Here is a 144,179-nt window from a genome sequence, read left to right on the forward strand (position 1 = left end):
GGAGACACCATCACGTGTTTCTCAACGCAGTGATCCAGAACACTGCCCCCATCCCTTATGGGAAATATGCAAATGCATGTAGAGTAGCTGCGGAGACACCATCACGTGTTTCTCAACGCAAGCAGTAAATAGCCAGGCCTTTCCCCGGGAAGCAACATCCACGGGAAGGGCAGCATCCAATAAAGGAAAACATCCAATACAGGAAAACCACCTATGCCAAGCATGGTATCCATCCACAGACAGCTGTTTCGGGGTTTTTGCCCCTCATCAGTGTGGAGTAGGAATATGGCTATTAGGAGCAATGCCTAGTAAAAAGGCTGTAAAGGCACAGATGATTGGCCTCGGGGAGATCAAAACATCCAACACCGTGGAGACACCATCACGTCTTTCTCAACGCAGTGATCCAGAACACTGCCCCCATCCCTTATGGGAAATATGCAAATGCATGTAGAGTAGCTGCGGAGACACCATCACGTGTTTCTCAATGCAAGCAGTGAATAGCCAGGCCTTTCCCTGGGAAGGAACAACCACGGGAAGGGCAGCATCCAATAAAAGAAAACATCCAATACAGGAAAACCACCTATGCCAAGCATAGAGACACCATCACGCCATGCTTGGCATAGGTGGTTTTCCTGTATTGGATGTTTTCCTTTATTGGATGCTGCCCTTCCCGTGGTTGTTCCTTCCCGGGGAAAGGCCTGGCTATTCACTGCTTGCATTGAGAAACATGTGATGGTGTCTCCGCAGCTACTCTACATGCATTTGCATATTTCCCATAAGGGATGGGGGCAGTGTTCTGGATCACTGCGTTGAGAAACACGTGATGGTGTCTCCGTGGTGTTGGATGTTTTGGTCTCCCCGAGGCCAATCATCTGTGCCTTTACAGCCTTTTTACTAGGCATTGCTCCTAATAGCCAGATTCCTACTCCACACTGATGAGGGGCAAAAACACCGAAACAGCTGTCTGTGGATGGATACCATGCTTGGCATAGGTGGTTTTCCTGTATTGGATGTTTTCCTTTATTGGATGCTGCCCTTCCCGTGGTTGTTCCTTACCGGGGAAAGGCCTGGCTATTCACTGCTTGCGTTGAGAAACTTGTGATGGTGTCTCCGCAGCTACTCTACATTCCACCATTTACTGACATGATGTCACCTGATGCGTATCCCAAGATGACTGTTAGTGATGTGGTAAATAGAACCTGTGGAGCTGATACCCTGTTAGAAAGCAACTGGAGGGTTCACCATACTGAGGGGTGTAACACAGGTTCTGGGGGTGACTGTGATGTGTCATTGCCAGAAGCAACTGTTAGGGCTGAGTGCAGTAGTGTGCTGACAGAAGCACTGACACAGTTGAACGACAGTGCTCCACAAGTTGAAGTCAGGATCACAGTGAAAGCCATACCAGAACGTATGACTGGAAGGAAGTGTGGGTCTGAAAAACTCTGGGACTTGGCAGAGGTGACCAAAGGTGTGACCATTGAAGATGGGGAAGCTTCAGGATTAGGGTACAACACTGTTAGAAATAGGGACCTCTGGTTCCCGGATGACCGATCGGGTGGTGGTGACTCCCATTCCGACAGTGACGAAAACATAAAAGAGTGCAGTAAAGCTGACTCGGTTACAAGTGGCAAGTCTTCCTCCCATCGCCGGAGACATAAAAGAGTCAAAAGGGGCTGAACAAATGGCACCTTCTGAGAAGATTGATGAAGAGGAGAATTCGACTGCTGTCACCCGACAACTAGAGGGGTCTGTCAACAGCTGGCAAATGAGAGGTTGAAAGTATCGAGTATGGAAGCTGCCAACTCCGCACAGTTGGATCAGGTGTGTCACCTGGAGTCTGATCTCTCGGTAGTCAAGGCTCAGCTCGGAGAGAAGGAAGCACAGGAGGTCCTGGATCTCACCAATGAGTTGTCTCATGAAAAGCAAAAGGTGACAGATTTACAGGCCGAGTTAAGGCATCTGAGTCAAGCAGCTGAGCACAGGGTGGATGAGCTGGAGAAGGAAATCTCTGAGCACAGAGGTCACCTATCAACGAGGCAAAGTGAAAATAAGGCCTTAAGGAAAGGTGTGGAAGTGCTCAGAGAAGCATTAAGTGGTCTTCTGCCAGAGGATAAGATGGTAGTCGCTGACTTACAGCGGCGGTGCCAGAGTGGTAACAAGGTGGAGCTGCCAATGCCCATCCTGGCCAGGGGTCTGGAAGAGTGTAAAGTGGAGGAAGAGTTGGCGCTAAAAGCAGAACAAGACGGTCACCTGGACGTGGCAGAGGTCTTGAGGGAAAGTCAGTGGCCAAACGGGAGCCTTCTGTCCATGAAGAGAGTAAAACTCCACTCTTCAACTGCGTGATAGATGTACTTGAAGACGTACGAGAAGCATATACCAGTGTGGATGTGCATGAGGCCTTTAAAAAGGCAATAGAAGCATGTAGCGTGATCTGGGCACCAGAGACAAATCAGTTGGTGATACTGTCGACTAGGGAAGTCACAGTGAAGCAGGTGGCTATCCTGAAGGATATGCACCTAAAATGTCTCCGCACAACAGATGATCCTATTGAGGAATAAGCAAGCCGCTCGATGTTTGGAGCATGCCAGGAAAGCTCAAAGTCGGCTGGGCTTTGTGGAATATATTGTTCAAGTACCCAGAAATCTGGTGGGGAAAGTCATTGGAAGATTTGGAAAAGTGATGCAGGACCTGGTGAATAGATCCAGTGTAGCAAGAGTGAGGATTCCTTATGATGGTAAAGTCCAGGTAGCTGGTGAAGATGGAATGGTTCCATTTATCGTAATTGGCTCAGTAGAAAGCCTTAAGAACATTTGAATGCTTCTTGAATACTGGGTGACATATCTGAATGAGATAGAGCAGCTCAGACTGGACCTGCTGCAGATTAATAAACAGCTGCAGAATATAAGATGGTAACCACTTTCAACCCAGGATATGGAGATAAGAAAAGATACCATAAAGAATAGAAGAGTTCAAAGTAGTGACTCCTCTGTTAGCTAAGGGCTGAGTGATCTAGGTGGGAGACCCTTAGCATACCTAGTAGCGATGAGTCAGATTCAGATCTGTCACTAGGCTCAACTGGACGGTGGACTCATGACCGCAACAACCGTGGATGGCGGCCATGGAAAGAAAGGTCACGAAAAGAGGTACACTTGGAAAGTGGATTGACTAAAAAGGGTCTGGTGACACAGACAGGCGGTGACTTGAGGGTTGAAGACCAAGGCCGACAAACTGACCGCTGGGGCGGGGAAGGCCTAACAAAAGGTGTGATGCTGAATGACGCCCAAAACCTACTGAGACGGTCCTCTCGACTTGTAGGGCAAGGTGACATGGGTACCCGGTATTGGGACCCCTGGTTTATGTCAAGTGACAGAGGGAGAGGGTATGTGGTGCAGTGACCCATGTTACAGCCAGGGGGTGCTGTGTGTGCACTTCAGGATGCTCTTGGAGGCACAATTATGATGGTGAATTAGGGACTGACATTATTGTAAATGGCCGGTATGTGTCGCAGAGGTGCTCTGCGCTTAGCCCAAAATGATATGGTTATGCTGGGAATTATAGTTCCACAAGTACTTATTGTGTTTACTTATAAGGGGGGGGCTTATAGGGCTAGTTTGAAGAGCTGGGTGGGTCTAACTAGCCACAAACACACCTCCCACCTATGGGGGTGGTTACAGCTACATAATGTGACCAGGGTTTGGGTCATATGTTCAGAGTGTGAGATCCTGTATAGTCTGTGTGTTGGAATGTCCTGGAATGGACTGGATTCCTGGAAGCACCTGCTGAGGCTATGAACAGAATGGTCAGTATGTTGGAATGTCCTGGAATGGACTTGGATTCCTGGAAGCAGCTGGTGAGACCACGGACTGAAGGCCTGTGTGTTGGAAGAGCCTGTGACTGGACTTCCTGAATAGCGCATGAAGAGGCTGCATCTGCAGAGACTGTGATGGCTACTGTGTTGGGTAACCTACAGTTCTTACTGCAGGTCTGGACTATCTGAGGTGCTCGGTCACAAGGATGGTGATCCCCAGTGAGGCAGCTTTCCCCTGGGAACCAAGACTGACAGGAGTCAGTGTGTGGAGCCGGAGTTCCTGTAAGGTAACTCCAGATAAAAGTGGGTTATAGGCAGAGAAGTATCTGCCAATGGAACAGACTGTCAGGTATTAATGTGTTCCATTGATCTATATAATGAACTGTTTGTGACACGGTTTATAAACCGGATAGACTGTTTATGTGGAGAAACCGTGCCTGAGTGCTTTCATCCCAATGCCAAGTGAGTTTCCCCAACACAGTCAGGTAGCGCTATCTCACAATAGATAAACAAAAAAATAAGAGCAGCACTAAAAAATTGCATGTTGGGTGCAAAGCCCCTCAGGCAAAGACTAAACCTTATGTAGAGATTCAAAAATTGGAGTCAGCACCCCGTTCAGAGTGAAAAAAGCTTCTTTTTAATAGCCCATCATGGCGATGTTTCGGTTCAAGAGTGAGAGCCTTTTTCAAACAATTCACTGGTGCACATGCAGGGTATTTAACCCCTTAACGACTGATAAGCCTTTTAACAGCAGTAGTTAAGGATACTTAAACCACAGCGCCGTTAACGGCACTATGGAAAAAGTGTATAGCACCCCCAGAGTCATATTTTCTCTGGGGTCTCAGCTGCTGGGGGTAGCCGAGACTTTAGAGAACATGATTCAGGTCGGTGTTTACAGACCCCCGGGTTGTAATTGCCAGTATTAACCATATACCGACCACCGCAAAAAAATGATCAATTTGCCATTTGATTTCTTTGTCCTCCGATGTGATCGCACATCCGAGAACAGAGAAATAGGGTCTCCGATCACCCCCAATACTTACCAGTGTCTCCTGGTGTCCCTGGATCCTCCTGCTTCTCCCCACGGCCGCTGATGTCTTCTTCCAGTAAGAAAATGGCGGGCGCATGCGCAGTGCACCCGCTGAGATCTGGCGGCCAGCACCCGGCAACAATAGGAAGATTTTTCCTACTGGTTTATGTTGGTCACTGTGAAAGACTCTACATACCCTACGTCCAATCTGCAGCATCCAGATGTTACAGCATAGTGGAAGGGATTTTATGAAATTCCGTTTCCACTATGCGTTCAGGGCCACATCCGGCAGTCATGCATAACCGGACATGCGGCGCATCTTTCCAGATGGCAGCATGTCTACTTATCTTGTGGAAACGCTCCATCTTCGCTAGATAAGTAACCCAGTCTATGAATATGATGCGGTGATTCCGCATATGTTCAATTAGCACACCCGGAATCACTGTGTGTACAACAAGGAGCAGAGTTTAGGGCAGAGCGGGGTATCCGCAGCGTCCAAAGCACAGAGATTATGCCCTGTGGAAACATACCCTTAGGATTGGGGCTAAAGTTATGGTTAGAGTTAGAATTAGGGTTAGGGTTGGGATTAGGGTTTGGATTAGGGTTAGGGTTGAGATTAGGGTTAGAGTTGGGATTAGTTTGATTAGAGTTAGGGTTGGGATTCAAATTAGGTTTGTGGTTAGGGTTATGATTGGGATTGAGATTAGGGTTAGGGTTAGGGGTGTGTTGGGATTAGGGTTGTGATTTAGGTTATTTTTAGGGTTGGGATTAGGGTTAGGGGTGTGTTGGGGTTAGGGTTGTGATTAGGGTAATGGTTAGGGTTGGGATTAGGGTTAAGGGTGTGTTGGGGTTAGGGTTGGAGTTAGAATTGGGACGCTTCCACTGTTTAGGTACATTAGGGGGTCTCCAAACATGACATGGCGCCACCATAGAATCCAGCCAATTTTGCATTCAAAAAGTCAAACTGCGCTCCTTCCCTTCTGAGCTCTGCCGTGCGCCCAAACAGTTGTTTACCCAAACATATGGGGCATCGGCGTGTTCAGGACAAATTGCTCAACTTTGGGGGTCTAATATCTTCTGTTACCCTTATGAAAACAAAAAGTTGGGTGCTAAAAAATCATTTTTGAGGAAAAAAAACATTTTTTATTTTCACTGCTCTGCGTTATAAACTTCTGTGAAGTACTTGGCAGTTCACAGTGCTCACCGCACATCTGGATAAGTTCCTTGGGGGTCTAGTTTCCAAAATGGTGTCACTTGTACAACATGACCCCCACTGACCATTCTATCAAAGTTTGCATTCCAAAATGGCGCTCCTTCCCTTCTGAGCTCTGCCATGGCCATGCGCCCAAACAGTGGTCCCCTACATATGGGGCATCGGTGTACTCAAGACAAACTGGACAACAACCTTTGGGGTCCAATTTCTCCTGTTACCCTTGTGAAAATAAAAAATTGCGGCCTAAAAAATCATTTTTGAGGAAAAAAAGATTTTTTTATTTTCACGGCTCTGCATTATAAACTTCTGTGAAGCACGAGGGGGTTCAAAGTTTCCACTGTTTATGCACATCAGGTGCTCTCCAAACGCGACATGGCGTCTGATCTAAATTCCAGCCAATTTAGCATTGAAAAAGTCAAACGGCGCACCTTCCTTTCCGAGCTCTACCGTGTGCCCAAACAGTGGTTTACCCCCACATATAGGGTATCTGCGTACTCAGGACAAATCGCACAATAACTTTTGATGGTCTAATTTTTCCTGTTACCCTTGTGAAAATAAAAATTTGGGGAGAAAAATTCATCTTTGTGGGAAAAATAAGATTTTTTATTTTCACAGCTCTATGTTATAAACTTCTGTGAAGCAATTGGGGGTTCAAAGTGCTCACCACTAGGGTTGAGCGACCTTAGCTTTTTTAGGATCGAGGTGGGTTTTGTGAAACCCGACCTTCTCGGATGTCGGATCGTATGGAATCGGCCAATTCTACTGTAAAGTCGGGTTCCGGACCCGGAACACGAAACCCAATGTATGTCAATGAAATAATTTTTTTCTCTCTCTCTCTCTCTCTCTCTCTCTCTCTCTCTCCCCTCCGTGCAAGGCATATGTTATTTTTTGACTCCGGAAATTACTACGTCCGAAAACGTAACATAGCACTATGATGCCGCAGGAGCCGGAACCTATGTCATCACGCTGCCCACAATTAATTGGCTAAAAAAAATGGCGGGGAAGGCGTCATTCGAAACGCGACTTTGGCGCCAAGTTCGCGTTCCACGTGGCCGACCCACACTGGGATCGGATCGGGTTTCATGAGACGCCGACTTTGCCAAAAGTCGGCGACTTATGAAAATGAACGACCCGTTTCGCTCAACCCTACTCACCACACATCTATATAAGTTCCTTAAGGGGTATTGTTTCCAAAATGGTGTCACTTGTGGGGGGGTTTACACTGTTTAGGCACATCAGGGACTATCCAAAAGCGACATGGCGTGGTTTATTTTCTCCTTTTACACTTGTGAAAATAAAAAAATGTTTCTGAAGTAAAATGTTTGTAAAAAAAAAGTTGTGTTAATTTTTTTTATTCCACATTGCTTCAGTTCCTGTGAAGCCCATAAAGGGTTAATAAACTTCTTGAATGTGATTTTGAGCACTTTGAGGTGTGCCGTTTTTAGAATGGTGTCATTTTTGGGTTTTCTGTCATGTACACCCCTCAAAGTGACTTTAAATGTGAGATGGTCCCTAAAAAAATGGTTTACTGAATTTTGTTGTAAAAATGAGAAATCGCTGGTCAACTTTTCACCCTTATAACTTCCTAACAAAAAAAAGTTGGTTCCAAAATTGTGCTGATGTAAAGTAGACATGTGGGAAATGTTATTTAATAACTATTTTGGGTGACATATCTCTCTGATTTATGGGCATAAAAATTGAACATTTGAAAATTGAAAAATTTAAATTTTTTTTGCCATATTTCCATTTTTTTCATAAATAAACGCAAGAAATATCAAAGAAATTTTACTACTACTATGAAGTACAATATGTTATAAAAAAAAATCTCAGAATCAGTGGGATCTGTTAAAGTGTTCCAGAGTTATAACCTCATAAAATGACAGTGGTGAGAATTGTTAAAATTGGCCTGGTCATTAAGCTGCAAATTGGCTCCGTTACTAAGGGGTTAAAGGCTGCAGATGATTAACCCCTTAACGACCGCCGATACGCCTTTTAACGGCGGCCGCTAAGGGTACTTAAACCACAGCGCCGTTAATTAACGGCGCTGTGGAAAAAGTGAATAGCGCCCCCCAGAGTCGGATTTTCTCTGGGGTCTCGGTTGCCGAGGGTAGCCGAGACCCCAGAGAACATGATTCGGGGGTTTTTTACCGACCCCCGAGTTGCGATCGCCGGTAATTAACCGTTTACCGGCGGTCGCAACAAAAAAAAAAAAACGCGATTTGCCGTTTAATTTCTCTGTCCTCCGATGTGATCGCACATCGGAGGACAGAGAAATGTGGTCCCCGATGGCCCCCAATAGCCCCCCAATACTTACCTACCTCCCCCGGTGCTCCTCGTGTCTCCCCATGGGCGCCGCCATCTTTTTTCCGGGAAAAAATGGCGGGCGCACGCGCAGTGCGCCCGCCGCCCGGCACCCGGATGTTCTTTGGGGTCTCGGCTGCCGGGGGTAGCCGAGACCCCAAAGAACATGATCGGGGTCGATTTGCACCGACCCCTGCTTTGCGATCGCCGGTAATTAACAGTTTACCGGCGACCGCAAAAAAAAAAAAAAAAAAAAAGCGATCAGTTATTTCTCTGTCCTCTGATGTGATCGCACATCAGAGGACAGAGAAATAGGGGGATTCGGGGACCCTAACTTACTCACCCGGTGTCCCTGGGTCCTCTTCTGTCTTCTCCTGCCAGCCGGCTTTTTCATCATGGCGGGCGCATGCGCAGTGCGCCCGCCATCTGCTGCCATCTGCCGGCCGGCAGGAGAAGACAAGTTGGGGCTAAAATTAGGGTTAGGGTTAGGGTTAGGGTTAGAGTTAGGGTTAGGGTTAGGGTTAGAGTTAGGGTTAGGGTTGGGGCTAAATTTAGGGTTAGGGCTAGGGTTAGGGTTAGGCTACTTTCACACTAGCGTTTTTTGGCTTCCGTCGCAATGCGTCGTTGGAGAAAAAACGCATCCTGCAAAAGTGCTTGCAGGATGCGTTTTTTCTCCATTGGCTTGCATTAGCGACGCATTGCGACGGATTGCCACATGTCGCATCCGTCGTGCGACGGATGCGTCGTGCTTCGGCGGACCGTCGACACAAAAAAAACTACATGTAACTTTTTTGTGCGACGTGTCCCACATATTTCAGTGCCACGTGCCACGTATTTAAGTGACACGTGCCACGTATCAAAGTGCCACGTGCCACATATTTCAGTGCCACGTATCAAAGTGCCACGTGCCACGTATCAAAGTGCCACGTGCCACGTATCAAAGTGCCACGTGCCACGTATCAAAGTGCCACGTGCCACGTATCAAAGTGCCACGTGCCACATATTTCAGTGCCACGTGCCACGTATCAAAGTGCCACGTGCCACATATTTCAGTGCCACGTGCCACGTATTTAAGTGACACGTGCCACGTATCAAAGTGCCACGTATCAAAGTGCCACGTGCCACGTATCAAAGTGCCACGTATCAAAGTGCCACGTGCCACGTATCAAAGTGCCACGTGCCACATATTTCAGTGCCACGTATCAAAGTGCCACGTGCCACGTATCAAAGTGCCACGTGCCACATCTTTCAGTGCCACGTGCCACGTATTTAAGAGACGCGTGCCACGTATCAAAGTGCCACGTGCCACATATTTCAGTGCCACGTATTTAAGTGACACGTGCCACGTATCAAAGTGCCACGTGTCACGTATTTAATTGCCACATATTTAAGTGCCACGTATCAAGATTTTCCATGGAGAACAGACACATCCAGAGATATGTCTGCTCTCCACGGCTGCAGCAACACACTGACAGGAGCCATAGTTCCTGTCGGTGTGTCACTGCGCATGCGCGAGCGAGTTTACCGGCGGTCATTGACCCCGGCACTCTCGCTTAACGGCAGTGCTGCATGGGAAAGTTCAACGCAGCTGTACTGCTGTTAACCGAGACGCCGGAGTCATTGAACTCCGGAACAGTACGCGATACACTGCTAGGAGCTTCGCTCCTGGCAGTGTATCGCCGGAGAGCAGCCGATCGGCGTGGGACACTCGTTTTATGGATTCTGCGGACAGGGAGTATGAATTTGGTTTATTATTTTTGGATTTTTTCCTGGAGGATCGAGGGCTTCGCCTACAAGTGTGCTGTTGGTGAGTATATACTCTGTGTTATATGTTGTATGTACTGTGTGTCATGTATGTGTATTGTGTGTAGGTGTTTTGTGTAACTTTACAATTGTGCTAAGTCGCCGGACACAGGGACAACTCTCCCATCCTAATACCAGATGGGAGTAGTAGTCCCATACGGCGACTTAGCACAATGGTGGCACTAGCGTCGCATGGGGACACACACACGCACACACACGCACACAGAAGGACTCCATGCTGCTTCACTGGGGGGCGGGGGCTTCCCTCTTCCTGTCCGACGTCACGTCCGGTCCTGGGTGTCAACCCCTCCGTACAAAGACGCCGACACCCAGGACAAAGGCGCTGTGTGTGGAAGGTAACATGGGGCCCTAGGGGGATACGCAGACACGCCGCTGCGTAAAGAATTGACATGTCAATTCTTTTTACGCCGGCGTGTTTGCAGACAAAAGCGCCGCGTTTTTTTGCGGTGTGTCTGAACGGCAAAGTGAATTTCTCATTCACTTTGCCGGCAGACGAAAATGACATTGCGCATTTTTGAAAAGCGCCCGCAAAATAGCGCTCAAAAATGCGCTATGTCTGAAAGTAGCCTAAGGCTTCTTTCACACTTGCGTCGGTACGGGGCGGTCGCAATGCGTCGGCCCGATGTACCGACGCACGTTGTGAAAATTGTGCACAACGTGGGCAGCGGATGCAGTTTTTCAACGCATCCGCTGCCCAGTCTATGTCCTGGGGAGGAGGGGGCAGAGTTACGGCCACGCATCCGCGGAAATGGCGGACGCGACGTACAAAAAAAAGGTTACATTGAACTTTTTTTGTGACGACGGGGGCTAAAGTTATGGTTAGGGTTGGGGCTAAAGTTAGGGTTGGGGCTAAAGTTAGGGTTAGAGTTGGGATTAGGGTTAGGGTTTGGATTAGGGTTGGGATTAGTGTTACGTTTGGGATTAGGGTTGGGATTAGGGTTAGGGTTGGGATTAGGGTTAGGGGTGTGTTGGATTTAGGGTTTTGATTAGGGTTATGGTTAGGGTTGAGATTAGGGCTGTTTTGGGGTTAGGGTTGTGATTATCGTTAGGGTTGTGATTAGGATTATGGATCGGGTTGAGATTAGGGTTAGGGCTGTGTTGGGGTTAGGGTTGGAGTTAGAATTGGGGGGTTTCCACTGTTTAGGTACATCAGGGGGTCTCCAAACACGACAGCCAATTTTGCGCTAAAAAAGTCAAATGGTACTCCCTCCCTTCTGAGCTCTGCCGTGCGCCCAAACAGTGGTTTACCCCCACATATGGGGCATCAGCGTACTCGGGATAAATTGGACAACAACTTTTGGGGTCCAATTTCTCCTGTTACCCTTGTGAAAATAAAAACTTGGGGGCTAAAAATCTTTTTTGTTGGAAAAAAATATATTTTTTTATTTTCACTACTCTGCATTATAAATTTCTGTGAAGCACTTGAGCTTTCAAAGTTCTCACCACATATCTAGATAAGTTCCTTAGGGGGTCTAGTTTCCAAAATTTGGTCACTTGTGGGGGTTTCTACTGTTTAGGTACATTAGAGGTCTGCAAACGCAACATAACGCCCGCAGACAATTCTATCAAAGTCTGCATTGCAAAATGGCGCTCCTTCCCTTCCGAGCTCTGCTGTGCGCCCAAACAGTGGTTTACCCCCACATATGGGGTACCAGCATACTCAGGACAAATTGGACAACAACTTTTGGGGTCCAATTTCTCTTGTTACCCTTGTGAAAATAAAAATTTGGGGGCTAAAAAAAATCTTTTTTGTGGGAAAAAAAATCTTTTTTATTTTCACTACTCTGCATTATAAACTTCTGTGAAGCACTTGGGCATTCAAAGTTCTCACCACATATCTAGATAAGTTCCTTGGGGGGTCTATTTTCCAAAATGGGGTCACTTGTTGGGGGTTTCTACTGTTTAGGTACATTAGGGGTCTGCAAAGGCAACATAACGCCCGCAGACAATTCTATCAAAGTCTGCATTCCAAAATGGCACTCCTTCCCTTCCGAGCTCTGCCATGCGCCCAAACAGTGGTTTACCCCCACATATGGGGTACCAGCATACTCAGGACAAATTGGACAACAACTTTTGGGGTCCAATTTCTCTTGTTACCCTTGTGAAAATAAAAACTTGGGGGCTAAAAAATCTTTATTGTTAAAAAATATATATTTTTTATTTTCACGACTCTGCATTATAAACTTCTGTGATGCACTTGGGCATTCAAAGTTCTCACTACACATCTAGATAAGTTCCATGGGGGGTCTAGTTTCCAAAATGGGGTCACTTTTGGGGGGTTTCTGCTGTTTAGGCACATCAGGGGCTCTCCAAACGCGACATGGCGTCCGATCTCAATTCCAGTCAATTTTGCATTGAAAAGTCAAATGGCGCTCCTTTGCTTCCGAGCTCAGCCATGCGCCCAAACAGTGGTTTACCCCCACATATGGGGTGTCGGCGTACTCAAGACAAATTGTACAACAGCTTCTGGGGTCCATTTTCTCCTGTTACCCTTGGTAAAATAAAAATTTGGAGGCAAAAAGATCATTTTTGTAGAAAAAATGCGATTTTTTTATTTTCACGGCTCTACGTTATAAACTTCTGTGAAGCACCTGGGGGTTTAAAGTGCTCACCACACATCTAGATAAGTTCCTTAAGGGGTCTAGTTTCCAAAATGGTGTCATATGTGGGGGGTCTCTACTGTTTAGGCACATCAGCGGCTCTCCAAACGTGACATGGCGTCCGATCTCAATTCCAGCCAATTCTACATTGAAAAAGTAAAACGACACTCCTTCTCTTCCAAGCTCTGCGGTGCGCCCAAACAGTGGTTTACCCCCATATATGGGGTATCGACGTACTCAGGAGAAATTGCACAACAACTTTTGTGGTCTAATTTCTCCTGTTACCCTTGTGAAAATAAAAATTTGGGGGCAAAAAGATCATTTTTGTAGAAAAAATGAGATTTTTTATTTTCACGGCTCTACGTTATAAACTTCTGTGAAGCACTTGGGGGTTCAAAGTGCTCACCACACATCTAGATAAGTTCCTTGGGGGGTCTAGTTTCCAAAATGGTATCACTTGTGGGGGGTTTCCACTGTTTAGGCACATCAGGGACTCTCCAAACGCGACATGGCATCCGATCTCAATTCCAGCCAATTCTGCATTGAAAAAGTCAAACGGTGCTCCTTCACTTCCAAGCTCTGCGGTGCGCCCAAACAGTGGTTTACCTCCACATATGGGGTATCGACGTACTCAGGAGAAATTGCACAACAACTTTTGTGGTCTAATTTCTCCTGTTACCCTTGTGAAAATAAAAATTTTGGGGCAAAAAGATCATTTTTGTAGAAAAAATGAGATTTTTTATTTTCACGGCTCTACGTTATAAACTTCTGTGAAGCACTTGGGGGTTCAAAGTGCTCACCACACATCTAGATAAGTTCCTTGGGGGGTCTAGTTTCCAAAATGGTATCACTTGTGGGGGGTTTCCACTGTTTAGGCACATCAGGGACTCTCCAAACGCGACATGGCATCCGATCTCAATTCCAGCCAATTCTGCATTGAAAAAGTCAAACGGTGCTCCTTCACTTCCAAGCTCTGCGGTGCGCCCAAACAGTGGTTTACCTCCACATATGGGGTATCGACGTACTCAGGAGAAATTGCACAACAACTTTTGTGGTCTAATTTCTCCTGTTACCCTTGTGAAAATAAGAATTTGTGGGCGAAAAAATCATTTTTGTGAAAACAAATGCGATTTTTTATTTTCACGGCTCTACGTTATAAACTTCTGTGAAGCACTTGGGGGTTCAAAGTGCTCACCACACATCTAGATAAGTTCCTTGGGGGTCTAGTTTCCAAAATGGTGTCACTTGTGGGGGGTTTCCACTGTTTAGGCACATTAGGGGCTCTCCAAACGCGACATGGCGTCCGATCTCAATTCCAGCCAATTCTGCATTGAAACAGTCAAACGGTGCTCCTTCACTTCCAAGCTCTGCGGTGCGCCCAAACAGTGGTTTACCTCCACATATGGGGTATCGGCGTACTCAGGAAAAATTGCACAACAAAATTTGTGGTTAAATTTCTGTTTTTACACTTGTGAAAATTAAAAAAATGGTTCTGAAGTAAAATGTTTGCAAAAAAAAGTAAAATGTTAATTTTTTTCTTCCACATTGTTTTAGTTCCTGTGAAGTACGTAAAGGGTTAATAAACTTCTTGAATGTGGTTTTGAGCAGCTTGAGGGGTGCAGTTTTTAGAATGGTGTCACACTTGGTTATTTTCTATCATATAGACCCCTCGAAATCACTTCAAAGGTGATGTGGTCCCTAAAAAAAACATGGTGTTGTAAAAATGAGAAATTGCTGGTCAACTTTTAACCCTTATAACTCCCTAACAAAAAAAAAAATTGTTTCCAAAATTGTGCTGATGTAAAGTAGACATGTGAGAAATGTTATTTATTAACTATTTTTTGTGACATATCTCTCTGATTTAAGGGCATAAAAATACAAAGTTTGAAAATTGCAAAATTTTAAAAATTTTCGCCATATTTCCATTTTTTTCATAAATAATCGCAAGTAATATCGAAGAAATGTTACCACTAACTTGAAGTACAACATGTCACGAAAAAACAATCTCAGAATCAGCGGGATCCGATAAAGCGTTCCAGAGTTATAACCTCATAAAGTGACACTGGTCAGAATTGTAAAAATTGGCTCGGTCATTAAGTACCAAATTGGCTCTGTCACTAAGGGGTTAAAGTGTTTATCAACAATTATATAAAAAAGAGTATGCTATTTTCAAAGGAAAAAACACACAGAAGTGCATGCATAATTCATATATCTTGGAGAATACTATAAAGTGCATTGCAGTGACATACATACAGACAAAACATTACAATAGTTCATCAAATATTAATTAGTAATTTTAAGATACAGCTGTGTGCTATTAATCATTTTCATGGCTCACTCCACTCAGTACATGCAGGTGCATTATGCCAATATTGGCGTCCTGTTATTCTCAGAGCGCATGTCAACCTGTAGCCTTTACATATCCTGTATATGCACCCATGTATGTTTTCACTCTTGAACCGAAACGTCGCCATGATGGGTTATTAAAAAGAAACTCCTTTTTTCACTCTGAATGGTGTGCTTCCTCCAATTTTTGAATCTATGGATCAATAGATAGATAGAGATGGGATAGATAGATAGATAGATAGATAGATTTTCAAAAGTATACTCTTCCCTGTTCTGTTGCAAATAGTTCAATTCCACAATTATAACACTTAATAGGACGTCTTGCATTATACATTTCAGATGGGAAGAACCAAAGTAGGATCTGATCATCATTTGATTTTACAGGCTAATGACTCCTGCTCGCTGAAGCTGGGCAGCTCTCCAAAGGTGTAACAGGAACACTAGTTCAAAGGCAGCAGAGGTTGCTCAACTTCCTTCTTTTCTTCTTAGTTAACTAAGCAGCAAAGGCAGCTACCAGCTAATCTTCACTAAGCAAGTCATTACACTCAAGTTCTACTTCTGCAGCCATCATTATGGATCATGTCAAGAAAAAACTGTTGAAGACAAGGCATAAGTCCAGGTAACCTTAAATTTTAATGACTGCAAAGCACTAATAGATTTTCTATGTTTTTGTAATAGTACGGAACTGAGCAGTATTTCATTTTCTACTTCAGAGAATGACGACCTCTATTGTGCGGAACTGTAGAAAAAAACGACTTCTGTCACGTTATGGTATTTTACAAGATATGTTGGAATTGCTACTGCAAAGTGTGCATGTACAAAATGTACCCTGAACTTCAGTAATGATAGCAACACAGACTTTTAAGATTATGACTTTACATTTATTATTTTTACATTTGCTCCAAAAAAGAGTAATTTTGTTTCTACATTCATCTGACATATGTATTTTGTTCAGCTAAAGATGAAAAGGCTGGCCGAATCAGAACTGCTTTTTTTGGCGTATTAGTAAAATGCTTGTCAGGAATCTTTTATTTGTTTTTATGAACAAAAAGTAGATCTTTTGTAGACTAGAATAGTTTATCTTCTACTTCTGCAAAAAACTCAAAGATCTCAATGTCAAGGGTTTAAAAAAGAATAACCTACTTTTCCTTAGCTTAAACCAGTGTTTCCCAAATCCCAGTCCTCACTGCCCCCCCAAACGTCATTTTTTCAGGATTTCCTTAGTATTGCACAGATGATGGAAATATTATTATTATTATTATTATTAAGGCATCAGAAGCTGACACAGGGTCTCTCACCTGTGCAGTACTAGGGAAATCCTGAAAACATGAGGTGTTGAGGGCCGTGAGGACTGGAGTTTGTGAAGCGCTGACTTAATTATGTGCTAAGTTTGGAAATGATCCAACAGCTTAGACCCCCACTTATCCCTTGAATAGGGTTGTACAGAGTCCCATCTTAAAGGAGAAGAGGTTGAGCATCTCAAACCATTATTCTTTCTCTATGGTACTGATAAAGACAGTTAATCACAATTCTTGATGATCTCCAGCAGATCCATAGATTTGCATAGATTTGATCACACATTAGATGAAGCTGTGTGAACAGCTGATTGATGGGAGTGCAGGGTGTCAATACCTCACCAATCTGATATTGATGACCTATGATAGGGATAGGTTATCAATACTACATGCCTATCCTATTGAATTCCTTTAAGTGGCAAACTGTTCACAGGTTTTATCAGATACTAGGCACTTATGTGACCCTAGTACACCTTATAGCTTTCTGACTGTGCCAACTTATAGTCCTCAAGATAAACTCTAATGAGTTTTCCCGTGAAATATAATAGTACCAAAGTGATGTAGGCCACATTCTCCACTAGAAGAAGTCCTAAAGGTGCATTTTTGTATAATAAAGTGTATGGTTCTCTTCCATATGATCCTCTTATGTCAGGGCTTTGTTTTGAGGCACTGACATAACTTGGCTTTCTCCCAATCCCTTAGGTCTAAATTGTTCGGCACATAATCCCCTAGTAGCAGTTGTATTGTGCAGATAAGATATAGAGTGCTCTCAGTGGGAGAAACAAAATGGGGGTGTGTGATACCTTTTAATGGCTAACAAAATATAGTGAAAGCAGTATTGGTAGCTGGATTCTCAAGAAAAAAGGCACCTGGGGAGCAAAAAACGTGAATTACTTACAAACAGTGAAGTCTTGAAAGTAAAATTAAATTTCAAGGATTTTGAATGTGACATCTTTAATCACTTTATCACGTATTACCTTAATGAGAAAACCTCTTTAAAACTAAATATTTTTACTGTAAATTTAGCACAATTTAGAATGTGCCTGTCTGAAGAGTAGGCATGCTGATTAAGTCCTGTAGACATAGAGTTTGGCCAAACATTGACATTTCCTAGACTTTTGTGGGGCACAGAAAATACAAGAATGTGATTTTTAGGGCAGAAGTTCCATAAGTGTGTTCTTTAAGGCACGAATGGATACAGGCAGGTGAGGGCCCCTGTACCAGAATAATATATGGGCCCTTTGCAGTCTAAGAGGTCATCTAAATGCACAATGGTTACACATGGTTCGGAGCTGGTAGTGGGCCGCCAGTATCTTCTTGGGTCACTGTGCGACTGCACAGGTTGCACCAATGGTATGTCTGCTCCTGTTTCTGACAAGCAGTAAATACGTGTCAGAAAGTCATTAAATCTATGTGCACCAAATTCTACAGCAAAAATCTGAAGCAGAACTTTAAGTATGAGTTAAGTTTGGATGTGTATGCAGATTATCTCCATTTAATAGGGCTAATATATTTGCTGCTATCTACAATGGGTTTTGGGTAGAATTTGACCAGAAATCACTTTAATAAGTGAGATATCACTCACTTATTAAAGTCCTGCTTTCTGCACTGCAGTCTATACGGTATCTCCAAAAGCAGCCCTACAGTACCAGTGTTGGAGCAGATCCAGAAAGTAAAACTCTGATTTTTATTATGAACAAAAGCACGCTGATTGTAAAAAAGATTAAAAAAATAAAAAGAAAATAAATTTAAATCTGTTTTGCTGGAAAAAAGTGGCCATAAAAACAGCAACATGGTTTTCCCATTAAAAAATATAGAACACACTTTATGAGCAATTTTAAAAAAAATTCTTTAAGGGTATGCTTGGAATCCACCTGAAAAAGTGCATCATAAAACGAACACTCAATGCACAGCAATGTGAAAATGGCATTACTATGTACGTCCTCCATCTTAAGTCACGTCTTCTAACTGCTTCAGGGTTTGGAAACCCTGAAGCCATTAAAAGAAGTAACATGTTTGACTTCTTTGTAAGCTGCCCATGCACTATACTTGAAATATTATTTGAAAAGACGCAGGCGAAGCAACTTCACATTAAAAAACTCAATCACTCAAAAAGACGCCAAGTGCACATACTCGGCTAGGGTCACATGCATTATTCCTCTCCATCCGAGAACAATGGTCCGATTATGCTAATAAGACAGTGATCAGAGTTTGATAAGAGTGGAATCCGATTGTCTCTAAGGTGGAGAGAAACAAAGAAATAAAGTTTCTTCCCCTTGTCATCATATCAGTTCTTGTAAATCGGACCATGCTCAGATGACATCTGAGTGAGGTCCAATTTCTATCATGGACCCAAAGACTTAAATTGGGAATAACATCTAATTATTGGAAAAAAATCCTATATGCTATTATTTGTTTTGGGCTTTGGCATGAAAACTGGACAGCCCCATAGGATTTGGGTACGAGAGCTATCTGCCAAAATCATGGATAGCACTCATCCAAATTAAACAGTCGTGTGCTCGAGACCTTAGTGTGAGTTCACAAACACCATTTTGCAGACTAACCAATAAGTTTTCCTAGCATTAATTATCATGCCTACTTCATGTGCTTTCTTTTCCAGATGAAACATTGTGGTGTTTGGTGGCTTTTTTATGTATTTTTTAGTTCACTGTTTTTTTCAAGTGCTCTAGGTCTTTGTGGGATTTGAAAAAGTGCCAAAAATAATACTGTTACAAATGAAGTATTACTAAAAGTAGTTAAAAAAAGAAAAGAAAAATGACTAAATTCCTAAAATTTATCTCAAGCAAAGAAATAAAAAAAGGCTGAGTAAAAAATAAAATGTAGAAATAAAATGCTGAGTAAATCTGTGTGAATGCCTTTCAGTTATCTTTATTCGGCTATATGCTGAACTGTTCATTTACTGTGGATGAAAGTTGGCCACGTACAGTTTGACGGGATCATTGGCAATGCAATCTGTAGTAGGGTCTACTATTCCATCACAGCAGTTTCCAGGGAATGATTGGATTGAGCCTTACCCTCTCCCGTACTGAAATAAACATTCATGCTTATTTGTATTCTAGTTTGTAACCATGACAACACATAGTTCTGCATCAGATCTGTAGACACATTCTTTAACTTGTGATACTACATTCTACTAGTTGAAATGTTTTTGCTTATTTTTGATATTTACACACTGACATAAGTATTTAATAGTCCCTGTCGGGATTTAAAGTTTTTTCTTAAGATATTAAAAAGGTTGTCATCAGAAAAAAAATTACTAATCTTAAGAAACTAACCTTTGGGTGTAAACCTCTAGCTGAGATAAGCCATTCAGTTACTGACATAGATTTGAGACAAATAGCTAAAAGTGTAAAACTAACCTCCAACAATTGCTGGAGTGTAGCCTGGAAATTCAGTTGAGTAATTTGCCCTGTAACTAATACAACTTATTGTGACTAAAACTGACCCAACCGGTTATTTCACAGCTCGTAATACAAATAAATAAATATCTCGCTAACAAAACACCAACAACACATAGCTTCTGCAATATACATATATTCATGAGCTGCCTGTAACCATTATTCATTATATAATGAAAATACACGCAGCATTCACACATGATTTCTGCATGAATTTCTCACAATTTTCTCTGCATGTGCATGGCTAATTATACTCACAGAACTCCCTTCTGTAATGAGGGGCATACCTGTGTGATTAATATATCACCAGAAGAGACTGTCATTATCTGAATGTAAGCCATGAGGATATTCTAATGAGTCAGGTAGATTTAGGATTTTCAGTGCCGAATACGAAACAATTACGGTACAATGTATGAGACAGAATCTAAAAATAAAAAACAGAAAATCACATTTCATGATTTTTACATAATTAATTAGCATTTTATTTCATGAAATAAGTATTTGATACAATAGAAAAACAGAACTTAATATTTGGTAGAGAAATCTTTGTTTGCAATTACAGAGGTCACGTTTCCTGTAGTTCTTGACCACATTTGCACACACTGCAGCAGGGATTTTGGCCCACTCCTCTATACAGATCTTCTCCAGATCTTGCAGGTTTCAGGGCTGTCACTGAACAACATTGAGTTTCAGCTCCCTCCAAAGATTTTCTATAAGGTCCAGATCTGGAGACTGGATAGGCCACTCCAGGACCTTAAAATGCTTCTTGCGGAGCAACTCCTTAAATGCCCTGGGTGTATGTTAGGGGTCATTGTAATGCTTGAAGACCCAGTCACGACCCATCTTTAATGTTCTTATGGAGGGACGGAGATGGTTGGCTAAAATCTCACGATACATGACCTTATCCATCCTCCCTTCAATAAGGTGCAGTCATTCTGTCCTCTTTGCAGAAAAGCACTCCCAAAGTATGATGTTTCCCCCACCATGATTCATGGTTGGGATGGTGTTCTTGGGTAATACTCATCCTTCTTTTTCCTCCAAACATGGCGAGTGGAGCTGATATTAAAAAGTTTTATTTTGGTCTCAACTGACCACATGACCTTCTCCCATGCCTCATGGACATGTGCTGGTGTGAGCAAGGGGACCTTGAGTACCTTGCAGCATTTTAATCCATAACAGCGTAGCGTCTTACTAATGGTAATGTTTGAGACTGTGGTCTCAGCTCTCTTCAGGTCATTGACCAAGTCCTCCTGTGTAGTTCTAGGCTGATTCCTGACCTTTCTCGGAATCATCCTTACCCCATGAGGTGAGAACTTTCATGGAGCCACAAACAGATGTAGATTGACAATCATTTTGTGTTTCTTCCATTTTCTAAAAGTTGGGCCAACAGGCTGCTTGCCTATTGTCCTGTAGTCCATCCCAGCCATGTGCAGGTCTACAATTTTGTCCTTGGTGCCCTAATGTAATTCTTTGGTCTTGGCCATGGTGGCAAGGTTGGGGTGTGATTAATTGATTGTGTGGACAGGTGTCTTTTATACAGGTAACGAGTTCAAACAGGATCAAATAACACAGTAGTAGGAGGGCTTCTTAAAGAAAAACTAACAGGTTTGTGAGAGCCAGAATTCTTGCTGGTTGATTGGTAATCAAATACTTATTTTATGCAATAAAAAGCAATTTCTTTAAAAATCATGATTGTGACTAAAAAATAGGGTCCCAAAGAGTTTTGCAAACAGGCATATAAGAAGGAATAGGGGACAATTTTATAATGCTTATGTAGGAAAATAATTTTATATATTTTGTTTATTATTGAAGCATATTTTTTCTAAAAGTTCTCGGTTTTTAATTTTTATGCTCGTATATTTATTGAAAATATATGGTGCAAATATACTAACCTTCTCACCCTCTCTACTTTGTGTTGTGTGTATAATAAAGCTTATAATCGATTATTTTGCTAATGTTACAGTTAGCCTCTGAACTTCATTTTTAAGGCAAGGAAATCCGCTACAGAAATAACTTTTCAGAAAGCTCAGATTTTGTGATTTTCCAGATCTTAGTGTCACAGGGAAAAGAACATCAACAGATTGTGATGCATATTAAAAAATATAGCACTGCTTATATGATAAGTGGTGTGAAAACGATAGGCCTTTCATGCAGCGCTCGGCAGACATAGTGATGGTAGCAACAAAGGGCTAGGCATTTCGAAAGTATGAGGAAGTGTAGTCAGAAATGAAGAAAGCAAATAAATCCAAATTCCTTTGCAGATTTCCCTCCAAAAGTAAAATACATAAAGAAAGAAATGATTTATTCATAGTTTCCATTGTAGGAAAAATAGCAAGGCAGTCTGAAGAATTTACTTAAGCCTTAAGCAAATGTATTCAGTCTTCTTCTTCAACAGACCAATCAGGTATATATTTTCCTGGCAAGTAAATTGATTTAATGAAATGTCTGTGTTGAGTGGTATACAAATGCGCTCACTGAGTGAATATTTTATAATTCTGCCATTGTCTGATCAAATGGTCAGAAAATGTGTAAGTGAAATAAGGGCAATTTGTAAAGGAATGATGAAACATTTCGGGGTCAGCCGGGTAAATAATGAAAGAAAATGCTTGATTTATGAATATTTAACAAACCACACATACAACTCATGGAAAGTGTAACCTACAGAGTAAGAATTGCCACATACCGGCAAATCAGAAGCTTAATCAGCTTCCAAATATTATGTTTCTTTTACTTAAAGACTTATTGTTTTTTTTTTTTTTTTTAAGTGTGGCAACTATTTTTTCAAAAGTGACAAGTTAAACCAATATTTGTTGACCTGCTTGCTTTTCATTAAATACCTTGCTTGTTATTGATAGACCCCACGTACAATACCATCAGTTTCTGATATAGCTATGTGGCAGGTATAGTTATAGGTGAAATATGCCGTGTAAAAAAAATCAATAAAATAATCAAGTTTCCCAATGATCTTTTGACCTTTTTCGGTGACTTGTCATATTAATAATAAGTAACAGTATATAATAAAACAAAATAATATTACACATAATATTATATTATTATAAAACAGTCATTACTTCAGACCCAATGACCCTAACTTGTACATGTTCCCACAATAGATGAATATCTGGAGGCATTTTTTGATGCTGAAAAAGGAGAATGTTAGTGTATTAGGTTATATTTCAATTTGAGGTAGTACGCATTAGAAAAACAGATACAAAAATGTATATAAGTCAGTTCACATTGGTGACTCTTTTCTAAATGACATTGAGATTAATCCCTGAAAAAGGTGCTTATTTCATGATCACTATTCATGTTATTCTTTATCCAGTACCACCAGCAGGGTAGCTCTCTTCTTTTGCTCATAGAAGGGTGTTGAAAGCATGGTGCCGCCCATATGTGATGTATAGGGCCTATAAACACAAGCTTCTTTTATATGTTATGTTTATACATAGTCTTACCAGACATATTAAAAATGAATGGCTTGCTTGACCTTTTAATACAACTATTGTTAAAATATTCTGTACTGCTTAAAACCAAATAAAGCATCATAATTTGTAGTTTATTATGCTTGGCACTATTAAATTTAAGTCAGCACTATCACACCCACAACATGTCTGTAATTGTCTGCTGAACCTATGCACTTTACATTCTCTTTTTCTTCTCAAAGTTTTTCTGGGTCATGCATAATAGCTTTCCAAGAGGCCAAGCTTCTGTTAAAGAATGAGACAGCTGGGCTAACCATATATGTTTGATACTGTTCACTGTATATTTATCATATTTAGGCCACTTTCACACGTTCAGTATTTGGTCAGTATTTTACCTCAGTATTTGTAAGCCAAAACCAGGAGTGGGTGATAAATGCAGAAGTGGTGCATATGTTTCTATTATACTTTTCCTCTGACTGTTCCTCTCCTGGTTTTGGCTTACAAATACTGATGTATAATACTCACCAAATACTGAATGTGTGAACGTGGCCTAATACTAACAGGTTATCGTGAACAAGCATTTTTATGCATTATCTGGTCCTGAAAGTCATACAGACCAAATAGGTTGACAATCACACGATGAACAAGCAAAATGCTAATTTGTCAAGTAAATAGATATTTTGCGCTGCACAGAATATCATTGTTCTCAGCAACATTTTGTTCTTCGCAAACAGAACTTGTGTTGTCGAAAACAATGTCATCTTAGCACACAGAAAGATTTATTACAGATCGCTTAGTATGCATCTTTAAAGGGACTGTCAGCAAAGAATGACTGTTCTAACCGAGCAGAATATGGTGCCTTAATGAGTCGTCGAAAGTACCCAAACTCCATTGACTTCAATGGGAGGCAAAGCAAAACGCATAACCACCTTAAAGGTAGCCAAAAAGCTTCCAAAACAGCTCAAACTAGGGAAAGATACCAGGAAAAGTGGCATCAACTGACTCAGAGTACAAATAGTATAATTGCGCAGCATAGATGCATGGGACAGGGCTTGGACAAGCAATTCTAGCTGAAATATTGATCAGCAACATGTGGTTGAGTGACAGGTGTAGGTCTGGTGCTCTGAGAGGTCTGCCAACTTCAGGCAACAAACAAGTAGGAGACCTATCTTGTCCAAACATTTCCAAAAATTAGGGGCAGACACGAGGAAAAGTGGCATCAATTGATCCACAGTAGAAATTTTAGAATGGCACAGCAGCAGTTAGCTATGGTCCATGCCTGAGGTACCAGGGTTTGGGCCAGCATTTAGAACTTTGAATTACCTTTCTGGAAAAGTATAATGTTACAGGGTATATACACTAGATTCCTTGATAAGGCGTTGATCCAGGGAACTAGTCTGATTGCCGTATGTGGAGTCGGGAAGGAATTTTTTTCCCCATGGTGGAGTTACTCTTTGCCACATGGGGTTTTTTTGCCTTCCCCTGGATCAACATGTTAGGGCATGTTAGGTTAGGCTATGGGTTGAACTAGATGGACTTACAGTCTTCTTTCAACCTTAATAACTATGTAACTATGTAACTATGTAATTGAAGTTTCAATTAAGATAAGGTGGGTGAAGAGGTGGTGCAAGCTTGATTTGCTGGGAGCTCAAATTACTAGTAGCATAATAGTAACACAGGTATTTGACTGGTAGTAAGTGCAGGCCTTCCGGTCTGTGAGCTATACTGCTATAGGCAACACACATGAAGGACACTTAGAGTGCAAATATTTGAAAAAATTATTGCAACACACCACTAAAGTGGCATCAATTTCCCCAGAGCAGAAATAATGGTCAGATGATATCCCTTCCACTACAAGCAAACTACAAGATGGCGACCCAACTTGTGCCTCCACATTTCAAAAAATTATTGTCACACAGTAGAAAGAGTTTACAGTAATGACACCCCTCAGCCTCTGACACCCCTTCCACTACAGGCAAGCTACCAGATAGATACCCAACTTGGAGTCTACACCTTTCAAAAAATTATTGTCACACACCACTAAAGTGGCATAAATTTCCACATAAGAGAAATAGTATAATGGGCCTCTGACAGTCATTCCACTACAGGCAACACACTAGATGGAGACCAATCTTGGAGTCTCCACATTTCCAAAAATTATTGTCACACCAATAAAGTGGCATCAATTTTCCCAGAGAAGAAATAGTATAAAAGGCCTCCGACACCCCTTCCACTACAGGCAACCCACCAGATGAAGACCCAACTTGAAGTCTCTACATTTCCAAAAATTGTTTGCAAAATCAGCAGCAGTAGCAACAGCACACACAGAAGCCATGACAAAGGAGTTACAGACTGCAGTATAGTTAGATCAATGCAGTACACTAAAAACTACACCATCGCCTAGTGCGCCCAGTGTGACTGGGGTGCAAAACGCATTGGAGAAAGTTAAGTGGTCTACACTTTCAGGGGACAGGTGGATGTGCTTATCCATCAGGACAGCAGCAGTGATAAAGATGCGTCCTGAGAGAACGCTGTCTGCTGAGCATGATAAAATCTAAAAGGCATGACAGGTGAGCTCAGGCCACTCCTCCATTTTTGAAGAACAAAATGTAAAAGGGAACAAACCTTCCCCTGATGGCATTAATACTGAGCTCGAGATACTCCTGCACCATCCTCTCCAGTTGTGAAATGACTCACAGAAATTGCTTATGCCACTTATAATGCTGATGTTAATGTTTTTGTGTTGACAATTTGATGTTCCCAAGGTTGGAAATCTATAACTGCGATACACACTGTGTGCCTCACTGCTGTCTTGAGAAAAAATGCTCTTAAGATTGTCTACAAGCGTGTTTCAATGCTCCAAAATGTGGGCCTCCCTTTCCAGGGTAGAAAGCATTTGGCAAAATGTACTCTTTTACCTTGGATCTAACAGAGTGGCAGCCAATAGTCAGCATTATTTATAATCCTAACAATATGGGCATCATATTGCAGGTAATGCAGCAAGAAGGCACTAATGTGGCAGGCGCTTACATGAGGTCCAAATCCATGGTGTGTTGGTAGCTGTGTAACATTGAAGCTTGCTTCCTCTGTCTCTTCTTACCAACATCGGAAACCAGAGAGGGGATCATTAGACTCTTCATCTCCTAACTATTGCGCGCCGATCACCTCTTCTTCCTCATCTTTCTCAATTTGTTCCTTGACTCTTGCACCTTCAGTAACAACAATCTGGTACCATGAGCCCCCTTCGATCGGTGTAATCCACCCTCCTACGGCACCCGCCTGTTCAACAACAATCTGGAACTCTGAGATATAGTTATCCTTTCTGCATCCTCCTCTGTTTCCACACCCTGCTCCCCAGACTATTCAAAGTATGCTCCTGCAGGTAGATGACCGGAATAGTGATGCTGTTGATAACATCGTCAGTGCAAACCATCTTAGTAGCAATTTTGAAACTGTGCAGATGGGTGCAGAGGAACTTCCTTTGCACCATGTCCATACTGCATTGGCCAAGGCTATGCAAAATGGCATACTGCACGAGAGCTCATCACTGCTGCCACAGTCGCTGCAACATGTGCAGTGTAGAATTCCACCTTATCGGCACATCGCAAATCAAATGGTTAACCGGTATGCCGAAAAACCTCTGTAGCCATGCAAGCCGATAATGAGGGGTGTGAAAGGCGGAAGTGAGCAAACAGCAACTGTGCTTTCTGCAGTAGCACATCCAGACCGAGATAGCAGTGAAGAAAATTGCTGTACCACCAGGTTGAGGAAGTGAGTCATGCAAGGCATATGTTTGAGGTTGCCCTGGCATAGGGCCACCACCAGGTTTGCACCATTATCACATACTGCCTTCGCTAGCTCAAGGTTCAGTGAAAACAGCCATTCATCAAACTCGGCCTGGATAGCTGTACACAACTCTTGAGCTGTGTGACTACGATCTCAAAGGCATGGAGGCCCTAGAGGAGGTGGAGGAGTCAGAAGCAGTGGAAATAGTGACACAGAGTTTCGTTCCACAAACCTTGGGAATTCAAAGACTTGTGGAGAAGCTTCTTGACCACCTGCCTTCACAGCCACCAGAGTGCCCAGTCATCGAGATGTAACACACCCAGTCATGTTTGCTTGTCCAGGTGTCAGTTGTCAAATGCACCCTGGCATACATAGATTTTTTTCAGGGAATTGGACATGTTGTCTGTGACATGCTTGTGTAGCTCAGGCACAGTTTTCTTAGAGAAGTAATGGTGGTGGGGCAATTGGTCTTGGGGACTGCAATGGCCCTCAGCCTTCCGAAAATGTCTGTATCCACCAAGCTTAAAGTCAACAGATTGGAGATGGTGACATTTAGGCTCTTAGCTTTGTCATGTGTAGGAGAAAATATTCTTTTACATTACCACAACTGCACGGCGAAGGGATGGCTGCTGTGCTGAGAAAGGGTGGAGTAGGGTGAACATGATAAACTGCTGGACTGTGAGTCAGGTGCAGGTGGAGATGTTAAGGTTGACTGACAAAGATGTAGTGTGCTCAGTGACACAAAAACAGCAGGCATCTCCACTTCAGTAACAGCCAACAGGCTTTTGCTCACCCCGACTGTAGGGTGTAAACAAGTGGAGGTTCTGTGGCCAGAGACCTGTGTGAGAACTCTTGCCACGTCGATGGAGGAGGAAGAAGTAGCAGGTGTGGTTGATGGGATGGCCTGTGATTGGCAAGGCCTATTAGTCTGCATTTTAGCACAGTGACAATTCCAGACTAAGGCATGTTGATCCCGCATGAGCCCATTCATGCATGCAGCAGTTAAATTATTGCAATTTTTGCTTCTACTGAGTCGTTTTTTCCAAAGTTAGCAGATAATGTAAGTTGGGTCATCCTTTGCAGTCTCAGAAAAGGCACAGGTTACGCAACCCTTGCCGCCCTTGCGAACTGCAGACTTGTGACTGCTGCTGGCCACAGTCAGAATTATGGATGAGGAAGCAGTGTAGTAGTTGTGTTACTCTGTACCTGTGAGGGAAGACACAATGTAACCTCATCTTCCTCCTCCTCCACCTCCTCTGCTGAGCTACTCAGCTGTGTGCCTCTGGGTTTGTACCAAGTGGGATCTACAAACTCATCTCCATCCTCTATGTTCTCCCACTCCTCACACTGAGAGTGACCCTCTTCTGCTTCCGGCCCGAACAGCACAGCACAGTACAGTCTGTGTGCATCTCAAGATCCCCCCACCCCTAGGGGTTAAGATCTGGTGATGAGGGTTTGGATTCTGCTCAGCCATCAGTGTAGATGCTTTTCTCCTCTGGATTCTGTGAATCTTTGGAGAAGAAATCTGATGCCCATGGAATAGAATATGTGAACAGATCTTTAGACTTGCCCCTCTGTGGTTCTGCATAGTTAGTTGGGCGGTTGGAAAGTTGTGACACAGGGTGGAAACCAGCTGTTTCACTACCCTAAGCCCAGTCGTGCCAGTCACCTGTAACAAAATGAACAATCAATATTTATTTTTCTGAGATAATGTGTGTTAGGAGGTGGGATTCTTCTACTGCACGAGGTGGATCCCAAGCCTTGTTTCCCTCTGCGGTCTCCCATTCTTCTTCGACTGCAGTGGAGCCTGCTCAGCAGAGACATTGGTCTCAGCATCTTGCTCAGACTCATACTGTTTGTCTAGTTACTGCTGGCTCTCCAGTTACAGCTATAGTAACTAGCAATAGGTGGCACCGAGCAGACGTTCCTGGGTCTAAGTCCAGAAATCACTCCTCTGAGCATGCTTGTGAGGCAATCTCTCATTGGTGGTCGGTAGTCAGCTGTTCAGGTCCTGTGTTGACTCCGGATTGGCCCGCGAACAAGGTCCTGTCTGATTGGCACAATCTATAAAAGGATCTTTGGCACACCTGTCGATGCGCTAAGATCATTTATGTTACTTGTGTGTGTAGAACACTATGGTAGTGTGGACTTGTCTGCATGTGTTCAGGGTGGGCGTATAGCCTTTTACAATTCCGGCACCTCCAGAGAGGAGTTCATGTGATTACATACGCTGTGACTGTGTCTTCTACCCATTCACTTGCCCCTGAGAGGGTAGTGCTCTCCTGTGAAGTAACATGGGGTTTACACATAGCACCATTTCCACTTGAGTGGCATCTAGCTGTGCCATACAGTCCAGAGACAGCTGCATTCTGTCTCTACCCCTCTGTGAAGCTAACAGAGCTGAGTAAATACTTTCTGCTCACACCGGGTGACATTTAACCCCGTGTCCTTTCTAGATCACTTGCAGCACGCTTCTGCCATTGTTCACTAGCTGCAATTTTACATCTCCGCATGGTGGACCCCGGGTTGCGATCGCACTTCATCTTTATTTATATTTAGTGTGATCCGCCAACCCTAACAGTGTGCTTGCACAACAATGTTAGCTCAAATGATGTTGATTAGGAAATGAGGCTTAATGATTTTGATTAGGAAATGTGACCTCCTGAGCCCTGACTGCAACAAAGTTTTAGCCCAAACAATTTTGACTAATGAAGCCTGGTTCCTGCACCCCAATATTATCCCTAACAATTTTGTTTGGCAAATGGGACCTCCTGAGTGAACCCCAATATTAGCTTAAAAAATTTTGATTGGGAAATGGGCTCTCCTGCCTTCACTCAAATGTTAGCTCTAACGATTTTGATTAGGAAACATGACCTGGTACCTGCAACTCAATAATAGCCATAACGATTTTAATTAGGAAATGTCTCCTGCCTGCATCCCAATATTAGGCCAAATGATTTTGATTAGGAAATGGGGCCTCCTCAGTCCTGACTGCAACACAGTATAAGCGATTTTAATCAGGAAATGGGCAGACAAAAACCCAAAGGATTTAACAGATCTGATATAGTTTTGTGAAAACAAAAGCAAAATAGACCTAAAACTTAGTTTTAATTGTAATATATTAATCAAAAAAGCTCAAATATATAAAAACATATTAGTGAGTGGATCAGACATAGGCACATAATAGTCAAGGCCTTGTCAAATATTAATTTAATCAAAGAGAAGATATCTAAGGAACATATAATTAATACTCTGCTTCCCTACCTGGCAGCAGAGGTTGGCACCCTATGGGAAAATTAATTGGCGCCTCTGCTCCACATAGACTGAACCTGTCTGACCCTGAAAGGGATCCCTCACCAAGCCATCACCAACACCCATAAAGAACTTAAGTGCTTAATAATTATGAACCTGACAATATGGTGAGAGTATAATCAGTGGGTGCCAAAGTTATACGTATGTTTTTCAAAACGTGCTCACTGTCTCGTAGAAATTTATAAGAGTAGGTATATAACTTGCAGGCTGGTCAAAGTAAATATAGATATGGATAGGCCTAAACAGATATAATGATACTAACAGGCAAATTACACATGTTCGAATCAGAAAATGCCCATATACTGCAATGAAGCTAGCAGTGCAGACAGCCCCCCCAAAGGAGGTACTGTCACCTTAACAAGATAAAGTCCTATGAGATTCAGGTATAAGTAATAACCTATATGTGTGACAGCCAAAGACTCTTTAATATGACATACAGCGCAGTGGTATATGTATATGGGGTACAACAGCATGATATCACCTGTAAAATAAGGCTAAGTCACCCTTACATGCAGGCATCACTGTGGCAGAACAAAACACATGTGAGCACACAGAGCACAGGTACAGTTCATAATTTCAATAATAGGCAGACATATTCATGGTGGGTTATAGTAAACCTCTCAGAGAGATGGTGGGCCTTTTTGTAATGAACACCGTATCCAGATGTATTTCCCCTCAGAGATAAAGTCAGGGGTTCACCAGGGTATTCAGGGGTGAGGGGCTCCAGTCATCTCCTACCACCCGGACCACATGTACAGAAATGAAGTCTTGCATGTGTGTGGGCTTCCTATGGGTAATGCTGTCTTTTCTAGAATTGGCCGGAAATGATGTCACGCCGGTCACGTGAGCACTGCAACCCGGAAATCGCATCCATGTCCTGGTGAAATGCAAGACGTGCTCCAGCAGAGGGTGGATTGCAGATATGTGACCGGACGTGATGTAAAACTGGTCACATGATCTCTGCAATCAGGAAATAGTACCTATGTCCCAGTGGAACGCTCTCTGCATTCCACCAGGGACGGAGTGTTAACTCTCTGTTCCCTAGATATCTTCTCTTTAATTTAATATTTTACCAGACCTTGACTATCATGTGCCTATGTCTGATCCACTCACCAACATGTTTTTATACATTTGAGCTTTTTTAGATTAATACATAATTAAAATATATTTTTAGGTCTGTTTTGCTTTGATTAGGAAATAGAGCCTGGTGCCTGCACCTCAATATTAGCCCAAACAATTTTGCTTACAAAATGTGACCTCCTGAGTCCTGACTGCAGCACAGTATTAGCCCAAATGATTTTTGAATAGGAAACAGGGCCTGGTGCCTCCACTCAAAATATTAGCCTTAATTATTTTGATTAGCAAATGGGGCTTCCTGACTGTACCCCAATATTAGCCCAAATGATTTTGTTTAGGAAATGGGGCATCCTGCCTGCACCCGAATATGAGCCCTATCGATTTTGATTAGGAAATGGGTCCTCCTGCCTCCACCCCAATATTAGCGATGACGCTTTTGATTAGGAAATGACCTAATGGGGCCTCCTGCCTGCACCACAATATTATCCTAAATTATTTTGATTAGCAAATGTGACCTCCTGAGCCCTGACTGCAGCACAGTATTATCCCAAATGATTTTGAGTAGAAAATGTAGACTCCTGCCTGCACCACATTATTAGCACAAACTTGTTAGATGCTGGAAGGTCAATTTCACACACAGCAGGATCGTATCTAACTACAGTGTGTCATGCCGTTCTGTCTCTTTCTGGTTTTCGGCATGACAATGCATATGTTTGCTTTAACCCTTTACTCTTTTCCCCTAATTTGAGCTGGGATACTGATGGCTAGGGTTGAGTGAAACGGATCGGTCATTTTCATAAATCGCCGACTTTTGGCAAAGTCGGGTTTTGTGAAACCCGACCCGATCCTAGTGTGGGGTTGGCCACGCGGTCAGCGATCTTCACGCCAAAGTCGCGTTTCATATGACGCTTTCAGCGCCTTTTCTCAGCCAATGAAGGTGGACGCAGAGTGTGGGCAGCGTGATGACATAGGTCTCGGTCCCCACCATCTTAGAGAAGGGCATGGCAGTGATTGGCTTGCTCTCTGCGGCGTCACAGGGGCTATAAAGGGGCTGGCGATCTGAGCATAGGGAGAGGTTGCTGCCGCTTTGTCAGAAGCAGGGATAGCATTAGGCAGGGTACATTAACCCCCAAACCGCTTGTGCTGTAGCAATATCCACTGTCCAACACCACCTTTTCTTTGCAGGGACAGTGGAGGCTAGATTTTTCTTCATCAGCTCTGTAGCTTATTGGGCTGCCCTAGAAGGCTCCCTGATTGCTGCATTGCTGTTTGTACACTGCTGTGCAAACCAACTGCTTTTTTAAAAGCACAAATCTTGTTGCTCCTTCCTTTCTGCACAGCTATCTTGTTTGTTTGTCCACCCTTTTGTGTGCAGCAGTCCTTTTTATTGCTGCCTGCCATACTTTTCTGAGATTATTGTAGGGAGATAGTAATTGTAGTACAGTCCCTATATATATATATATATATATATATATATATATATATATATATATCTTCCAGCCACTTTCTGCCCCTGAAACTGTGTAGTGTAAAACAGTGAGCCTGTATTTTTCTGCACTGTCCCACACCTAAAAAGAGAGATTTATATTGCCAATCAGTGCATCTGCGCCAGTCCTGTCTGTGGTATCTCTGTCACTCATTTTCTGCCACAGAAACTATACTGTAATACAGTGGGCCAGATTTATTCACTAGTCTCCCAAAAACAAAAAAAAAGGGAGTTTAATATTGCCAAATCTGTGCATCTGTGCCAGTCTTGTCTGTGGTATCTCAGTCTGTCATTTTCTGCCACAGAAACTATACTGTAATACAGTGGGCCTGATTTATTCACTAGTCTCCCACACATAAAAAAGGGAGATTAATATTGCCAATCAGTGCATCTGCACCAGTCCTGTCTGTGGTATCTCTGCCAGTCTTTTTCTGCCACGGAAAGTATACTGTAATACAGTGGGCCTGATTTATTCACTAGTCTCCCATACATAAAAAGGGAGATTAATATTGCCAATCAGTGCATCTGTGCCAGTCCTGTCTGTGGTATCTCTGTCAGTCATTTTCTGACATAGAAACTGTGGGTAATACAGTTGGCCTGATTTATTCACTAGTCTTCCCAAAAAGAAAGAAAAAAAAAAAGGGAGATTTATATTGCCAATCAGTGCATCTGCACCAGTCCTGTCTGTGGTATCTCTGTCAGTCATTTTCTGACATAGAAACTGTGGTATAGAAAAATAGGAGACAAAAAATGCGCAAATAGGGTCTTATCCCCAGGATTGCTTCTAATCAATTATGAGAGAACTGCTCACCTTGTGGTACAAAGTAAAGGCGTATAGTTTGTCAGCTGTTGCAGATCCACAGGTCGGCGCTGCGACCACTTAGAGACGTTATAATAGATGAATGTGGATAAAATCCGCTCTGCTGTGACAAATAATGGATCCAGATATGGTTGTAAGGTGTTCGGGTGGTTTATTCAATGCGTTTCGAAGCTCATGGCTTCTTCTTCAGGAAGTTTCCACACAAAGATAAGCAGCGTGGATTTTATCCACATTCATCTATTATATAGAAACTGTGGTGTAATACAGTTGGCCTGATTTATTCACTAGTCTCCCAAAAAAAAAAAAAAAAAGGGAGATTAACATTGCCAAATCTGTGCATCTGTGCCAGTCCTGTCTGTGGTATCTCAGTCAGTCATTTTTTGCCACAGAAACAATACTATAATACAGTGGGCCAGATTTATTCAGCACTCACCCACACATAAAAAGGGAGATTTATATTCACAACAAGTTAACATACACCTTTTAACTTGTTTTTCAGTACCATATAACGGTTGTTAGTAGTGTTGAGCATTCCGATACCACAAGTATCGGGTATCGGCCGATACTTGCGGTATCGGAATTCCGATACCGAGATCCGATACTTTTGTGGTATCGGGAATCGGAATCGGAAGTTCCCAGTGTATGGTTCCCAAGGTCTGAAGGAGAGGAAACTCTCCTTCAGGCCCTGGGATCCATATCCATGTAAAAAATAAAGAATTAAAATAAAAAATATTGATATACTCACCTCTCCGGAGGCCCCTGGACATCACCGCTGGTAACCGGCAGCCTGCTTTGCTTAAAATGAGCGCGTTCAGCACCTTCCATGACATCACGGCTTCTGATTGGTCGCGTGCCGCTCATGTGACCGCCACGCGACCAATCACAAGCCGTGACGTAATTCTCAGGTCCTAAATTCCTAGAATTCGGAATTTAAGACCTGAGAATGACGTCACGGCTTGTGATTGGTCGCGTGGCGGTCACATGAGACCACGCAACCAATCAGAAGCCGTGACGTCATGGAAGGCCCTAAACGCGCTCATTTTAAGCAAAGAAGGCTGCCGATTACCAGCGGTGATGTCCAGGGGCCTCCGGAGAGGTGAGTATATCAATATTTTTTATTTTAATTCTTTATTTTACCCAGTAATATGGATCCCAGGGCCTGAAGGAGAGTTTCCTCTCCTTCAGACCCTGGGAACCATCAGGATACCTTCCGATACTTGGTGTCCCATTGACTTGTATTGGTATCGGGTATCGGTATCGGTGATATCCGATACTTTTCGGGTATCGGCTGATACTATCCGATACCGATACTTTCAAGTATCGTACGGTATCGCTCAACACTAGTTGTTAGTTTGGTTACATTTTCCAAGAATGAGGAAGGCTGGTAGAAGAAGTCGTGGCCGTGGACGGTCATTGCCATCTGGTAAAGCTGATGGTGGTGGTGGTGGTGCTGGTGGAGCATCGGGTGGTATAGGGAAAATCAAAATAGCACCTAAGTCTCGAGTTGTTGAGCCAGCGTCATCGTCCGGCTACACAAGTTCTCGAACGCTACCTTTTCTGGGAGTAGGAAAACCTCGGTTAAAGCCGGAGCAGCAGGAAAAAGTTTTGGCTTTCCTTGCTGACTCTGCCTCTAGCTCTTTCGCCTCCTCTTCAGATAGTTCAAAATTGAAAAGTAGCCAGTTGTCGGTGGATGCTCCCGGTCAGGAACAAGTTGATTCCTTGTGTCCTTCCCCCAAAACAACAGTGAAGGATGCGTCAGGCGACACAACAGGTTACTCCATGGAGCTCTTTACACATACTGTGCCTGGGTTAGAAAGGGAAATAGTTAACAGCCCACTAGAAGATGATTCGGACATGGAGTGCACTGATGCACAGCCACAGCTAGATTGTCATGCTGCTCCATTGACTCACATCACTACATTGCCCTCGCAGTGTACTGAGCCAGAAACTGACCCTGATGAGACGATGGTGCCCATTCCCGAACGTTATAGCACCTTACTCGGTGACACAGAGACAGCTGAACATGAGATTGAAGAGGAGGTGATAGATGACCCAGTTGTTGACACAGATTGGCAGCCATTGGGGGAAGAGGGTGCCGCTGGCAGTAGCTCAGAAGCGGAGGAGGAGGATTGGCAGCAGCCATCTACATCACATTTGCTTTCATCTGGCAGGCCCGTCTCTGGCCAAAAAAGTTTGGCAAAACCAAAACCAGTTTTAGGACAGCGTGGCCATCTGGTGAAAGTAACACAGCGTGCAATGCCTGAAAAGGTATTTCATAGTAGGAAGAGTGTAGTGTGGCAATTTTTTACCCAGGATCCGAATGATGAGTGCAAAGTTATCTGTAAGAAATGCTCAAAAACATTTAGCAGAGGGAAGAATCCCCACAATTTAAATACAATGTGCATGCTCAGACATGTAACCATCATGCACTTGCAAGCCTGGAATAACTCCCAAATGTCCCCTACCGTTGGTGCACCTGCTCAGAATCCAGGTAGTCAGCAACACTGCATCGCTTCCCCCACTGTAAGCCCACCGGTTAGAACAACAACAGCAGGAAATGTGGAGGTGTCGTCGCTAGGGCAAAGCAGTCAGGGAATCACAAGTTTATTGGTAGGAAACACAGCATGTAGGCCTACATCGAGAATACCATCACCAACCCTCTCTCAATCCGCCATGTCCACCACCACCACCGCAAGTCCCACCATATGCACCTCGCCAGTCCAGCTCACCCTCCAAGAGACTCTCATTAGGAAAAGAAAGTACTCACCCTCTCATCCGTGTACACAGGGTTTGAACGCCCACATTGCTAGACTTATATCGTTAGAGATGCCCTACCGGTTGGTTGAAAGCAAAGCTTTCAAAGCCTTGATGGCCTACGCAGTACCACGCTATGAGCTACCCAGTCGACACTTCTTTTTGAGAAAAGCCATCCCAGCCCTCCGCCAGCATGTCAAAGACCGCATCGTCCATGCACTCAGGCAGTCTGTGACTACAAAGGTGCACCTCACAACTGATGCATGGACCAGTAGGCATGGTCAGGGAAGTTACATGTCCATCACGGCACACTGGGTTAATGTGGTGGATGCAGGGTCCACAGGGGACAGCCACAGTGGGACAGTTCTGCCTAGCCCACGGTCTAGGAAACAGTTGGCTGTAGGCGTTCACCACTCCTCCTCCTCTTTCTCTTCCAGCCGAAGCGAAAGCTCATCCACAGAGTGCAGTCGCATGACCACTCCATCCGCAGCTGCCAGTGTTGCACACGAGGTGTCCCATTATGGAACAGCTAGTGGTAAGCGTCAGCAGGCTGTGTTGGAAATGAAGTGCTTGGGCGACAACAGACTCACCGCGGAAGTTCTGGCCGAGTTCTTGCAGCAAGAAACTCAGTCATGGCTGGGCAGTGTACATCTTGATGCAAGCAAGGTAGTCAGTGATAACGGGAGGAATTTTATGGCTGCCATAGCCCTTTCAGAACTGAAACACATACCTTGCCTGGCTCACACCTTGAACCTGGTGGTGCAGTGCTTCCTGAAAAGTTATCCGGGGTTACCAGCCCTGCTCCTCAAGGTGCGACGACTTTGCTCTCACATCTGCTGTTTGCCCGTACACTCCAGCAGTATGCAGAACCATCAGGGATCATTGAAGGTTCCCCAGCACCGCCTAATAATCGACGTTGCAACAAGGTGGAACTCTACACTGCACATGCTTCAGAGGCTGTGCGAACAGAGGCGTGCTGTCATGTATTTGTTGGAGGATACACATACACGGGCAGGCAGTTGGATGGCAGACATGGAGTTGTCTGGTGTGCAGTGGTCGAAGCTCCAAGACCTCTGTCAAGTCCTTCAGTGCTTTGAGGAATGCACACGGCTGGTCAGTGCGGACGACGCCATCATAAGCATGAGCATCCCACTAATGCATCTGCTGATGCAAAGTTTGACGCACATTAAGGAGCAGGAGTCTGCAGCCGAGGCGGAGGGAAGCCTTGATGACAGTCAGCCATTGTCTGCTCAGGGAAGTCTCGGGGACGAGGTTGCGGACGAAGAGGAGGAGGAGGAGGAAGATGGGGATGATTATTTATGGGAGGAGGAAGCTTCTCAGGGGGGAATAGAAACTATTGGTGGTGCAAGGTCAGGTACAGGTTTTTTGCGGGAGACAAGTGATGTGGATTTGGCAGAAAGTGCTCCTCAACCCAGCACAAGCATTGATTTGACACCTGGAACATTGGCCCACATGGCTGATTATGCCTTGCGTATCCTAAAAAGGGACCCCCGCATTATCAAAATGATGACCGATGACGATTACTGGTTGGCCTGCCTCCTGGATCCACACTATAAAGGGAAATTGCAAAATATCATGCCACATGAGAACCTTGAGCAAATATTGGCTACCAAACAAGCAACTCTTGTAGACCATTTGGTTCAGGCATTCCCAGCACACAGCGGTGGTGATGGTTCTCACACGAGCTGCAGGGGGCAACATGCAAGAGGTGTTAGAGGGGCACAAATCAGAAGTGGTGTTGGACAGAGGGGTTTTATGACCAGGTTGTGGAGTGATTTCACAATGACCGCAGACACGACAGGTACTGCTGCATCGACTCAAAGTGACAGGAGAAAACATTTGTCCAGTATGGTTACTAACTATTTTTCCTCCCTTATCGATGTTCTCCCTCACACGTCATTCCCCTTTGATTACTGGGCATCTAAAATAGACACCTGGCCTGAATTGGCAGAATATGCATTACAGGAGCTCGCTTGCCCAGCTGCTAGTGTGCTATCAGAAAGAGTATTCAGTGCTGCTGGTTCAATACTGACAGAAAAAAGGACTCGTCTGGCTACCCAAAATGTTGATGATCTAACCTTCATTAAAATAAACCAATCATGGATTTCTAATTATTTTGCCCCACCTTCCCCTGCTGACACGTAGCTTTCCTGTAAAAAGGTTTTGCTTTTGGACTCCTCTTAGTGATTGATCCAATTCCTCCATTTGCAGCTGCATACTAGTATGTCCTTCATAGGCCATTTTAACACCTGAATTTCTAAAGTAATAACAATATCTGAGTTTAGGGAATATTTTTAACTGTGTGAACATGTAATCCCTTAAAATACTTTTTATTAAATATATCTTAAAATTCAAAAAATCCCAGTGACATGTAACAAAAAACAGGATCAAGAAAAGTGCACCTATCCTAACACTGTCCCTACACTTCTCTGCTCTCCCTGCCTGTCAGTGGAGGTTGGCACCCTGATAGAGTCGATTCTGGCGCCCCCACTCAACGGCGGCTATCCACTGCTCACCCTATCGACCACCTATGTCACTATAGGTGGGAAAACAATGAGCTATAAACAGAGATGAAGTACAGTGTGGAGAAAACAGTAGCAAAAAATAGGTGCACACAAAAAAATATCCCCAATGTTGTCCAATTGAAAGATAATTTGATGCATATAGGACAATAATGGCAAAGGAAATAATAATCCAATATAAAAAATGGTTCAAGAAGAAAATACTATATAAACCAAAACTGTACAGGAATAGCCTATCTCAGCCATGGGTAGGGTAAGCCCAATATGAGCCTAGGTAGCACAGTCAGTGCAATCTTTTAACCCTATGGCATATGACTTAAGGCTGTTAACTTCAGACAATGGATGATTAACAAAAGCAAATAACCAATAGTGTACAGTCAGGTATTAGTATGAAGCTATTACGGATAGCAAGCAGGGGATCATATCCCCAAGTTGAAAAACTTAGCTTCCCAGCTTCTCAGTAGTCGCCTCAACGCGTTTCCCCGAACTACGGTTCATCAGGAGGCAGTCAGGATAAGAACCATTGATACAAAGATACAGGTGCTGTGATGTTCAGCAGACCTGGTCCTAGCGACTACTGAGAAGCTGGGAAGCTAAGTTTTTCAACTTGGGGATATGATCCCCTGCTTGCTATCCGTAATAGCTTCATACTAATACCAGACTGTACACTATTGGTTATTTGCTTTTGTTAATCATCCATTGTCTGAAGTTAACAGCCTTAAGTCATATGCTATAGGGTTAAAAGATTGCACTGACTGTGCTACCTAGGCTCATATTGGGCTTACCATACCCACGGCTGAGATAGGCTATTCCTGTACAGTTTTGGTTTATATAGTATTTTCTTCTTGAACCATTTTTTATATTGGATTATTATTTCCTTTGCCATTATTGTCCTATATGCATCAAATTATCTTTCAATTGGACAACATTGGGGATATTTTTTTGTGTGCACCTATTTTTTGCTACTGTTTTCTCCACACTGTACTTCATCTCTGTTTATAGCTCATTGTTTTCCCACCTATAGTGACATAGGTGGTTGATAGGGTGAGCAGTGGATAGCCGCCGTTGAGTGGGGGCGCCAGAATCGACTCTATCAGGGTGCCAACCTCCACTGACAGGCAGGGAGAGCAGCGAAGTGTAGGGACAGTGTTAGGATAGGTGCACTTTTCTTGATCCTGTTTTTTGTTACATGTCACTGGGATTTTTTGAATTTTAAGATATATTTAATAAAAAGTATTTTAAGGGATTACATGTTCACACACGCCATTTTAACACCTCCCTAAATGGCCTGACTCCCCCCACGGTGCCGTGGTCACCACTTTGCGCAAGCACCCGTGCGAGTGCCGCTTGCCTGGACAGGTGGGTGTGCCCACTTTCGGGCGACGGCACTGGCACAGGGTCCCTCATAGTACAATGACGTGTCTCTGGCGGTGGTGGTGCACACCCAACGTCAGACACACCATCGTAACATGAGGGGCCCTGGGCCAGTACCGCCGCCCACGAGAGAGTGTTCCCCCTCAGCTCAAACAGTGCTCTACCACTTGCAAAATTACCTCTCACTGCTCCACCACTGTTTAGTCTGTGCTGTTAAATCCTTCAATGGCACTGCCAATACCAATTTGTTGACATGATTGTTGCTAGTAAAAATATTCAGGGGCCCTGTCCTACATTTACACCAGTTAATAATTTGCGCCAACTACCACTGTCTGCAAGTCAGCAGAGGAGCCCACCCCTGTACCTAGGTATGCCACCTGTTTATTTGTGAATTTTTTTTTTTGCAAGACATTAACCTCACTTTATTATTTTGGCCTACTAACTGTGTCAGACACTCCTTACAGTTGTCCTCCACTGAACAAAGCTAGGCCGCCTGCAGACTCCTGTAACCTATTTTTAACTGCATTTTGCCTATTACTTTTTTGGCCCTACTAACTGTGTCTGCCTCTCGGTGCAATCGTCCTCCGCTGACCACACCAATGCTGCCTGTGTACCCCTTTAACCTATTTAAAACTGCATAGACCCTAATTTTTTTATTTTAGGCCTAGTAAGTCTGCACCACTCCTTCCAATCGTCCTCCGCTGACCACACCAATGCTGCCTGTGTACCCCTGTAACCTATTTAAACCTGCATAGAGCCTGCTTTTTTATTTTAGACCTAGTAAGTCTGTGCCACTCCTTCCAGTCGTCCTCCACTGACCACACCAATGCTGCCTGTGTACCCCTGTAACCTATTTAAACCTGCATAGAGCCTGCTTTTTTATTTTAGGCCTAGTAAGTCTGTCTGCGGTCCCTCCTTGAAATCGTCCTCCGCTGACCACACCAATGCTGCCTGTGTACCCCTGTAACCTATTTAAAACTGCATAGAGCCTACTTTTTTTATTTTAGGCCTAGTAAGTCTGCGCCACTCCTTCCAATCGTCCTCCGCTGACCACACCAATGCTGCCTGTGTACCCCTGTAACCTATTTTAACCTGCATAGAGCCTGCTTTTTTATTTTAGGCCTAGATGTCTGCGCCACTCCTTCCAATCGTCCTCCGCTGACCACACCAATGCTACCTGTGTTCCCCTGTAACCTATTTAAACCTGCATAGAGCTTGCTTTTTTATTTTAGGCCTAGTAAGTCTGTCTGCGGTCCCTCCTTGCAATCGTCCTCCGCTGACCACACCAATGCTGCCTGTGTACCCCTGTAACCTATTTAAAACTGCATAGACCCTAATTTTTTTATTTTAGGCCTAGTAAGTCTGCGCCACTCTTTCCAATCGTCCTCCGCTGACCACACCAATGCTGCCTGTGTACCCCTGTAACCTATTTAAACCTGCATAGAGCCTACTTTTTTATTTTAGGCCTAGGAAGTCTGTCTTCGGTCCCTCCTTGCAATCGTCCTCCGCTGACCACACCAATGCTGCCTGTGTACCCCTGTAACCTATTTAAAACTGCATAGAGCCTGCTTTTTTATTTTAGGCCTAGTAAGTCTGTCTGCGGTCCCTCCTTCCAATCGTCCTCCGCTGACCACACTAATGCTGCCTGTGTACCCCTGTAACCTTTTATAAACTGCATTGAGCCAACTTTTTGGTTTAAGGCCTACTACCTGTGTCTGTCTGCACCACTCAATACAGCTGTCCTCCTCAGAAAAAAGCTGAGCTTCAATTGTCAGGTTTTCAGCCTATAGGAATTTGAAAACTGCATTGGGGCAACTACTTGGGTTGGGCCTACTAACGGTGTCTGCCGCTCCTTGGTGTTCTCCAGGTTTTTTTTCTTGAGCTTCAATCTTCGGGCTTTCGGCCAATATTTTTAATATTAAACTGCATTGGGCCTACTCGTCTGGTTGGGCCCTTAAAACGGTGTCTGCCGCACCTTGGTGTTGTCCTGTGTTATTTTCCTGAGCTTCAATCTTCAGGCTTTCGGCCTATATTTTTAATATTAAACTGCATTTGGGCCTACTAGTGTGGTTGGGCCCTTAAAACGGTGTCTGTCGCTCCTGGGTTTTCTCCTGCTTTGTTTTCCTGAGCTTCAATCTTCATGCTTTCGGCCTACATTTTAAATATTAAACTGCATTTGGCCTACTACTTTGGTTGGGCCTAGTAACGGTGTCTGCCGCACCTTGGTGTTGTCCTGTGTTATTTTCCTGAGCTTCAATCTTCAGGCTTTCGGCCTATTTTTTTAATATTAAACTGCATTGGGCCTACTAGTGTGGTTGGGCCCTTAAAACGGTGTCTGCCGCTCCTGGGTTTTCTCCTGTTTTGTTTTCCTGAGCTTCAATCTTCAGGCTTTCAGCCTATATTTTTAATATTAAACTGCATTGGGCCTACTAGTCTGGTTGGGCCCGTAAAACGGTGTCTGCCGCACCTTGGTGTTGTCCTGTGATTTTCCTGAGCTTCAATCTTCAGGCTTTCGGCCTATATTTTTAATATTAAACTGCATTTGGGCCTACTAGTGTGGTTGGGCCCTTAAAACGGTGTCTGCCGCTCCTGGGTTTTCTCCTGTTATGTTTTCCTGAGCTTCAATCTTCAGGCTTTCGGCCTACATTTTAAATTTGAAACTGCATTTGGCCTACTACTTTGGTTGGGCCTAGTAACGGTGTCTGCCGCACCTTGGTGTTGTCCTGTGTTATATTCCTGAGCTTCAATCTTCAGGATTTCGGCCTATATTTTTAATATTAAACTGCATTGGGCCTACTAGTCTGGTTGGGCCCTTAAAACGGTGTCTGCCGCACCTTGGTGTTGTCCTGTGTTATTTTCCTGAGCTTCAATCTTCAGGCTTTCGGCCTATATTTTTAATATTAAACTGCATTGTTCCTACTAGTGTGGTTGGGCCCTTAAAACGGTGTCTGCCGCACCTTGGTGTTGTCCTGTGTTATTTTCCTGAGCTTCAATCTTCAGGCTTTCGGCCTATATTTTTAATATTAAACTGCATTGGGCCTACTACTGTGGTTGGGCCCTTAAAACGGTGTCTGCCGCTCCTGGGTTTTCTCCTGTTTTGTTTTCCTGAGCTTCAATCTTCAGGCTTTCGGCCTATATTTTTAATATTAAACTGCATTGGGCCTACTATTCTGTTTGGGCCCTTAAAACGGTGTCTGCCGCTCCTGGGTGTTCTCCTGTTTTGTTTTCCTGAGCTTCAATCTTCAGGCTTTCGGCCTATATTTTTAATATTAAACTGCATTGGGCCTACTAGCCTGGTTGGGCCCTTAAAACGGTGTCTGCCGCACCTTGGTGTTGTCCTGTGTTATTTTCCTGAGCTTCAATCTTCAGGCTTTCGGCCTATATTTTTAATATTAAACTGCATTGGGCCTACTAGTGTGGTTGGGCCCTTAAAATGGTGTCTGCCGCTCCTGGGTTTTCTACTCCACTGAAGAAAGCAATGCCGCCTGGTTAGTCCTGTTACCAATTTTGAACTGCATTTAGCCCACTTTATTATTTGGGCCTATATCTGTGTTTCCTCCTCATCCTGCCCATTACCCAGCCAGTGCTAGATGAGTCTTGTGGTACATTGACCCAGACCACTACATTCCCCTTGCACGCTACACAGCCACAATCTGACCCTGCTGAAAGTCAGGTTCCCCTTCCCGCATACTATACCACCTTACACGGTGATAAAGAGGAAGGTGCAGATGAAAATGCAGGTTCCTTCATCAGGTGGGGGGGCATACTCGTTGGCGACGTCACTGGCACAGTACGCAAAAGTGTCGCTGCCGGTGGGAGGCGCCCCCGCCGTGCAAACACACCGCCGTACTTTGAGGGGCCCTGTGCCAGTGCCAATGCGAACGAGTGGGCCCCCCTGCTTGATCAGGATCACAGCACTTGCAAAGTTGAAATACTTACCTCTCCCTGCTCCACCACCTTGACCTAGTCCGCGTTTCCTGGGCCCATGAAAAACTTAGCCAAATGACCCCCAATTTTCCGTCCCTAACTATTGTTATAAGGTAAATTAAGATTGACAAGCTTCAGTAACAATAATTGATGTTTTTGGCATTAAAATGGGCACTGTAGGTGTTTTCCTGTCCTCCACTCACTGCCGACTTTGATTCCCCATTGACTTGCATTGGGTTTCGTGTTTCGGTTGGATCCCCGACTTTTCGCAATAATCGGACGATTTCATCCGACCTGACTTTTGCCAAAGTCGGGTTTCGCGAAACCTGACTCGATCCTAAAAAAGCAAAAGTCGCTCAACTCTACTGATGGCTATTACCTGAATGGAGCCTTCTCATTTCCCTGCTCTGCTGCACAGCCGTACATGGTGGTTAGGTCTTTTCTGCTGTAGGACCATCCGCATGTGCAGTCCCTGGTTGCTGCTGTGAAGCTGTCTGCGGGTTGTGAGGTCATTTGCAGCTGGTGCATGACTTTCCAAGTGGGTCAGTGCATGCAGTTTCAGTCAGGTGCCCTGAACCTCAGATCCTGCACTGATTGTGCTGTAATGGTTTCTGTGTGTGCTAAGGGCATGCGCGGCTACACCTCCACTGCTTTTATCAGGGTTAGGGTGTGTACTTGAAATGCTGTCCCCAGCCAATTGCTGAGGGTCAGCTCCTAGATAAAGTTTCCCTGCCCTATGGGCGGGGCCTGAGCTACTTACAAAGCTCCTGAACTTTGCTATGTGTGTTTGTGTTCCTGCACCTCTCCCGTCTATGTTTTGGTACCAAAGTCCTTGCCTTGATTCCTGTTTTGTCCTGTTCTGGTGCCTGTCCTGGAGGTGGTATATCCAGGCCCGAATCATTGATCCTGTACCTGTCCTGTACCTGAACCTGTCTGAACTGTGTCTGCTGTGATTATGTTCCTGGAATCCCTCTGCATCTGGAGCCTCACTCCCAGTGACTTTGAGTCTCTTGAAACCGGTGTTTCTGCTGAGCATCTACTACTCTGTGCTCTGACTACCATGCGGTGTTAACCCCGTCTGGCTCACGTCCAGTATGGCGGTGCTTGCACCATCATGCTTGAGTTCCTTCTTAGGTCTGATGCCCGGAGCCTGACGACCATAGTCTGGAACCTGATTACCGCTGCCTGGAGCTTGGAGCCTGATGACTCTGGTGGTGCCTGTAGGTCGTGTTGGATATCTGGAACCGAACGACTCCTGTCTGATGTCTGCCAGTGATCCTGGGTCCAGATGTCCTGATGTCCTGCCTGTGTCTTGATGACCTCATGGACCCTGATGTCCTGTAATCCTGTCTGTTCCCTGATGTCCTGATGTCCTCCCTGTGTCTGATATCCTGATGTAACTGATTCCCTGTGCTGCCACGCCAGTGTCCCAGCCGATGTCCTGGGCTGCCATGTCAGTGCCCCGTTTGTCTATTGGTATTCCTGATGTCCTGATGTCTTACCTGCATCCTGATGACCTCATGTTCCCTGATGTCCTGATGTCCTTCCTGTGTTCTATGTCCTGATGTAACTGATGCCCTGGGCTGCCACGCCAGTGTCCCAGCTGATGACCTGGGCTGCCACGCCAGTGTCCCAGATGTCTATCTGGTATTCCTGTGTCCTGATGACCTGCCTGTGTCCTGATATCCTGAGGTCTTTCCTGAGTCCAGATGTCCTGATGTCCTGTCTGTATCCTGATGTCTTGCCTGTACCCTGATGTCTTGCCTGTACCCTGATGCCCTGCCTATGAGTGCCTCGGTGATCCATTGGTGCCTTTGGGTCCACTGGGTGTTACCCTTCTGGAGGTGTGGAATCGGGAGCCTGACATTGTCATGTTTTGTTTATGTACTGTGTGACTTTACTTTCTCCATACCTGAAGTTGTGCGGTGTAATCAAGTCCTACGTGTCTTTTTGTCCACATGCTCAGCTGCCACAGAACCCCGGCCTCTGCCCTCCCCTAGTTTGGGTAGGCCCGGGTCCCCCTCTGCGGTTTAAAGGGTCCGTATTTTGTCCCCGGGGGACATGCGCCTCTCGCCTTCTGAGGTTGATTGGCTTGGGGGCGTCTATGGGCTGGGCCGCATCTGCGGCTGCAGCCGATCGTGACACAGTGCAGAGCAAAAGTTTGGACACACCTTCTCATTTAAAGATTTTTCTGGATTTTCATGACTATGAAAATTGTACATTCACACTGAAGGCATCAAAACTATGAATTAACACGTGTGGAATTATATATTTAACAAAAACGTGTGAAACAACTGAAATTATGTCTTATATTCTAGGTTCTTCAAAGTAACCACCTTTAGCTTTGATGACTGCTTTGCACACTCTTGGCATTCTCTTGATGAGCTTCAAGAGGTAGTCACCGGGAATGGTTTTCACTTCACAGGTGCCCTGTCAGGTTTAATAAGTGGGATTTCTTGCCTTATTAATGGAGTTGGGACCATCAGTTGTGTTGTGCAGAAGTCTGGTGGATATACAGCTGATAGTCCTACCGAATAGACAGTTAGAATTTGTATTATGGCAAGAAAAAAACAGCTAAGTAAAGAAAAACGAGTGACCATCATTACTTTAAGAAATGAAGGTCAGTCAGTCCGAAAAATTGATCAAACTTTGAAAGTGTCCCCAAGTGCAGTGGCAAAAACCATCAAGGGCTACAAAGAAACTGGCTCACATGAGGATCGCCTCAGGAAAGGAAGACCAAGATCACCTCTGCTTCTGAGGATAAGTTTATCCAAGTCACCAGCCTCAGAAATTGCAGGTTAACAGCAGCTCAGATTAGAGACCAGGTCAATGCCACACAGAGTTCTAGCAACAGACACATCTCTACAACAACTGTTAAGAGGAGACTTTGTGCAGCAGGCCTTCATGGTAAAATAGCTGCTAGGAAACCACTGCTAAGGACAGGCAAAAAGCAGAAGAGAATTGTTTGGGCTGAAGAACACAAGGAATGGACATTAGACCAGTGGAAATGTGTGCTATAGTCTGATGAGTCCATATTTGAGATCTTTGGTTCCAACCACCGTGTCTTTCTGTGACGCAGAAAAGGTGAACCGATGGACTCTATATGCCTGGTTCCCACCGTGAAGCATGGAGGAGGAGGTGTGATGGTGTGGGAGTGCTTTGCTAGTGACACTGTTGGGGATTTATTCAAAATTGAAGGCATACTGAGCCAGCATGGCTACCACAGCATCTTGCAGCGGCATGCTATTCCATCCGGTTTGCGTTTACTTGGACCATCATTTATTTTTCAACAGGACAATGACCCCAAACACACCTCCAGGCTTTGTAAGGGCTATTTGATCAAAAAGGAGAGTGATGGGGTGCTACACCAGATGACCTGGCCTCCACAGTCACCAGACCTGAACCCAATCGAGATGGTTTGGGGTGAGCTGGACTGCAGAGAGAGGGCAAAATGGTCAACAAGTGCTAAGCATCTCTGGGAACTCCTTCAAGATTATTGGAAGACCATTCCCGTTGACTACCTCGTGAAGCTCATCAAGAGAATGCCAAGAGTGTGCAAAGCAGTCATCAAAGCAAAAGGTGGCTACTTTGAAGAACCTAGAATATAAGACATAAATTCAGTTGTTTCACACTTTTTTGTTAAGCATATAATTCCACATGTGTTAATTCATAGTTTTGATGCCTTTAGTGTGAATGCACAATTTTCATAGTCATGAAAATACAGAAAAATCTTTAAATGAGAAGATGTGTCCAAACTTTTGGTCTGTATAGAGATATGACATCTTGCAGCAGCAGAAACAGCCTCTCTGTGCTGTTACATTGACAAAATAGCACCAGCAAAACAACATGTTCACCTCTTAAATGGAGAGGGACATGTGACTTTGGCAGCCAATGGCAGGAAATTTTATGTTTGGACATTGTGGATGGTTTTTGCGCTGTGATTGGCTGCCGAAAGGTACACAAATTAAGTTAATTTTAAAAAATTACGCTCCACTCCTTCTCTGACCTATAAGCACCCCCTCCTTTCATAAAACATATACCCCCTGCTCATTATACAGAACCACTATCCTAGACAAAGTCCTAACAAAAGCAATAGTGGAAACGTTATAATTGACCAAACTGTGACTAAATTTTGCCGATTTTGAGGAAATATGCTTGGGAATCCGAACACAAATCCAAATATGCTACATTCATGCTGAATTTGAGATTGGCAAACGTTTTCCTAAGTTCACTTCACTATAGGACAGGGGAGGACTACCTGAAAAGTTAAGTGAAGATTAGTTCCTTATTTTATAACATTTCTCACTCTCTACTAAATTTTCTAAAGTCCCTGGAAACCTCTTTAGGTTGGATTTATTTGTTGGGGAGATGGAGAAATGATTAAGTTATTTGCTTTGTGTGTCATTAAGAAGAATCCTATTGTATTGTGTTGTTTTGATGTCTGGTAACCTGCATATAAAACACTGTTTGGATGCTAGCCACATACCAGCATGTAATGTGCAGAAAAGAAATAACTTGTCCTTTAGAATAATTATGGTGTCTCTAATAAAGATAATTATAAGTTGCAACAATTAACGTTAGAATGGTTGTTCTGAAACTCTTCCATAGTAATAGAAATAACCTACGAATTTAGCTCTTCCACAAAAATGGATTCTCATTAATTTCCACACAATTTATGCATTCCTGTTATGTTTAGCATCCTTCATCCAATTAAAAGCAGAAGTGTGATGCATGGCATTAAAGCAAATGTATGGCTTCATCAGTACTTAGGCAAAATTAAATTATGGATGGTATTAATTATCAGATAAATAGCACCTCATATTCATATTGTGTATAGAGCCTGAACAAATACTTGTTTAGATGAAAAATTGCACTGATTGTAACTAATAAAGGACAATTTGCCTGCTAAATACAATTTCTAAAGCCTAATATCCTCGCAAGAAAAAAGTATAAAAATACACTTTGTGTAATAAATAATAAAACACCTTGATTTCTCTTAATGAGCATGCAGTCTCCACAACACCCTTAAGCTGTCATTAACTTCCCATCTCGGTGACCACACTGTCTACACATGTACTTGGCACAACATCCACAGTGATTTGTAATGGCATTTCCTAAACATACTTCTGGCACCAGAATACAGCGCTACTTAGTTTTAATAGTGCCTTGTCTTACAGGTTTTTGCTTTTGGCTACAGGAGATCATTGTGGGATCTCCAGAACAATCCCAATAAGGGAAATCAAACTTTGGGAGAAGCAAAGTGCTTTAAGCCAAACCACAACATAAGAGGGCAAATTTATAGATTACTGGAGGTTAAAAATTCTTTAAATTGCTTCCTAGGATGTTGAATGAGGAGTACAAATACAATTTAGAGACTAGGGCAAACAAACATATCTGCATTTATGCTGAAAAATGGCAAACCCAGGACAGCAAATGTCATTTAGATATGAGCATCTAAAAAGTCTTATTTACGTATGAATACATTTATTGTGCTTAATAAATGAGTCAGCAAATAAATCAGGCTAAGGAAATAATTCCAACAGAGAGCTAGAAACTCATTCACATGAGCCGTTTTTTGGTCCCTGTGGTGTCCATGTTGTAACGGCCCACACATAGATAGGTCATGAACCAACTGTAGCCAACGTGCTAATCCACATGGGCATATTTTCACACTAGCTGGTGGTTTTAATGGGAAACAAAATTGCAACATGTAGTAATCTGGTCCATATTACAGATCAGAATAGTGTATTCATACAAAAGATGGCAGCTACTGCACTCATCTCCAATATGGACTAGTACAGCTAACTGGCCAGCCCATTTTTTGATACTTGTGGTATGAACGTCGTGTGCACAACTAGCGTAGAGGTGCCTGGGTAGGTTCCCAAACCATAATAGCAAATAAAACGTAACCCAGCACTCAACTTAGCGGTGATGAAAACAAAGAAGATTTATTCATCCAATTTAAGTCAAACGTTTCGGTCCCTGACCGGGACCTTCATCAATGACTGTAAAAGTATATACAGATATATACAGTGAATAAATGAACAAAAACAAAGTATATACAAAATATATCGAACAAAGTACATCTGGTGTGCGCTATTTGAAAAAGAACCGTGGCAAATAACTGAAGTAGAATACAATCATAAATCGGAAGACATGTACTATACTGGACTAACCACATAAGCTGTGAACATACCGTATGAAGGGACGTGATAATATGGCTGTGCTCGCCTACAACGAAGAAAACGGTGATGATGTAATATGAGGGTTCAGAGTGTGAGGCCATAAGGGTAGGAGCAGAAGCTGCAAGAGCTGGGACTTACCAAAAGGAAGGATGTAGTAGGTATGATTGAGATGGATGGAGGACTAAGCCTGTGTGAAAGATGAAGCGTATATTAGGGGACTGTCCACTAGCGTATCTCCGCGCTGTGTCACAGAGGACAACGTGGCGTCAGGAAATAAGATGAGAGCCGAGTTTTACCTGTGTCCAATAGGCCGCGGCATCCACCGCTGTGTTGGGGGTAAAGAGGAGGGAAATAATGTTTAAATTAAGGACTCGGCGTGTAGTTCCGGTTTCCGGGAGGGGAGACCGGGCGCATTGCGCAGAAGCGGACATGACATGAGAGAGGGCGTGGATTGAGGATGCGTGTCACTGTTAGAAAACGGCAGTATGGATGTGCGTTCCACCTGCTGGGGCATGCGCAGATGCTAGATAGTGTGGGTAGAGATGTTAGAAGACGGCAGTATGGACGTGCGTTACACCTGCTTGGGCATGCGCAAATGATAGGTTGTGTGGGTAGAGATATACGCACCTGTCAGAATAAAGTGTGCTGTATGTCTGATAAGAGTGGAGATAAGAGACCCACGAGAGAGGTCTAGAAAAGGGGGGAGAGAAAAAAAGTGAGGACATAGTACCATGCTATAAATAATACAGTAGTGTGCTCATTATCCGGTATGATGACGTGAAAGGATGTACGTGAAGTACACGGAGTTTCAGAAGGGATGTGCGACAAGTGCCGGTCTATATTCGTGCATGGCGGTGTCCCAAGATCAGTAGAGGCGACTCTAAAGGGACAAGAGAAATAGTATTAGTACGTTGTAACAAAACAGTAAATACGTTAAATAAATGCCATTAAATCATAGTCCTTATTGAGACCCCTAGGTGCAAGGGTTTCTAATGTGTGGATCCAGTACGCCTCTCTTTTCTTTAATAATGTGGCTCTATTTAGAGCCACATTATTAAAGAAAAGAGAGGCGTACTGGATCCACACATTAGAAACCCTTGCACCTAGGGGTCTCAATAAGGACTATGATTTAATGGCATTTATTTAACGTATTTACTGTTTTGTTACAACGTACTAATACTATTTCTCTTGTCCCTTTAGAGTCGCCTCTACTGATCTTGGGACACCGCCATGCACGAATATAGACCGGCACTTGTCGCACATCCCTTCTGAAACTCCGTGTACTTCACGTACATCCTTTCACGTCATCATACCGGATAATGAGCACACTACTGTATTATTTATAGCATGGTACTATGTCCTCACTTTTTTTCTCTCCCCCCTTTTCTAGACCTCTCTCGTGGGTCTCTTATCTCCACTCTTATCAGACATACAGCACACTTTATTCTGACAGGTGCGTATATCTCTACCCACACAACCTATCATTTGCGCATGCCCAAGCAGGTGTAACGCACGTCCATACTGCCGTCTTCTAACATCTCTACCCACACTATCTAGCATCTGCGCATGCCCCAGCAGGTGGAACGCACATCCATACTGCCGTTTTCTAACAGTGACACGCATCCTCAATCCACGCCCTCTCTCATGTCATGTCCGCTTCTGCGCAATGCGCCCGGTCTCCCCTCCCGGAAACCGGAACTACACGCCGAGTCCTTAATTTAAACATTATTTCCCTCCTCTTTACCCCCAACACAGCGGTGGATGCCGCGGCCTATTGGACACAGGTAAAACTCGGCTCTCATCTTATTTCCTGACGCCACGTTGTCCTCTGTGACACAGCGCGGAGATACGCTAGTGGACAGTCCCCTAATATACGCTTCATCTTTCACACAGGCTTAGTCCTCCATCCATCTCAATCATACCTACTACATCCTTCCTTTTGGTAAGTCCCAGCTCTTGCAGCTTCTGCTCCTACCCTTATGGCCTCACACTCTGAACCCTCATATTACATCATCACCGTTTTCTTCGTTGTAGGCGAGCACAGCCATATTATCACGTCCCTTCATACGGTATGTTCACAGCTTATGTGGTTAGTCCAGTATAGTACATGTCTTCCGATTTATGATTGTATTCTACTTCAGTTATTTGCCACGGTTCTTTTTCAAATAGCGCACACCAGATGTACTTTGTTCGATATATTTTGTATATACTTTGTTTTTGTTCATTTATTCACTGTATACAGGTCCTTCTCAAAAAATTAGCATATAGTGTTAAATTTCATTATTTACCATAATGTAATGATTACAATTAAACTTTCATATATTATAGATTCATTATCCACCAACTGAAATTTGTCAGGTCTTTTATTGTTTTAATACTGATGATTTTGGCCTACAACTCCTGATAACCCAAAAAACCTGTCTCAATAAATTAGCATATCAAGAAAAGGTTCTCTAAACGACCTATTACCCTAATCTTCTGAATCAACTAATTAACTCTAAACACATGCAAAAGATACCTGAGGCTTTTAAAAACTCCCTGCCTGGTTCATTACTCAAAACCCCCATCATGGGTAAGACTAGCGACCTGACAGATGTCAAGAAGGCCATCATTGACACCCTCAAGCAAGAGGGTAAGACCCAGAAAGAAATTTCTCAACAAATAGGCTGTTCCCAGAGTGCTGTATCAAGGCACCTCAATGGTAAGTCTGTTGGAAGGAAACAATGTGGCAGAAAACGCTGTACAACGAGAAGAGGTGACCGGACCCTGAGGAAGATTGTGGAGAAGGACCAATTCCAGACCTTGGGGAACCTGAGGAAGCAGTGGACTGAGTCTGGTGTGGAAACATCCAGAGCCACCGTGCACAGGCGTGTGCAGGAAATGGGCTACAGGTGCCGCATTCCCCAGGTAAAGCCACTTTTGAACCATAAACAGCGGCAGAAGCGCCTGACCTGGGCTACAGAGAAGCAGCACTGGACTGTTGCTAAGTGGTCCCAAGTACTTTTTTCTGATGAAAGCAAATTTTGCATGTCATTCGGAAATCAAGGTGCCAGAGTCTGGAGGAAGACTGGGGAGAAGGAAATGCCAAAATGCCTGAAGTCCAGTGTCAAGTACCCACAGTCAGTGGTGTGGGGTGCCATGTCAGCTGCTGGTGTTGGTCCACTGTGTTTCATCAAGGGCAGGGTCAATGCAGCTAGCTATCAGGAGATTTTGGAGCACTTCATGCTTCCTGGCACCTGCTCACAGTGCCAAAACCACTGGTAAATGGTTTACTGACCATGGTATTACTGTGCTCAATTGGCCTGCCAACTCTCCTGACCAGAACCCCATAGAGAATCTGTGGGATATTGTGAAGAGAAAGTTGAGAGACGCAAGACCCAACACTCTGGATGAGCTTAAGGCCGCTATTGAAGCATCCTGGGCCTCCATAACATCTCAGCAGTGTCACAGGCTGATTGCCTCCATGCCACGCCGCATTGAAGCAGTCATTTCTGCCAAAGGATTCCCTACCAAGTATTGAGTGCATAACTGAACATTATTATTTGATGGTTTTTTTGTTTGTTATTAAAAAACACTTTTATTTGATTGGACGGGTGAAATATGCTAATTTATTGAGACAGGTTTTTTGGGTTATCAGGAGTTGTATGCCAAAATCATCAGTATTAAAACAATAAAAGACCTGACAAATTTCAGTTGGTGGATAATGAATCTATAATATATGAAAGTTTAATTGTAATCATTACATTATGGTAAATAATGAAATTTAACACTATATGCTAATTTTTTGAGAAGGACCTGTATATCTGTATATACTTTTACAGTCATTGATGAAGGTCCCGGTCAGGGACCGAAACGTTTGACTTAAATTGGATGAATAAATCTTCTTTGTTTTCATCACCGCTAAGTTGAGTGCTGGGTTACGTTTTATTTTCATTTTTTGATACTTGGCCTGAAAAATGTTGGAATTTATTTCTCCATCTGTTTATTGAATGGATAAGTTCTTCCTATTTTGCTGCAGAACTTATACCCTGTCTATAACCTGTCTATTAACTGTCCATATCATTACAGGAAAAAGAGGATATTGAGGACAGTGATGAGTGTAGGGAGTCTGAAAGTGTATGAGGGCTAATGGCTTGTAGATTTCTTAATGTGTGGTAGGTAGGAGTGTGCTGGGGTGGGCGAGGATTTGTGAGGGTAAAGGAGAGAATGTTGTGGTCAGAGAGGGGAAGCGGTGAGTTGTCTAGGTAGGAAATTGAACAGAGCCAGACAAAGACCAACTCAAGCGTGTTAACGTCTTTATGTGTTTTAGAGGTTGAGAGCTGTTACTGTATAAGCCTAGAGAAATGGTTAGTGATAGAAGCTGGGATGCATATGTGGAAGTGGGGCTGTTAATGGGGATGTTGAAGTCTCCCAGGATAAGGGTTGGTAGTTCTGAGGACATGAAATGCGGCAGCCAGGCAGAGAAATGGTCCAGGAACTGGGTGGGTGAGCCTGGGGGCTGGTATATGACCGCTGCTCTGAGGGAGAGGGGTTGGAAGAGCCTGATGGTGTGGACCTCAAAAGAAGGGAATGAGAGTGATGGAACTGGGGGGATGACCTGGAAAGTGCATTGTGGGGACAGGAGTATGCCGACTCCACCACCATGTCTGTTGTGAGTTTGGTTTTTGGGCTCCCCCGGTGGTCACTGGTGGTACTGGACTTGTGTGCTTCACTTTCTCTGTTCACCTGTTTCCATCAGGATATGGGTGTATCCTATTTAGCCTTGCTGCTCAGTTATTCTAGTGCCGGCCATCAATGTAACCAGAGCCTTTCTGTTGCATGTTCCTGCTTCTAGACTACTATCAGCTAAGTTGGACTCTTAGTCCTAAGTTTGTTTTGCATTTTTGTTCCAGTTCACAGTTATGTTATTTTTCTGTAGCTGGAAGCTCTTGTGGGCCGAAATTGCCACTCCGGTGTCATGAGTTGACACATGAGTCTTAAAGTAATTTCGGGATGGTATTTTAATAGGGTTTTCAGCTGACCGTGAAGTTCCCTATTGTATCTTCTTGCTATCTAGTAAGCGGACCTCGCTTTGCTGAACCTACCTTCATACTGCGTATGTCTTTTCCTCTGAACTCACCGTCAATATATGTGGGGGGCTTCTGTCTCCTTTTTGGGGGAATTTCCCTAGAGGTAAGCCAGGTCTGTCTTTTCCTCTATTAGGGTTAGTTAAACCTCCGGCTGGCGCTAGGCGTCTAGGGATAAAACGTAGGTACGCCACCCGGCCACTGTTAGTTGTGTGGTAGGTTTAGCTCACGGTCAGCTCGAGATTCCATCACCCAAGAGCTGTTCTGTTATTTATGTTCTCTGACGTTCCCTTGCCATTGGGAACCATGACAGTATGGCCGGCCCAGTGTTAAAACCGTTGGCAGAAGAAAGGAGAGAAAAAGAAGTCTGCAGATTTTTTTTTTTTTTTTCCTCTGAGCTTGCTCTATAGTTGACTTAGTTGCATTTCTGCTCTAATTGCAGCCTTTGTCTCTCTCTCTCCTTCTAATCCTTGAATGGCTCTGTTCTCACCTGATTAAAATGGATCCTCAGAGTTTGGCTACAGGTTTGAATAATCTTGCTACGAAGGTTCAAAATTTACAGGATTTTGTTATTCATGCTCCTATATCTGAACCTAGAATTCCTATACCAGAATTTTTCTCCGGGGATAGATCTCGTTTCCTGAATTTCAAAAATAATTGTAAATTATTTCTTTCCCTGAGATCTCGCTCCGCTGGAGATCCCGCACAGCAGGTTAGGATAGTAATTTCCTTGCTGCGGGGTGACCCTCAAGACTGGGCATTTGCATTGGCACCCGGGGATCCTGCGTTGCTCAATGTGGATGCGTTTTTTCTGGCTTTGGGGTTGCTTTATGAGGAACCTAACTTAGAGATTCAGGCTGAAAAAGCCTTGATGGCCCTATCTCAAGGGCAAGATGAAGCTGAAATATACTGCCAAAAATTTCGTAAATGGTCTGTGCTTACTCAGTGGAATGAGTGCGCCCTGGCGGCGAATTTCAGAGAGGGTCTCTCTGATGCCATTAAAGATGTTATGGTGGGGTTCCCTGCACCTACAGGTCTGAATGAGTCCATGACAATGGCTATTCAGATTGATCGGCGTTTGCGGGAGCGCAAACCTGTGCACCATTTGGCGGTGTCTTCTGAGAAGGCTCCAGAAAATATGCAATGTGATAGAATTCTGTCCAGAAGCGAACGGCAGAATTTTAGGCGAAAAAATGGGTTGTGCTTCTATTGTGGTGATTCAACTCATGTTATATCAGCATGCTCTAAACGTACAAAAAAGGTTGATAAGTCTATTTCAATTGGCACTTTACAGTCTAAGTTTATTCTGTCTGTGACCTTGATTTGTTCATTATCGTCAATTACCGCGGATGCCTATGTCGACTCTGGCGCCGCTTTGAGTCTAATGGATTGGTCCTTTGCCAGGCGCTGTGGGTTTGATCTAGAGCCTCTGGAAGTTCCTATACCTCTGAAGGGTATTGACTCTACACCATTGGCTAGTAATAAACCACAATACTGGACACAAGTGACTATGCGTATGAATCCAGACCATCAGGAGATGATTCGCTTCCTTGTGTTGTACAATCTACATGACGTTTTGGTGCTCGGATTACCATGGTTACAATCTCATAACCCAGTCCTTGACTGGAAAGCAATGTCTGTGTTAAGCTGGGGATGTCAGGGGGCTCATGGGGACATACCTTTGGTTTCCATTTCGTCATCTATTCCCTCTGAGATTCCGGAATTTTTATCTGATTATCGTGATGTTTTTGAGGAGCCAAAGCTTGGTTCACTACCTCCTCACAGAGATTGCGATTGTACCATAGATCTGATTCCGGGCAGTAAATTTCCAAAGGGTCGTTTATTTAATCTATCTGTACCTGAACATGCTGCTATGCGAGAATATATTAAGGAGTCCCTGGAAAAGGGACATATTCGTCCTTCTTCATCTCCCTTAGGAGCCGGTTTTTTCTTTGTATCTAAAAAAGATGGCTCTTTGAGGCCGTGTATTGATTATCGACTCTTGAATAAAATTACAGTCAAATATCAGTATCCTCTGCCACTGCTGACTGATTTGTTTGCTCGAATAAAAGGGGCTAAGTGGTTCTCTAAGATTGATCTCCGTGGGGCGTATAATTTGGTGCGAATTAAGCAGGGGGATGAGTGGAAAACCGCATTTAATACGCCCGAGGGCCATTTTGAGTATTTAGTAATGCCTTTTGGTCTTTCAAATGCCCCTTCAGTCTTTCAGTCCTTTATGCATGACATTTTCCGTGAATATTTGGATAAATTTATGATCGTGTATCTGGATGATATTTTGATTTTTTCGGATGACTGGGATTCTCATGTCCAACAGGTCAGGAGGGTTTTTCAGGTTTTGCGGGCTAATTCCTTGTGTGTGAAGGGTTCTAAGTGTATTTTTGGGGTTCAAAAGATTTCTTTTTTGGGGTACATTTTTTCCCCCTCTTCCATTGAGATGGATCCTGTCAAGGTTCGGGCTATTTGTGATTGGACGCAACCTTCTTCTCTTAAGAGCCTTCAGAAATTTTTGGGCTTTGCTAATTTTTATCGTCGATTTATAACTGGTTTTTCTGATGTTGCTAAACCTTTGACTGATTTGACCAAAAAGGGTGCTGATGTTGCTGATTGGTCCCCTGCTGCTGTGGAGGCCTTTCGGGAGCTTAAGCGCCGCTTTTCTTCTGCCCCTGTGTTGCGTCAGCCTGATGTTACTCTTCCTTTTCAGGTTGAGGTCGATGCTTCCGAGATCGGAGCTGGGGCGGTCTTGTCGCAGAAAAGTTCCGACTGCTCCGTGATGAGACCTTGTGCGTTCTTTTCTCGAAAATTTTCGCCCGCCGAGCGAAATTATGATATTGGTAATCGGGAGCTTTTGGCTATGAAGTGGGCTTTTGAGGAGTGGCGTCATTGGCTTGAGGGGGCTAGACATCAGGTGGTGGTATTGACCGATCACAAGAATTTGATTTATCTTGAGTCTGCCAGGCGCCTGAATCCTAGACAGGCGCGCTGGTCGTTGTTTTTCTCTCGGTTTAATTTTGTGGTCTCATACTTACCAGGTTCTAAAAATGTGAAGGCGGATGCCCTTTCTAGGAGTTTTGAGCCTGATTCCCCTGGTGATTCTGAACCTACAGGTATCCTTAAGGATGGGGTGATATTATCTGCTGTTTCCCCAGACCTGCGACGGGCTTTGCAGGAGTTTCAGGCGGATAGACCTGATCGTTGCCCGCCTGGTAGACTGTTTGTTCCTGATGATTGGACCAGTAGAGTCATCTCGGAGGTTCATTCTTCTGTGTTGGCAGGTCATCCCGGGATCTTTGGTACCAGGGATTTGGTGGCTAGGTCCTTCTGGTGGCCTTCCCTGTCTCGAGATGTACGAGTTTTTGTGCAGTCTTGTGATGTTTGTGCTCGGGCCAAACCTTGTTGTTCTCGGGCTAGCGGATTGTTGTTATCTTTGCCTATTCCGAAGAGGCCTTGGACTCACATCTCTATGGATTTTATTTCTGATCTCCCTGTTTCTCAGAAAATGTCTGTCATCTGGGTGGTGTGTGACCGTTTTTCAAAGATGGTTCATTTGGTGCCCTTGCCTAAGTTGCCTTCCTCATCCGAGTTGGTTCCTCTGTTTTTTCAAAATGTGGTTCGCTTGCATGGTATTCCGGAGAATATCGTTTCTGACAGGGGGACCCAGTTCGTGTCTAGATTTTGGCGGGCGTTCTGTGCTAGGATGGGCATTGATTTGTCTTTTTTGTCTGCGTTCCATCCTCAGACTAATGGCCAGACTGAGCGAACTAATCAGACCTTGGAGACTTATTTGAGGTGTTTTGTGTCTGCGGATCAGGATGACTGGGTTGCCTTTTTGCCGTTGGCGGAGTTTGCCCTCAATAATCGGGCTAGTTCTGCCACTTTGGTTTCTCCTTTCTTTTGCAATTCGGGGTTTCATCCTCGTTTTTCTTCCGGTCAGGTGGAGTCTTCGGATTGTCCTGGAGTGGATACTGTGGTAGATAGGTTGCATCGGATTTGGGGACAGGTGGTGGACAATTTGGAGTTGTCCCAGGAGAAGACTCGGCATTTTGCTAACCGCCGTCGTCGTGTTGGTCCTCGTCTTCGTGTTGGGGACTTGGTGTGGTTGTCTTCTCGTTTTGTCCCTATGAGGGTTTCTTCTCCTAAGTTTAAGCCTCGGTTCATCGGCCCGTATAAGATTTTGGAGATTCTTAACCCCGTGTCCTTTCGATTGGACCTCCCAGCATCTTTTTCTATCCATAATGTCTTCCATCGGTCATTATTGCGCAGGTATGAGGTACCGGTTGTGCCTTCCGTTGAGCCTCCCGCTCCGGTGTTGGTTGAGGGTGAATTGGAGTACGTTGTGGAGAAGATCTTGGACTCCCGTGTTTCCAGACGGAAACTTCAGTATCTGGTCAAGTGGAAGGGCTACGGTCGAGAGGATAATTCTTGGGTGACAGCCTCTGATGTTCATGCCTCTGATTTGGTCTGTGCCTTTCATAGGGCTCGTCCTGATCGCCCTGGTGGTTCTTGTGAGGGTTCGGTGCCCCCTCCTTGAGGGGGGGTACTGTTGTGAGTTTGGTTTTTGGGCTCCCCCGGTGGTCACTGGTGGTACTGGACTTGTGTGCTTCACTTTCTCCGTTCACCTGTTTCCATCAGGATATGGGTGTATCCTATTTAGCCTTGCTGCTCAGTTATTCTAGTGCCGGCCATCAATGTAACCAGAGCCTTTCTGTTGCATGTTCCTGCTTCTAGACTACTATCAGCTAAGTTGGACTCTTAGTCCTAAGTTTGTTTTGCATTTCTGTTCCAGTTCACAGTTATGTTATTTTTCTGTAGCTGGAAGCTCTTGTGGGCCGAAATTGCCACTCCGGTGTCATGAGTTGACACATGAGTCTTAAAGTAATTTCGGGATGGTATTTTAATAGGGTTTTCAGCTGACCGTGAAGTTCCCTATTGTATCTTCTTGCTATCTAGTAAGCGGACCTCGCTTTGCTGAACCTACCTTCATACTGCGTATGTCTTTTCCTCTGAACTCACCGTCAATATATGTGGGGGGCTTCTGTCTCCTTTTTGGGGGAATTTCCCTAGAGGTAAGCCAGGTCTGTCTTTTCCTCTATTAGGGTTAGTTAGTCCTCCGGCTGGCGCTAGGCGTCTAGGGATAAAATGTAGGTACGCCACCCGGCCACTGTTAGTTGAGTGGTAGGTTTAGCTCACGGTCAGCTCGAGATTCCATCACCCAAGAGCTGTTCTGTTATTTATGTTCTCTGACGTTCCCTTGCCATTGGGAACCATGACACATGTCTGTTTGTGGGTTTCGGGGAATGGGAGAATTGTAAGCCACCGTAGGAAATGGCAGCAGGGATCCAGGTTTCCGTGAGGGCCAACAGATTAATAGAGTTGTTCAGAAGGTATTTGTGTAGGAAAGGAAGCTTGTTACATACAGACCATGGATTCCAGAGGGCACAGTTAAAAGAAGGAGATGAAGGAGTGCAGCTAATATTAACCCCTTTCTGTCATTAGACGTACTATTCCGTCCATGTGGGGTGGGCCCTACTTCCCAAGGACGGAATAGTACGTCATACACGATCGGCCGCGCTCACGGGGGGAGCGCGGCCGATCGCGGCCGGGTGTCAGCTGCATATCGCAGCTGACATCCGGCACTATGTGCCAGGAGCGGTCACGGACCGCCCCCGGCACATTAACCCCCGGCACACCGCGATCAAACATGATCGCGATGTGCCGGCGGTGCAGGGAAGCATCGCGCAGGGAGGGGGCTCCCTGCGGGCTTCCCTGAGCCCCCCGAAGCAACGCGATGTGATCGCGTTGCTGCGAGGGTCTTACCTCCCTCCCTGCCTGCTCCAGACCCGGATCCAAGATGGCCGCGGATCCGGGTCCTGCAGGGAGGGAGGTGGCTTCACAGAAGCCTGCTCAGAGCAGGCACTGTGAAGCAGCCTGCACTTCTCGCAGATCGGTGATCTGTCAGAGTGCTATGCAAACTGACAGATCACCGATCTGTATTGTCCCCCCCTGGGGCAAAGTAAAAAAGTAAAAACAAATTTTTCCAAATGTGTAAAAAAAAAAAAAAAAAAATATTCCAAAATAATGAAAAAAAAAAAAATATATTATTCCCATAAATACATTTCTTTATCTAAATAAAATAAAAAAAACAATAAAAGTACACATATTTAGTATCGCCGCGTCCGTAACGACCCGACCTATAAAACTGGCCCAATAGTTAACCCCTTCAGTAAACACCGTAAGAAAAAAAAAAAAAACGAGGCAAAAAACAACGCTTTATTATCATACCGCCGAACAAAAAGTGGAATAACACGCGATCAAAAAGACTGATATAAATAACCATGGTACCGCTGAAAACGTCATCTTGTCCCGCAAAAAAAGAGCCACCATACAGCATCATCAGCAAAAAAATAAAAAAGTTATAGTCCTGAGAATAAAGCGATACCAAAATAATTATTTTTTCTATAAAATAGTTTTTATCGTATAAAAGCGCCAAAACATAAAAAAAATGATATAAATGAGATATCGCTGTAATCGTACTGACCCGACGAATAAAACTGCTTTACCAATTTTACCAAACGCGGAACGGTATAAACGCCTCCCCAAAAAGAAGTTCATGAATAGCTGGTTTTTGATCACTCTGCCTTACAAAAATCGGAATAAAAAGCGATCAAAAAATGTCACGTGTCCGAAAATGTTACCAATAAAAATGTCAACGCATCCCGCAAAAAACAAGATCTCACATGACTCTGTGGACTCAAATATGGAAAAATTACAGCTCTCAAAATGTGGTAACGCAAAAAATATTTTTTGCAATGAAAAGCGTCTTTCAGTGTGTGACAGCTACCAATCATAAAAATCCGCTAAAAAACCCGCTATAAAAGTAAATCAAACCCCCCTTCATCACCCCCTTAGTTAGGGAAAAATTAAAAAATTAAAAAATGTATTTATTTCCATTTTCCCATTAGGGTTAGGGTTAGGGCTAGAGTTAGGACTAGAGTTAGGGCTAGGGTTATTGCTAGGGTTAGGGCTAGGGTTAGGGCTAGGGTTAGGGCTAGGGTTAGGGCTAGGGTTAGGGTTGGGGCTAGGGTTGGGGCTAGTGTTACGGCTAGTGTTAGGGCTAGGGTTATTGCTAGGGTTAGGGCTAGGGTTGGGGCTAGGGTTGGGGCTACAGTTAGGGTTGGGGCTAAAGATAGGGTTAGGGTTTGGATTACATTTACGGTTGGGAATAGGGTTGGGTGTGTCTGGGTTAGAGGAGTGGTTAGAGTTACTGTTGGGATTAGGGTAAGGGGTGTGTTTGGATTAGGGTTTCAGTTATAATTGGGGGGTTTCCACTGTTCGGGCACATCAGGGGCTTTCCAAACGGGATATGGCATCCGATCTGAATTCCAGCCAATTCTGCGTTGAAAAAGGAAAACAGTGCTCCTTCCCTTCCGAGCTCTCCCGTGTGCCCAAACAGGGGTTTACCCCAACATATGGGGTATCAGCGTACTCAGGACAAATTGGACATCATCTTTTGGGGTCCAATTTCTCCTGCTACCCTTGGGAAAATACAAAACTGGGGGCCAAAAAATAAGTTTTGTGGGAAAAAAAAGATTTTTTATTTTCACGGCTCTGCGTTGTAAACTGTAGTGAAACACTTGGGGGTTCAAAGTTCTCACAACACATCTAGATTAGTTCTTTGGGGGGTCTAATTTCCGATATGGGGTCACTTGTGGGGGGTTTGTACTGTTTGCGTACATCAGGGGCTCTGCAAATGCAACGTGACGCCTGCAGACCAATCCATTTAAGTCTGCATTCCAAATGGCGCTCCTTCCCTTCCGAGCTCTGTCATGCGCCCAAACAGTGGTTCCCCCCCACATATGGGGTATCAGCATACTCAGGACAAATTAGACAACAACTTTTTGGGTCCAATTTATCCTGATACCCTTGTGAAAATACAAAACTGGGGGCTAAAAAAATCATTTTTGTGAAAAAAAAAAGAATTTTTATTTTCACGGCTCTGCGTTATAAACTGTAGTGAAACACTTGGGGGTTCAAAGTTCTCACAACACATCTAGATAAGTTCCTTGGAGGGTCTAGTTTCCAATATGGGGTCACTTGTGGGGGGTTTGAACTGTTTGGGTACATCAGGGGCTCTGCAAATGCAACGTGACGCCTGCAGACCAATCCATTTAAGTCTGCATTCCAAATGGCGCTCCTTCCCTTCCAAGCTCTGTCATGCGCCCAAACAGTGGTTCCGCCCCACATATCGGGTATCAGCATACTCAGGACAAATTGGACAACAAATTTTGGGGTCCAATTTATCCTGTTACCTTTGTGAAAATACAAAACTGGGGGCTAAAAAATCATTTTTGTGAAAAAAAAAAAGAATTTATTTTCACGGCTCTGCGTTATAAACTGTAGTGAAACACTTGGGGGTTCAAAGTTCTCACAACACATCTAGATAAGTTCCTTGGGGGGTCTAGTTTCCAATATGGGGTCACTTGTGGGGGGTTTGTACTGTTTGGGTACATCAGGGGCTCTGCAAATGCAACGTGACGCCTGCAGACCAATCCATTTAAGTCTGCATTCCAAATGGCGCTCCTTCCCTTCCGAGCTCTGTCATGCGCCCAAACAGTGGTTCCCCCCCACATATCGGGTATCAGCATACTCAGGACAAATTGGACAACAAATTTTGGGGTCCAATTTATCCTGTTACCCTTGTGAAAATACAAAACTGGGGGCTAAAACATCATTTTTGTGAAAAAAAAAAAAAAAATTTATTTTCACGGCTCTGCGTTATAAACTGTAGTGAAACACTTGGGGGTTCAAAGCTCTCAAAACACATCTAGATAAGTTCCTTAGGGGGTCTACTTTCCAAAATGGTGTCACTTGTGGGGGTTTTTAATGTTTAGGCACATCAGGGGCTCTGCAAACGCAACATGGCATCCCATCTTAATTCCAGTCAATTTTGCATTGAAAAGTAAAATAGCGCTCCTTCCCTTCCGAGCTCTGCTATGCGCCCAAACAGTGGTTTACACCCACATATGGGGTATCAGCGTACTCAGGACAAATTGCACAACAATTTTTGGGGTTCAATTTCTTCTCTTACCCTTGGGAAAAAAATAAATTGGGGGCGAAAAGATCATTTTTGTGAAAAAATATGATTTTTTATTTTTACCGCTCTGCATTATAAACTTCTGTGAAGCACTTGTTGGGTCAAAGTGCTCACCACACATCTAGATAAGTTCCTTAGGGGGTCTACTTTCCAAAATGGTGTCACTTGTGGGGGGTTTCAATGTTTAGGCACATCAGGGGCTCTCCAAATGCAACATGGCGTCCCATCTCAATTCCAGTCAATTTTGCATTGAAAAGTCAAATGGCGCTCCTTTCCTTCCGAGCTCTGCCATGCGCCCAAACAGTGGATTACCCCCACATATGGGGTATCAGCATACTCAGGACAAATTGTACAACAAATTTTGGGGTCTATTTTCTCCTGTTACCCTTGGTAAAATAAAACAAATTGGATCTGAAATAAATTTTGTGTGAAAAAAAGTTAAATGTTCATTTTTATTTAAACATTCCAAAAATTCCTGTGAAACACCTGAAGGGTTAATAAACTTTTTGAAAGTGGTTTTGAGTACCTTGAGGGGTGCAGTTTTTAGAATGGTGTCACACTTGGGTATTTTCTATCATATAGACCCCTCAAAATGACTTCAAATGAGATGTGGTCCCTAAAAAAAAATGGTGTTGTAAAAATGAGAAATTGCTGGTCAACTTTTAACCCTTATAACTCCGTCACAAAAAAAAATTTTGGTTCCAAAATTGTGCTGATGTAAAGTAGACATGTGGGAAATGTTACTTATGAAGTATTTTGCATGACATATGTCTGTGATTTAAGGGCATAAAAATTAAAAGTTGGAAAATTGCGAAATTTTCAAAATTTTCGCCAAATATTCATTTTTTTCACAAATAAACGCAACTTATATCGAATAAATTTTACCACTATCATGAAGTACAATATGTCACGAGAAAACAATGTCAGAATCGCCAAGATCCGTTGAAGCGTTCCAGAGTTATAGCCTCATAAAGGGACAGTGGTCAGAATTGTAAAAATTGGCCCGGTCATTAACGTGCAAACCACCCTTGGGGGTGAAGGGGTTAATAAGGTTAGTGAGGTTTCGATGGAAGGTAGGGTAGAGGTTGAGATTGGGGGATGGTGGACTGGAATTGGGGGACATGTCCCCTGAAACAGTAGGAGTAGGAAGGTAAAGAGCAAGTAGTTTTTGGAATTGTAAGAAATTTTTTTGTGCAATGTGTCTGGGCAGATGGGCTGAGGTTTTTCAGGAAGGTGAGATGTGCATGGGAACTGTACATGGGAAAGGGAAGTATAGAGGGGCTGATGTGTATGAGTCGTGATTAGTGTTGAGCATTCCGATACCGCAAGTATCGGGTATCGGCCGATACTTGCGGTATCGGAATTCCGATACCGAGATCCGATACTTTTGTGGTATCGGGAATCGGTATCGGGATTAATATCAATGTGTAAAAGAAAGAATTAAAATAAAAAATAGGGATATACTCACCTCTCCGGCGGCCCCTGGACTTTACCGCCGTAACCGGGAGCCGTTGTACCTAAGAATGCGCGCTTGAAGGGCCTTAGATGACGTCACGGCGCTCTGATTGGTCGGTAGCGGTCACGTGACCGCTACGCGACCAATCACAAAGCCGTGACGTCACCTAAGGTCTTTCAAGCGCTTGAAAGACCTTAGGTGACGTCACGGCTTTATGATTGGTCGCGTAGCGGTCACGCGACCGCTACGCGACCAATCAGAAGCTGCGGACATCTTCTAAGGTATTTCAAGCGCTTGAAAGACCTTAGGTGACCTCACGGCTTTGTGATTGGTCACGTAGCGGTCACGCGACCGCTACGGACCAATCAGAGCACCGTGACGTCATCTAAGGCCCTTCAAGCGCGCATTCTTAGGTACAACGGCTCCCGGTTACGGCGGTAAAGTCCAGGGCGCGTCAGAGGGTGAGTATATCCCTATTTTTTATTTTAATTCTTTCTTTTACACATTGATATGGATCCCAGGGCCTGAAGGAGAGTTTCCTCTCCTTCAGACCCTGGGAACCATACAGGATACCGTCCGATACTTGGTGTCCCATTGACTTGTATTGGTATCGGGTATCGGTATCGGATTAGATCCGATACTTTGCCGGTATCAACCGATACTTTCCGATACCGATACTTTCAAGTATCGGACGGTATTGCTCAACACTAGTCGTGATGGAGAGGGGATGAAGCGGTCAATTTGTATGCCAAGGGAACATAGGATAGAAATAAAGCACAAGGATAGAAGGCAGAGAAAAGTGCGGGTTACCCGACTCCTGCCCTGACTAACTGCCATGGAATGACTGCTTAATCTTCATGCTTATCTTCTGGGATGCTTTGCTTATGAGATGCATGCGTGCACCCCACACTACGTGCACCTCTTAGGATGTTTCTAAATTTATAGGCCACAATACAGGCTCAGTAGAGATAGAATCATAGAATCAGAGAATCATAGAATGGTAGAGTTGAAAGGGACCTCCTGGGTCATCTGGTCCAACCCCCTGCTCAAAGCAGGATACACTAAATTATCCCAGACAGATGTCTGACCAGCCTCTGTTTGAAAACTTTCATGGAAGGAGAACTCACCACCTCTTGTGGCAGCTTGTTCCACTCATTGATCACCCTGTCAAAACGTTTTTTCAAATATCTAATCTGTGCCTCATCCCATTCAGTTTCATCCCTTTGCTTTTAGTCTTTCCTTGTGCAAATGAGAATAAAGATGATCCTTCTACAATGTGACAGCCCTTGAGATATTTGTAGACAGCTATTAAGTCTCTTTTCAGTCTTCTTTTTTGCATGCTAAACATTCCCAAATCCTGTAACCGTTCCTCATATTACAAGGTTTGCAGACCGGCCACCTTCTGGTCGCTCTTCTCTGAACTTGCTCAAGTTTGTTGATGTCTTTTTTAAAATGTGGTGCCAAAACTGGACACAGTATTCCAGATGAGGTCTGACCAAAGAGGAATAGGCAATAATGACTTTGCGTGATCTAGACTGTATGCTTCTGTTAATACATCCTAGAATTGCATGTTAGGGCTAGTGGAACGCACCGAGAAAATATAGTTTTTTATTGTTATTGATGCATTCGCAGCCCGGTGTCCACCGTGCAGGAAAACCTGCTGCTAGCAAATGGCAGCACTATATGGTGGTATTGGCTAGCTCTGTTAACTCACAGAGCAGCCATAAAAGCAAAGCTCTGCACCCTGTTAGACTTCACAGGAGCACAGGCTAACTGCCCAACAGAGAGCAGTCAGTGGTCATGCATGCACACAAAACTCCTCGCCGGAGGTGCCAGCATTCTAGGGGCTTATTTCAGCCAGGTCCCTGAATACACACACACACAAACTCCTCGCCGGAGGTGCCAGCATTCTAGGGGCTTATTTCAGCCGGGTCCCTGAACACAATCTTACATGACCACACTGGCGCAAAGCACATAACTTAGAAAGATACTAGCGCATGGCCGTGCGGCCATGCGAGCCTTTTATAGCTGCAGCCAGAACAAGACCTTCCTAGAAGGACCAATGAGAAGCTGCCACAAAGCCTGAGCACCTTCAGGACCTTCCTACTGGAGGATCAATGGGCTTTGCTGCAGTATCCAAGCATGTGACCCTCGATCTCCAATGAGAGATCTTACCCTGGGCATGCTCAGGAGAAGGAGAAAAGCAGGACTTAGTCCCAAAAGCGTCTGCTCACTGCTTCCCAGCACTGACTTCAATGGCAGAAGCTGGAAAAGCAGCAGTAATCCTCCTCACAGAGTCAAATTGAGCGAGATGCTGGGACCGACATCTCCGCTGAGCAGCCTCCACTGTGGCAGGAGAAGAATAGGAGACCGCAGCGGAGATGGCCCGAGATTCCCCCTGTACAGAGTTGGGAACTCGACCCCTAACATTGCATTTGCCTTTTTTGCTGCTGCTTCACACTGTTGACTCATGCTCAGTTTATGATCTATTAGTATACCCAAGTCTTCTTCACATGTCCTGTTGCTTAGCCCTATTCCTCCCATTCTGTATATGATTTTTCATTTTTATTGCCCAGATGTAGTACTTTGCATTTTTCCTTGTTAAACACCATTCTGTTAGTTGCTGCCCACTGCTCCAGTTTATTTATCTATTTTTGAATCCTCTCTCTCTCTTCTCTAGTATTAGCTATCCCTCCAAACAATGTGTCATCACATCAGCAAATTTAATCAGTGTACCCTCAATTCCTTCATCTAAATCATTGATAAAGATGTTGAACAATACAGGGCCCAGGACAGAACCCTGTGCTACTCTAATTGAGACATTCTTCCAACTGGATGTGCAGCCATTTACGACAAGTCTTTGGGTCTGATCACTAAGCCAGTTTATGAATCCACCTAACAGTTGCCTTGTCCATTCAATACTTAGTCATTTTTTCAATAACGATGGTGTGAGATACTTTGTCAAATGCTTTGCTGATGTCAAGATATACTATATCTACAGCATTTCCCTCATCCATCCAGTCAGTGATTCTGTCATAGAAGGAAATTAAGTTAGTCTGACATGACTTATTAGTTACAAACCCATGCTGACTCTGGTTAATCACTTCATTCTTATCCAGGTACTTACATACATGTTGTTTAATAAGTTGTTTAAAAATCTTTCCTGGTATAGAAATCAGACTCACCGGCCTATAGTTCCCTGGGTCCACCTTCTTCCCCTTTTTGAAGATAGGAACAACATTTACTCTTCTCCAGTCCTCTGGGACCTCTCCTGTTCTACAAGAATTTTCAAAGATTATGAAGAGTGGTTCAAAAATTTCTTCTGCTATCTCCTTCAGTACTCTGGGGTGTAATTCATCTGGACCAGGAGACTTGAATTCATTTGTGTTAGCTAAGTGTTTCCCTCGCTATCTTTCTGTTTATAGATATCCTGGATTCTTCTATTCCTTTAATAAGACAGTGAAGATCAGTTAATGTTACATTTTCTTTCTGAGAGAAAACAGATGCAAAATAGGAATTTGAGGCCATGTGCAAACGTTCAGGATTTTTCGCGTTTTTTCACTATAAAAACGTGATAAAAACGCGAAAAAAGCACTTACCTATGCCTCCTATTATTTACAGGGTATTCCACATTTTTTGTGCAAATGTTGCGATTTTTTCCGCGAAAAAATCGCATCGCGGAAAAAAAAGCAACATGTTCATTAAGGGTATGTGCACACGTCCGGATTTCTTGCAGAAATTTCCTGAAGAAAACCGGAAATTTTCTTCATGAAATCCGCATTTTTTTTTTGCGTTTTTTTCCGTTTTTTTCGCGTTTTTTTAGCATTCTGCTAGCGTAATTAGCTTGCAGAATGCTAAAGTTTTCCAAGTGATCTGTAGCATCGCTTGGAAAACTGACCGACAGGTTGGTCACACTTGTCAAACACAGCGTTTGACAAGTGTGACCATCTTTTTACTATAGATGCTGCCTATGCAGCATCTATAGTAAAAGATAGAATGTTTAAAAATAATAAAAAAAATAAAAAAAAATGGTTATACTCACCTGCAGGCGTCCGTTCCTATAGATGCCGGTGTGGTTCAGGACCTTCCATGACGTCACGGTCATGTGAGCGGTCACATGACCGGTCTCGACCAATCACAAGACCGTGACGTCATCGCAGGTCCTTCACCGCACACCAGCTATAGAAACCGAAGCGGCAGCATGCAGCGGAGAGGCGGGAAGACATCGAAGGTGAGTATAGGACTATTTTTTATTTTAATTATTTTTTTTTGACCAATTATATGGTGCCCAGTCTGTGGAGGAGAGTCTCCTCTCCTCCACCCTGGGTACCAACCGCACATAATCTGCTTACTTCCCGCATGGTGTGCACAGCCCCGTGCGGGAAGTAAGCAGATCAATGCACTTCTAGGTGTGCGGAATCCCCTGCAATTCCGCATTTTAATGAACATGTTGCTTTTTTTTCCGCGATGCGATTTTTTTGCGGAAAAAAAGGCTACATTTGCACAAAAAATGCGGAATACACTGAAAATAATGGGAGGCATATGTTAGCGTTTTTTCGCGCTTTTATCACGTTTTTATAGCAAAAAAACGCAAAAAAACGCGAAAAATACTGAACTTGTGCACATGGCCTAAAAATGTGGAATTGCGGGGATTCCGCACACCTAGGAGTGCATTGATCTGCTTACTTCCCGCACGGGGCTGTGCACACCATGCGGGAAGTAAGCAGATTATGTGCGGTTGGTACCCAGGGTGGAGGAGAGGAGACTCTCCTCCACGGACTGGGCACCATATAATTGGTAAAAAAAAAAGAATTAAAATAAAAAATAGTCCTATACTCACCCTTTGATGGACCCCGAAGTGTTTCCGCCTCTCCGGTGCATGCTCTCTCTTCGGTTCCTATAGATGGTGTGGTTCAGGACCTGTGATGACCTCACTGTCTTGTGATTGGTCGCGTGACCGCTCATGTGACTCACGCGACCAATCACAAGCCGCGACGTCATCACAGGTCCTGAACCACACCGGCATCTATAGGATCGGATGCCGCTGAGGAGATCGTCTGGGTGAGTATAACCATTTTTTATTTTTTTTATTATTTTTAAACATTCTATCTTTTACTATAGATGCTGCATAAGCAGCATCTATAGTAACAAGTTGGTCACACTTGTCAAACAGTATGTTTGACAAGTGTGACCAACTTGTCAGTCAGTTTTCCAAGCGATGCTACAGATCGCTTGGAAAACTTTAGCATTCTGCAAGCTAATTACACTTGCAGAATGCTAAAAAAACGCGAAAAAAACGGGAAAAAAACGCAAAAAAAATGCGGATTTCTTGCAGAAAATTTCCGGTTTTCTTCAGGAAATTTCTGCAAGAAATCCGGACGTGTGCACATACCCTAAAAGTTTGGCCTTCTCAACATCCTTTCTTACATTTCATCATTTTCATCCTGTAAAAATCCTATAACATCTTTGACTTTTCTTTTACTTTTGACATATCCTCAAAATCCTTTTTTATTGCTTTTGAGGTCTCTTGCAAGCCGTAATTCTTGTCAGCTTTTGTAATCTGATTTGTGCCCTGCACGTTCTGCAGACAACATTATATTCTTCTTTAGATATGCCTCTCTCTTTCCATTTGATCAACATTTCTTTCTTCCTTTTTAGCATGTGTTTAGGTTCTGTGTTCATCCATCCTGATTTTCTTAAACACTTTGTATTCTTCCCTCTTTTTGGAATTGTTAACTATTGTGCTTTGAGAATCTCATTTTTCAAGATTTCCCAACCTTCCTGGACATTTTTGTCCTTATGGATATCCAGCCTTTGGATCTCTCCGATCCTCTTTCTGAGTCCCCTAAAATCTGCGTTTCTGAAATCTAACCTTGAAGTCTGAGTCTTCACAGGTCTTCCTCCTCTAGTTATCCAAAATTCTAAAATAGCATGGTCGCTACCTTCTAGGGCCCCAGCCGCTCCTACCTCCTCTACCATTTTCTCCCTGTTTATAAGGATTAGATCCAAGTTAGCAGATTCCCTTGTTTTCTCCCCTACCTTTTGGAAGATAAAGTTGTCAACAAGAGAGGATATGAATTTGCTTGACCTGTTAGTTTTGCCTGAGAGAGATTCCCAACAAATGTCTGGATAGTTGAAATCTCCCATGACCACTATGTCATATTTTTTGGAGAACTTGGCCATTTGATGCATAAAGAGTTCATCCATATTTTCAGTTTGCACAGGCAGCCTGTAGTAAATGCCTACAATGGTGCCCTTTCCATTGTTCTCTCCTTGTATTCTTACTGAAACAGTTTCCACAGAACTCCCAGTCTCTGAAGCTTCAATCTCTGTGCAGATATACGCTTTTGTAACATACAATGCAGCACCTCCTCCTCGTTTATCGAGTCTGTTTCTTGCAAATAAGTTGTATCCTTCTAGCCTTGTATTCCAATCATGTGTATCATCCCTCCAAGTTTCAGTGATTCCAATGACATCATATTACTTCTCTTGTGTTAGTAGTTCCAATTCTCCCTGTTTGTTGCCCATGCTTTATGCTTGTGTGTAGAAACATTTTCGTTTGTGATTGGTTTCTCTACCTCCAATATTTTTATTATTTTTTGTCTTTTTTCTTCCTTTCCACTTCGAATAGCAGAGTACTCAATAGTATTTGTCAGGTGTATGGCTTTTTCTGTCCTTTTGCTCCCCTTCCCACATTGTTCTACTTTAAAGCTCACCTGATGAGTGTAGCAAGGCGACTTCCAAATACATGTTTTCCAGTCTTCGTAAGGTGCACCCCTCCTCTAGCAAGTAGTCCATCATATAGGTAATTCACTCCATGATCCAGAAATTCAATTCCTGGATTGTGGATGATGGATTGTGGGAGCTGGTTTGGGATAATTTGGCAGCAGGGGCCAGCACACCATGGGGTGGTTAGATGATCAAAGACATTGGGCCTGGCTACATCTATGTGCTATAGCACCTTCCACCAGATAACATCTAGACTGATCCCAGTGAGTATTAAATACAATGCAACAAATGAATTATACCAATGATTTAGCAGGCACATTAACATATGTTGCTAGATGGTAAAGTGGCAGATGACAGATAGCAGACAGCAAGCAGAGATTGTACCATTAGAAGCTGCTTGCTGACAGAATAGAGTGAGCATATGCAGGATTAATACAGGGGTTGAATGAGATGGATACCATTAGAAGCTGCTTGCTGACATAGAATAGAGTGAGCATATGCAGGATCAATACAGGAGTTAAATGAGATGGATACCTGTGACAATTTGAGTATTCCTGTGCATTGGGGGCAGAGCACCCACAAGTGACATCGCTGGTCTCTGAACGCTGGGTAACCTGACAGTGCACTCACCTCTGTGTTTCCCTCTCATTACTACTCATCTGAGCCTGCAACACAGAGGTTAAAAAGTAAAAAAAATCCTTATACTCATCTTACTGCTCAACCTCTCCTGTACCAGCGCTCCTCACCATCACCTAATTGGTCCTTGGTGCATTTTCTAATCCTGGCTGTGATAGCTGAAATCCTTAGGCTGCTCACACTGAGCCAGTAATTCCGGGTGTCCTGAGTCCTGGGACAGTGCTCCTTATGCACGCTGAAGGTCACGGAGTACATGGTGACGTCTTGATGTTGTGACTTTTCGCATACTTGTGCAGGACCCTCCAGGAGATCATCCAAGTTGAAATACCTGACTTAGTATGACAGGCATGAGGATTTCAGCACTCATGGCGGGGATCAGGCGATAGTACGAGGCCCAGACAGGTGACAATGAGGACCAGAGGGAACAGAGTTGTGAGTGGTGAGGTGAATACAAGTATTTATTTTATTTTTCACATATTATTTTTATTGTGCCCTGTGGTCCAGAAAGACCTTAAAAGTATAATGAGGGACATTTTTCTCAGCAAATTTAATTTACCAGAATATCCGCATGAACAGGCGAATTTAAGTGTTGCCTTTTCTGCTCATCTCTACATCCCATGCTACTTATGAATATTCCATATAAATATTAAGGGACTGATTCATCAGATTGTCTTTGCAAGCAAACTGGTGTAAAACACTTTTAAAAATCCCCAAATTTTTGTGCAATGCGGAGCTGTGCAAAAGTTTTATGACTTTTCGTGTTTTTACTTCTAAAATGTTACATTTGACCTTTACACTGTGAAATATGTTGACAGCTTTACTAAATCTTTACTAAATTACCAAATGTCATCTTTTAACGTTTATCTTTAACTTCTTTTGTAGTGTACCAAGAGAGGAAATTGATAATGAAGACAAGCTAATAGTTGTTTGGGTTGGCCAAGAAGACAAAATAGTATTTGGACTAACAAAACACACAACCTGTGAAGATGTGGTGGAAGCACTTCTTGAACATCAAATTTCAACTATAAACAACATTGTATTTGGTAGTTATAAGGAATATTGCATAATGGAAACCTGGAAAAACTTCAAGTGTATTTTGCCTCCATCATTGAAAATGTTAAAACTATTAAAATCATGGGGGGAAGAAAAAATTAATGTAAGCTTTTTTCTATTGAAGACATGCACATTGTATCCATGCTCACTGTGGTGGACTTCACAAAAAACTCTGACCCTCAACAACTGCAGGAATCATCACAATTCCACATTTCATGTTAAGGATTTTCCTCTATGTACTAGAAGGAGAATTGTACGAAAAGCATTTAGAAAACTGGAAAAAATGAAGAAAGATGTAGACTGCCCTAAAGAAAACAATACACAACAACTCATTGACATAATAATGTCTCAAGATACCATTATTAAACAGCAGATGGACAGAATGAAACAATTGGACAACCATTTGGATGCATATGATTCATGTCCACAGAAATTGGGGTTAACGGGAGAAAATGTTGTGAGAAGTAGATCAGATGACCATGGACTCCATTCAGCTAAAAAAATTCCAGAAACGCATAGCCTGGAAAATCTACTACATGTTCAGGAGAAACTGACTTATCAGCACATGCTTATTAGGAAGTTGTCAGATGAAATTAAAGTGGAGATGTCTTCCATGTGCTTACAAGAAGATGAAGACTTTGCCGAAAAAGGATACACTGACATGGAGACCAGTATTAGAAAAGAGATAGATGAAAGTCTTCAAGTGGGATTACGACTAAATAGCTTGTTCAGCTATATTCAGAAGGAAATCCAGTATATTGATTCAGTACAACTTCAACAGAAAGCAGAATATGAAATTCTAAAGGAGGAATTAAAATCAGTATCTGCTAACAATTCCAGCAGTTCTTTATGCTGCACATCTGAACAGTTCATGCCTTCCGATGTAAGCCATAGTAAAGAAGGATGTGAAACCACTTCTGCTTTGTCTAGTACAAATATACAAAATGATACAGATTCAGATACAGGCATTAGTTCTACACATAGCCATGATTTTGAGTCTATTCAGTGAGAGTTTCAGACATTTGCTCTTTTTGCTTTGTCAATCAAACAATGAACTGAAAGGAATGAATGTTACGTGTAGTGTTCATACTAACAAAATATCTAGCATAATAATGACTATAGCTTTATTTTTGCTACATCCTATATCATGAAAATGGTATGGCATCATTACATTCCAAAGCAACTGGTGTCATTTCTGAAAAACTGCTGAAATTTGCCACATTTGAAAGCAACCTAGTAAATATCATCTGAAGAAATTTAATCATTGCCAAAAAATCTTTCTTCGATCCTGATATTTTTCTGCAATGTATTGTTAAAATATAGGTCAAGTGTATAAGCCTGGAGACTTAGGCTTTATAGAACGGTAGCAACCTGTCAGGAATGAGATGTATTAGGTTTGTATGGTTTTCAGATCCTGGATGGATTTGTGGTTGCACTTGTAGACCTTGATCATTTGTCTCACTGTATTATTGTAGCTCAGCTAAGCTTTCAAGGGTTGTGCCTGACATTTTGCTTGTCCGTGACTGAAAACAGACAGCAAAATTGCGAATGCAGTTCTGAACTATAATACTGGCCATAACTTAGGCTCTGTGTAAAATAAATGATGCATTGTATTTACAATGTGACTGAACCTTTAATGTATACAGTATATATTTATGTTATCTAAATAAAAGGTGATAAATTGTGCTTGAAAGTTGTCCTGTTATTATAATTGCAGTTCCGCACATTCAATGCTTTTTTTCCTCAGTAGTGACACTTTAAGCTTAGTCTGCATTGTGCTCCACTGCTCTCCTGAGTCTTGATTTTTAGGATAAGTTTACAATTGCTTTAGGAATTCTGTTTCTGTTATATTATATAAGGAAAAAAATGGAATTGCAGGAGACGGATCCGTCACATGATGTGCACAAAATTCAACCATAGAACTGCATTGATTATAACTGGAAAAAAATAGACCAGCATTTTTCCATTCAAAATTATATCGTTAGCTAGGGAATCACATATCTGAGTATTAGGGTATGTTTCCATGGTCCGTATCGGCAGCGCTTTGGACGCAGCTCCGTCCAAAGCACTGATGTCTTTTGTATGTGTGGTGATTCCGCATATGCTCATTGAGCCATGTGGAATCACCGCATCCTACACATTGGACGCTCAGTCTCCGCAAGATAAATTGACATGATGCGGTCTAGAAAGACGTGCTGCATGTCCGTCTCCGCAGGGACGTCGCGGGTGTCCCTGCACGCATAGTGGAGAGGGGATTTTATAAAGTCCCATCCACTATGCTGTAACATCTGTCTGCTGCAGATTGGACGCTGCGAATGTACACAGTGTCCAACCCGCAGCTTTTACTGACCGTGGAAACATACCATTAGAAATGTATGCAAACAGTGCCCCATCTTGGAAACAATATATGGCAAGAATTAGAAGTAACCAAGTTGATTCAATATTAATTGAATTAGTTGAATTTTAGGAAATTCATTGTGCCTGATAAATTCGAACAATTTGAGATGTGATTTATGTGAATCACCAAAAATACCTGGCAGTATTTAATATAATGCAGAAAATTGAATCAGCCAGAGAAGGCTTTAAATAACCTTGGGTATGACCAGTGAGGTTTTCCAATAATACTATGCTGCTATCACATTACATAGCATAGCCATCACATAGTATAGCACAGCCTATCATATCCAGTATAAAAGCTGAGGCAGGGAATGCAGCACAGCAACGATTTTATGATCAGTCTGTTTCGTGAGAAGATGTCACAGCTCACAACTTTGCAATAGAAATAGAGAGGAAAAGCAAACAAAAATCTGAATTAACTGTACACATAGTGTGTGACAACAGTGAAGAATGGTTTCGTTTATCCATAGCCATATATGTGATGGTTACTTTGCTATTACTAAGCCTGTATTAACATGAAAGAAATTGAAAGAAGTTGTATACGCTCCATGCATATCTTTTCAGAGTAAATGGAGTACTTGTAATTTTGTGAAAAATTTTCAATAGCTGGTGGAAACCTGAGAGACCCCATTATGGTCAATATGTTTGTAAGGTAGCATTTGTGTCCATCATATAAAGAATCAAATCTCTGCATAACTTTCATTTTTTTATTCCGTGCAAAAATGCAAAAAAACTTAAATAGTGGTACAAATGTGTTCACAGCTTAAAAAAGTTTTATTTTAAAATACAAGTAAAATCTACAACAAGCAGCATAAAAGTTTGGTTTTACCTGTCCTGGTTCAATAGAATTGTATAGAATGACATAAGTCAAGATAACAAGTGTTACTTCAAATTTAGTAATGAAGAGAATCCATTTCTTTGTCATGCCCCAGAAGAAGCTAGAGTGGTGGAACGAGTCAGGCTCAACTTGCCATTTTGTATGTGGTTTTTGATAAATCTTTTATAAGTACATTGTAAGTACATTAAAATACTTTGCAGAAAGAAGCCCTGTTTCTCAGTACTTCACTATTGTTATTTCTTTTGGCTTCTGCTTTGGCCTCTGTGTTCCTCTTAGGAAGACAAGGCTGAAAAATTTCTTCCCTTGGTGAAGTACAATAGAAGACTTTATAACCTGTTCTGTAAGCCACGTAGTAGCTTGGAAGTGGGCTCAGTTGATTGCTGGATCTCATAAACTAAGACCATTGTCTGAACATTATGCTATGATATTTTAAAGATGTTTTAAAGATATAGACCTTGGAAATAATGTTTTCTTCAAATAGTTTGCGTTTTAAAATGTGACTGTGAGCGGCGCTCATCCTCATCACATGACCCCCTGCTGCAGCTGCTTCTTATGTCTGGTTGTGTCACGTCAACTTCCGGAATTGAAAGCTGTCTCTGCATAACCGAGGCGGGACCCAGTCCCAGTGACTGGGCCGTGGGTGGACTTTCACCGCACGTCACAGCCCAGCACAATGAATAAAGTAATTTTTTTAAGGTATCATGTATACAACGCATTTTAGGGATGAACCATCCCTTTTGTGAAGTATTTAACACCAATATCACTAGTATGACTCCAGAAGTAATTTGTATCATTTTGGAAAATTCCGCTTTGATAAGTTCAAAGCGTACTGAAAATGGTGTCAGATGCTGTAATGACTGAGTTTTGGATATTCTAGAATGATTTTCAAAAACTACGGTAATCAGTAAGAAGAAAGGACTTTTTACAAAATAATATCACACTAATAGTTAACAACGTTAAAATGAATGAGTACATCTCACATAAATATATAAATGCATGTTAGAAGAATTCACGTGTTCACAATGTATGATATATATTCCATCTAACACATGTATTTATCATGTGAGATATATTGTGAGGAACTTTATTCATGATTCATTGTTAGGATTCTATGAGATGTAGACCCCTTTCCACTGAACTCCACATTTTATTCCTATGGCTATTCATTAAATCCAATCCAGAACATCGGCGAAGAAATGATCAGCTTCTGCCTAATAACATCTTATTCATCTTGTTACAAAAGCATTTTGATATTATGCTCCTAGCATGACCCATCAGCTGAGCTTCAATTACTACTTTTACTTATTTCTCATGTTCCAAATCTGTCACCCTAAGAAGTGCTTTTCTTTACATTTTATATATATGTATATATATATACACACCATATATTTCAGATTATAAGACACACTGTTATACCTCAAAAACTTTTTTATAATCCAAATTGCTGCTGCGGTGGAGCTTACTGGCTGCAGTGGAGCAGGGTCCCATGGTCACTGCTACTGGTAGCTTCTGGCGGAGTCAGGAGTCGGGCGATGTATGCGGGTGCCAGGCTGGTACAACAAGGTGTTTGTCGGTGAGGGGGTTCCGCTGACATTTTGTGAAAGCCCAGAACCCCACACTTTCCATACTGTTCTATGCGGTGGACTCAGGGAAAATGTCCACTGGAGGCAGAACATGCACAAATTGAAATCTTGGCTCCCAAAATCTTAATTGCGCATGTGCTGCCTCCAGCGGCCATTTTCCCAGAGTCCACCGCATTAGAAAGTATGGAAGGTGCGGGGCTCCGGGTTGTCACAAAATGTCAGCAGAACCCCAGTCACCAACAAACACCTTGTTGTACCAGCCTGGGGCCCACAGACCTGGCCCGACTCCTGCTGATTCCAAACATCCCATCCTACCAGTCTGGAGCACGCAACATCTCCTGCCTCTGCCAGCAACAATCCTGCCACCTGGGACCCCACGCCACCACCACTGGCCTCCAGGTAAGCTATCACAAAAGTGGATTATGACACACACCATATTGTTTAAAAAACATCGTATTTTCCTCCCCAAAATTTGGGTCTTATAAACAGGGGCATCTTGAAATCCTCAAAATACAGTACATCCTTACCATTTTGAGTTTTTTAATATGTTGTAAGGCAGTGGTCCCCAACATTTCTGACCTTGAGAGCCCCATTCAGCTCTGAGAGAAGGTCGTGAGCCACATCCAGCTCCCACTCACCTCACAGTAATAGCAACCAAAGCCCCCATTACAAATATAATGATAAAGAAAGCTTTTCCACAGAAATCAACCAGCAGCAGTATACTAAGGGGTTGCCACAGTACCACCTTTCAGCATTCTCCCAACACACTGTCGCATCCAGCTTCAAGTGTCTCTTCTGATAGTATCATCCTGTCTCCAGCTTACCATAGTTATATTATCTCTAAACATATGTGTATCCAAATCTGCTCTTCTGTGCAGAGCTGCCCACAATATTCACCATTTTGAAATGTGCTCTTCATACCTGTTTGCTAGACCTGGAGCTAATGCACCAAGCTGGCAGACAGCCGCGAGCCACAATTCATGGGACCGCGAGCCACATGTGGCTTCTGAGCTACAGGTTGGGGACCCCTGTTGTAAGGTATAAACTAATAAGAAATACTCTTTTCATTAGCTGCTAAAGCCAAGCAACAATACTCTGTCCTCCTCTGTTCTCCTCCTCCTAGACCTGTCCTCTGCCTTTGGCACAGTGGACCATTCTCTACTATTACAGACCCTCTCATCTCTTAGCATCTCTGACTTGGTCCTATCTTGGATTTTGTTGTACCTAACAGAGCGGACATTCAGCGTCACCCACTCGCACACCACCTCCTCACCTTGCCCCTATCTGTTGGAGTCCTGCAAGGTTTAGTGCTAGGGACCCTGCTCTTCTCCATCTATACCTTTGGCATCGGACAGCTCATAGAGTGCCATGGCTTTCAGAATCATCTCTATGCCAAAGACACACAGATCTACATCTCTGGACCAGATATCACCACCTTACTAACAAGAATCCCACAATGTCTGTCTGCTATTTCATCCTTCTTCTCCACTAGATTTCTAAAACTTAATATGGACAACAGAATTCATCATCTTTCCCCCATCTCACTCGACTCCCCCAACAGACCTATCCATTAAAGTAAATGGCTGCTGACTATCCCATCACACAAGCTCTCTGCCTCGGGCTAATTCTTGACACTGATCTCTCCTTCAAACCACATATCCAAGCCCTTTCCACTTTCTGTCAATTTCAACTGAAAAATATTTCCCAGATCCGTACGTTCCTAAACCAAGATCTGCAAAAACCCTAGTCTATGCCCTCATTATTATTATTATTATACATTTTTATAGCGCCATTTATTCCACGGCGCTTTACATGTGAAATACGGGGCAAATATAGATAAATACATTAAACATGAGCAAAAAACAAGGCATACGGGTACATAAGGAGGGAGGACCCTGCCCGCGAGGGCTCACAGTCTGCAGGGGACGGGTGATGATACACTAGGAGAGGGTAGAGCTGGTTGTGCGGCGGTTCAGTAGGTTCAGGATCACTGCAGGCTGTAGGCTTGTCGGAAGAGGTGAGTCTTCAGGTTCTTTTTGAAGGTTTCTATGGTAGGCGAGAGTCTGATGTGCTGGAGTTGAGAGTTCCAGAGTATGGGGGAAGCACGGGAGAAGTCTTGGATGCGGTTGTGGGAAGAAGAGATGAGAGGGGAGTAGAGAAGGAGGTCTTGAGAGGATCGGAGGTTGCATGTTGGTAGGTACCGGGAGATCATGTCACAGATGTATGGAGGAGATAGGTTGTGGATGGCTTTGTAGGTCATTGTGAGGGTTTTGAACTGGAGTCTCTGGGCGATAGGAAGCCAGTGAAGGGCTCGGCATAGGGGAGAGGCTGGAGAATAGCGGGGAGACAGGTAGAGTAGTCAGGCAGCAGAGTGTAGGATGGATTGGAGTGGTGCCAGAGTGCTAGAGGGGAGTCCAGAGAGTAGGAGGTTGCGGTAGTCGAGGCGGGAGATGATAAGGGCATGCACTAGTGTTTTTGCGGTGTCGCGGTCAAGGAATGCGCAGATCTGGGAAATGTTTTTGAGTTTGAGGCGGCAGGAGGAGACAAGGGCTTGGATATGTGGCTTGAAAGAGAAGGCAGAGTCGAGGATCACCCCGAGGCACCGGGCGTGTGGGACTGGGGAAAGTGAGCAGTCATTGACATTGATGGATAGGTCTGGTGGAGGGGTAGAGTGAGATGGGGGAAAGATGATGAATTCTGTTTTGTCCATGTTCAGTTGTAGAAAGCGAGCAGAAAAGAAGGCTGAAATAGCAGACAAACAGTGTGGGATTTTGGTGAGTAAGGAGGTGAGGTCAGGTCCGGATAGGTAGATCTGCGTGTCGTCAGCATAGAGATGGTACTGCATACCGTGGGATTCTATGAGCTGTCCCAGACCGAAGGTGTAGATGGAGAAGAGTAGGGGTCCTAGAACAGAGCCTTGAGTGTTGTGAACTCTGTTTTCGGGCTCCCTCTTGTGGTCACAGGTGGTATTGTGTGAGTTTTGTTTTTGGGCTCCCCCTGGTGGCTTTGTTTGTTATCCTGCGGATCTGTGGCTGAATCAGCTGCCTCGTTATGCACTAGGGAGTTTCCTATTTAGCTCTGCTTCACCTCCACTTGTTGCCAGCTGTCGATGTATTCAGTGCTATTCTGATCTCCCCTGATTATCTTCGTTTTCGGTCTCTTCTGGAGAAGCTAAGTTTCTGTTTGATTATTTTTTGCTCATCAGTAGTGTTGAGCATTCCGATACTGCAAGTATCGGGTATCGGCCGATACTTGCTGTATCGGAATTCCGATACCGAGATCCGATATTTTTGTGATATCGGGTATCGGTATCGAAACAACATTAATGTAAAAATGTGTAAAAGAGAGAATTAAAATAAAAAATATTGCTATACTCACCTCTCCGACGCAGCCTGCACCTTACCGAGGGAAGCGGCAGCGTTCTTTGTTTAAAATTCGCGCTTTTCTTTCCTTTACGTGAGTCCCGGCTTGTGATTGGTTGCGTGCCGCCCATGTGACCGGGACGCAACCAATCACAGCAAGCCGTGACGTAATTTCAGGTCCTTCAGGATTTTAAAATTACGTTCCGGCGTTGTGATTGGTTGCGTCGCAGTCACATGGGCGACGCAACCAATCACAGCAAGCCGTGACGTAATTTCAGGTCCTTAAGGATTTTAAAATTACGTCCCGGCTTTGTGATTGGTTGCGTCGCAGTCACATGGGAGACCCAACCAATCACAAGCCGTGACGTCACGGGAGGCTGGACACGCGCGCATTTTAAAATGGGCGCGTGTCCAGCCTCCCGTGACGTCCCGGCTTGTGATTGGTTGCGCCGCGATCAACCAATCACAAGCCGGGAGGCTGGACACGCGCGCATTTTAAAATTTTAAAATGCGCGCGTGTCCAGCCTCCCGGATTGTGATTGGTTGACCGCGGCGCAACCAATCACAAGCCGGGACGTCACGGGAGGCTGGACACGCGCCCATTTTAAAAAGCGCGCGTGTCCAGCCTCCCGTGACGTCACGGCTTGTGATTGGTTAATGGCGGCCATGTTGCCGGGACGCGGACCAATCACAGCAAGCCGTGACGTAATTTCGTCACGGCTTGCTGTGATTGGTCCGCGTCCCGGCAACATGGCGCCGTGACCAATCATAAGCCGGGACGTCACTGGAGGCTGGACACGCGCGCTTTTTAAAAAGCGCGCGTGTCCAGCCTCCCGTGACGTCACGGCTTGTGATTGGTTAATGGCGGCCATGTTGCCGGGACGCGGACCAATCACAGCAAGCCGTGACGTAATTTCGTCACGGCTTGCTGTGATTGGTCCGCGTCCCGGCAACATGGCCGCCCTGACCAATCACAAGCCGGGACTTCACGTAACCAAGTAAAAGCGCGAATTTTAAACAAACAACGCTGCTGGTTCCCTCGCTGAGGTCCAGGCTGCGTCGGACAGGTGAGTATAGCGATATTTTTTATTTTAATTATTTCTTTTACAGATTTATATGGATCCCAGGGCCTGAAGGAGAGTTTCCTCTCCTTCAGACCCTGGGAACCATCAGGAATACCGTCCGATACTTGAGTCCCATTGACTTGTATTGGTATCGGGTATCGGTATCGGATTGGATCCGATACTTTGCCGGTATCGGCCGATACTTTCCGATACCGATACTTTCAAGTATCGGACGGTATCGCTCAACACTACTCATCAGTCTACAATATGATTTCAGTGTATGATGAGATTAGTCCAGCTTGCTAATATGTGAGTTCTTGCTGCTGGTAAGCTCTGGGGTACGGAGTTGCTTCCCCCGCACCGTTAGTTGGTGCGGGGGCTCGAGCAATCTCTGCGTGGATATTTTGCTTAGGGTTTTCTATTGACCGCACAGCTCCCTTCCTATTTTCTGCTATCTAGTGTTAGCGGGCTGTTATGACCCCAGTGGACAGGGTCTCAGAGGAACGTGTAAGTCTGCAAGATACAAAAATCCAGCTCATAGGGCTGTGGTAACTGGGTTGACCAAATAGCTACTCCTAACGCCAACACTAGAAGTAGCCGGGGATCATGCCTACGGTGATCGCTAGATGACTCGCGCCAGCCGGAGAATCTAACTACCCCTAGGAGTAGAAAACAAAGACCTCTCTTGCCTCCAGAGAAGGGGACCCCAAAGCAAGATACAAGCCCCCCACAAATAATAACGGTGAGGTAAGAGGAAATGACAAACACAGAAATGAACCAGGTTCAGCAAAGAGAGGCCAGCTTACTAATAGCAGAATATAGCAAGATAACTTATCTGGTCAACAAAAACCCTATAAAAATCCACGCTGGAGATTCAAGAACCCCCGAACCGTCTAACGGTCCGGGGGGAGAACACCAGCCCCCTAGAGCTTCCAGCAAAGGTCAGGATACAGATAGGAACAAGCTGGACAAAAATACCAAACAAAACAAAAGCAAAAAGCAAAGAAGCAGACTTAGCTTGAAAAACAGGAACCAGGATCAGAGGACAAGAGCACAACAGATTAGCTCTGATTTCAATGATGCCAGGCATTGAACTGAAGGTCCAGGGAGCTTATATAGCAACGCCCCTGAACTAACGGCCCAGGTGAGGATATAGGAAAAGACAGACACTCCAGAGTCAAATCACTAATGACCACTAGAGGGAGCAAAAAGCAAAATCACAACAGTACCCCCCCCTTAGTGAGGGGTCACCGAACCCTCACCACGACCACCAGGGCGATCAGGATGAGCGGCGTGAAAGGCACGAACTAAATCGGCCGCATGAACATCAGAGGCGACCACCCAGGAATTATCTTCCTGACCATAGCCCTTCCACTTGACCAGGTACTGAAGCCTCCGCCTGGAGAGACGAGAATCCAAGATCTTCTCCACCACGTACTCCAACTCGCCCTCAACCAACACCGGAGCAGGAGGCTCAGCAGAAGGAACCACAGGCACAACGTACCGCCGCAACAAGGACCTATGAAACACGTTGTGGATAGCAAACGACACAGGTAGATCCAGGCGAAAGGATACAGGATTAAGAATTTCCAATATCTTGTAAGGACCAATAAAACGAGGTTTAAATTTGGGAGAGGAAACCTTCATAGGAACAAAGCGGGAAGAAAGCCACACCAAATCCCCAACACGTAGTCGGGGACCCACACCGCGGCGGCGGTTGGCAAAGCGCTGAGCCCTCTCCTGTGACAACTTCAAGTTGTCCACCACAAGATTCCAGATCCGCTGCAACCTATCCACCACAGAATCCACCCCACGGCAGTCAGAAGGTTCCACATGACCCGAAGAAAAACGAGGGTGGAAACCAGAGTTGCAGAAAAACGGCGAAACCAAGGTGGCGGAACTAGCCCGATTATTAAGGGCAAACTCAGCTAACGGCAAGAAGGTCACCCAATCGTCCTGATCAGCAGAGACAAAACACCTCAAATAAGCCTCCAAAGTCTGATTAGTTCGCTCCGTCTGTCCATTAGTCTGAGGATGGAAAGCAGACGAAAACGACAAGTCAATGCCCATCCTACTACAAAAGGATCGCCAGAATCTGGAAACGAACTGGGATCCTCTGTCTGACACAATATTCTCAGGGATGCCGTGCAAACGAACCACGTTCTGGAAAAACACAGGAACCAGATCAGAAGAGGAAGGCAGTTTAGGCAAAGGAACCAAATGGACCATGTTGGAGAAGCGATCACATATCACCCAGATAACAGACATGCCCTGAGACACCGGAAGATCAGAAATGAAATCCATGGAGATATGTGTCCAAGGTCTCTTAGGGACAGGCAAGGGCAAGAGCAACCCGCTGGCACGAGAACAGCAAGGCTTAGCTCGAGTACAAGTCCCACAGGACTGTACAAATGACCGCACATCCCTAGACAAGGAAGGCCACCAAAAGGATCTGGCCACCAGATCTCTGGTGCCAAAAATTCCTGGGTGACCTGCCAACACCGAGGAATGAACCTCGGAAATGACTCTGCTGGTCCACTTATCAGGCACAAACAGTCTGTCAGGTGGACAAGAATCAGGCCTATCAGCCTGAAATCTCTGCAACACACGTCGCAGATCAGGAGAAATAGCTGACAAGATAATACCATCCTTAAGAATACCAACAGGTTCAGCGACTCCAGGAGCATCAGGCACAAAGCTCCTGGAAAGAGCATCGGCCTTCACATTCTTTGAACCTGGTAAATACGAGACAACAAAGTCAAATCGGGAGAAAAACAATGACCAGCGGGCCTGTCTAGGATTCAGGCGTTTAGCAGACTCGAGATACATCAGATTTTTGTGATCAGTCAAGACCACCACACGATGCTTAGCACCCTCGAGCCAATGACGCCACTCCTCAAATGCCCATTTCATGGCCAACAACTCCCGATTGCCCACATCATAATTTCGCTCCGCAGGCGAAAACTTCCTAGAGAAAAAGGCACAAGGTCTCATAACAGAGCAACCAGGGCCTCTCTGCGACAAAACGGCCCCTGCTCCAATCTCTGAAGCATCCACCTCAACTTGAAAGGGAAGCGAGACATCAGGCTGGCACAAAACAGGCACCGAAGTAAACCGACGTTTCAACTCCTGGAAAGCCTCCACGGCAGCAGGAGCCCAATTAACCACATCGGAGCCCTTCTTGGTCATATCCGTCAAAGGTTTCACAATGCTAGAAAAGTTAGCGATAAAACGACGGTAGAAGTTAGCGAAACCCAAGAACTTCTGAAGACTCTTAACTGACGAGGGCTGAGTCCAATCAAGAATAGCTCGGACCTTGACTGGGTCCATCTCCACAGCAGAAGGGGAAAAAATGAACCCCAAAAAGGGAACCTTCTGTACACCAAAAAGACACTTTGAGCCCTTGACAAACAAAGAATTTTCACGCAAAATTTTAAAGACCATCCTGACCTGCTCCACATGCGAGTCCCAATTATCAGAAAAAAACAGAATATCATCCAGATAAATGATCAGAAATTTATCCAGATAGTTCCGGAAAATGTCATGCATAAAGGACTGAAAAACTGAAGGGGCATTAGAGAGCCCAAAAGGCATCACCAAGTACTCAAAATGACCTTCGGGCGTATTGAATGCGGTTTTCCATTCATCCCCTTGCTTAATGCGCACAAGGTTGTACGCACCACGAAGGTCTATCTTGGTAAACCACTTGGCACCTTTAATCCGGGCAAACAAGTCAGACAACAGCGGCAAAGGATACTGAAATTTGACAGTGATCTTATTTAAAAGCCGATAGTCAATACAAGGCCTCAAAGATCCGTCCTTTTTAGCCACAAAAAAGAATCCCGCACCAAGAGGGGAAGAAGACGGACGGATGTGTCCTTTCTCCAGAGACTCCTTGATATATGAACGCATAGCGGTATGTTCAGGTATCGACAGATTAAACAGTCTTCCCTTAGGAAATTTACTGCCTGGAATCAAATCTATTGCACAGTCACATTCCCTATGAGGAGGCAATGCACTGGACCTGGACTCGCTAAAGACATCCTGATAATCAGACAAGTACTCCGGAACTTCCGAAGGCGTAGAAGAAGCAATAGACACAGGCAGGGAATCCTCATGAATACCATGACAGCCCCAACTAGACACTGACATAGCCTTCCAGTCAAGGACTGGATTATGGGTCTGTAACCATGGCAGCCCCAAAACAACCAAATCATGCATTTTATGTAGAACGAGAAAACGTATCACCTCGCGGTGTTCAGGAGTCATGCACATGGTAACCTGTGTCCAATACTGCGGCTTATTTTCTGCCAATGGCGTAGCATCAATACCCCTAAGAGGGATAGGATTTTCTAATGGTTCAAGAATAAAACCACAGCGCTTAGCAAATGAGAGATCCATAAGACTCAGGGCAGCACCTGAATCTACAAACGCCATGACAGGATAAGATGACAGTGAGCAAATCAAAGTTACAGACAGAATAAACTTAGGATGCAAATTACCAACAGTGACAGGACTAACAACCTTAGATATACGTTTAGAGCATGCTGAGATAACATGTGTAGAATCACCACAGTAGTAGCACAAGCCATTCCGGCGTCTATGAATTTTCCTCTCATTTCTAGTCAGGATTCTATCACATTGCATCAAATCAGGTGTCCGTTCAGACAACACCATGAGGGAATTTGCGGTTTTTCTATCACATTGCATCACATCAGGTGTCTGTTCAGACAACAACATGAGGGAATTTGCGGTTTTGCGCTCCCGCAACCGCCGGTCAATTTGAATAGCCAGGGACATGGTATCATTCAGACCTGTGGGAATGGGAAAACCCACCATAACATTCTTAATGGCCTCAGAAAGGCCATTTCTAAAATTAGCGGCCAGTGCACACTCGTTCCAATGTGTCAGCACGGACCATTTCCGAAATTTTTGGCAATACACCTCAGCCTCGTCCTGGCCCTGAGACATAGCCAGCAAGGCTTTCTCTGCCTGAATCTCAAGATTGGGTTCCTCATAAAGTAAACCGAGCGCCAGAAAAAACGCATCAATATCAGCCAATGCCGGATCTCCTGGCGCCAACGAAAAAGCCCAATCCTGAGGGTCACCCCGTAAGAATGAAATAACAATTTTTACTTGTTGAGCAGAGTCTCCAGACGAACAAGGTTTCAGGGACAAAAATAATTTACAATTATTCCTGAAATTCCTAAACTTAAATCGGTCTCCTGAAAACAGTTCAGGAATCGGAATCTTGGGTTCAGACCTAGGATTTCTGGTAACATAATCTTGTATACCCTGCACACGAGCGGCAAGCTGGTCCACACTTGTAATCAAGGTCTGGACATTCATGTCTGCAGCAAGCTTAAGCCACTCTGAGGTAAAGGGGAAAAGAAAAAAAAAAATGAGAGAGGAAAAAAAAAACTCAAAATTTTCTTTCTTATAATCCCACTTCTGCAATGCATTAAACATTTAATACTGGCCTGGCATACTGTTATGACCCCAGTGGACAGGGTCTCAGAGGAACGTGTAAGTCTGCAAGATACAAAAATCCAGCTCATAGGGCTGTGGTAACTGGGTTGACCAAATAGCTACTCCTAACGCCAACACTAGAAGTAGCCGGGGATCATGCCTACGGTGATCGCTAGATGACTCGCGCCAGCCGGAGAATCTAACTACCCCTAGGAGAAGAAAACAAAGACCTCTCTTGCCTCCAGAGAAGGGGACCCCAAAGCAAGATACAAGCCCCCCACAAATAATAACGGTGAGGTAAGAGGAAATGACAAACACAGAAATGAACCAGGTTCAGCAAAGAGAGGCCAGCTTACTAATAGCAGAATATAGCAAGATAACTTATCTGGTCAACAAAAACCCTATAAAAATCCACGCTGGAGATTCAAGAACCCCCGAACCGTCTAACGGTCCGGGGGGAGAACACCAGCCCCCTAGAGCTTCCAGCAAAGGTCAGGATACAGATAGGAACAAGCTGGACAAAAATACCAAACAAAACAAAAGCAAAAAGCAAAGAAGCAGACTTAGCTTGAAAAACAGGAACCAGGATCAGAGGACAAGAGCACAACAGATTAGCTCTGATTTCAACGATGCCAGGCATTGAACTGAAGGTCCAGGGAGCTTATATAGCAACGCCCCTGAACTAACGGCCCAGGTGAGGATATAGGAAAAGACAGACGCTCCAGAGTCAAATCACTAATGACCACTAGAGGGAGCAAAAAGCAAAATCACAACAGCGGGCCTCATTTGCTAAATCTATTTCATCTCTGCGTTTGTGCTTTCCCCTTAACTCACCGTTAATATTTGTGGGGGGCTTTTCTATATCTTTGGGGTCATTTCTCTGAGGCAAGTAAGGACTTTACTTTCCCTCCAGGAATAGGTAGTTTCTCAGGCCATGAAGAGACGTCTAGGATTTTCAGGTAACGTTCCACGGCTGCCTATAGTTGTTTGCGGATAGGTTCAGGTTGCGGTCAATCCAGATACCACTTCCCCAGAGCTGGTCGTCGGTTTAGTTACTTAGCTAGTCAAACTTGCGATCCTTGCCACTAGGATCATAACAGTACAGCCGGCCCAGAAAGTGTTAATTGCATGGCAGAAGCAGGAGAAGAGAAGCCTTGAGGATTTTTTTTTTTTTTTTGCTGCCGTGTGTCTAGCTGCTGTGTGTCTAGCTTCTCTCCTCCTCTTAATCTTGGTGTGGCTCTGAGTTCAGCTGCTGACATGGATATCCAGAGTTTGGCCTCCAGTGTAGATCATCTTGCTGCAAGGGTACAAAGTATTCAGGATTTTGTTGTTCACAGTCCTATGTCAGAGCCTAGAATACCTATTCCGGAGTTATTTTCTGGAGATAGATCTAGGTTCCTGAATTTTAAGAACAATTGTAAATTGTTTCTTTCTTTGAAACCTCGTTCCTCTGGTGATTCCGTTCAGCAAGTTAAGATTATTATTTCTTTCTTGCGCGGCGACCCTCAAGATTGGGCCTTCGCATTGGCGCCAGGGGATCCTGCATTGCTCAGTGTGGATGCGTTTTTTCTGGCCCTTGGATTGCTCTATGAGGAACCTAATCTTGAGAACCAGGCTGAAAAAGCTTTGTTGGCCCTCTCTCAGGGGCAAGATGAAGCAGAGGTGTATTGCCAGAAATTTCGGAAATGGTCGGTGCTTACTCAATGGAATGAGTGTGCCCTGGCTGCAAATTTCAGAAAGGGTCTTTCTGAAGCCATTAAGAATGTCATGGTGGGGTTCCCTACACCTGCAGGTCTGAATGAGTCAATGACTCTGGCCATTCAGATTGATCGGCGTTTGCGGGAGCGCAAACCTGCGCACCATTTGGCGGTGTCTTCTGAACAGACACCTGAGTCTATGCATTGTGATAGAATTCTGACCAGAAGTGAACGGCAAAATTATAGACGGCAAAATGGGTTGTGCTTTTATTGTGGTGACTCAGCTCATGTTATCTCAGCATGCTCTAAGCGCACAAAAAAGATTGATAAATCTGTCACCATCGGTACTTTACAGCCTAAGTTCATTTTGTCTGTTACCCTGATTTGTTCCCTGTCATCTTACCCGGTTATGGCTTTTGTAGATTCAGGTGCTGCCCTGAGCCTGATGGATTTGTCATTTGCCCGGCGCTGTGGTTTTGTTTTGGAGCCTTTAAAATTCCCTATTCCACTAAGGGGTATTGATGCTACACCACTGGCTATGAAAAAACCTCAGTACTGGACGCAAGTGACCATGTGCATGACTCCTGTTCATCAGGAGGTGATTCGCTTTCTTGTTCTGCATAATTTGCATGATGTTGTCGTGTTGGGTCTGCCATGGTTGCAGACTCATAATCCAGTCCTGGATTGGAAAGCAATGTCTGTGTCAAGTTGACGTTGCCAGGGAATTCATGGTGACGCTCCTGTGGTGTCAATTGCTTCATCCACTCCTTCTGAAGTCCCTGCGTTTTTGTCGGACTACCAGGATGTATTTGATGAGCCCAAACTCAGTTCTCTACCTCCTCATAGGGATTGTGATTGTGCTATAAATTTGATTCCTGGTAGTAAGTTTCCTAAGGGACGACTTTTCAATTTGTCAGTGCCGGAGCATGCTGCTATGCGGAGTTATATAAAGGAGTCTTTGGAGAAAGGACTTATTCACCCCTCCTCCTCCCCTCTGGGTGCAGGATTCTTTTTTGTGGCTAAGAAGGATGGTTCTCTGAGACCTTGTATTGATTATCGCCTTCTAAATAAAATCACGGTCAAATTTCAGTATCCTTTGCCATTGTTATCTGATCTGTTTGCTCGCATTAGGGGGTCTAGTTGGTTCACCAAGATAGATCTTCGTGGTGCGTATAACCTTGTGCGTATTAAGCAGGGTGATGAATGGAAAACTGCATTTAATACGCCCAAAGGCCATTTCGAGTACTTGGTGATGCCTTTTGGACTTTCTAGCGCTCCTTCTGTCTTTCAGTCCTTCATGCACGACATCTTCCGCGAGTATCTGGATAAATTTATGATTGTGTATCTGGATGATATTCTGTTTTTTTCTGATGATTGGGAGTCCCATGTTAAGCAGGTCAGGATGGTGTTTCAGGTCCTGCGTGCCAATGCTTTATTTGTGAAGGGCTCAAAATGTCTTTTTGGAGTCCAGAAGGTTTCTTTTTTGGGTTTCATTTTTTCCCCTTCTACTATTGAGATGGACCCAGTCAAGGTTCAGGCTATTCATGACTGGACTCAGCCTACATCTGTTAAGAGTCTTCAGAAGTTCTTGGGTTTTGCTAATTTTTACCGTCGCTTCATCGCTAATTTTTCTGGTGTTGTTAAGCCTTTGACAGATTTGACCAAGAAGGGTTCTGATGTTACTAATTGGTCTCCTGCTGTTGTGGAGGCCTTTCGGGAGCTGAAGCGCCGGTTTTCCTCGGCTCCGGTCTTATGTCAGCCAGATGTCTCTCTTCCTTTCCAGGTCGAGGTTGATGCTTCTGAGATTGGAGCGGGGGCTGTTTTGTCGCAGAGAAGCTCTGATGGCTCTGTGATGAAGCCATGTGCTTTCTTTTCAAGAAAGTTTTCGCCTGCCGAGCGGAATTATGATGTCGGTAATCGGGAGTTGTTGGCTATGAAGTGGGCATTTGAGGAGTGGCGACATTGGCTCGAGGGAGCTAAGCATCATGTGGTGGTCTTGACTGATCACAAAAATCTGATTTATCTCGAGTCGGCCAAGCGGCTGAATCCTAGACAGGCTTGTTGGTCGTTGTTTTTCTCTCGTTTTGATTTCGTGGTCTCGTACCTGCCTGGTTCAAAGAATGTGAAGGTTGATGCTCTTTCTAGGAGTTTTGTGCCTGACTCTCCTGGAGATTCTGAGCCGGCTGGTATCCTCAGAGAAGGGGTGATTCTGTCTGCCATCTCCCCAGATTTGCGACGAGTGCTGCAGGAGTTTCAGGCGGATAGACCTGACCGTTGTCCACCGGAGAGACTGTTTGTCCCAGATAGATGGACCAACAGAGTTATTTCCGAGGTTCATTCTTCGGTGTTGGCAGGCCATCCTGGAATATTTGGTACCAGAGATTTGGTGGCCAGGTCCTTTTGGTGGCCTTCCTTGTCGCGGATGTGCGTTCCTTTGTGCAGTCTTGTGGAATTTGTGCTCGGGCTAAGCCTTGCTGTTCTCGTGCCAGTGGTTTGCTGTTACATTTGCCTGTCCCAAAGAGGCCTTGGATGCACATTTCCATGGATTTTATTTCAGATCTCCCTGTCTCTCAGAGAATGTCTGTCATCTGGGTGGTGTGTGATTGTTTTTCTAAGATGGTCCATTTTGTGCCCTTGCCTAAGTTGCCTTCCTCCTCCGAGTTGGTTCCGCTGTTTTTTCAAAATGTGGTTCGTTTGCACGGGATCCCTGAGAATATTGTTTCCGACAGAGGATCCCAGTTTGTGTCTAGATTTTGGCGGACCTTTTGTGCTAAGATGGGCATTGATTTGTCTTTTTCGTCGGCCTTCCATCCTCAGACGAATGGCCAGACCGAGCGAACTAATCAGACCTTGGAAACCTATTTAAGATGTTTTGTTTCTGCTGATCAGGACGACTGGGTGGCTTTTTTGCCATTGGCCGAATTTGCCCTTAATAATCGGGCTAGTTCTGCTACTTTGGTTTCGCCTTTTTTTTGTAATTCGGGGTTTCATCCTCGTTTTTCTTCGGGTCAGGTGGAGCCTTCTGACTGTCCTGGAGTGGATCTTGTGGTGGATAGGTTGCATCAGATTTGGGATCATGTGGTGGACAATTTGAAGCTGTCACAAGAGAAGGCTCAGCGCTTTGCCAACCGCCGTCGCTGTGTGGGTCCCCGACTTCGCGTTGGGGACTTGGTGTGGTTGTCTTCTCGCTTTGTTCCTATGAAGGTCTCCTCTCCCAAGTTCAAGCCTCGGTTTATCGGTCCTTATAAGATTTTGGAAGTCCTTAATCCTGTATCATTTCGTTTGGACCTCCCGGCATCGTTTGCTATTCATAATGTATTCCATCAGTCGTTGTTGCGGAGGTATGTGGTGCCTGTGGTTCCTTCGGTTGAGCCTCCTGCCCCTGTGCTGGTTGAGGGAGAATTGGAATACGTGGTGGAGAAGATCTTGGATTCTCGTATTTCTAGACGGAGGCTTCAGTATTTGGTTAAGTGGAAGGGCTATGGTCAGGAGGATAATTCCTGGGTTGTCGCCTCTGATGTTCATGCGGCTGATTTGGTTCGTGCCTTCCATGTGGCCCACCCTGATCGCCCTGGGGGTTTTTGATGAGGGTTCGATGACCCCTCCTCAAGGGGGGGGTACTGTTGTGAACTCTGTTTTCGGGCTCCCTCTTGTGGTCACAGGTGGTATTGTGTGAGTTTTGTTTTTGGGCTCCCCCTGGTGGCTTTGTTTGTTATCCTGCGGATCTGTGGCTGAATCAGCTGCCTCGTTATGCACTAGGGAGTTTCCTATTTAGCTCTGCTTCACCTCCACTTGTTGCCGGCTGTCGATGTATTCAGTGCTATTCTGATCTCCCCTGATTATCTTCGTTTTCGGTCTCTTCTGGAGAAGCTAAGTTTCTGTTTGATTATTTTTTGCTCATCAGTCTACAATATGATTTCAGTGTATGATGAGATTAGTCCAGCTTGCTAATATGTGAGTTCTTGCTGCTGGTAAGCTCTGGGGTACGGAGTTGCTTCCCCCGCACCGTTAGTTGGTGCGGGGGCTCGAGCAATCTCTGCGTGGATATTTTGCTTAGGGTTTTCTATTGACCGCACAGCTCCCTTCCTATTTTCTGCTATCTAGTGTTAGCGGGCCTCATTTGCTAAATCTATTTCATCTCTGCATTTGTGCTTTCCCCTTAACTCACCGTTAATATTTGTGGGGGGCTTTTCTATATCTTTGGGGTCATTTCTCTGAGGCAAGTAAGGACTTTACTTTCCCTCTAGGAATAGGTAGTTTCTCAGGCCGTGAAGAGACGTCTAGGATTTTCAGGTAACGTTCCACGGCTACCTATAGTTGTTTGCGGATAGGTTCAGGTTGCGGTCAATCCAGATACCACTTCCCCAGAGCTGGTCGTCGGTTTAGTTACTTAGCTAGTCAAACTTGCGATCCTTGCCACTAGGATCATAACACTTGAGGAACTCTGACTGACAAGGGGCGAGGTGAGGAGGTGGTGTGGGGGAGGGAGACACTGAATGTCTCGTCTGTCAGATATGACGAGATCCAGGAAAGGGTCAAGTCTGTGATGCCAAGAGATGAGAGGATTTGTAGCAGAAGGGAGTGGTCCACAGTGTCAAAGGCAGAAGACAGGTCCAGGAGATGGAGGACAGAGTAGTGTCACTTGCTCTTGGCGGTTAGTAGGTCATTGGTGACTTTAGTTAGGGCAGTTTCAGTTGAGTGATGGGAATGGAAGCCAGATTGTAACCGATCAAAGAGGGAGCAGGAGGAGAGGTGGGAGGACAGTTCAAGATGGACATGTTGCTCCAGCAATTTAGAGGCATAAGGGAAGAGAGATATCGGGCGATAGCTAGACACAGAGGATGGGTTGAGGGAGGGCTTTTTGAGGATGGGTGTGATCTTGGCATGTTTGAAGGATGAGGGGAAGACACCTGTTGTGAGTGAGAGGTTGAAGAGGTGCGTTAGGGTTGGGATGAAGACCGTGGAAAGGTTAGGGATGAGGTGGGACGGGAGCAGGTCGAGCGTGCATGTGGTGAGGTGTGATCTTGACAGGAGGGTGGAGAGCTGATCTTCTGTCATGGTGGAGAAGCTGGTTTTGCAGGAGCAGGGGTGAGCAGCTAAGAGGGGCAGTGGGCGCTGTGGGCCAAAGCTTTCCCTGATCGTATTGATCTTCTGTTTACAGAAAGAGGTGAAGTCTTCAGCAGAAATGAGAGGGGAAGGAGGGGGTGCAGGGGGACGGAGTAGAGAATTGAAAGTGTTGAAAAGCTGTTTAGCTTGGCAATAGATATCAGCGTAATAGCGTAAGACCTATTACTATAGGGCTCTGCTGAGAGTGCTCCTAGAATAGGTGTGTTTATGATCCCGGCTCCAATATACGGTAGGTAGAGGGTGCACATCAACGCGGTATCCGCCGCTGGTTGAATGATTGCCAATTTATGAGATTTAGTCTCTCCCTGATGAGGATCACACTGCTTCGTGCCAAAACGTCCTATCGCCTGATACCACGGACATACATACCTGTGTCCATACTCTAATACGGCTACATTAGTCTTCATCCTCACCAGATTCTTTCTTTCCATATATTTGGAACGCTAGGCGTACACGCACAGCTTACCTGGGAAACACCCTCCCCAGGTCCATCATAACCGTGATATATGACCTGGTCCATCTCCAGCGATATCCTACATCATATAAGCAGTCGGTTTACTGAGGAAGGTCTTATTGTTTTGACCGAAACGTTTATGCTGGACTGCTATTCAAGTAATAAATATCAATTTCTTTAAAATCATCACTATACACAAGTTGACTGCCAAGTTATTTACTATATATCAATTTTTTGGTCAGGCTGGTCAGCCAAAGCTGCCTGTTAATTGTACGAGTTTTGCTATGCATGAGCGGGGCGGCCGAATTGAGTGTTGCTGTTATTGTGGTGTTATAAAAAGCAGCAGCAGCATCTGCATCATGAAGGGAGGCTATGTCGGTAAGAGGGAGAAGGGACTCAGAGAGTGATTGTAAATTGAGATGTTTGAGATTTCTGCGAGGGAGTTTGTGGAGTGGGGGTTGCACACTAGGAGAGGAGAGGGAAGAGAATGTCAGTAGGTTGTGGTCAGACAGGGGGAGGGGTGAATTAGTGAGATTAGTAAGGGAGCAGAAGCGGGTGAAGATGAGGTCCAGCATGTGGCCATCTTTGTGAGTGGTCTCAGAGGACCATTGAGTGAGGCCAAAGGAGGCAGTCAGTGATAAAAGTGTAGAGGCAGCTGAGGTGGAAGTGTCAATGGGGATGTTGAAATCACCCATGATGATAGTGGGGATGTCAACAGAGTGGAAATAAAGTAGCCATGTGGTGAAGTGGTCGAGAAAGGTGGAGATGGCTAGTTCTCGTCTCGCCTTGACTACTGCAACCTTCTGCTCTGTAGCCTCCCCTCTAACACTATCGCACACCTCCAATCTATTCTAAACTCTGCTGCACGACTAACCCACCTGTCCCCCTGCTATTCCCCAGCCTCTCCCCTCTGTCAATCCCTGCACTGGCTCCCCATTACCCAAAGACTCCAGTTCAAAACCCTAACCATGACATACAAAAGCCATCCGCAATGTGTCCTCCATACATCTGTGACCTCATCTCCCAGTACTTACCTGCACACAGCCTCCGATCCTCCCAAGAACTCCTTCTCTACTCCCCTCTTATCTCCTCTTCCCACAGTTGCATACAAGATTTCTCCCGCACATCCCCCATACTCTGGAACTCTCTACCCCAACACATCAGACTCTCACCTACCATAGAAACCTTCAAAAAGAACCTAAGACCTACCTCTTCTGACAAGCCTACAACCTGCAGTAACCACGAATACACCAAACCGCTGCATGACCAGCACTACCCTCGCCTACTGTATTCTCACCCATCCCTTGTTGATTGTGACTGTGAGCCCTCACAGGCAGGGTCCTCTCTCCTCCTGTACCAGTTATGACTTGTATTGTTCAAGATCATTGTAATTGTTTTTATTATGTATACCCCTCCTCACATGTAAAGCGCCACGGAACAAATGGCGCTATAATCATAACTAATAATAAATAATAATAATTTATACATTAGGGAATACATTATTCTGTTTGTTGTCAATGATCCCAGGGATATGCAGAGCAGAGTTGGATTTCCTTTCGTGTACTGACTGATCAGGTTTTATCCATTTGAAGTGTTTTACTGGAGATAATAAAATGCTGCTTCTCGGCTGTTTTTATACCTTCGCCTAAAGTGAACAGAATCTAGACAGTTATAGGGAATTTTTCAGCAGATTTTTGCTATATATTCTGAAAACAACATGATGTACGAACAGATACCCTGATTACTGTTATGTATGACTTACTTGGCTGCTTATTGCTTTTTCAATAAAATCAATGTTCTATCGGCAGGTGATTATCATTAGAAGACTAGTTGTTTCGAGCCATGTAGTTCTGCTCAGTGTAGAAATCTGCCCATCATTGGTGAGAATGAAGTTATGCAGAGCTCAGCAGATCTGCTTCAGATAAAGCAAGAATTTTATCAAAATGAGAGCAAGAATCAAGGAGCTCTGTAACTGACACATGGCTGGAATCAGGGGTTCTGCCTATATGTCATGCTGCTCTCAGTCTCAAATAATGGAGAGTTCTATGATTCTAAGTCATCATAACTGAATTGTTGAAGTAGGCAAAATAAGCACCTAAAATATAACACATTTGTCACAATATCTACTTCTTTTTTGTGCAATATGTGAATTAGTATTAATACTGATAGTCTTCAAATCATTATCACGTTTTCAGTTCAAGGGATTCAAACTCATTACATATTGATGCTTAAATAAATCTTACCAGGAAGAAACCTATGGATAAAGTATTGATTTCCATCTGATGTTACAAGTAGTGTTGAGCATTCCGATACCGCAAGTATTTTTGTGGTATCGGGAATCAGTATCGGGATTATTATCAATGTGTAAAAGAAAGAATTAAAATAAAAAATAGGGATATACTCACCTCTCCGACGCAGCCTGGACTTTACCGCCGTAACCGGGAGCCGTTGTACCTAAAAATGCGCGCTTGAAGGGCCTTAGATGATGTCACGGCGCTCTGATTGGTCCGTAGCGGTCGCGTGACCGCTACGCGACCAATCACAAAGCAGTGACGTCACCTAAGGTCTTTCAAGTGCTTGAAAGACCTTAGGTGACGTCACTGCTTTGTGATTGGTCGCGTAGCGGTCACGCGACCGCTACGCGACCGATCAGAAGCTGCGGACGTCTTCTAAGGTATTTCAAGTGCTTGAAAGACCTTAGGTGACGTCACTGCTTTGTGATTGGTCGCGTAGCGGTCACGCGACCACTACGGACCAATCAGAGCGCCGTGACGTCATCAAAGGCCCTTCAAGCGCGCATTCTTAGGTACAACGGCTCCCGGTTACGGCGGTAAAGTCCAGGGCGCATCAGAGGGTGAGTATATCCCTATTTTGTATTTTAATTCTTTCTTTTACACATTGATATGGATCCCAGGACCTGAAGGAGAGTTTCCTCTCCTTCAGACTCTGGGAACCATACAGGATACCGTCCGATACTTGGTGTCCCATTGACTTGTATTGGTATCGGGTATCGGTATCGGATTAGATCCGATACTTTGCCGGTATCGGCCGATACTTTCCGATACCGATACTTTCAAGTATCGGACGGTATCGCTCAACACTAGTTACAAGGTGTACTTCTGGTTACCTCTTAGTCCATGAAAAAAGGTTGAAGCAGAACTTCTACGTTTGTCAGCAGTGAATCTTGCTTGTAGAATGACTCATGCAGTCTGATAACTGAGTTTTCTACATTTATAGCACAATCACAGAAGGTTAATATTCTCAGACTAAGTCACTATTTTATTTGTAGTACCGTTTTCTGTCCTGTACCTGTAGCATGTTTTATGTGGTTTTGCATTTTTCTAAACAAAAATATATAACTAAGTGCTACTTTGAAAGATACTTGAAATAAAAAAATAGAGAATGCAATTCCACAAAATTATAATTTCACTCGCGTTCCTGGTGTCAGTATTTATAACACAATACATGTGAGGAATTAAGATGAGGTTTTGGGGGGCATTTTATTGTGCTGTTTATGAAGGCAGATTATGGACCAGAATCAAAAGACGTTGATATAGAAAAAATGGAAACTTATTTTTTAGATATCTTACTTTAGACTTTGGCTTCAGAAGCTGCATTAAAACCTTATTCTACCATCCTTTAATTCCACAGTCATACATTATTGAAAAGAGGTTTTGAAATCCCATAGCAGCTGGAGCAGCCTCTTGTATGGTACATATTTGTACATCTTTTCATCCTGTCTTTTTCTCTTGCTTTAAAGTTAAGATGTATTTATTATTGTTCAGTTATGTTTAAATAATACATGTGTATAATGGGATCTATAAAACTTGAAGGAGTATTTGTTTATATAGGAATTTATAGCATATAAAATTGTGAGGCAGCATTTTACATAACTTTCCAATTGCTTTCTATAAGTTGAAGCTCTGTCACTAGCAAACAATGATTTACTCTAGGTTAATGAAGTCTGCATTTTGTTGAACCATTGTAATTGTTCCTGAAGATAAACTGTTTTTACTGTGTATCAATTATAATAACTAGCTGCCCTTTATTGATCCCAGCTTGTTAGTTTGTTTGCAGAACTATAGTTTAACATCTTGTTTGAAAATCTCCCTTCTTGTAAATGTTAATGGTTATTATCTGCATATAAATAAAAGGCGATTGTTTTGCATCTGTAAATTGTCCTCGTTTCATTTTATCACATGCCTAAAAGCATTAAAATAAAATTATCAGCATTGAACAAAGACTAGCAAAACAGTGAGTAATTTGACAATAAAAAACGTTGGCCCCAAGTTATCAAGAAGGTTGATTTTCACTCCAGTATTGATAAGAGGGGAATGTTGGATTCAGATATTCCTGATTCTTAAGAGACGGCTTAATGAACCAGGAACGTCTGACAAGTGGCATGCGCCTATGTGTGCCTCGCCACAAATTTTACTCCAGTTGCAAAGGTAGAGAAGTGGTCCAAACACCCTCTCTGAAGACTTCTCTAATGTTGTTATATGAATTTGCTCTTCTATGTGACATAGTTATGTGAGTTTACAGTCATTAGTCTGCAAACAGCTTGTTAGCCTAGGACAAGGGTTAACCGTTAGTGTCAGCTCAGGTGGGGAGGAATTACATAGTCATCTTGTACAGGAAGCTAATTTGTGTTTGTCAATTATGGGGGAGTTATTGAAGTAGTAAGAAGCATTTGACAGCTACAGGCCACAAGTCAAAGTGTGCTGCAGTAAAGACCCAAACGGGAAAGTGCAGAAAGGTGTTCAGAAAATACAGTAGTTACCATCTAACGTCCGGAGCACAGAGACAGGAAGGAAGTCACAGCGACACATATTGACCAATGTGACTAGTTTACAAGAGGATCCTTCACTGACAGTGAATACCTGCAGTGGCATTAAATTGAGCAGACGGAGGTAGGCTTCCCGTAGGCAACTAGTGTCAGCTACTGACAAGGTGTCAAACCGATCCTGGAGGTCTAAGTGAATTTTTATCTGACCAGGAAGAAACACAGGGAACTGCACTGTAGTCAGGGATACTGAGTGGGATAAGATATATTCTGTTAGGCAGGGGTCACACTAGCGTAGAATACGGACGAGTGCTATGCGAGAAAACATCACATAACACTCGGACCAGTGTTTAGCTGTGGGGCAGCTCACATCACTGTATATTTTCTTAGACATATTTGTCGTGCGTGTAAAATTGCAGCATGCTGCGATTGTATGCGTATATCGTCTGAGACTCTCCAATGCAAGCCTATGTGTGCGAGCAAAACTCGGATGCCAACATGGACCATCAGTGTGACTTGCGAGAAATAAGCACACATTTTCCTTATCTCAGCCCATTGAGCCATTAAATTCAATGAGGAAAAGCAGTGAGAAATGTAAAGCCATACGGATGTCACACGGATGTCATACGGATACATAAATATGAGGAAATCGCATCATCACATTGCAAACGCATTACACACGGATGACCTTACTGAGAGCACTTGTCTGACTCTCGGCAGGGAGACTCGGACCAATTTTTCATACTTTTAGTGTGACCCCGGCCTTACTTTGCATTCTGTACTGAATACTATCTCTATGTTTTTTACAAAGAAACTAAATAACGAGCCTCTGCCTTATGTGGAAGAAACAATTAAAGAAATGCTTGCCATTTACCAAATGTTGTTGACCTCCCTGACACATCCCGTGAATGTCAGGTCGCCATTCCATCCCAACACTTGTGGCCTACAAAGGGGTCAGCCACAAGTCGCAACAAAGCACATGCACACTCAGTGGTACAGTAGCAGGGTGTATAGGGAGGAGGAAAGTGATGTCAGTCAAATCCCTCTCGTACACAGTCATTATTTTGGTGAGCTGTGGCATCACTCCCCCACCATATGTATGTCATGCTCCAGCTCTGCCCATTTTGGTGGAGCCAGGTGAAACTGGCCTGTAAACAACAAAAGTTGCAAAATTTCTGAGCAACTTTGCATTGCACAATTTTTTTTTATTTTTCCAGCTATTTATACCCCAAAATTCTGGCATAATTGCTTTAATGAATGGGGGAATTTGGATGCATTGACACTGGCTATTACCATAAATGAACACTTCTTTAAATGTTAGTGTTGTCTTAAATGACCTCTTGGTACAAAAGAGGAGATGGTGAGAAAATCGTTATCAGCATGACCACCGAGGTTAAAGATTTAGAGTTTCAAAATCTAAAGGTACCGTCACATTAAGCGACGCTGCAGCGATATAGACAATGATGCCGATCGCTGCAGCGTCGCTGTTTCGTCGTTGTGTGGTCGCTGGAGAGCTGTCACACAGACAGCTCTCCAGCGACCAACGATGCCGAAGTCCCCGGGTAACCAGGGTAAACATCGGGTTACTAAGCGCAGGGCCGCGCTTAGTAACCCGATGTTTACCCTGGTTACCAGTGTAAATGTAAAAAAAAACCAAACACTACATACTTACATTCCGGTGTCTGTCGCGTCCCCCGGCGTCCGCTTCCCTGCACTATGTAAGCGCCGGCCCTAAAGCAGAGCGGTGACGTCACCACTGTGCTCTGCTTTACGGCTGGCCGGCGCTGACACAGTGCAGGAAGCTCTGAGCAGCAGCGCGTAACCCTGTGGACGCCGGGGGACATGACAGACATCAGAAGGTGAGTATGTAGTGTTTTTTTTTTTACTTTTACAATGGTAACCAGGGTAAATATCGGGTTACTAAGCGCGGCCCTACGCTTAGTAACCCGATATTTACCCTGGTTACCATTGTAAAACATTGCTGGCATCGTTGCTTTTGCTGTCAAACACAACGATACACGTCGATCTGACGACCAAATAAAGTTCTGGACTTTCAGCAGAGACCAGCGATATCACAGCGGCATCCTGATTGCTGCTGCGTGTCAAACACAAAAATATCGCTATCCAGGACGCTGCAACGTCACGGATCGCTATCGTTATCGTTGTTAAGTTGTTCAGTGTGAAGGTACCTTTAGTTTCCTGATAATGTAAACAAGCTGTCAATCATGGGACAAATTTGTAAAATGCTCATTTGTTGGGTGAAGTGACTTTTAAGATTGCTTAACAATCATCATCCTCAGGAGCACATCATCCCGGGTAAGCAGGACATGCACTGCAGAGAAAAATAGGAGTCTAAGCATACAGAATAATCTATTTCCAATCATTCTGTGCAGGTGGGCTGTCCAAAATAGGCTACTACATAGTCACCGCATGTTAAACATGTAGCCAGAAAGTGATTGTTTTACGGCTGGCAATGGCTACTAAAAACTCACCCTTAGAACATTGCTATTCTTCATTTTACTGTGTCTTCAATCACAGCCCAAACTTCTAGTGAGTTTAATAATCTCAAACTATTTTTTAGGTTGCTGATTACGTTTGTGTCAAGTAATTTCAAATGATGTAGTCATAGCTTCTTTGTGACTTTGTCGTATTTTTATATGAATGCCTTTTCAATGTTAAGCACACATGCCTGACCTAACATAATGTTGGTATCTGAAAATAACTAAATTAATCCCATAAATGGAACAGGCAATGATTTACTGAATGTGCCTAATGGTTTTTCCTGAACTATATATAAATAATCATAGTAATTTGCTTAAAAAGTATAAGGGCTAAATATATACTCCCTTTGAGCTCCACCAAATTTTAATATGGCCATGCAGAACTTGGTCTGTCACACCTAGATGTTTTTTCAGATTTCTTATGAATGTAAAAAATTGTGGCATGGTCTAATGCACAATATGATGTTGAAACCATCACCACAGTTCAGCAGTATGTGTTGACAAGCAAATTTCAGACAATGGAGTAATTTCTAAGGAAGGAAATTACCCTCTAACTAGATAAAAGTTGTAACCTGGACAACGTGAAGAGGCCTGAAAAGATGGCAGGCTGAAGTTAGAATGTGAACCTTCTGAGCCACGATTGGACCACCACCGACCACAGTGAGGAGCATATCCTGATTTGTTGCTGTTCATCACAAAGCAAACTTAGACAACAAGCCAGCAAGCGTCATATACGAATGTCAAATTTCTAAGTTTGATTTTTTTCTAAATAGTCTAATTAGTATGAACTATGCAATATGAATATACATTTATGATCAAATATAGTCACAGCAGCATACAACTCTTTTTTTAAAGTTTTCCTGTTTGACATTTCTCCAGTTTCTATGAATTTCTGGCTTTGTGGGTATCAGATGTCTTGTTCCTGTAGTGCCTCTATTTTAGTCCTTTTAACTTCTCTTTTATTTAGCTTCTTCCATTGTTACTTTCATTCTAGCCCTCCAGAGCTCTGTTGAACATTTAACTAATGAATGTTTCATAAATGACTTTGTGTAACATGCTTTTATAAGAGACAAGACGGCTTTCTTTCCTAAACAGAGCTGCGGGGTCACAAATTTCTCTACTCTGTTGTTCTAAATTGGCTCAACAAACCAAAGAGAATCCAAGAATGAAAGAACTGAAACATGAACAGACAGTGAAAAAAGACTTGAAGAGGCATAAGAGATCAGCAGGATGAAATCTTCATTCCCATAGGGAAGACTTGTACTGAACATCAGATAGGTAGCAACATTTTGTTCCACCTGTTTTCTCGCTGAGAATGTATAGCTGGATCGTTTTGGTAAATATTCTAGTTAGACAGATAAAAAATACATAATATAATATACTTCAGTCTTTATTATTATAAGCTCACTAACCAGTAAAGGCATATTGAACATTATAAACCATGTGTACAACTCCTCACACAGCAGTAGCAGAAAATAGTCCTATTATTCATTGACACTCAGCGCATGCATTATTCATATGGCGGAACATACTAAAAAATTTATAAACACTTAGATAAATATAAACTAAATATACATAAACCTTTCATACCATAAAAGTTTAGATGAAAAAGATAATAACTAAATGTCATCTATTTACATAACTAGAGTATTTTAGTTAGAAGTAGAGTTGAACAAATTTGCTTTGATTTGTGACATATTGGTACCCTATTCGTGCCGAATTTCTGTTTGTTGATCGGTTCCGAACATACTCGGTAATTTCTACTCCCATTGACACTAATGACGTTTGGCTGTGCTCGACGAATATTGCGAAAACAATATTCGCTGCCGATCGCATTCGGAACCGAATATGAATAAATTCCCTCAACTCTAGTTATAAGAGATAATTGCCCTGACAGTGAGGTATAATGTGTGGTTAGTGCACCTCCAAAAATACCATCTATATGAAGTTCAAAGAAGATATGAAATGAAACACACAGCAGTGCAGTGGTAAACCTCTAAAAGAAGCTAAAAGTCTTAACAATCTTTTAATAGAACTTACAATACAACATTGACTTGCACAGTATATAATGTACTGCATACATTTTAAACAATATTCAAAGCATCAAATCGTAATTAAAGATTAATAAGTTACATAAAATCCCCAAGAGGGTGTAACCACTTTTTCAGATATATTTTTTTGGCCTTTGAAACAGTTCCACTTATGGCACCTTGATGATCCCTTTTATTATTAGGTATGGGGAAATCACATCTCTTGTACAACTTGTCACTTAAAATACCACCCACAGGCGCTACTGAAAACATATGGGGACACCTTCCAACAGCTGAGCAGCAAAGGGGGTGAGAGTGGGATCCTTAGCATTCTGACATTCATGACCTTTGCAACGATTGGCTATTAGGTTTAACCCATTCACCACGAGCTATTTTTTGTTTTTAAGTTCCTATCTTTTGCTCCCTTTCTTCCCAGAGCCAAAACTTTTTTAATTTTTGTCAATATGACTATGTGAGGGAATATTTTTTGCTAGACGAGTTGTACTTTTGAACGACACCATTGGTTTTATCATATCGTGTACTGAAAAAAAAAAAAATTCCAAACGTGGTGAATTTGCAATAAAGTGCAATTCCTCAATTGTTTTTTGAATTTTCTTTTTACCATGTTCAATAAATGCTAAAACTGACCTGCTATTATGATTCTCCAGGTCCACGAATTTGTAGATAGAAAACATGCATAGATTCTTTTTTATTTAAGTGATGAAAAAAAGTCCAAAATTTGTTAATGAAAATAAAAATAAAAATTGCGACATTTTCCGACAGACTCGAAGCATGTCCATTTTTCGTGATCTGGGACCGGGTGGTGGCTTATTTTTTGCGTGCTGAGCTGATGTTTTTATTTATACCATTGTGGTGTAGATACAATGTTTTTATAGCCCGTTACTGCATTTTATTGCAATGTTGCAGTAACCAAAAATCTGTAATTCTGGCATTTTAACTTTTTTCTCCTTATGCCATTTACCAATCAGATTAATTATTTTTATATATTGATAGATCAGGTGATTATGAATGCAGCGATACCAAATATGTGTTTTTTCAATTATTGTTTTATTTTAAATGTGGCAAAAGGGAAGGGGGGTAATTTGAACTTTTTAAAAAATATTTTTAAAAACATTTTTTTTTTTTACTAAACACTTGCTTCAATAGTCTCTATGGGAGACTAGAAGCTGCAATTATCCGATTGCTTGTGCTACATAGAGCAGGGCTCCAGCCCTGCTCTGTGTAGCAGAAATGCTCACTTTCTATGAACTCCAACTGCTGGTCGGTGCTCAAAGCTATCCAGCAATGATAACCACAGAAGTCTGCTGCAGACTGAAACCCTCCTACAATGGCCATATTGGCACCAAATAATCTTGAAGTGCGTGTAGCTACCTTCACAATCCAAGACCAAAAAATGCCAGCTATGATGGCTTGTAATCCTTTGCAATAAGCAAAGTATTAATGTAATATGTACAATCTAATATCCTGCATAGAAGTATTGCATGATGTTAGATCAGCAATCAGGCAAGTAAAAGTCCCATATAAAGACTATGTAAAACCAAAAGTAAAAATAATTGTAAAAATGAAAAAGAAATCAAAATAAAGTATGAAAAAATAAGGAAAAATATTTTGCCACTAAAAACCGCTCTTTTATGTCATTAAAAAAGTAAACAAAAAAAATGCATGGTTGGTATTATCACGTCTGGAGCAACCCAAGCTATAAAATTGTACCACAACCCATAAAGTAAAAAGTGTACATAACAGTAAATTAAGAGCATTAAAAAATATATTTTTCAATACACTGACACAAAAATTAAATAAAAATTGCTAAAAAAAATTTCTAGGAAAAAAACATTTACCCAGCTGTCATAGGCATAGTGCTGGAACATCTGGGTAAGTGTCTACTCTTCATGTAGGAGAGAGTGGTCTTCTGGTCCGACATATAGTCGGCAGCTGTCCACTGTGCAAAAATTTCATTAAGCAAGGAACTTAACCTGGTGCTTTTTTAATTCAACCACCACAAAAAATAATTAACAATTTTGACAAAAATTGAGAATTTTGTAAAGAGAATTGCACTTACAGACTTCCAATTTTTGTTTTAAAATTTGCAACAATTTTCCCTTTGTGTGCTGCCAAGCACAATAACTAGTGATGAGTAGTGATGAGCGAGTATACTCGTTGCTCAGGTTTTCTCGAGCACGCTCGGGTGGTCACCGAGTATTTGTTAGGCCGGGGTCACACATGCGAGTTTTACGGACGTAAGAGTGCAGAAACTACGTCCGTAAAACTCGCATAACATACGGCACAATTATTCTCAATGGGGCTGCTCCTATTAGCCGTATATTACGGTTCAGTATTATACGGCTTTCTACAGCCGTACAAAATCGCAGCATGCTGCGTTTGTCAGCGTATTGCGCAAAAAAATCGCCAATGAAAGTCTATGGGGGCGAGAAAAATACGGATTCCACATGGACCAGCAGTGTGACTTGCGAGAAATACGCAGCGGTGTTAGTGAAAAGTCGGTAATTCAATTGCCGGCTTTTCATTTCTCCTGCACAAACCCGACAGGATATGAGACATGGTTTTCATACAATAAACCATCTCATATCCCCTTTTTTTTGGCATATTCCACACTACTAATGTTAGTAGTGTGTATGTGCAAAATTTCAGCGCTGTAGCTGCTTAAATAAAGGGTTAAATGGCGAAAAAATTGGCGTGGGCTCCCGCGCAATTTTCTCCGCCAGAATGGTAAAGCCAGTGACTGAGGGCAGATATTAATAGCCAGGAGAGGGTCCATGGTTATTGGCCACCCCCGTGGCTAAAAACATCTGCCCCCAGCCACCCCAGAAAAGGCACATCTGGAAGATGCGCCTATTCTGGCACTTGGCCACTCTCTTCCCACTCCCTGTAGCGGTGGGATATGGAGTAATGAAGGGTTAATGCCACCTTGCTATTGTAAGGTGACATTAAGCCAGATTAATAATGGAGAGGCGTCAATTATGACACCTATCCATTATTAATCCAATTGTTTGAAAGGGTTAAAAAACACACACACACATGATTTAAAAGTATTTTAATGAAATAAACACAGCGGTTGTTGTAATAATTTATTGTTCTCTCAATCCATTTCCAGGCCCTCGCTTGGCAAAATAATAAACGCACAAGATACATACCTTCTGATGTCCGATCACTTCCCACGATGTAATCCATCTGAAGGGGTTAACTAATATTACAGGCACGAGCTGCGATAAACCACTCGCTCGTGTCTGTAATTCCCCGGCGAATGAATGAAATGTAGGTCATTGACCTACATTTCCTTCAGTCGCGGTGATGCGCCCCCTGATGGATGTCCTCATATGACCTGGAGCGTGGGAAAAAGTTCCCAGGCTGCAGTTCATGAGAACATCCACCAGGGGCGCATCACCGTGACTCAATGTAAGTACAGATCCAGCTTTCCTTTCAGCACCCGGGGGATTACAGGCACGAGCGAGTGGTTTATCGCAGCTCGTGCCTGTAATATTAATTAACCCCTTCAGATGGATTACTTCGTGGGACGTGACGTTTCAGCAGAAGGTATGTATCTTGTGCGTTTATTATTTTGCCAAGCGAGGGCCTGGAAATGGATTGAGAGAACAATAAATTATTACAACAACCGCTGTGTTTATTTCATTAAAATACTTTTTAATCATGTGTGTGTGTGTTTTTTAACCCTTTCAAACAATTGGATTAATAATGGATAGGTGTCATAATTGACGCCTCTCCATTATTAATCTGGCTTAATGTCACCTTACAATAGCAAGGTGGCATTAACCCTTCATTACCCCATATCCCACCACTACAGGGAGTGGGAAGAGAGTGGCCAAGTGCCAGAATAGGCGCATCTTCCAGATGTGCCTTTTCTGGGGTGGCTGGGGGCAGATGTTTGTAGCCGGGGGGCCAATAACCATGGACCCTCTCCTGGCTATTAATATCTGCCCTCAGTCACTGGCTTTACCATTCTGGTGGAGAAAATTGCGCGGGAGCCCACGCCAATTTTTTCCGCCATTTAACCCTTTATTTCAGCAGCTACAGCGCTGAAATTTTGCACATACACAGTACTAACATTAGTAGTGTGGAATCTGCAAAAAAAGGGGATATGAGATGGTTTACTGTATGTAAACCATGTCTCATATCATGTCGGGTTTGTGCAGGAGAAATGAAAAGCCGGCAATTGACTTACCGGCTGTTCACAGATATCGTGCTGAATGAAATCTAAATACAGACTATATATATATGTGTCTCAATGACATATATATATATATATATATATATATATATATATATATATATATACTGTATATATGTTTTCCCGAACATTTGAGCACATAAATCCATTAGATGTCGGTTTTGCAAGCCTGCGCGAAAATCTCGCAGTACGGATGCCATACGGATTACATACGGAGGATGCCATGCGCAAAATGCGCTGAAACACCCTGACTACGGATCAATATTTTGGGAACATTTCTCCGTATTACGGCCGTAGTACGGACGTATAATACGTGGCGTATTGTCTTACGCCAAGTGTGACTCCAGCCTTAGTGTTCGGAGATTTAGTTTTCATCACCTCAGCTGAATGATTTACAGCTACTAGCCAGGCTGAGTACATGTGGGGGTTACATGGTTGCTAGGGAATCCCCACATGTAATCAAGCTCCCTAGTAGCTGTAAATCATTCAACTGCAGTGATGAAAACTAAATCTCTGAACATTAACAAATACTTGGAGGTCACCCGAGAGTGCTCGAGAAAACTCGAGCAACGAGTATACTCGCTCATCACTAGTGATGAGCGAACGTGCTCAGAAAATGTCTTATCAGAACATGCTTGGGTGTTAGCTGAGTATCTTGGGCGTAGTTATATATTATGCTTGAGTCCCTGCAGCTGCATCATTTGTGGCTGTTAGATAGCCTCAGCACATGTAGGGATTCCCTAACAAACAGGCAATCCCTGCATGTGTTGAGGCTGTCTAAGAGCAACAAATCATTCAGGCACAGGGACTCAGACAAAACATGCAAGGCCCCTCAAGATACTCTGACAATACCCAATCATGCTCTGATAAGAAGTTATCTGAGCACATTCGCTCATCCCTAGCAATAACATTTAATTTAACCAAAATTTAGAAAGAAGGCGGTAGTTGTAGACATATTTCAGATTTGATGAACAGAACTTGAAAAGTGTTTTTGAGAAAAAAATAGAATTTTGTGCCTAATCCTTGCATTTATATTTTTTGTCAACAAATAATTGTGATTAGGTATCTTCTATTGTGGCTTAATTTACTTGATGGGTCAAATATCACACAAGCAAGCATCTGCAACAGGCTGCTGTATTCATACAATTTGTATTGGTCTAATGTTGAATTATTACAAGAAGCAAAAACTATGAATATTTTTAGCAACATGCATACTTTGTGAGGTAGACAGATATGTTTACATTTTTGATTGTTGACATTTTTCTTTTTACTTAAAAAAAATAAATTATGGCTTGTCCATTTCACAAGCCAAAAAGAAAACTTTCTTTGATACATAATCCTTGTGTCACGTCTTCCTGAGAGATCTGGGGTTAGGAAATCATTAAGTACTGACAATCGCAGGTCCTCCATTTAGCCTGTGTGTTTTGTTCCTCATATCAAATGGATTTTGTTTCCTTTGGCACAAAACAGATTAATGGCTCTTTGTATGCTGGTTGGAGACATGCAGCTCCGTCTCACAGCTGCTCCTGACCTGCTTGTTTTCTCCCTCTATAAAACCTAATCAGACCTTCTCATCCTGGCCTGTAAAAGTTTCCTTCCTGACTTTCTAGAGTCAGTGTGCTGACATTGGAGTTTGTAGTTGCTGCTAGATATTGTGTGCTCTTTTTGGGTGTATGCTCTCTTCATTATACTATTTCCATTTGGTTTGTAAATATCTATCCTTCACTATATTTCTTCCTACCCTTGGTGAGTGTTTTTCTAAGTAAGTTGATTTTTGTTATCCCTGTTTGTTTATACACTAATATGTCTGTCCCAGGCCTCCTGGTAGAGGGAGAGGGGACAGCTTAGGGCATATCAGGAGCAAAGTAAGATCAGAGTCTCTGGCCTCTCTCCCATCAAGAGTACCCCCAAGTCAGGGATAATAAGGGTTCCAGTTTCAGGGACAGTTTGAGGCCCTTCTTCCTTACTGAAGACGGTCATAGTGTGACACTTTGGTTCCTTGGTTTCAGGATTTTTTTGCATGGTAAAAATTAAGACACAGGGATCTTAAATTACCTTTCTTGTTAGCAGGGAATGCTATTGCTTCAGCCAATCACAACTCAAACAATTCAGTCACACTATTCAGGTACAGCACCTCCCTATATCAATTGAAACTTTGGATCATTATTCACAGAGTGAGAATACCACTCCCATTTTCAATATACTTCACCACCCCAGTAGTAGACCAAAATCAGATTTAAGCTTTTTTTATCCCTATGTGAAATGAGCTGATCATGTTAACCTTCCATTCTTGCGGTGAACAATCCTAAAATGGCTCTGCTTGGCTGGACCTCATTTTTATACTTACTGTGACAATACACAGTGCTTGTTTGCATAATAGCATGTGATTAGATAGCTGCTTATTATTTGGAAGCCTGTTTGGTTGTGCTTTCTGGCTGCTGCAATTTTCAGCAATGTGAGAAATGGTGCCGGACACTTCTTTTTTAGATCCTCGCGATTTGAATATTAAAATGTTTAGATTTGCAGCGAACTGCGTATTTGAGAAAATTGACTCAAAATCAACCTGCAGTGGATCGATTCATGCATGAAGGCTGTGTACACTTTTGCATAGAACAGTGGTCCCCAACCTTTGTGACCTTGAGGGACACATTCATCTCTGAGAGAGGGTTGGGAGCCACATCTAGCTCTCACCCATCTCACAGTAGTGGCAATCAAAGCCCTCATGATGGGTATAATGATAACCAAAGTTTTTCCACAGAAATCATTCTGAAGCAGCATACCAAGATCCAGGAGTTCCCACAATACCCCCAATCAGTATTGTCCCATCGAGCACTACCAACACATTGTCGCGTCCAGGCTCCTGAATGTCTCTGTACATTGCATTGATTTTCTATAGTATGCTGTGCCTACCCCATCACTCTGTATCCACAATGTATTTCACTGCTCCTGTGATTTCAGGTATATCTGAGTGGTCACTGTAACCCTTCCCCCCTTTTTATGACCTTTGTTTAAATTTGAACATGCGTTCTGGCCCCACACACCCACATTCTCTCACAGCTGAGCAGTGTCAATCCCAGATATATTCTGAGCCATGGGTCTGATTCAGATGTAGTTTAGTTCAGGCATCTTTCAAATTCCATCTTTCAATTTACAGATTTCTAATTACTTTACTCTGAATTAGACTTGAATTGGACTGGAATTTGACTGTCTGTGCAATGTTGTGAGTTTGTTCTTAACACTCTTGTCATTTCTCATGTCCCAGTGTTTGCATTTAGTCTGCTGCACCCACCAGTGCTCACCTCATTATTGCCACTTCGGTGGTGTGTGAAACTAATTTTTGGAAATGTGAACACTCTTGGCTGGGTGTCTATCTGCTGGTTTGGGTGTAGTGGAAGACCTGCCAGTCCCTATTATACTATTTATACTGCGATGACATTGATGCCACTTTGGTAGTGTCTGCCAATAATTTTGGTAAATATATAGACTCTTGGTTGGGTCTTCTTCATGCATGTTGCCTGTAGCAGTAGGCCTCCGAAATTATCAGGTCTCCACTTCCTTTCAGTCAACTACCCGTGTTACTACTATCCTTAGATTTTTATGACAATAGTACTCTACAAAACTGATATTTTTCCCACCTGAGTGTGGCTGAGCTTGAAAGCAGGTTGAGCTGTTGCATGTGGTATCAGGGCTCCCAGCACAGCAGACCTCCATTGATTGGTCATCCATCTCATTTTACTTTGACGTTCAATTGAAAGCTGTAATGCTGGCCTAGACGGCTATCATGCATAGCGGATTGCTGCTGTGCCATGCTGCAATTTGTACTGTGGGTGATTTTAAGCCATTTTCCTGTTTCCTGGTTTCTCCCCCTGATTTTATGTATTTTGACAGTTTTTTTTTTTGACAGGTTGCACCTCTCCAGTCTGTCCCTAACTCTACTGCCCTACTAATCTAATTCTGTCCTCACTAGTGTTGAGCATTCCGATACCGCAAGTATCGGGTATCGGCCGATATTTGCTGTATCGGAATTCCGATACCGAGTTCCGATATTTTTGTGATATCGGAAATCGGAATCGGAAGTTCCCAGTGTATGGTTCCCAGGGTCTGGAGGAGAGGAGACTCTCCTTCAGGCCCTGGGATCCATATTCATGTAAAAAATAAAGAATTAAAATAAAAAATATGGATATACTCACCCCTCCGGCGGCCCCTGGACCTTACCGATGTAACCGGCAGCCTCCGTTCCTAAGAATGAGGAGTTTAGGACCTGCGGTGACGTCGCGGCTTGTGAGCGGTCACATGAGTGGTCACGCGACCAATCACAAGCCACGACGTCATCGAATGTCCTAAACTCCTCATTCTTAGGAACGGAGGCTGCCGGTTACATCGGTAAGGTCCAGGGGCCGCCGGAGGGGTGAGTATATCCATATTTTTAATTTTAATTCTTTATTTTTTACATGAATATGGATCCCAGGGCCTGAAGGAGAGTTTCCTCTCCTTCAGACCCTGGGAACCATCCAGGATACCTTCCGATACTTGTGTCCCATTGACTTGCATTGGTATCGGGTATCGGTATCGGCGATATCCGATATTTTTCGGATATCGGCCGATACCATCTGATACCGATACCTTTGAGTATCGGAAGGTATCGCTCAACACTAGTCCTCACTATTTTTGCACGTCTCCTCTCCGCAAATCACCTCATTGTCTCCCAAATCCACAACGTATCCACTTCAAGCTACTACTCTGAGCTTCAAAGTCTTCCATAATCTGTTTAACCAATATATCTCTGAACTAATCTCCCGGTATCTCCCATTACGTTATCTATGGTCCTCCCAGGACTTCTTTCTCTGATCCACAATTGTACATTCATCTTCCAATTGCCTGCAAGACATCTCCTGAGTTATCCACCTCCCTGTTGATTTTCGTGGTCCAACATGTCCAATTATTTCCTACATTTGAAATTTTCAAGTGTAACTTGAAAACTCATGTCTTCAGATCAACTTAGAGCCTAAAATGACCCCGCTGCCACCTCACCAACACCAAGGATGCTGCAACCTTTAAACCTACTGTCTCCTTCCCCATTATCCTGTAGAAAGTAAAGCTGCAAGGGTAGGGTTCTCTCCCCTCTGTACCTGTCTGTCACTAATAATTTGTGATTTACCATTCTACTTGTGCTTTGTATGTAACCCCTCCTCCTGTTCAACACCATGGAATCAATGATGCTCTAAAAATAAACGATAATAATAATAATCCCTTTCATGATGTTCCACACAGTCCTCACCCCTGCCCAGCTTGTCAGTCTACCCACAACAGAAAGCTGCAGCAGATGTCAACTGTGTTTCATCATCATCAGAGATGTGTTGCGGTAGTCTGCCTACCATTTTCACTTCTCCTGCCACGTACTCATTCTCAAACATAACAAGTGGTTGGTCATCAGTGCAATCTTTCTCTTCTACTTGTGGGGGAGGGCCAAGGGGATGGCCTACTTAACCACAGTCAGCAGAGTCATCAAAAAGCATAAGTGACTGCTGCATGTCTTGGGGATGATACTGCTTGCCTTATTTTCAAGAGGGTGAGGTGGAACAAAGATGCTCATGGGCATTGGATTGGGCAGATGACAAAGTGAAGGAAGTTAATGCACTCTCAGCCATCCAATCTAAAATCACTTCTAGTTGTTCTGGCCTCACCATTCATTCAAAGGTACTTGGGCCTACAAAATTACACAGAACATACTGTTGCATGAATGCAATAAAGAAAGGTGTTTCATTTGGGAGTGTAGCAGCACAGATTGACCATGTCCTCTCTCTCCCTGCAGCAGCTACATCATCACCAGCAGCAACATGGCCACATCCACTCTTTGATGCTCTCTGCATTCTTTTCACTCCAAAAAAATTCAGAGTATTACACTGCTTGGATGCCTAGAGAGAGTGGCCAGCAGATTTTTTTCACTGTCTATTTTTAGAGTACCCCCCAACCCCCCCCCCACAAAGCCAGTGTTGGCTACCTCCTCTTACACCTCATTCAACTACACCTCATCCTCATCCTCATCCTCCACCTCAACCTTCTCCTCCACTTGTATCTCTGCCTCATGGGTCTTGTAGTTTTTTAATCATATGTTCTTTTAAGTCATTTCAGTAAAAAAAAAAAACTCCCCCACAAAACATATTTGGATACCTCCTTCCTTGCCTCATCCACCTATTCCACCACATTCACCTCTTCCAACTTCTCCACTTGGACCTCTGCAACCTGGTTTAAGATTATTCTTTTTTTATTCTGTGTCATTGTAAGTAATTTTGCTATCCACATTTGAAGGGCTTTAGTTTCCTTTTGCTACCCCTAGCCCTGACTATGTCCATTTTACAGAAATTTTAATGCACTGAAGTTTGGGTCCCCATTGACTTCTATTGAATTTCGGTCTGGGGTCAAATTCAAAGTCAAGTTTGGATTCGAATCAAACTTTTTACTGTATGTTCATTGAACCTGATGAACCCTAACATCCAAGAGTCAGCTCATCACTAGTCCTTGATCTAGCTCTTCTTGAACTACATAAGATTTTGATGCCACTATTGCATATCAAATTGGGCCAAGTGAAGATCTTTTTTAAGGCAATGGATAAAAATGCAAAAGCATTCAAGTATCTCATTGATACATTTCCAAGGTTGAGCGAAGCAAACATAAATAAAGGAGTCTTTAGTTGACCTCAAATTTGTAAGCTTCTTCAAGATGAGGAGTAGCATGGGTAGCATTCACAATAGAGGTAACTAATATTTTGGGAAAGATGAGAAAAGATACAGTATTTCACCAAGATATTGCAGCAATGGAGAAAAGAAATCAGGGAAAATGGAATCCATCAATGTTTGTAGATTACAGTTGAACAATTGTAAGATGTGATCCAATGTACCAAGTACAAGATACAAGCAAAAAAGAGTTGACACTGAATGAGGACCAAATTTTGTAGTGCAATTTCTATAACTGATTATTCTGTGAGATATTCTTTCCCCAAAGAGTGGAATTTTAATCAAAACAATTAACTGAAAAAAATATTAGGTGAAATATAATGCAAGGACTACATCAGAAAATATATTATATCTATCCAAATAAAACAATTGATTTGATTGGATTTTTTTATATATTTTTTGGGTTGAATTATTCTTTTTTTAGAGTTGCAATTTTCTTGACGTTTTCCAAATACTTAATAATATCGAATGAATTATCTCCAAGCTACAACTTGTCAGTTAGTTTGGCTTGACATGAAAAGGCAATTATGTATTGTTTTTTTAGGCTTGGATTTACTGCTCAAATACCTCTAAAATGATTATGTGAACAAGAAAGTTTGTAGTTAATATAATTAATATATTGCAGTGAGACACAATTCAATGAAAGCAGACTATTTTACACATCAACATCCACTGGAATAACTATGGTTTAAATCTGAAACCAATTGGGTATTTATCAGATGATTCTTACATAAATTAGCCTAAATTTAGAACTATATTTAAACCTTGTTGCTGAGCCATGTCAGAAATTATCATGATTGATTATTCTGCAAGTTTTCTGCATAAATATTTAAATTTATTTAGCAATTGTTCTGTATAAAAATAATTTTTATTATTTTTAATCTGGAAATAATATGAAACTTTTAAATACATATAGTAAAAATTACAATAATAATAATAATAATAATAATAATAACTTAGGTAATTGATGTCATCATGTAAAAGTTTAGGAAATACATTTATTTATTTTAAAATATATTTACAATCCCAATTCTAAAAAAGTTAGGTTCATATTTTATTCAAAACACAACATAAAGGGCAACTCAGAAGTTGAAATTTAGACTTTTGTTTACATTTAATTTGCATAAATTAACTCATTTAGAAATTGATGTCTGCAAAACATCTTAAACAAGATGGGGAAGAGCCCTGTCTACGATTGTGTACCTTCCTCTCTTCTTTTTAGAGCAGTCTGTAAATGTCTTGGAAGGGAGGAGAACAATTGATTGAATTTTGGTAGATGAATTCTTGTCTAATTTATCATTCTAATCGTCAGTCTTGGGTCTTTGTATTGCAATTAATCTTTGCATTTCTTCAATAGACAAATTCCTGCTCAATGATAATCTCATTCCAACTAGCCAAAAATGTTATCAATTGGATTAACTTCATTCTAAGATTCAATGCCTTCTGCTTCAAATGTCAGGCCTGCCTGCAAGTTAAGGGGGCCAAAATGGGAACACATGTTGCGCCTTTGTTCACCAACCTCTATATAGGGTGCTTTGAATAGACATATATTTCCTAAACTTATAGGTGGCCTAGTAATATAGTACTGTAAAAAAAGATATATCAATGACTTCATACTTATTTGGAATGGAGAAGCATTTGATCTTGACAATTCTTTTTACTTATCTGCACAATAACATCTCAGAGCTACATTTCATCACTACAAGTTCCAGAACAAGTAAAGAAGTAAATGTCTCTTTCAGCTAAACTGCAAGATTTTGCAGAAACTGCATAAAAAAACTAAAGAATTTGTAGCTCATAGCAAAATAATGAACCAAAGCTCTGAAAAGGAAAAAAAACCCCTGCCATTACTTCTTACATAAAGGGGTGCCTGTTCTGTGCTCTCCAGTGCAGAAAAACATAAGTTGTTCTCTTAACTGTTGTCTTTGAGCTCCAAAGTGCACTGCACTGGTCCCACCTGGATGAATAAAACTATGGGCAGCCTTAATACCAATTTTATTGGCCAAGAAACCGATATCGATGAGATGGATGATGCTATTTCTCTTTTCTTGGGAAATTGTCTTCATAGCTGCTCCTCAAATTGATCCAATGACACTTCACTTGGGAAACAACCTAGTAATACACTGAGCTATTAGGGAATGTGAGAAAAGATTGTATTTAGTAATATTCAAGAAGAATATTTTTCGACCACCGGGATCAAAACATGAACAACGCACTCACATGACAAGAATCTGCATAACTAATCATATCCTAAATAGTTGCAAGCTAAATTTATGTATGAGATAGCCAAGATGATTGTCTATAAAATAATAGTAGTGTCACGATCAAGGCAGTAGTTGATGGTGAGATATGGAGCCTGAAATTCAAAAGATTTCAAATACTTTACAGCCTATTAAATTTACCTGAAAATCAGTGCACAGTCTTCACAATCTTTACACATAATGTATGTGTTTGGGAAGAAATGTCACAATATACTAGGACAGAAAATGCAGTATAAGATAATTTGTTTGGAAGGCCAGTAGTACATAAGTGCTTTCCTTAATTCAGAAGGCCTTTTTTTTTGCTATTTTCAATCACTGCAAATTATTCAATTTCTTTAAAAGCCTTAAAGTAAATGTTCACATTTATATTTCAAGTTGGTTGCTTTCTGAACATCCAAATCGGTATATTTAACCTTTTTCGAGTAAAGTGCTACTATTACTTCTGTTTAGTCAGTCCTTTAGAGTAAGATATACAGTACTTTTCCTTTCTATTTTTTATATTTTCAATACAATTTTCTTAACTACAATATTCCATACTTACTGTAAGGATCCCAGTAAGAATGAAAGGCTTTGTGCTTCCACATGTCCCACTGATAGCAAATTTGTTTTTTTTTTCATGACATAGTGTACCTTATGTGGCTGGTTAACTTTGGTCTATATGAGTTTCCTACAATTATGAAAAAAATTGAAAAATATGTTTTGAATGAAATGTTCAAAAGCTGTACTTTTAGGGACCATATCACTATTGAAGTGACTTTGAGGAGCCTTTATGTCAGAAGACCTGAAAAAAATCCCATTTTAAAAACTACACTTTGTTAACCTTTTGAGTGCTTCACAAGAATTAATTTAAAATGGAAGTAAAAATGTAAAATTACATTTTTTTTTTACTAAATAGTTACTTTAGCCAAAGATTTTCCACAAGGTTAAAGGGAGAAATTTTATCCCGGAGTTTGTTGTGCAATTTCTCTTGTGTAGAATATTACGCCGTATCTGGTCAGGGACTACTATTTGGGCACACGGCAGGGCTCACAATGGAAGGAGCAATATTTGATTTTTGGAGCACAAATTTGGCTGAAAGAGATTGTGGTTGTTATATCACATTTGCAGAGTCACTGAGGTGCCAAAAAGCAGCCCCTCAAATGATCTAATTTTGGAAACTACACCCCTGAAGGATTTCTTGAACCCACAGAGTGTTCAAAAATGTTATGCTGTTAGGCTGTTAAAATTAAATATTTTTTTCCATAAAACTGTGTCTTTAACCCCTTCACCCCCAAGGGTGGTTTGCACGTTATGGACCGAGCCAATTTTTACAATTCTGACCACTGTCCCTTTATGAGGTTATAACTCTGGAACGCTTCAACAGATCCTGGTGATTCTGACACTGTTTTCGTGACATATTGTACTTCATGATAGTGGTAAAATTTCTTTGATATTACCTGCGTTTATTTGTGAAAAAAACGGAAATTTGGCGAAAATTTCGCAATTTTCCAACTTTGAATTTTTATGCAATTAAATCACAGTGATATGTCACACAGAATACTTAATAAGTAACATTTCCCACATGTCTACTTTACATCAGCACAATTTTGGAACCAACATTTTTTTTTGTTAGGGAGTTATAAGGGTTAAAAGTTGACCAGCAATTTCTCATTTTTACAACACCATTTTTTTTTAGGGACCACATCTCATTTGAAGTCATTTTGAGGGGTCTATATGATAGAAAATACACAAGTGTGACACCATTCTAAAAACTGCACCCCTCAAGGTGCTCAAAACCACATTCAAGAAGTTTATTAACCCTTCAGGTGTTTCACAGGAATTTTTGGAATGTTTACATAAAAATGAACATTTAACTTTTTTTCACACAAAATTTACTTCAGCTCCAATTTGTTTTATTTTACCAAGGGTAACAGGAGAAAATGGACCACAAAAGATGTTGTACAATTTTTTCTGAGTACGTCGATACCCCATATGTGGGGGTAAACCACTGTTTGGGCGCATGACAGAGCTCGGAAGCGAAGGAGCGCCATTTGACTTTTCAATGCAAAATTGACTGAAATTGAGATGGGACGCCATGTTGCGTTTGGAGAGCCCCTGATATGCCTAAACATTGAAACCCCCCACAAGTGACACCATTTTGGAAAGTAGACCCCCTAAGGAGCTTATCTAGAGGTGTGGTGAGCACTTTGACTCACCAAGTGCTTCACAGAAGTTTATAATGCAGAGCCGTAAAAATAAAAAATCATATTTTTTCACAAAAATGATCTTTTCACCCCCAATTTTTTATTTTCCCAAGGGTAAGAGAAGAAATTGGACCCCAAAAGTTGTTGTACAATTTGTCCTGAGTATGCTGATACACCATATGTGGGGGTAAAACACTGTTTGGGTGCATGGGAGAGCTCGGAAGGGAAGGAGTGCCGTCTGACTTTTCAATGCAAAATTGACAGGAATTGAGGTGGGACGCCATGTTGCCTTTGGAGAGCCACTAATGTGCCTAAACATTGAAACCCCCCACAAGTGACACCATTTTGGAAAGTAGACCCCCTAAGGAACTTATCTAGAGGTGTGGTGAGCACTTTGACCCATCAAGTGCTTCACAGAAGTTTATAATGCAGAACCGTAAAAATAAAAAATCATATTTTTTCACAAAAATGATCTTTTCACCCCCAATTTTTTATTTTCCCCAGGGTAAGAGAAGAAATTGGACCCCAAAAGTTGTTGTACAATTTGTCCTGAGTTCGCTGATACACCATATGTGGGGGTAAACCACTGTTTGGGCGCATGGGAGAGCTCGGAAGGGAAGGAGTGCCGTTTGACTTTTAAATGCAAAATTGACAGGAATTGAGATGGGACGCCATGTTGCGTTTGGAGAGCCACTGATGTGCCTAAACATTGAAACCCCCCACAAGTGACACCATTTTGGAAAGTAGACCCCCTAAGGAACTTATCTAGAGGTGTAGTGAGCACTTTGACCCACCAAGTGCTTCACAGAAGTTTATAATGCAGAGCCGTAAAAATAAAACAAAAATTTTTTCCCACAAAAATTATTTTCTAGCCCCCAGTTTTGTATTTTCCCGAGGGTAACAGGAGAAATTGGACCCCAAAAGTTGTTGTCCAATTTGTCTTGAGTACGCTGATACCCCATATGTGGGGGGGAACCACTGTTTGGGTGCATGGGAGGGCTCGGAAGGGATGGAGCACCATTTTGAATGCAGACTTAGATGGAATGGTCTGCAGGCGTCACATTGCATTTGCAGAGCCCCTAATGTACCTAAACAGTAAAAAAACCCACAAGTGACACCATTTTGGAAAGTAGACCCCCTAATTAACTCATCTAGATGTATTGTGAGAGTTTTGAACCCTCAAGTGTTTCACTACAGTTTATAACGCATAGCCATGAAAATAAAAAAGAAAAAAAAATTCCCCCAAAAATTATTTTTTAGCCCCCAGTTTTGTATTTTTCCAAGGGTAACAGGAGAAATTGGACCCCAAAAGTAGTTGATCAATTTGTCTTGAGTACGCTGATACCCAATATGTGTGGGGGAACCACCGTTTGGGCGCATGGGAGGGCTCGGAAGGGAAGGAGCACCATTTGGAATGCAGACTTAGATGGAATGGTCTGCAGGCGTCACTTTGCGTTTGCAGAGGCCCTAATGTACCTAAACAGTAGAAACCCCCCACAAGTGACACCATTTTGGAAAGTAGACCCCCTACGCAACTCATCTAGATGTATTGTGAGAGTTTTGAACCCTCAAGTGTTTCACTACAGTTTATAACGCATAGCCGTGAAAATAAAAAAATAAAAAATTTCCCCCAAAATTTATTTTTTAGCCCCCAGTTTTGTATTTTCCCAAGGGTAACAGGAGAAATTGGACCCAAAAAGTTGTTGTCCAATTTGTCTTGAGTACGCTGATACCCAATATGTGGGGGGAACCACCGTTTGGGCACATGGGAGGGCTCGGAAGGGAAGGAGCACCATTTGGAATGCAGACTTAGATGGAATGGTCTGCAGGCGTCACATTGCGTTTGCAGAGGCCCTAATGTACCTAAACAGTAGAAACCCCCCACAAGTGACACCATTTTGGAACGTAGACCCCCTAAGCAACTCATCTAGATGTATTGTGAGAGTTTTGAACCCTCAAGTGTTTCACTACAGTTTATAACGCATAGCCGTGAAAATAAAAAAATAAAAAATTTCCCCCCAAAATTATATTTTAGCCCCCAGTTTTGTATTTTCCCAAGGGTAACAGGAGAAATTGGACCCCAAAATTTGTTCTCCAATGTGTTCCGAGTATGCTGATACCCCGTATGTGGGGGTAAACTACTGTTTGGGCGCACGGGAGAGCTCGGAAGGGAAGGAGCGCCGTTTGACTTTTAAATGCAAAATTTACAGGAATTGAGATGGGACGCCATGTTGCGTTTGGAGAGCCACTGATGTGCCTAAACATTGAAACCCCCCACAAGTGACACCACTTTGGAAAGTAGACCCTCTAAGGAACTTATCTAGAGGTGTATTGAGCACTTTGACCCACCAAGTGCTTCACAGAAGTTTATAATGCAGAGCCGTAAAAAAAAAAAAAAAATTTTTCCACAAAAATTATTTTCTAGCCCCCAGTTTTGTATTTTCCCGAGGGTAACAGGAGAAATTGGACCCCAAAAGTTGTTGTCCAATTTGTCTTGAGTACGCTGATACCCCATATGTGGGGGGGAACCACTGTTTGGGTGCATGGGAGGGCTCGGAAGGGATGGAGCACCATTTTGAATGCAGACTTAGATGGAATGGTCTGCAGGCGTCACATTGCATTTGCAGAGCCCCTAATGTACCTAAACAGTAAAAAAACCCACAAGTGACACCATTTTGGAAAGTAGACCCCCTAATCAACTCATCTAGATGTATTGTGAGAGTTTTGAACCCTCAAGTGTTTCACTACAGTTTATAACGCATAGCTGTGAAAATAAAAAAGAAAAAAAAATTCCCCCAAAAATTATTTTTTAGCCCCCAGTTTTGTAATTTTCCAAGGGTAACAGGAGAAATTGGACCCCAAAAGTAGTTGATCAATTTGTCTTGAGTACGCTGATACCCAATATGTGGGGGGGAACCACCGTTTGGGCGCATGGGAGGGCTCGGAAGGGAAGGAGCGCCATTTGGAATGCAGACTTAGATGGAATGGTCTGCAGGCATCACATTGCGTTTGCAGAGGCTCTAATGTACCTAAACAGTAGAAACCCCCCACAAGTGACACCATTTTGGAAAGTAGACCCCCGAAGCAACTCATCTAGATGTATAGTGAGAGTTTTGAACCCTCAAGTGTTTCACTACAGTTTATAACGCATAGCCGTGAAAATAAAAAAATAAAAAATTTCCCCCAAAATTTATTTTTTAGCCCCCAGTTTTGTATTTTCCCAAGGGTAACAGGAGAAATTGGACCCAAAAAGTTGTTGTCCAATTTGTCTTGAGTACGCTGATACCCAATATGTGGGGGGAACCACCGTTTGGGCACATGGGAGGGCTCGGAAGGGAAGGAGCACCATTTGGAATGCAGACTTAGATGGAATGGTCTGCAGGCGTCACATTGCGTTTGCAGAGGCCCTAATGTACCTAAACAGTAGAAACCCCCCACAAGTGACACCATTTTGGAACGTAGACCCCCTAAGCAACTCATCTAGATGTATTGTGAGAGTTTTGAACCCTCAAGTGTTTCACTACAGTTTATAACGCATAGCCGTGAAAATAAAAAAATAAAAAATTTCCCCCCAAAATTATATTTTAGCCCCCAGTTTTGTATTTTCCCAAGGGTAACAGGAGAAATTGGACCCAAAAAGTTGTTGTCCAATTTGTCTTGAGTATGCTGATACCCAATATGTGGGGGGAACCACCGTTTGGGCACATGGGAGGGCTCGGAAGGGAAGGAGCACCATTTGGAATGCAGACTTAGATGGAATGGTCTGCAGGCGTCACATTGCGTTTGCAGAGGCCCTAATGTACCTAAACAGTAGAAACCCCCCACAAGTGACACCATTTTGGAACGTAGACCCCCTAAGCAACTCATCTAGATGTATTGTGAGAGTTTTGAACCCTCAAGTGTTTCACTACAGTTTATAACGCATAGCCGTGAAAATAAAAAAATAAAAAATTTCCCCCCTAAATTATTTTTTAGCCCCCAGTTTTGTATTTTCCCAAGGGTAACAGGAGAAATTGGACCCGAAAAGTTGTTCTCCAATGTGTTCCGAGTATGCTGATACCCCGTATGTGGGGGTAAACCACTGTTTGGGCGCACGGGAGAGCTCGGAAGGGAAGGAGCGCCGTTTGACTTTTAAATGCAAAATTGACAGGAATTGAGATGGGACGCCATGTTGCGTTTGGAGAGCCACTGATGTGCCTAAACATTGAAACCCCCCACAAGTGACACCATTTTGGAAAGTAGACCCTCTAAGGAACTTATCTAGAGGTGTAGTGAGCACTTTGACCCACCAAGTGCTTCACAGAAGTTTATAATGCAGAGCCGTAAAAATAAAACAAAAATTTTTTCCCACAAAAATTATTTTCTAGCCCCCAGTTTTGTATTTTCCCGAGGGTAACAGGAGAAATTGGACCCCAAAAGTTGTTGTCCAATTTGTCTTGAGTACGCTGATACCCCATATGTGGGGGGGAACCACTGTTTGGGTGCATGGGAGGGCTCGGAAGGGATGGAGCACCATTTTGAATGCAGACTTAGATGGAATGGTCTGCAGGCGTCACATTGCATTTGCAGAGCCCCTAATGTACCTAAACAGTAAAAAAACCCACAAGTGACACCATTTTGGAAAGTAGACCCCCTAATCAACTCATCTAGATGTATTGTGAGAGTTTTGAACCCTCAAGTGTTTCACTACAGTTTATAACGCATAGCTGTGAAAATAAAAAAGAAAAAAAAATTCCCCCAAAAATTATTTTTTAGCCCCCAGTTTTGTATTTTTCCAAGGGTAACAGGAGAAATTGGACCCCAAAAGTAGTTGATCAATTTGTCTTGAGTACGCTGATACCCAATATGTGGGGGGGAACCACCGTTTGGGCGCATGGGAGGGCTCGGAAGGGAAGGAGCGCCATTTGGAATGCAGACTTAGATGGAATGGTCTGCAGGCATCACATTGCGTTTGCAGAGGCTCTAATGTACCTAAACAGTAGAAACCCCCCACAAGTGACACCATTTTGGAAAGTAGACCCCCGAAGCAACTCATCTAGATGTATAGTGAGAGTTTTGAACCCTCAAGTGTTTCACTACAGTTTATAACGCATAGCCGTGAAAATAAAAAAATAAAAAATTTCCCCCAAAATTTATTTTTTAGCCCCCAGTTTTGTATTTTCCCAAGGGTAACAGGAGAAATTGGACCCAAAAAGTTGTTGTCCAATTTGTCTTGAGTACGCTGATACCCAATATGTGGGGGGAACCACCGTTTGGGCACATGGGAGGGCTCGGAAGGGAAGGAGCACCATTTGGAATGCAGACTTAGATGGAATGGTCTGCAGGCGTCACATTGCGTTTGCAGAGGCCCTAATGTACCTAAACAGTAGAAACCCCCCACAAGTGACACCATTTTGGAACGTAGACCCCCTAAGCAACTCATCTAGATGTATTGTGAGAGTTTTGAACCCTCAAGTGTTTCACTACAGTTTATAACGCATAGCCGTGAAAATAAAAAAATAAAAAATTTCCCCCCAAAATTATATTTTAGTCCCCAGTTTTGTATTTTCCCAAGGGTAACAGGAGAAATTGGACCCAAAAAGTTGTTGTCCAATTTGTCTTGAGTATGCTGATACCCAATATGTGGGGGGAACCACCGTTTGGGCACATGGGAGGGCTCGGAAGGGAAGGAGCACCATTTGGAATGCAGACTTAGATGGAATGGTCTGCAGGCGTCACATTGCGTTTGCAGAGGCCCTAATGTACCTAAACAGTAGAAACCCCCCACAAGTGACACCATTTTGGAACGTAGACCCCCTAAGCAACTCATCTAGATGTATTGTGAGAGTTTTGAACCCTCAAGTGTTTCACTACAGTTTATAACGCATAGCCGTGAAAATAAAAAAATAAAAAATTTCCCCCCTAAATTATTTTTTAGCCCCCAGTTTTGTATTTTCCCAAGGGTAACAGGAGAAATTGGACCCGAAAAGTTGTTCTCCAATGTGTTCCGAGTATGCTGATACCCCGTATGTGGGGGTAAACCACTGTTTGGGCGCACGGGAGAGCTCGGAAGGGAAGGAGCGCCGTTTGACTTTTAAATGCAAAATTGACAGGAATTGAGATGGGACGCCATGTTGCGTTTGGAGAGCCACTGATGTGCCTAAACATTGAAACCCCCCACAAGTGACACCATTTTGGAAAGTAGACCCTCTAAGGAACTTATCTAGAGGTGTAGTGAGCACTTTGACCCACCAAGTGCTTCACAGAAGTTTATAATGCAGAGCCGTAAAAATAAAACAAAAATTTTTTCCCACAAAAATTATTTTCTAGCCCCCAGTTTTGTATTTTCCCGAGGGTAACAGGAGAAATTGGACCCCAAAAGTTGTTGTCCAATTTGTCTTGAGTACGCTGATACCCCATATGTGGGGGGGAACCACTGTTTGGGTGCATGGGAGGGCTCGGAAGGGATGGAGCACCATTTTGAATGCAGACTTAGATGGAATGGTCTGCAGGCGTCACATTGCATTTGCAGAGCCCCTAATGTACCTAAACAGTAAAAAAAACCACAAGTGACACCATTTTGGAAAGTAGACCCCCTAATCAACTCATCTAGATGTATTGTGAGAGTTTTGAACCCTCAAGTGTTTCACTACAGTTTATAACGCATAGCCGTGAAAATAAAAAAGAAAAAAAATTCCCCCAAAAATTATTTTTTAGCCCCCAGTTTTGTATTTTTCCAAGGGTAACAGGAGAAATTGGACCCCAAAAGTAGTTGATCAATTTATCTTGAGTACGCTGATACCCAATATGTGGGGGGGAACCACCGTTTGGGCGCATGGGAGGGCTCGGAAGGGAAGGAGCACCATTTGGAATGCAGACTTAGATGGAATGGTCTGCAGGCGTCACATTGCGTTTGCAGAGGCTCTAATGTACCTAAACAGTAGAAACCCCCCACAAGTGACACCATTTTGGAAAGTAGACCCCCGAAGCAACTCATCTAGATGTATAGTGAGAGTTTTGAACCCTCAAGTGTTTCACTACAGTTTATAACGCATAGCCGTGAAAATAAAAAAATAAAAAATTTCCCCCAAAATTTATTTTTTAGCCCCCAGTTTTGTATTTTCCCAAGGGTAACAGGAGAAATTGGACCCAAAAAGTTGTTGTCCAATTTGTCTTGAGTACACTGATACCCAATATGTGGGGGGAACCACCGTTTGGGCACATGGGAGGGCTCGGAAGGGAAGGAGCACCATTTGGAATGCAGACTTAGATGGAATGGTCTGCAGGCGTCACATTGCGTTTGCAGAGGCCCTAATGTACCTAAACAGTAGAAACCCCCCACAAGTGACACCATTTTGGAACGTAGACCCCCTAAGCAACTCATTTAGATGTATTGTGAGAGTTTTGAACCCTCAAGTGTTTCACTACAGTTTATAACGCATAGCCGTGAAAATAAAAAAATAAAAAATTTCCCCCAAAAATTATTTTTTAGCCCCCAGTTTTGTATTTTCCCAAGGGTAACAGGAGAAATTGGACCCGAAAAGTTGTTCTCCAATGTGTTCCGAGTATGCTGATACCCCGTATGTGGGGGTAAACCACTGTTTGGGCGCACGGGAGAGCTCGGAAGGGAAGGAGCACTGTTTTACTTTTTCAACGCAGAATTGGCTGCAATTGAGATCGCACGCCATTTCGTGTTTGGAGAGCCCCTGATGTGCCTAAACAGTGGAAACCCCCCAATTATAACTGAAACCCTAATCCAAACACACCCCTTACCCTAATCCCAGCTGTAACCCTAACCACACCTCTAACCCAGACACACCCCTAACCCTAATCCCAACCCTATTCCCAACCGTAAATGTAATCCAAACCCTAACCCTAACTTTAGCCCCAACCCTAACCCTAACTTTAGCCCCAACCCTAACTGTAGCCTTAACCCTAACCCTAGCCCTAACCCTAACCCTAGCCCCAACCCTAACCCTAGCCCCAACCCTAACCCCAGCCCCAAACCTAACCCTAGCCCCAACCCTAACCCTAGCCCCAACCCTAACTGTAGCCTTAACCCTAACCCTAGCCCTAACCCTAACCCTAGCCCCAACCCTAACCCTAGCCCTAACCCTAGCCCTAGCCCTAATGGTAAAATGGAAATAAATACATTTTTTTATTTTTTTTATTTTTCCCTAACTAAGGGGGTGATGAAGGGGGGTTTGATTTACTTTTATAGCGGGTTTTTTAGCGGATTTTTATGATTGGCAGCCGTCACACACTGAAAGAAGCTTTTTATTGCAAAAAATATTTTTTGCGTTACCACATTTTGAGAGCTATAATTTTTCCATATTTGAGTCCACAGAGTCATGTGAGGTCTTGTTTTTTGCAGGACGAGTTGACGTTTTTATTGGTAACATGCTCGGGCACGGGAGATTTTTTGATCGCTTTTTATTCCAATTTTTGTGAGGCAGAATGACCAAAAACCAGCTATTCATGAATTTCTTTTGGGGGAGGCGTTTATACCGTTCCGCGTTTGGTAAAATTGATAAAGCAGTTTTATTCTTCGGGTCAGTACGATTACAGCGATACCTCATTTCTATCATTTTTTTATGTTTTGGCGCTTTTATACGATAAAAACTATTTTATAGAAAAAATAATTATTTTGGCATCGCTTTATTCTGAGGACTATAACTTTTTTACTTTTTTGCTGATGATGCTATGTTGCAGCTCGTTTTTTGCGGGACATGATGACGTTTTTAGCGGTACCAATGTTATTTATATCTGTCTTTTTGATCGCGTGTTATTCTACTTTTTGTTTGGCGGTATGAGAATAAAGCGTTGTTTTTTGCCTCGTTTTTTTTTTTTTACGGTGTTCACTGAAGGGGTTAACTAGTGATATAGTTTTATAGGTGGGGTCGTTTCGGACGCGGAGATACTAAATATGTGTACTTTTATTGTTTGATTTTTTTTATTTAGATATAGAAATGTATTTATGGGAATAATATTTTTTTTTCTTTATTTAGGAATTTTTTTTTATATTTTTTTTTAACACATGTGGGAATTTTTTTTTAAACTTTTTTACTTTGTCCCAGGGGGGGACATCACAGATCGGTGATCTGACAGTGTGCACAGCACTCTGTCAGATCACCGATCTCACTTACAGCCGTGCAGGCTTACCAGCACCTGCACGGCACCCGGAAGTAATCCCTGCAGGACCCGGATGCAGCCCCGCGGCCATTTTGGATCTGGGGCCTGCAGGGATAGGAGGTAAGAGACCCTCGCAGCAACGCGATCACATCGCGTTGTTCCGGGGGTCTCAGGGAAGCCCGCAGGGAGCCCCCTCCCTGCGCGATGCTTCCCTGTACCGCCGGCACACTGCGATCATGTTTGATCGCGGTGTGCCGGGGGTTAATGTGCCGGGGGCGGTCCGTGACCGCTCCTGGCACATAGTGCCGGATGTCAGCTGCGATAGGCAGCTGACACCCGGCCGCGATCGGCCGCGCCCCCCCCCCCCCGTGAGCGCGGGCGATCCTGCTGGACGTACTATTCCGTCCTTGGGAATTAGGGCCCACCCCACATGTACGGAATAGTACGTCCAATGGCAGAAGGGGGTTAAAAAACCCAACAAGTGACATTTTGGAAACTGAACCCTTTTAGGAATTTATTTAGAGGTCTAGTGATCATTTTGAGTGCACGAGTGACTCACAGAATTTTATAACATTGGCCTGTGAAAATGAAATATTAAATTTTTTGTAAAAAAAAGGTTGCTTTAGCCAAATATTTCTCATTTTCACAAGCCTAACAAGATAAAATGGACTCCCCAGTTGGCTGAGTAATTTATGCTATGAACACGGATATGGAAGTGCTCAGAAGGGAATGAGCGGTATTTGATTTTTGAATTACTAATTTGGCCAAAACAAATTGCAGACAATGTATATAATTTACTGAGTCTCTGAGGTGTTAAAACAACATAAACTTCCAAAGTGAGCCCATTTTGTAAACTGCACGCTTCAATTAATTCATCTAGAGGTGTAATGAGCATTCTGAATCCACTAATACTTGCTGGGCCTTAGGGCAAAGCTTTGGATCAAATGAACCATTTTTACTTTTAGAGTGCAGATTTTCCTAGATTAATTTGCAGATTCTAGAAACAGAACAGCAGAAACACCCCTAAAATGCCTCCATTTTGGAAATTACACCTCTCTGGGAATTCAGCTATGTATCTAGTGACAATTTTGACTTCACAAGTGTTTTCCAGAAATACTCATGCATTTGATGTTGCTGAGTAAAAATTGCAAAAATGCCAGGTTGATGCCCAAAGCATTCTGCCCAGGTTGTGCTTCTGGAGCCACGCACTCCTTAAATTGTTAAATATGTTCTCCTTGTTACAGAAATGCCAAACCTGAGGACTCAAACTGCTGTATAGGAGCACTATGGGGCACAAATAATCTTGGCATTTGTATTTGGGACCTTAGTCTTACTTGGATTTTTTTTTGGAGGGTGGGGAGAAGGCATGTCACTTTTCCATGTCACTTTTTTCTCCAAAAAAATGTGTTTTGTGTAGAATAATTCAATTGAACTTGAATAAAATCTCTAATTTCTAGTTACTGTATATTCTGGGAGTTATACCTCTTTTATTTTTCTGCTAAAACAGCTGAGTGGGGGCTTGTTTTTTGCAGGATGGGATGATATTTTGAAGGATGCAATCTCAATTTACATAAAACTTTGAGGCTGCATTTTATTCCACTTTTTGATTTATGATGAAAGAATATTGCTCTTACCATGGCTTTTTTCACATTATTTACTTCAGGGTTTAAACAGGTTGACTGGTTTATAGAATTCATGCTGGATATGGCGATTAGAGGTGAGTAGTGATGAGCGAGCACTAAAATGCTCGGGTGCTCGTTGCCTGGGTCGAGCAGATTGGAATTCTCGGGTACTCGACCTGAGCAATAAGCCCAATGTAAGTCTATGGAAGACCCGAGTATTTTTACCATGATCCCCCCTGGGGGTCCTTTTAAGGTCTAAAAATGTCTGAAAATGGTGGAAACACTGCTCAAATGACACAGGAACATCATGGGGATCGCCCCTGGAAGCATTACTGACTCCTAGTTCACAGCTTTAAATAATTTCTTCCGAGCTTTATGCCAATTTTCCCGGTGCAACAAAAAACAAACAAAAACGAAACCAAAATGGATTTTGCTGAGAAATATGTTAAGGCACATCCTTTGCAGGTTAATGACTTGCCTGTAAGGCCAAATAATTTACCTCAGACCGAAAATTTCCTTACCCACTTGAGCTTAGTTCAGACGCAGCATTTTTTAAGCATTTTTCAACATTAACATTGCTTTCAATCACTACAAATGCATTCACTGGGAAATGTCATTGTAACATTTAACACCCCTAGCTGGCCATTTGGTGTGTGACACATAAGCAGACCCATCTTGATTCATTTACGAAGGAGGGACTCTTAAAGTCACATAGCCTATTTTTACTGGTGCATCATGCAGCATTAATCTTCTTAAAGGGCCATCATTAAACAGTGGATCTCCTCAACTGTTGTAGCCTATGCTGTGAGTGGATGGGCTGCCAAGAATTACAACACACCACAATACTCCTTTCATAAGATGTCCAGTAGGGCATCCTGAAAAAATCTTGCATTGAATGCAAGGCCTGCCCTGCTACCAATTCATATGCACCCCAATAAGCCTTTAACCAACATGCTGGATGAGCCCAGGAAAATCCACTTCACAATATTCATGTGGTACTCCGTACTCCTTTGTTTTACAGATTGGCAGCAAGGCCAGCCCTGATGCATAGTCATATGCACCCCATTAAGCCATGGAACCCACATACTGGATGGGCCCATGAAAATCCACTTCACAATATTCATTTTGTACCCCCATACTCCTTTGTTTTACACATTGGCAGGAAGGCCAGCCTTGCTGTTAGTCAGTCATATGCACCTCATTACGCCTTGGAACCCAAATACTGGATGGGCCCATGAAAATCCACTTTACAATATTGATTTTGCACTCACGTACTCCTTTGTTTTACACATTGGCAGCAAGGCCAGCACTGCTGCATAGTCATATGCACCCCATTGTGCCTTGGAACCAACATACTGGATGGGCCCATGAAAATCCACTTGTATTTTTTAATGGTATGATGGTTCCCTCTTTGCAGAATTATTTACAGGAGAATGTGTCAATTTTATTTGCCATGTTTTTAACACTAAGGTTCAGACACGGCTTTAAAGAATGCTAATACTTGCAATACAACACAATTTTATTGCAAAGTACAACATTCAAGGAATAGTATGATTGAATAGTATGAGTGCATACATTTTTGTATATGTAAATGTGACGGCAGATTTTTCTTTTCTCTCTGGAAGGTACGCCTGTCACTGGCCGGGACGGCTCCACCTAGACTATAGTTCTTTTGTTGCTTAGCATTTTACTGCTTATTGCCCTTTGGCATCTGACTGAATCAGGACACAGTAATTGAATGGACGCTATCTGAAGGACCTTTCCAGGACACAGGGGAGACTATTCACACACAGTCTACAAGATTGAGGTATTATATTCTTGCACCTATGTCACTATCTGTGAAAGTTTAATACGGTGGTATGCTCATATCCATGTTTTTATTAGGATTTTAGCGCAAATATTTTTACATATTTTTATATTGTTTATTTTAGCGGATGAATTGAGTGGTTTTCATCCTTATATTTGCTGCTATTTATTTTCAGGTACTTGTGCAGCGCTTTCTGGATAATTGTTTATTTTTTTATACTTTTGTATATGTACTTAACATACAAAGGTTGATAAGTACATATAAGGATTAAATACTTATAGTGATTACATATATGTAAAAGATTTACTACATACAGTATACTTAGATCATCACCAAGAGACTTTTAAACATCATCAATCTGGAATATCAGAGAAGCAACATCAAGACAGAGAACACCTAGGAGATTACCTACACTGCATGGGCGTCCCCAATTATGCAGGTATCAACACACTGTACATGTACAGGTACCCCAGTTTTGGCATCTGTCTTAGTCTTGTTTCTCTGGTCTTATATAGTGATTTAAACTATGTAGTAACTTTAGTTTCACCCAGTCCTTCAAGTGGCCAGCTTTCAAGGTTGTATGAAACTGAGACATCATGGAGTCATCAGACGAGGGGCCATAAACCCCTAGAATATAAAATCCACAAGGATTTAGACCAAACCACGACAGGCAGAGTTTCAGTAAACCTTAATGCTTTACAATGACAAACAACAAACATATAGAGGCTAAGAACTGTTTGTGAAGTGAAAAAACAAACATTTCTCAAGATTCTGTCACTATGAGCATTGTCTGTCACATCTGTAAATGTTTTACAAGATATGCAGCTATGTAATTGTCTGAATGCATTCGGATTACAGTATTTTAATCTGGATTCCAAATTGCCATTTGTATATTCGCCATTTTTATATTCGCCATTTGTATATTTGATGCAGCCAAAGTTATGGCTCACAAGGAGAGAAACTAATAAAGTGGAAAAAGAAATATTTGGAATTAACTCATATGAACTCAAGCCTGGGAACTTTTCATAATATTTTCCCAGACTCGAGTTCATATGAGTTCATCCAGCAGAGGGCGCATCACCGCGACTCGAGGTAACTACAGTACATTCCCCTGCATTCCATTCATTCACCAAGTTTTACAGTCAGGAGCACAGCTGCATTAGCAGAGCTCCTGGGTGTAAAATGATTTAACCCCTTCAGATGGATTTACAGCGTGGGGCAAGACTGAACGACGGAAGGTATGGAATATTGTTGTTTGTTTTTTTAACTTTATTTCAGGTGACAAGGGTCTTCAGGTAGATTAAGAGTATAATAAAATATTAAAAGACATGTGTCTTTATTTCATTAAAATACTTTTTAATAATGTGTGTGTTAGGGTTCGAGTTCCCGTCTCTGCACAGGGGGAATCTCGGGCCATCTCCGCTGCGGTCTCCAATTCTTCTCCTGCCGCAGTGGAGTCATCTCAGCGGAGACGTCGGTCCCAGCGTCTCGCTCAGTCTGACTCTGTACAGAGAGTTACTGCTGCTTTTCCTACTTCTGCCATTGAAGTCAGTGCTGGGCAGCGGCGAGCAGACGCTTCTGGGACTAAGTCCTGCTTTTCTCGTTCTGAGCATGCCCAGAGTAAGATCTCTCAGTGGAGATCGAGGGTCACATGATCAGACACTGCAGCTAAGGTCCTGTAGGTGCTCAAGCTCTGTGGCAGCCTCTCATTGGTCCTTTCTGGAAGCTCCTGTACGTGCTGCAACTATTTAAGGCTCGCATGGCCGCATGGCCATGCGCTAGTATTGCTCTTTATTTATGTACTTTGCGCCAGTGTGGTCTTGTATGAGTGTGTTCAGGGACCCGGCTGAAATAAGCCCCTAGAATGCTGGCACCTCCGGCGAGGAGTTTGTATGCTTGGGAATTCAGGGACCTGGCCGAAATAAGCCCCTAGAATGCTGGCACCTCCGGCGAGGAGTTTCGTGTGCATGCATGACCACTGACTGCTCTTGTTTAGGCAGTTAGCCTGTGCCTCTGTGGAGTCTAACAGGGCGCAGTGCTTTGAGTTCACGGCTGCTCTTTGAAGCAACAGAGTTAGCTAACACCGCCATTTAGTTCCGCTATTTGCTAGCAGCAGGTTCTCCTGCATGGTGGACCCCGGGCTGCGAACGCATCTATCATAATAAAATCTATATATTCATTTGGTGCGTTCTGCTAGCCCTAACAGTGTGTGTGTTTTATTAACCTTTTTATACTATTGGATTAATAATGGATAGGTGTTGTGAATTAGACTTTTTGGCTCCCTCTTGTGGTTACTAGTGATATGACTCTGGGATTGTCTTTCCTCAGTTTGGCACCCACCTGGGTCGTTAGTCCAGGGGTGTTGCTATATAAACTTCCTGGATCCTTAGTCCAGTGCCTGGCATCATTGTAATCAGATCCTTTCTGTTTGCTCCTGTCTGCTGGTCCTGGTTCGTGCAAAATTAAGCTAAGTCCTGCTTCTTTGTTTTTTGGTTATTTGCTTGCTCTTATTTTTGTCCAGCTTGTACTAAATGTGATTCCTGACCTTGCTGGAAGCTCTAGGGGGCTGGTGTTCTCCCCCCGGGCCGTTAGACGGTTCGGGGGTTCTTGAATATCCAGCGTGGATATTTTGATAGGGTTTTTGCTGACCATATAAGTCATCTTACTATATTCTGCTATTAGCTAGTGGGCCTCTCTTTGCTAAATACCTAGCTCATTCTTACGTTTGTCTTTTCCTCTTACCTCACCGTTATTATTTGTTGGGGGCTTGTATCCAACTTTTGGGGTCTTTTCTCTGGAGGCAAGAAAGGTCTTTCTTTTCCCTTCTAGGGTTAGTTAGTTCTCCGGCTGGCGCGAGACGTCTAGAACCAACGTAGGCACGTTCCCCGGCTGCTGCTATTTGTGGTGCTAGGATTAGATATATGGTCAGCTCAGTTACCACTGCCCTATGAGCTGGTTTTTTGTGTTTGCAGACTTAGTAATTATTTCTGAGACCCTCTGCCATTGGGGTCATAACAGTATGCCAGGCCAACATTGAATGTTTAATGCATTGCAGAAGTGGGATAATAAGAAAGGAAATTCTGAGTTTTTTTTTTTTTTTTCCTCTCTTCCTCCCCTTTACCTCTGAGTGGCTTGTGCTTGCTGCAGACATGAATGTCCAGACCTTGATTACAAGTGTAGACCAGCTTGCTGCTCGTGTGCAGGGCATACAAGATTTTGTTACCAGTAGTCCAATGTCTGAACCTAAAATACCTATTCCTGAAATGTTCTCTGGAGACCGATTTAAGTTTAGGAATTTCAGGAATAATTGTAAATTGTTTCTATCTCTGAGACCCCGTTCATCTGGAGATTCAGCTCAGCAAGTTAAAATTGTTATCTCTTTTTTACGGGGTGACCCTCAGGATTGGGCTTTCTCGCTAGCGCCAGGAGATCCGGCATTGGCAAATATTGATGCGTTTTTTCTGGCGCTCGGATTGCTTTACGAGGAACCCAATCTTGAAGTTCAGGCAGAAAAAGCCTTGCTGGCTATTTCTCAGGGCCAGGATGAAGCTGAAGTGTATTGCCAAAAATTTCGGAAATGGTCCGTGCTTACTCAGTGGAATGAGTGTGCTCTGGCCGCAAATTTCAGAAATGGCCTTTCTGAACCCATTAAGAATGTGATGGTGGGTTTCCCGATTCCTACAAGTCTGAACGATTCCATGGCGCTGGCTATTCAAATTGACCGGCGTGTGCGGGAGCGCAAAACCGCTAATCCTCTGGTGGTGTTGTCTGAACAAACACCTGATTTAATGCAATGTGATAGAATTCAGACTAGAAATGAGTGGAAAAATCATAGACGTCAGAATGGGTTGTGTTTTTACTGTGGTGATTCTACACATGTTATATCAGCATGCTCTAAACGCCTAACAAGGGTTGTTAGTCCTGTCGCCATTGGTAATTTGCAACCTAAATTTATTTTGTCTGTGACTTTAATTTGCTCATTGTCTTCTTACCCTGTTATGGCGTTTGTGGATTCAGGCGCTGCCCTGAGTCTTATGGATCTGTCATTTGCCAAGCGCTATGGTTTTGTTCTTGAACCGTTGGTAAATCCTATTCCTCTTAGAGGTATTGATGCTACGCCATTGGCGGAAAATAAACCGCAGTTTTGGACGCAGGTAACCATGTGCATGACTCCTGAACATCGGGAGGTGATTTGTTTTCTTGTTCTGCATAAAATGCATGATTTGGTCGTTTTGGGTCTGCCATGGTTACAGACCCACAATCCAGTCTTGGATTGGAAGGCAATGTCTGTGTCAAGTTGGGGCTGTCAGGGAATTCATGCTGATTCTCCGCCGGTGTCTATTGCTTCCTCTACTCCTTCGGAAGTTCCTGAGTATTTGTCTGATTATCAGGATGTATTCAGCGAGTCCAGGTCCAGTGCTCTGCCTCCTCATAGGGACTGTGACTGCGCCATAGATTTGATTCCAGGTAGTAAATTTCCTAAGGGAAGACTATTTAATCTGTCTGTACCTGAGCATGCCGCAATGCGTTCGTATATCAAGGAGTCTCTGGAGAAGGGGCATATCCGTCCATCCTCTTCCCCTCTTGGTGCGGGATTCTTTTTTGTGGCCAAGAAGGACGGATCTTTGAGACCTTGTATTGACTATCGGCTTCTGAATAAAATCACTGTTAAATTTCAGTATCCTTTGCCTCTGTTGTCGGACTTGTTTGCCCGGATTAAAGGTGCCAAGTGTTTCACCAAGATAGATCTCCGTGGTGCGTACAACCTTGTGCGCATTAAGCAAGGAGATGAATGGAAGACTGCATTTAATACGCCCGAAGGTCATTTTGAGTACTTGGTGATGCCTTTTGGGCTCTCTAATGCTCCCTCAGTGTTTCAGTCCTTTATGCATGATATTTTCCGGAAGTATCTGGATAAATTTATGATTGTTTATCTGGATGATATTCTGGTTTTCTCTGAAGATTGGGACTCACATGTGGAGCAGGTCAGGATGGTGTTTCAGGTTTTGCGTGAGAATGCTTTGTTTGTTAAGGGCTCAAAGTGTCTCTTTGGAGTACAGAAGGTTCCCTTTTTGGGGTTTATTTTTTCCCCTTCTGCTGTGGAGATGGACCCAGTCAAGGTCCGAGCTATTCATGATTGGACTCAACCCATGTCAGTTAAGAGTCTTCAGAAGTTCTTGGGTTTTGCTAACTTCTACCGTCGTTTTATCGCTAATTTTTCTAGCGTTGTTAAACCTTTGACGGATATGACCAAGAAAGGTTCTGATGTTGCTAACTGGGCTCCTGCAGCCGTGGAGGCGTTCCAAGAGTTGAAGCGCCGGTTTACTTCGGCGCCTGTTTTGTGCCAGCCTGATGTCTCACTTCCCTTTCAGGTCGAAGTGGATGCTTCTGAGATTGGGGCAGGGGCCGTTTTGTCGCAGAGAGGCCCTGGTTGCTCGGTAATGAGACCATGTGCTTTCTTCTCTAGGAAGTTTTCGCCTGCTGAGCGGAATTATGATGTTGGCAATCGGGAGTTGCTGGCCATGAAGTGGGCATTTGAGGAGTGGCGTCATTGGCTCGAGGGTGCTAAGCATCATGTGGTGGTCTTGACTGATCACAAAAATTTGATGTATCTCGAGTCTGCTAAACGCCTGAATCCTAGACAGGCCCCCTGGTCATTGTTTTTCTCCCGTTTTGACTTTGTGGTCTCGTATTTACCAGGTTCAAAGAATGTGAAGGCTGATGCTCTTTCAAGGAGCTTTGTGCCTGACTCTCCTGGAGTCGCAGAACCAGTTGGTATTCTTAAAGAGGGAGTTATCTTGTCAGCCATTTCTCCTGATTTGCGACGTGTGTTGCAGAGATTTCAGGCTGGTAGACCTGACTCTTGTCCACCTGACAGACTGTTTGTTCCTGATAAGTGGACCAGCAGAGTCATTTCCGAGGTTCATTCCTCGGTGTTGGCAGGGCATCCGGGAATTTTTGGCACCAGAGATCTGGTGGCTAGGTCCTTTTGGTGGCCTTCCTTGTCACGGGATGTGCGGTCATTTGTGCAGTCCTGTGGGACTTGTGCTCGAGCTAAGCCTTGCTGTTCTCGTGCCAGCGAGTTGCTCTTGCCCTTGCCTGTCCCGCAGAGGCCTTGGACACACATTTCCATGGATTTCATTTCAGATCTCCCGGTGTCTCAGGGCATGTCTGTCATCTGGGTGGTATGTGATCGCTTTTCTAAAATGTTCCATTTGGTGCCTTTGCCTAAGCTGCCTTCCTCTTCCGATCTGGTTCCTGTGTTCTTTCAGAATGTGGTTCGTTTACATGGCATTCCTGAGAATATTGTGTCTGACAGAGGATCCCAGTTTGTTTCCAGGTTCTGGCGATCCTTTTGTGCTAGGATGGGCATTGATTTGTCGTTTTCGTCTGCCTTTCATCCTCAGACTAATGGACAAACTGAGCGAACTAATCAGACTCTGGAGGCTTTTTTGAGGTGTTTTGTTTCGGCAGATCAGGATGATTGGGTGACCTTCTTGCCGTTGGCTGAGTTTGCCCTTAATAATCGGGCTAGTTCCGCTACTTTGGTTTCACCATTTTTCTGCAACTCTGGTTTCCACCCTCGTTTTTCCTCGGGACATGTGGAGCCTTCTGACTGTCCTGGGGTAGATTCTGTGGTGGATAGGTTGCAGCAGATCTGGAATCATGTGGTGGACAACTTAAAGTTGTCACAGGAGAAGGCTCAGCGTTTTGCCAACCGCCGCCGCGGTGTGGGTCCCCGACTTCGTGTTGGGGATTTGGTATGGCTGTCTTCTCGATTTGTTCCTATGAAGGTCTCCTCTCCTAAATTTAAGCCTCGCTTCATCGGTCCTTACAAGATATTGGAAATCCTTAATCCTGTGTCCTTGGATCTTCCGGTGTCGTTTGCCATTCACAACGTGTTCCATAGGTCTTTGTTGCGGCGGTACGTTGTACCTGTGGTTCCTTCTGTTGAGCCTCCTGCTCCGGTGTTGGTTGAGGGCGAGTTGGAGTACGTGGTGGAGAAGATCTTGGATTCTCGTCTCTCCAGACGGAGGCTTCAGTATCTGGTCAAGTGGAAGGGCTATGGTCAGGAGGATAATTCCTGGGTGGTTGCCTCTGATGTGCATGCGGCCGATTTAGTTCGTGCCTTTCACGCTGCTCATCCTGATCGCCCTGGTGGTCTTGGTGAGGGTTCGGTGACCCCTCCTTAAGGGGGGTACTGTTGTGAATTAGACTTTTTGGCTCCCTCTTGTGGTTACTAGTGATATGACTCTGGGATTGTCTTTCCTCAGTTTGGCACCCACCTGGGTCGTTAGTCCAGGGGTGTTGCTATATAAACTTCCTGGATCCTTAGTCCAGTGCCTGGCATCATTGTAATCAGATCCTTTCTGTTTGCTCCTGTCTGCTGGTCCTGGTTCGTGCAAAATTAAGCTAAGTCCTGCTTCTTTGTTTTTTGGTTATTTGCTTGCTCTTATTTTTGTCCAGCTTGTACTAAATGTGATTCCTGACCTTGCTGGAAGCTCTAGGGGGCTGGTGTTCTCCCCCCGGGCCGTTAGACGGTTCGGGGGTTCTTGAATATCCAGCGTGGATATTTTGATAGGGTTTTTGCTGACCATATAAGTCATCTTACTATATTCTGCTATTAGCTAGTGGGCCTCTCTTTGCTAAATACCTAGCTCATTCTTACGTTTGTCTTTTCCTCTTACCTCACCGTTATTATTTGTTGGGGGCTTGTATCCAACTTTTGGGGTCTTTTCTCTGGAGGCAAGAAAGGTCTTTCTTTTCCCTTCTAGGGTTAGTTAGTTCTCCGGCTGGCGCGAGACGTCTAGAACCAACGTAGGCACGTTCCCCGGCTGCTGCTATTTGTGGTGCTAGGATTAGATATATGGTCAGCTCAGTTACCACTGCCCTATGAGCTGGTTTTTTGTGTTTGCAGACTTAGTAATTATTTCTGAGACCCTCTGCCATTGGGGTCATAACAGTATGCCAGGCCAACATTGAATGTTTAATGCATTGCAGAAGTGGGATAATAAGAAAGGAAATTCTGAGTTTTTTTTTTTTTTTTCCTCTCTTCCTCCCCTTTACCTCTGAGTGGCTTGTGCTTGCTGCAGACATGAATGTCCAGACCTTGATTACAAGTGTAGACCAGCTTGCTGCTCGTGTGCAGGGCATACAAGATTTTGTTACCAGTAGTCCAATGTCTGAACCTAAAATACCTATTCCTGAAATGTTCTCTGGAGACCGATTTAAGTTTAGGAATTTCAGGAATAATTGTAAATTGTTTCTATCTCTGAGACCCCGTTCATCTGGAGATTCAGCTCAGCAAGTTAAAATTGTTATCTCTTTTTTACGGGGTGACCCTCAGGATTGGGCTTTCTCGCTAGCGCCAGGAGATCCGGCATTGGCAAATATTGATGCGTTTTTTCTGGCGCTCGGATTGCTTTACGAGGAACCCAATCTTGAAGTTCAGGCAGAAAAAGCCTTGCTGGCTATTTCTCAGGGCCAGGATGAAGCTGAAGTGTATTGCCAAAAATTTCGGAAATGGTCCGTGCTTACTCAGTGGAATGAGTGTGCTCTGGCCGCAAATTTCAGAAATGGCCTTTCTGAACCCATTAAGAATGTGATGGTGGGTTTCCCGATTCCTACAAGTCTGAACGATTCCATGGCGCTGGCTATTCAAATTGACCGGCGTGTGCGGGAGCGCAAAACCGCTAATCCTCTGGTGGTGTTGTCTGAACAAACACCTGATTTAATGCAATGTGATAGAATTCAGACTAGAAATGAGTGGAAAAATCATAGACGTCAGAATGGGTTGTGTTTTTACTGTGGTGATTCTACACATGTTATATCAGCATGCTCTAAACGCCTAACAAGGGTTGTTAGTCCTGTCGCCATTGGTAATTTGCAACCTAAATTTATTTTGTCTGTGACTTTAATTTGCTCATTGTCTTCTTACCCTGTTATGGCATTTGTGGATTCAGGCGCTGCCCTGAGTCTTATGGATCTGTCATTTGCCAAGCGCTATGGTTTTGTTCTTGAACCGTTGGTAAATCCTATTCCTCTTAGAGGTATTGATGCTACGCCATTGGCGGAAAATAAACCGCAGTTTTGGACGCAGGTAACCATGTGCATGACTCCTGAACATCGGGAGGTGATTTGTTTTCTTGTTCTGCATAAAATGCATGATTTGGTCGTTTTGGGTCTGCCATGGTTACAGACCCACAATCCAGTCTTGGATTGGAAGGCAATGTCTGTGTCAAGTTGGGGCTGTCAGGGAATTCATGCTGATTCTCCGCCGGTGTCTATTGCTTCCTCTACTCCTTCGGAAGTTCCTGAGTATTTGTCTGATTATCAGGATGTATTCAGCGAGTCCAGGTCCAGTGCTCTGCCTCCTCATAGGGACTGTGACTGCGCCATAGATTTGATTCCAGGTAGTAAATTTCCTAAGGGAAGACTATTTAATCTGTCTGTACCTGAGCATGCCGCAATGCGTTCGTATATCAAGGAGTCTCTGGAGAAGGGGCATATCCGTCCATCCTCTTCCCCTCTTGGTGCGGGATTCTTTTTTGTGGCCAAGAAGGACGGATCTTTGAGACCTTGTATTGACTATCGGCTTCTGAATAAAATCACTGTTAAATTTCAGTATCCTTTGCCTCTGTTGTCGGACTTGTTTGCCCGGATTAAAGGTGCCAAGTGTTTCACCAAGATAGATCTCCGTGGTGCGTACAACCTTGTGCGCATTAAGCAAGGAGATGAATGGAAGACTGCATTTAATACGCCCGAAGGTCATTTTGAGTACTTGGTGATGCCTTTTGGGCTCTCTAATGCTCCCTCAGTGTTTCAGTCCTTTATGCATGATATTTTCCGGAAGTATCTGGATAAATTTATGATTGTTTATCTGGATGATATTCTGGTTTTCTCTGAAGATTGGGACTCACATGTGGAGCAGGTCAGGATGGTGTTTCAGGTTTTGCGTGAGAATGCTTTGTTTGTTAAGGGCTCAAAGTGTCTCTTTGGAGTACAGAAGGTTCCCTTTTTGGGGTTTATTTTTTCCCCTTCTGCTGTGGAGATGGACCCAGTCAAGGTCCGAGCTATTCATGATTGGACTCAACCCATGTCAGTTAAGAGTCTTCAGAAGTTCTTGGGTTTTGCTAACTTCTACCGTCGTTTTATCGCTAATTTTTCTAGCGTTGTTAAACCTTTGACGGATATGACCAAGAAAGGTTCTGATGTTGCTAACTGGGCTCCTGCAGCCGTGGAGGCGTTCCAAGAGTTGAAGCGCCGGTTTACTTCGGCGCCTGTTTTGTGCCAGCCTGATGTCTCACTTCCCTTTCAGGTCGAAGTGGATGCTTCTGAGATTGGGGCAGGGGCCGTT

The 144,179-nt window shown here is 43.2% G+C and overlaps 1 protein-coding gene across 1 annotated transcript; it reads left to right on the forward strand.

The window, feature by feature from the left end:
* The first annotated feature begins 15,583 nt into the window (after positions 1–15,583).
* RASSF9 (Ras association domain family member 9) lies at positions 15,584–76,260 on the forward strand. Its single transcript, XM_077261094.1, has 2 exons — positions 15,584–15,741; positions 74,404–76,260. Exons 1-2 carry the CDS (start codon positions 15,695–15,697, stop codon positions 75,581–75,583), a joined length of 1,227 nt encoding a protein of 408 aa, XP_077117209.1. The 5' UTR covers positions 15,584–15,694; the 3' UTR covers positions 75,584–76,260.
* Positions 76,261–144,179: the final 67,919 nt, after the last annotated feature.

The sequence above is a fragment of the Ranitomeya variabilis genome, chromosome 5 (genome assembly GCF_051348905.1).
Source record: "Ranitomeya variabilis isolate aRanVar5 chromosome 5, aRanVar5.hap1, whole genome shotgun sequence".
NCBI classification, from domain to species: Eukaryota; Metazoa; Chordata; class Amphibia; order Anura; family Dendrobatidae; genus Ranitomeya; species Ranitomeya variabilis.

Coding starts and splice junctions, on each gene's coding strand:
- RASSF9 (XM_077261094.1), top strand. CDS start 15,695: ATGGATCATGTCAAGAAAAAACTGTTGAAGACAAGGCATAAGTCCAG. Junction 15,742..74,403: donor AAGACAAGGCATAAGTCCAG/GTAACCTTAAAT, acceptor CTTCTTTTGTAG/TGTACCAAGAGAGGAAATTG.